We start from the raw sequence: 117,736 nt of genomic DNA on the forward strand, positions 1-117,736 counted from the left end.
GTCCTTATAAAAGAGACCCCAGAGAGTTCTCTCTTGCCCTTCCATCATGTAAGGACACAAGGAGAAGACTGCGTCTACCAAGAACCAGGAAGAGGGTCCTCACCAGACACTGAATTTTCAGAAGCCTTCATCTTGGACATTCAGCCTACAGAATTTTGAGAAATAAATGTCTGCTGTTTAAGCCACCAGTCTGTGGTATTTTTGTTATAGCAGCCGGACAGACAGTGAATTAAATTCACTTGATTATATGTGATCCTCAGATGGTCACATCACAATCATTTATGATCACTAACACATTTCTTTGTTTTTTAAAAGCCTTGCATTTTAGTTGAGATGAGGCTGAAGTATTTTGAAATGAGAATGGGAGAATTGCTTCCGAAATCAAAGTATAAACACAACGGTAGAGCAGAGCACATAAATGAAGTTGGAAAAGAATTGTTCACAAATTGCCCAACTAGACATTACCGTAATTATACATCTCGCTTTTTTAGTCCAAGTGGTGGGTTGTCTGCCCTGGAAGCACAGAACAATGTCTGGCAGAAAAGGGCCTGCAAGGATGGTGCCCATCCCAGGAGAGTCCCAGAGAAAAGTCTATCCCCAGCAAAGCAACCCCTTTTGTGGAAATGTTGGTGACAAACATTTAAAGCCTCTAAGTCCCTCCATGCTTGCTTATAAATATTTGTTTTTATGTTTCCACTGTTAGTCTCCTGGCATCCTAATTTCATAAAACTTGGGCTTTATAAACCCGGCCCAGGAGTATGAGCAGGGTGTCAGCTTTGCTCTCAGGATACTGACGAGGCGGGATGCTTGGCTCTGGTCTATTTCACGAGTCCAGGCACTTCAGGGGAGGAGCAGGAGGTCTCCCCCGTGGCGCCCTCTTGTGCCCGTTCTTTGAAGCTCCTGAGCTCATCCAACCTCATCCAACCTCATCACGTCCCATGGAAAAAAAAGTAAAAAAAAAAAAAAAAAGATTTTACGTCCTATTTTACCAACTGACTCTTAGAATTTTAGGGAGCTTAGGTTTTCCACATGGGAAGGTCACTGAGGAGTAATCAGTGAATTCCCCAGGCCACCTTTCAGCATTCCAGCAATGTCCACTCTGCTGCCCCTCAGGCGGGATTAACCTGAGCACGGCCCTGCACCTCATTGCCCACAGCTGCCCCCTGCTGGGTGCCAGGGTCCCCTGGTGGCCAGGAATGTTGCTGTGGCACGTCCTGCAGACCTGAAGTCAAATGGTGTCTCAGCCACTTTGAAAAGGGAGCGGTACAGCAGCAGGGTGACCTGGCAAGCTGCCCTCTGGAAGGGTGTGCTCTGGGCCATCTCACTCCCTCACCACTGAAGGCCTGTCCCCTCTGCTGCCTCTGGCACCGCGTGGGCCCTGGCAGATCCCAGGACAAGAAAGTCCCCACCTTACAGCCCCAACCCACCCCCTTCCAGGAGTCCCTCTCAGGCTGGGAGCTGCTGCACACAGCGCTTTGCTACCTCCATCTCCCCACCTGGTCCAGCAGGCCTGGGGTGAGGTCTGGCCCTGGGACCAGCAGCTCCCCAGGTAACTGTGCTGGGCACCAGAGCTGGGGGCACAGCTGCCTTTCCGTAGGCGGAAAGGCTTGCCCAGATCTCTGCAGCACCAAAGGCTGTCCACCAATCGTCTTCACACTGGGACAGCTGCTTTTCCTTTTCCACCTAAAACAGCTCTGCAGAGAAGGCCTGATGCCTTCCAAGCCTCAGGTCTCACTTCTGAAAGCCCGCCGGCCACCCTGAGAAACCTTTGGGGAGATCGGGACAGCAAGATGAGTTAGGGGCAGCAGAAGCAAGGCCTCGGCAACCAGAAAGCTGAAAGGTATGAGAGGCCTCGGTGAAGAGCAAGCATTTCATGGGGGAGCATCTTCAGCCCACAGTCCCAAGTCCAAGCCCAGTGAGAGGCTCTGTGGGTGTCAGGCACAGCCTCATAATCAAAAAAGAAGGAAATCCAAAAAGAGGGGATACATGTATATGGATAACTGATTCATTTTGCTGTACAGCGGAAACTAACAGCATTGTACAGCAGCTATACTCCAATAGAAATTAATTTTTTTTAAAAAGTGCCCAGGACACTCTCCAGCCCTCCCACGTGTGGGATCTCTGGCTCCTTCCAGCACCACTGGCTGCCGTGGAAACCAGTAGGGGGCTAGGAGTAAGTTACATCAATTGGAGGGGTAGAGAGAGATGTAAAGTTTGCCTTATTTTTCAAAACCCTAATTTAAAAATGTGACTGCTGGGCTTCCCGGGTGGTGCAGTGGTTAAGAATCCGCCTGCCAATGCAAGGGACACGGGTTCGAGCCCTGGTCCGGGAAGATCCCACATGCCATGGAGCAACTGAGCCCGTGCGCCACAGCTACTGAGCCCGCGTGCTGCAACTACCGAAGCCCGTGCGCCTAGAGCCTGTGCTCTGCAACAGGAGAAGCCACCGCAATGAGAAGCCCATGCGCCGCAACAAAGAGTAGCCCCCGCTCACCGCAACTAGAGAGAGCCCGCGCACAGCAACGAAGACCCAACGCAGACAAAAATAAATAAATAAAATAAATAAATTTATTTTAAAAAAATGTGACTTGTGTGTCCATTGCCTTGCATGAAGCCCTCCATCTTTGAAAAGTAGAGCTGCTCTGCAATATTAGGGACATATTTATACTAAAAAAAAAACTATTCTTATAAAACTAAACATACTCCTACCATATCATCCAGTAATTACACTCCTTTGCATTTATTCAAAGTTGCTGAAAACATGTCCACACAAAAATCTGCACATGGATATTTATGGCAGCTTTATTCATAATTGCCAAAACTTGGAAGCAACCAAGATGTCCTTCAGCACATGAACGGATACATAAACCAGTCCATCCAGACAATGGAATATTATTCAGCAATAAAAAGAAATGAGCTATAAAGCCATGGAAAGACACAGAGGAACCTTAAATGCATATTACTAAGTGAAAGACGCCAATCTGAAAAGGCTACATCCCGTATGATTCCAAATATATGACATTCTAGAAAAGGCAAAACTGCGGAGACAAGGAAACGATCACTGGTTGCTAGGAGTTTCAGGAGAAGAGGGATGTAGCACAGAGGACTTTTAGGGCAATGAAAGGACTCTGAATGACACTAAAATTGTGGATACATGTCATTACACATTCAAACCCCATAGAATGCACCACAGCAAGAGTGAGCCCCAAGGCAAACTGTGGCCTTTGGGTGGTGATGATGTGTCCATGTAGGTTCATCCCTGGTTAACAAATGCCCCGCTCTGCTGATGATGGAGGAGGCTGTGCACGAGTCGGGGAAGAAGGTAAACGGGAACTCTCTACACTTTCTGCTCCATTGTGCTGTGAGCCTAAACTGCTCTTAAGGTCTATTAAAAGGGGGAAAAAAATATTCATTGTTGAGCTGAAATTCAGTTTTAACAGGTGTCCTACATTTTTATTTGCTAAATCCTGTTGGAAAAGCATGGAAATTTCAAATTACAAAAATCATAATGAAGATTTCAATACAGTGGCCATACTGTGAGCCTCGGCAGGTGCCCCATGTTACAGACCTGCTGAGACACCCCAGTTTTGTCAAGGGAGGGTTTAGATGGCTGGATACCCCCAGGGCTGGATGCGTTTGCCTCCCTCTAATGACCCCCAGAATTTAAAATAAATTTTTTACACTAATGTCTAGTCTCTTAAACCAACACTCTTTGTTCATATGAGGTTTACATTTGATCACAGGATTTTCTGTGTACAGGTGTGCTTTTTTCAGTCATTTCATTAAAGCCCATGAAATCAGCAACTGGGATTTCAAATATTTCAGTGCTCACCAGTAACCCAAAAAAATGACATCCAAAAAATGTTCTCGATAAACGCTTGTTAAATTATTCTTCTCTTGTCTCAGATATTTTAAAAGTAATACACCTGACCTTTAATGCAACATGCTTTCTTTCCATTAATGGGTCTCTTTCTTAGAAGATCATTTACATGATCTCAGTATAAATGTAATATTTTATATATCTGAGCAGCCAATCTCCACCAAACTCTGCAGAGCCAGGATGAGCATCTCTATATTTCTGAAGTCACCTGTCGGCATGGGGTTGAATAATTACATTTAGCAATCTATAACCTCAGGCAATTCCAGTTGCTACAGCTTTGCCCAGACTGAGATTTCAGGCATCAGCACATCACCAAGATAACAATAAAGCTCATAAAACTGAACCTATTATCTGCCAGACACATCGCTGGATACTTGCATCTTGGAGAGAAGTCTATTATAGAGATGCTGACACACATCACCCCCTCCCATCCCACTACATACCTACAATATTATTATTGACAGGAACCACCAACGAAGGCTTGTCATCAGGCATAATCAGCTGATCTGCCTGGGACAGATTTAATTTACTGACATAAAACGTTCTCATTTCCTGCCTGCCTGGGTTAGGTGTATGCCTGAGAGGTCACAGGGAGTAATAATGCCTACCCTGGGAGCTGACTGCAGGTCACCAATTACAACTGGACATTGGAAATTCTTTGCCACACACACACACAAAACAATAATGAATATGAAGGGACTTCCAAGCTATTCACACTTTCTTAGTTGCTTTTACTTAGAGGTTTTTCTCAAATGCAAAGCCACGATAAAACAGCTCAGCACAGCATTCATTTTTAATGACTCTCAAGGTAGAATGTAAAGCCATGCTCAGTGTGCATTAACTCTCATCAGGATTTTAACAACTGGCCTAAATCTTGCCTTTGCCCACACTGGATCAACACCCTCAGCACACGCGTGGTAACGCCAAGGCGGGCAGGGCTGAGGGCTGCAGAATTCCTAACAGCTGGCTGGAAATAGGGAAAAGCACAAGGAACTTTAACTCAGTGAAGACAGTCTCTCCTTCCCTCGTGGAGTGCACACACTAACCCCCCAAGCAAGAAAGAGACAGACCAGGGGCTTTACTATTTATTCTCAGGGAACAGAGAAGCCCGCTGGGGAGTCAATGGGCTCTCAGACCTTAAGAACAAGGACCCTAATCAGGAACAAGAGTTTTGGTCTCCAGCGCCTCTGTAAAGAAAATCTAGAACACACCTTTTGCTCTTCAGCAAAATCTGAGAATTCAGACACAGCAAGGTCACCCATATCTCACCCTTGGAATAACATACAGCAATGCCTAAGAATAAAAATTAAAGTTAGCCATCAAGATATACACGTTGGCAATTTCATGCTAGTCTAAAAGTCCCTCAGTCACAATAAATGACACTTCCTATCCTCTGCGCCTTGGACACGATGGAAGAAATTAGCCACACGGCACTCCATGAAGGAAACCGTCTAGGCCCACCCCACCCCTGTCCCGCATGATGACAAGTAAACATCGTTCTTTGTGCCTTTGGAGAATGCCTACTGGTATATGAAAAATCCCACCAGAGGATAAAATACGTTATTAAAAACAAATGAAAATTCCATATGCACTCTGCAGAAAGAAATCATTCCATGCTCTGTGGCCCAAGGACACATACTTGCTTTTAGATGTGGTGTCCAGTGCCCACGTACAAAACAGAACTTCGGAGTTCATGTCTGGTGCAGAAAACACCCACTGCCCCTGAATCACCTGCCACGGGTGGGAAGTGTCTCTCTCTGGGTCTTTTCATTTGCTCTAGCAAGCGAGGTGTGTGCCTTTTATGACTTCTCCGTGATGAAACTCAGAGACAGTGACTCAGAGAACAGGAACTGAACTGTGCCTGAAAGATGGGCTGCTGTGAATAAGGGGGAAAAGGTAAACTAGTTACTTTGGCTGCTAATTTAATTATGTTTAATTAATTAGCATCAGCCTGACACTCTCCCTTTGACACCCCTCACCTATGCACATGCGGTATAAGACCTAAAATTAAGTGCTGTATTATGTGCTGTCTTGACATCTGAGACCAAGAGGGCCTTGGAAAGGCTAAGGCCAAGTTCCCCTCCCCACCCTGCTATTGCAGAAAAGATCCCCTAGTGCGTGACCCTTGTCACGGGACCAGGCAGGCTCCTGTGCACAGCTGAGTAGTGGGCGTCAGTCCCCAGCCAGCCCAGGGAATGATTCAAACAAGTCAATCACATCCTCCCACGGCACCCAGGGGCACCTCACCCTCTTGTGAGTATACAGCCTGCCTCCTGCAGCCCCTGCTGGGTCACACTCTTCTGAGCTCGGCCCCATGCGGTCCAGCATGGCCTGTGGTGTCCTCCTCTAGGCTGTGTACTCGCCATCCCCATTCCTCGGGTGGAATCCCTCCCTCACCAGCAGGGCGAACAGGAGATGAGTAAAACAATACGGTCCATAACTGGCTAATTCCCCAAAGTCCCCTCAAGCTTTCACCACATGAAACCTTAGCTATTGTGAACCTCCCAGATGGGTCAGGGGTGATTCGAGGGCAGGCCTCCCCTCATGCCACAGGACAGGTCTCTGATCCTCTGTTTCTTAATTAAAAAAACAATAAGAAGAATGATTATATATCAAATCTTTTCCTCTTCTTAAGTAACAGTTTCTCTATAGACACAAGTTCAAGGAAGAAACATTTTTCCTCTGTTTAAAAAAAAACTTTGAGGCCAGGGTTTCACGTGGGTTAGCACGACACCAAATAGTAATTTATTCTTTTTTTTTAAATTAATTTATTTATTTTTGGCTGCGCTGGGTCTTTGTTGCTGCGCGCGGGCTTCTCATTGAAGTGGCTTCTCTTGTGGGGCACAGGTTCTAGGCACATGGGCTTCAGGAGTTGTGGCTCGTGGGCTATAGAGCGCAGGCTTGGTAGTTGTGGCACAGGGGCTTAGTTGCTCTGTGGCACGTGGGATCTTCCCAGACCAGGGCTCGAACCTGTGTCCCCTGCATTGGCAGGCGGATTCTCAACCACTGCACCACCAGGGAAGCCCAGTAATTTGTTCTTTACTCTACTTTCATGTTTATAATGTTGATTTTAAGAATAACCTCCCGCCTACAACATGAATTATGCCCTGCTTACCTCGCCTAGGAAAATTCTAAAACTTCTTCCGCAGCAGCCGTTAAATAATGAACACTTTATAGTGATGATTTTGGTCATAGTCACTCCATGGTTTGATGATGTATTTATACAGATCCCCAGGGAAGTGCAACTTATCACCTCAAAGGCCAGTTAGTCTCCAGACCCCCTGACCACACTTACTCCTCTCTAAGCAAAGACGTGACAGTAACTGCCAGGCCACCTTCCGGGGAGCGCAGCCGTTGCTGGGCCCGTGGAAAATATGTGTCCGGCTGCTGTGCCCGCTGGCGTGGCCACGCCAGGGACATGTGTCGCTGCCCTGCAGACTCAGCACCGGACCCTCCAGGTTCCCAAGAATAAAACAAGCCAAGGATTGACATCATTTCCGACAGCCCTTTGAAAACCTGCCACTTAGCAGCACGAATGCTATTGTAGCCGATCTAAAAGTCCTTTCTTTCCACTTTTCTTATTTAAACAAACATTTATTGCAGACCTACTACTTAGCCAGTCTTGTCCCAGATTCTAAGGCTACAGTGATGTGTAAGCTGCAATCTCCTCCTCCATCGGCTCCCAGGACTGGGTGACAGAGGGAAGGAAGCAGTGCAAATACCATGGAAAACGAGAGGTGAATGGGTGAACAAAATGTGGTACAGCCAGAAAATGGAATATTACTCGGAGATGAAAAGAAATGAGCTATCAAGCCAGACATGACATGGAGGAACCGTCAATGCACATTACTAAGTGAAAGAAGCCAATCCGAGAAGGCTCCATGCTGCGTGATTCCAGCTAGATGACATTCTGGAAAAGGCAAAACTACGGAGGCAGTAAAAGACCAGTGATTCAGACATAGAGAACAGACTTGTGGTTGCCAAAGGGGAAGGGAGGCGGGGGGAGGGATGGATTGGGAGTTTGGGATTAGCAGATGCAAACTAGTGTATATAGAACAGATAAATAACACGGTCCTACTGTATAGCACACGGAACTACATTCGCTATCCCATGATAAACATAATGGAAAAGAATATGAAAAAGAATGTATATATTTGTATACCTGAGTAACTTTGCTACACAGCAGAAACTAACACAACATTGTAAATCAACTATGCTTCAATAAAACAAATTGAAAAAAAAAAAGATCAGTGATTGCCAGGGGTTGGGGAAGGGGAGGGATGAATAGGTGGAAGAGAGAAGGTTTCTAGGGCAGTGAAACTATTCCGTATGATGCTAACATGTTGGACACATGACATTATCCATCATCAAAACCCACAGAACGTACAACACAAGGAGCGGACCTTAATGTAAACTATAGACTTTAGTTTATAATAATGAATCGATATTGGCTCATTGATTATAAAAAATAGTGGAAGATGTTAATAATAAGAGAAACTGTGGGTGGGAAAGAGGAGAATGTGGGAAATCTCAGTTCTCTTTGCTCAATTTTTCTGTAAACCTACAACTGTTCTAAAAAATAATATTAATTTAAAATAAAAAATTGTACAGGCAAGGCCAGTTTTAGTACCCGGTTTTCCCACCAATTCTGTCCGTTAACAATAACTAATAACGACTGTTCAGTGTTTTATAGACAGAGTGGCCCTTCATCTTCACAGTAACCTGTTCCTACACCCAATTTGCACATGATGAAACTGAGGCCGGGAAGTTGAACCGTTTGCCTAAACTCACAAAGTTTGTTCCTGGCTGGCCCAGGTTTGTTTGGCTCCAGAACCTGGGTCTTAACCACGATCTACTTGTTGCCTCTTCCCTAGAGGAGGTCACATAAAAGCTTGAGAAAAGAGGGAACAATTGCTCGCCTAGGCGGCGGGGGGGGGGGGGGGGGGCGGGGGGACGACGGGGAGTGGTATCTTTGAGCTCTTCCTGTGTTAGGGTTGATGCTATTTAGACTCTGGCCAGACAATCAGAGACCACACCCATCATGCCCCAGGATAAAATAGATCCAGCCTGCCCTGAAGATACACAGGTCATTAGGAAGCAATGGCTCTTCAATACAGAACTTATTACAAGTCGTTGATCCAGGCAATGAGAGAAAAGCGTCTCTTAAAATAACAATAATTTATAAGCAATAATCACTTTAAATAAATGACTGTACAGATTTAATGACTTGAAGCTAACCTTTAGACCGTCAAGGTATGACATCCCAAGGCTGTCATTAGTCTTCCCAAAGCAGTGTGTACCAAGGTACTACTAACATATAACAAACCAGTTCCAAGGAACTCCTATTCCAGTTGCCTCGCCAATCCAAAATGAAATGTAAGAGGCCAAACATTTAGTGGTACAGAGGATTCTATCTGCAGAACGATGCATGGCTACAGGATCACCCCCAGGTACCCAGGTGGTCACTCACTGCAAAGAGAGCCAAGGGGCAAACGTTCATTTGCTTTCCAAGCTTAAAAGATAAATCATGATTTACTCTAAAGAGTGGCTTTAACCTACATCTAAATCACAAAGCACTGAATAGCTGCTATTTGATAGTTTTCAAAATTATAATTATTTCCCTTAAAAGTTTCCCCAGTAATATTTGATAGTCTGGGTTAAGCCATATCTCATTTCCACCACTACACTTTTACCGTGCCAAGCAATGACCCTAGGTAGAAGTACTAGTTAAATGGAGCATGGATTAAGGCGAGAGAGAATGTCTTATCACTTTCTGATTCTCCGCAACACCTACCTATCAGGGCAGGACTTTGTTACAAACGGTCATTAAACATGTCTGATAAATTAGTAAGAAATCATTGGAACACAGAGATTATGGTTTGGGGATGTGGGATTCCTGCAAACAACAATCTACTTGAATGTTTTCCTCCTTCTGAGAAATTTGGGGTAGGTTCTTGACAGTGTTTACATGATTTGGGCCCATTTCATGGGGCCAGTTCAGTTTGCTCACAAATGCCAGGCATTGACTTAAAGTGCCAGCCATGGTAACAAAGGGTCTCCACATTGCCAAGTTCGACCACATGCAAATGGGCTTAAAAACATGATACCTTTAAAAAGTTTTAAGGAAAAGATGGAGGGGAGAAAATCATACTCGAAAAATGTTTTGGAATCCTCAAATCCATAGGGGAAATACATACATTAAAATATCTTTGTAGGACTTCCCTGGCGGTCCAGTGGGTAAAACTCCGCACATCCACAGCAGGGGGCGCCGGTTTGATCCCTGCTGGGGGAACTGAGATCCCGCAAGCCACGTGATGTAGCTAAAAAACACAAAAACAAAACAGTAAACAGACAGGAAAAGAATTTGTGCACAACTACAACATTTTGACACTATTCAAACAATAATATCTACCTCAGTGTCTAAAAGAATGTAATACATTAGGAACTGGTTCTTTATCTTTAGTTTAAGATGGAGAATTAAACCACATAATGAAACTAAAAACATTTTCAAAGAGAATTTAGAAGTCATGCTGATTTATACAGGACACTGATGTTATCATATTACCTTCTCTTAACTGATGTAAGCTACATTCATAACCATGTAGACGTTTCCTCTTTATGAACAATTAAAGAGAAATTCTACTATACCATGTATCTAATTTCTTTATTCATACTGACCCCTGTTTTTTAAGTTCCCTTGCTTTTTTAAATTTAATTTTCATTTTATATTAAAGTACAGTTGATTTACCACACTCCTCTTTTAATTTCTGCCATATTTTTTGGTCTGAAACCGTTGCCAACAGACCTGAGTGACACAGTCACTTCTGGAGCCTTTGAAGATTTGAGCATCCAATATGGAGGCACCGTCAGTATGCAGTGCCCTCTGGTGGCCAATTTATTTAACATCGCGATTAAACAAAGTGCCTGAGTATTGACGTTACTTATAACGGGAAGAAGAAAGTAGGAAAAAAGAAAAACTAAGACATTTTTCGGAATTAGAGGTATAATTCCTGATAGTCACCATTCACTGCTGTAGTTCCTCTATTGAACAAGTGTTTACCTTTATTGAGCAAAACAAGCGGAATGCTACCTTGTGCAAAGAAATATCCGTTGCAAAAAATAGAGCGTATGCAGAGAATTAGGGTTCTTATGCCTGCTGCAAGCCCCAGGTCAAAGACTACCCCGTGTATAACCCCTTCCTCAATGTTGCACAGCCCTCCATGGCTGCACTAACCACTTGTACTGTGAACTTTCACCCCATGTCTTCTCCCTTGGAACTGTGAGCTCATCCATGGGAGGGGTACATGTTGCTCATCTTTGAAGCCTTGAATGTTATAAACATCCCATAAGGTCTGTCTGATTTTCTCGAATGCTGCAAAATTAACCATGGGGCCAAACTGCGCAATACTGCAATAAACTTCCCGGTGATGAATTTAGAGAGATGTCCTGGGCTCCAGAAGTAAATAGAATTTTTAATGGTAAGAGGTGATGAAGAACAGAATACGTGTAACATAATAAACCTCTGGTTGTGTACTCAGTACCTTTAGAAAAGAAAACAGGTACAACACTGTGCTAAGACTTAGATGGGTTCCTGTCTACAACTTCTATTTGAGTTCCAGGCCAGATTCTCTGGTCCAGAGACCAGTAAGTGAGGGAGGAGGGTACCCTTCTGGGACAAGGTGGGTCAACCTCTGGGGGTGGGGGGGGGCGATACAGACTTCAGTGACACAGATGGCAGGGACAGGGGGTGAGCAGGCCTCTGGGACAAGGGGAGAGAGCACTCTGGGCCCCTCTTTAGGGGTCAAATTGACTCCGTTTTATCTGGAGTAAAACAGAAGTCACTTCAGTTAATCCTGGAGATTCACACCCCGCACTCGAGGTGCTGTAGGAGCACTGAGAAGACAGAAGGCTCACCCAGATCTTTGTTGATAACCACTCAAACCATATACCAAGAGGTCTTTCAAATAAGAAACAAAACCTGGAAGTAATGAAGATAAGATTGTGTGATTTGACTACATAAAATAGCAAGTTTTTACTGTGCCAAACAATATTACCTAAATGTCAAAATACAAGTGACAAACTGTGAAAGTTTTTGCAACACACATGAAAAGGCTAAAGTCTTTACTATTTAAAAAGTGTTTACGCAAAACGGAAAGAAATATACCAGCCATCTACTAAGACACACATGAGCAATCTTCAGAGAGAAAAGAAATACAGATTGCCTTTCAGCATTTGTAAATATGCTCAGCCCCACTAATGATTAATGAAATGCAAATAAGATACCTTTTTAATCTAACAACTCTCAAACTGGTAAAAATAAAAACATTTTATAATCTTTGTGCATTACAGCAGGTATGGGCAAACAACCTTTCTAATATATTGCTGGCAAGAAAAGACACTCCTACAACTTTTACAGAGGACAGTTTGGCAATGTTCATCATAATCATATATATGCCCACATGCATCTAGACATTTATCTTACACATCATGCTGATACAAGGATATTCGTGGCATCATATGTTATAATAGCAAAAAACAAAACAAAACTGGAAACAACAGAAATGTCCAGGAGGAAGCTGAATAAATAAATCCTGTTACCTCTCTCCAATGGAATTCTATACTGGCATTTGGAGGAGTAGAATTACATATACCAATCTGGAAAGATTTCTGAGACACTGTTCTTTGGAAAAATGTACAGAATACAGAATATCATACACCCCCATTTTGTGTTTAAAAGACAGATATACATGGGGCTTCCCTGGTGGCGCAGTGGTTGAGAGTCCGCTTGCCAATGCACGGGACACGGGTTCGTGCCCCGGTCCAGGAAGATCCCACATGCCGCGGAGCGGCTGGGCCCGTGAGCCATGGCCGCTGAGCCTGCGCGTCCGGAGGCTGTGCTCCGCAACGGGAGAGGCCACAACAGTGAGAGGCCTGCGTACCGCAAAAAACAAAAACCAAAAAACAAAACAGATATACATGCTTGTTGATCAACAGCATTGCTCTGGAAGAGTATGGAATGACCTCTGGGAAGGGGGGCTGGGGAGGAAGGGGGGAGGGGACTTAGTTTCCACTGCATAGTGTATACTCTGGTACTGCTTGGTTATTTTTTAACCGCATTCTTATACGGTTATTTCAAAAAATAAATTTTAAAAACTACATTTAAAAGTTTAAAAAGAACTCTCTGCAGAAATTCTGTGTCTACAATGTGAATTGCATACGTATAGGAACAATGAAGTCATTCCGTCTTAGCTTCTAACTTGTCAAACAAACAGGGTGACAGGATGGCGAGATGGAAAGAGGAGCTCACAGAGGCTCCGGGAAGGGATGCACGGACGCTCAAGAACGAGCCCAGGATGCAGGGACCCTGGCGGCCGCTCAGCTCCCACGGCCCCTGCTACGTGGGAGTGGAGCACTCCCAGCAGAAGTGCAGGCTGAAGACTCAGGGGATCCAGTGATGCTGAGAGGTCTTTGAATGTAATACAGAACACTGCTCTGGGGCAACTGCCCGTCCTCAGCTGCCGCAGGGCTGTATCCCTACGCTCCACAAACCCCTGGTTCTACTGGAGAATGAAGACCTTGTGATTCCTGTAGAGCTCAAGTAATTGTGGACCGAACAAAACTCCTGTGTTATGTGATTTCAGGAAAAATAAAAGAACAAAAATTATCCAGCACCCTCCCTTCATCTCTGTCAATGAAACACATATGCCGAGAGCTGATGTATCCTTGGTTCTCAACGTCAAGGGTCTTGCCCAGACATTAACATGTTATCCACAAGCCCACAAGGCACAGGCCTCAGTTTTCCACGGGGTCGGCCCCTGGTATCCTGCAACTGCCAACAGCGGTTTTATTGTTCAATGACGGAATCTTGCCTGGTTCCCTAGACAAAATGTGTCAATTTTTACAGCTGGTGTTACAAGCATCTTGGCAATCAAATGTATAAATTACATCCTTTTTCCTAAAGTAATTCACCGTTCCACGATCCCTTTGTAGCTTTGGTCACTTCTCCACCGCTAGGAAAAAAAATTTTTTTAAGTCCATTTTCAAAAAAGAAAATCTTTAATTCGTAGTTATTCTAAAAATCTTCAATGGGTTTATAAACAAGGTGATGATGTCTTGTTTTAAAATGGCCTGAAGTTTTGGTGGGTTGTTGCCACCACTGTAATCTATGTATGTGTCTTGACATATTTATTAAATGACATGATCTAATACAATGTACCTAGTAGGATCTCAATAAATACTAACTGAATCAATGAAATGATTGATTAGTTATGATTGCAAATTAACTAGGCATTGCACAAAATTATTCTTGATACTGAGCTACTAAGGTATCCTGGAGTGAAAGAAGGCATTGTGCATAGAATTACCATTCGTTTATTCACTCACGCATCATAAGGTAAGACCTGCACTCTTGTTCTCCCACTTACAGGTTGTGAACTTCAGTAGATCATGTCTCTGTGTTTCACCTCACACCGTTCTCTCCACCAGCCATGCTCATCGAGCCCCACCACTAACTTTCAGCACAATCCTCTAATCTACCTAGCAAAAGCCCAAATCAAAACATCTGGAACTCGGGCTTCCCTGGTGGTGCAGTGGTTGAGAGTCCGCCTGCCGATGCAGGGGACACGGGTTCGTGCCCCGGTCCGGGAGGATCCCACGTGCCGCGGAGCGGCTGGGCCCGTGAGCCATGGCCGCTGAGCCTGCGCGTTCGGAGCCTGTGCTCCGCAGCGGGAGAGGCCACAGCAGTGAGAGGCCCGCGTACTGCAAAACAAAAACAAAAACAAAAACCCATCTGGAACTCAAGGGAGAGCCAGTGCCAAAAACACAAGAGAGAAAAAAATGTCAAGAGTATTATGCAGATGTAAGACGTTATTTTATGACATATTGTTGCATTTGTCGGCAATCAAATTTGACTCAATCCATAAATGACCCCCTGCTATCCTTTGGTCAGTAAAATTTATTTTCCTCTTAGGCTCACAGAGCATATACCTGGTGCATATTTTTCCTGAATCCTCCTTAAAAATGTCATGAAAGTACCCAGGGCTGTAAGAGTTAGTCCTTGTCAAAAACAGATGTTCTTCTTCTATATGGTGCCTACTTCCTTTGAGCCATCATTTTGACCCCCAACTGCAGCCAAAAGGGTTGCATACATTTATTGAGAATGTACTATGTGCCATAAGAATTAGCATTTAAGCCTCACAGTCATCCTGTAACGTTGGCACCTTCACCGTCCCCATTTTAGGGATGAGGAAACTGAGGCTTAGTGAGGTTGAGTAACTTACCCAGGGTCTTAAAGGCAGCATCAGAATATGAACCCAAGTCTGTCTGTTTCCGAAGTTCACAATCATAAAGGGTAATTTATATTGCCAGTGGTCTCATCTAACTGCACTCAGAAGTGCTTTCCTGGGTTTGTCCCTGCAGATGTATCTCCTCCCCTTTATTGCCCCTCAAATCACCAGCAACATGTGTCCAGATTCAGGGTCCTGAACGTTTGTAGTTAGAATCTTTGTCAAGAATGGTCCCTAAATTGATACCATCGTCTTTTTCATCCAGAGGCTTATTCCAAAAATAATAGAGACGTTGAACGGCATTCTTTTTTCTCTCTATATAGATATTAACATCTTAAATATCAAGGAAGACTGCGTGTTAAGATGGAGAAAAAAATAGTCACAAAATACTCTGAAACTTCTGCCTGAGGAAACCTCTCTGAAATTTGTTCAGCATAGCTGAATGATGATTAGTAAATAAAAAGGCCACATTAAAGAAAATAGGTTTAATAAAATGTTGATGAGCTCCCTTTCTCCAAAGGTTAATAACCAGGAACACTTCCAAGCTGGTATTTCATTGACACCTCGAAGCTGTAAACATGAAACTTACTTCCCAAACTCTGATACTGTTCATCGACCAGAATTCAGCACTCCTTCAATTAGTGCTGTTCGTTGCCATCAATGGCAATTTAAAAAACAACATTTACATTCATCATGAACATAAGCTGATCGGGGAATGAATTTCTTCTAAATCATCTTGCTCACAAAAGATGATCTCCTTATGAGAATTCTAATTCTATAGAATTATGGGCTCTTTTTTTTAAAGTGAGCATCAATTCTTCCTTCAGGACATTTGTGTCTTTGGTATTAAGGAAAGAACTAGATTAATCCTGTATTAATCCTGAGAGCTCTAATCCTCTTTTTATTTTCAAATCTATATCGGCAGAGTGCGTAACATTTAAACAGTCATCTCCACTTCTGTTTGCCAGTGCTTTACCCACCAAAGACATTTTTTTCCCAAGGACTCTACCATCTTAGGATCGCACTTACCCTGATCCCTGGAGCCTTCTGAATCAGTCCAAAACAGAGAGAAAATTGGATTTTAGAGTGGCTCTTAGCCCTGCTAAGTCACTGCCAGATAACCTCTGGCTTTTATGCTGTAGCTTGGAGTCCCCACTGCCGGAGCTGCTGCCGGCAATGGGTCTCGGCAGAAGCTGCTGCTGCCCCCAGAGCAGGCATCTCCTACTTGGTTCATCAGCTGTAACCGCCAGCAGGCATCCACTGTAGGTAGGGAGTCTCAAAGGTGCAATAACAGAACCGGAGCTGGCAGAGGTCTCCCCTAAATAATTGAATCTGAGTGTCTGGGAACTCACTGCTTTGACTCTGGACTGCAGGCAAGCTTGACCCTCTCCCTTCAGTCAGGCCTGTAACTGAATCAAGTCTTATAATTATACCTGGAGTCATGCCAACCTCCATCTGTGTCTTCCAACTGGCACTTATAAATGAGGGAAGAAGATACCTTTTCATCCGCAGGACCTCTTGCCAAACTGACCGGTCCCCAACCACCACCAACTTTTATGATATTATAGTTATAATTATCACCACTAGCAAACTATTTCAGAGAACCTATATGATGGAGGGTGGTGTTCCACCATTTCCCGATGACCAAAGTTGAGCAAATTTTCTATGCCTCTCGGGGGGATTCTCGGTCAGGCTCACACAGGCACCTCCCTGAGAATCTGCTGCAGAGAACAGGAAAATAACTGTTTCATTCTGTAGCATTTAGACCAAATTTCAATGAAAATTCTTAAATAATTGCCTTAATTTGTAAAATAGATTTCAAATAAATTATCTACACACAGTATTCACGCCAATGTTTGCATACAAAATCCTAGCTTTCGGGCTTCCCTGGTGGCGCAGTGGTTGAGAATCTGCCTGCCAATGCAGGGGACACGGGTTCGAGCCCTGGTCTGGGAGGATCCCACATGCCGCGGAGCAACTAGGCCCGTGTGCCACAACTACTGAGCCTGCGCGTCTGGAGCCTGTGCTCTGCGACAGGAGAGGCCACGATAGTGAGAGGCCCGCGCACCACGACGAAGAGTGGCCCCCGCTTGCCACAACTAGAGAAAGCCCTCACACAGAAACGAAGACCCAACACAGCCAAAAATAAATAAATAAAATACTGAATACATAACTGAATACATAACTACTTAAAAAAAAAAATCCTAGTTTTTTTTTTTTTCCAAATCCTAGCTTTGAATCACCATTATCTTACTCTGTTCTGACTCTTTTAAAGAACAGAGAGTTGTTTTTTCCTAACCACTCTGGAATGATTAGTGATGAAATACCTCTGCCCACTGTGAGGGCTCTGGGGGAGGCGGTCCGCAGGAAGGAGCACATTCACCCTCTCTGCCCAAACCTCAAATGAACAGTCGTAGACATACAGCTAGACGCTTGATCATTTGCAGAAAGCTCGACCTCTAACCTGCTGGGGGTATAACTCAGCCTCTTTAAACATTCTGGCTGAAGGTACAATTAGCTGCATTTGTGCTGCCCCCGGGGAAAAGAGGAGAGTGACCATCACCCCTAAGAGGGGTGACCTATAGGAGGGAACTGGGGATCCCTCCTTGCCTCCCTGCCTCCTTGGTGGAGGCTGATGGGAGTCACGCCTGCCAGGCAATTGGCTCAGGCCACCTCCCCCGAGCCCGCTAATACCCATCTGGGCGAAGAGAGTGGCAGGGCCGGATCCTAACACGGCCCGTCCAAGCAGATGCCTCTGGCTAGGTCTTGACTTGGCACGTGGAAGTGGCACCACGCGAGGCTGGGACCCCTGGAGATACACAAGCATCGTCCCAGGGACCTCCTCTCCCGAACCCATGCTTACGCCTCTCTCCTTTTCCTTACCCACCACTTCCTAATCTGCACCCTGTTGACCTCTGACCCTAACAGATGAGTCACTCCCCGTGTCCTCCCGGCGCCTCTCCACCCAGGCTCAGCCCCTGCCTCACCTTCAGTTTAAGGCTCCTGGAAAGGGGGCGGCACCGCACCTGGTCCTGCCTCAGCCCAGAGAAGCAGAAAAGGCTCAGGGCAGGGCCAGCCCTGCCCCTATCACCAACCAACGTGACACCTTTGGAAAGACTATCTGGGTAGCAGGGCGGTTGCTTCTGGCTGGGCGCTTGCTTGTTCGTGTTCTAAGAAAACCACATGCTCACGGGAGTCAAGGGAAAATCAGAAACCTTTAATTAAGAAAGGGAGTCAGTCTCCAAGGGGCTGCTCCCAACTATGTTTGTATTTTAACAGTGATGGTCCTTAATCTGTGTTTGGAACAGTGGTTCTCGGTCTAGGCTGCACAACAGACTCACCTGGGGTGGGGGGCGCGGAAAACTCCTGAAATCCCGGCCACACGACAGACCAATGGAGTCAGAATCGCTGAAGGGGAGGCAAAGGAGCTGGTAATGTTCAAGGCTCCCAGGGGATCCCAGTGTGCAGCCAAGGTTAAGAACCACCAGTTTGGAAGAACCTTCCTCAGCTAGTTTTTAATCCTTTTGATTTCAGCAATTTTACACGTGTGGCAACACATTTCTTCATGTAAAAATGACAATAATAACAATAATTAGTACCTTCTGTTAAGGGTTCACTCTGCCAGAAGCCTGAGCTATATAAAAGTTAAGGATGACGATTTCAATCAGAATTAGGTAAAACATATGCTCTAGAAAAACCAATGTTTGCAAATATCTATAAACTGACATGCTTCAAGATGCATAAAAGATGTCTGGAAGGATACATAACACTTCTAAATGGGATCCCATCTGGGGTGCGGAATGAGAAAAGAAAGAATGGCCTTTTATTTTTTTAAATATTCTTCATTTTTGAAATTATTATGAGGAAGATGTGTTTTCAAAGTTAAAAATGCAAACTCAATAAGGAGAATTTCTTTGCAGTTTGGGATTTTTGAGCTAGAAGTTAGGACTCGGGATTTGCAAGCTAAACTTGCCCAGTGACAAAATCTGGACGACTAGAATAATAAAAGAAATAGTAACCACATGCTCGCTTGGAAGAGCAAAATTCTGGGAGATTAATACACATGGGCAACAGAAAAGTCACTTTTTAAAGGTAGCCGAATCTATTAATTGAGAATAGGCAGGAGTCATTCTTTATGGTTATACAGAAGAACCATCTGAAGTTAAGGGTCAAGAATATTGAATGTGTAATAGGTTTTGACACAGGCAGAAAGGGGAAAGAGAGGGAAAGAAAATAGCTGGGACTGGAAAGAGACAGGGCAGCATAGAGACGCAAGAATTAAAGTCAGTGAGGAGTTGGCTGAGCAGACTCCAGAGCTCGTGAAGAAGATGAGACAGAGACCTTCAGCCACAGTTACCACTCATCAGATGGAGAGATGGGAAAGGAGCGCAAGTGCCTGTACAGTCAACACTTGGGGGTCATGGGAAGGTGGATCTGGTCTGGGGGATGTGGCCCGGACAGCAGGGCCCTGACGGGGGATAGGCCTGGCTGTCAGAAGCATGAAAAGAATAGAGCACCCCTTCTTTCTGTTCACTTTTTAAATTTTTTAATGAAAAGTATATCTATTTAAGTTATATAACATGATGTCTCAATATACACAGTGAAATGATTACTACAGTTATGCTAATAAATATGTTCATCTCCTCACATATCTAGTTACCAGTGTGTGTGTGTGTGTGGTGAGAGCAGTTGAGATCTTAGCAGCTCTTAGTGACTTTCCAGTATACAATGCAGTATTATTAACTACGATCACCATGCTGTACCTTTGCAGCAACATGGATAAACCTGGAGGGATTATGCTGAGTGAAGTAAGCCAGGCACAGAAAGACAAACACCGCATGATCTCACTTCTAGGCAGAACCTACAGAAGCCGAATGCGTAGACACAGACGGTAGAATGGCAGTTCCCAGGAGCAGGGGGGTGGGGACAGACGTTGGCAGAAGGTGCAAAGTTGCGGCTCTGCAGGATGAATAAAGCCCCCTCTTCTTGACCACGATTTGGAGGAGGGCTTGAAGGAGTTGGGAAACTCACAGTGCGATCTGGAGAGGAGCCGGAGGCTGTAACTCTGTGAACGGTGAGCTACAACACAGAAGGACCACAGAGCCATAAAGGACCCATAAACACCCCAAGAGGCCTGGACCTGATTGGCAGAAAAGAGACTCAAGAAACAAGGTAAGGGAACAACCCCATGTTGCGGGGCGGGGGGGGTGTCTTTAAATCCTGAGTCTGCATGTGTCCTAATATTTCCTCACTTTCCCAAAAGCCAGGGTGGATTCACTGATACACTTCTTTATGTATCTCTGCGCTCTGGAAACAGGTGAAGGGCAGTGGTGGATGCAGCTCCCAGAAGCCTGGGGTAGCTGAGACCCGAGATGAGGGCAGAGCACAGGGCACTGTTTCACAAAGGAAGTTCACTGTCGACCTGCCTTAGCAACACTTGGGATTCTTTAATTGGGAGATTGGGACTGACGTATAAAATAGATAACTAACAGTGACCTACTATACAGCACATGGAACTCTACTCAATACTCTGTAATGACCTCTATGGGAAAAGAATCTAAAAAAAAAGAAAAACAGTTGATGATATATGTATATGTATAACTGATTCACTTTGCTGTACACCTGAAACTAACACAACATTGTACATCAACTGCACTCCAATAAAAAATTAAAAAAACAAAAACAAATAAACAAACAAAAAACACCAACTCCTGGACTTCTTTCCAAACCTACTGAACCAGAATGTCAAGAGAGCAGCGCCAGGAATCTGAATGTGTAACAAACATCCAGGTGATACTTATCACCTTTCGTTTGCTCAGCTGAAACGGTGGTTCCCAGAATGAGCTGCAGCAGAAAACCCCGGGAGATGTTTTCAGCCTCCTGGGACTCACGTGACTCGGGCAAGTTCACAGCACATTTCCCAGTCTAAGGCCAAATGCCTCCTGTACGGTCTCTGGCCCAGAGCAGTCCTCAATGAAGGATCAATAAACTCCATTTTGTCACAGTGGGCGACCTTCTTCTGCCCACCTTCTCCCCTTCACACAAGCTGTCTAGTGCCACAAATCGCGCCCATTTTTCCAATCTGCTTTGGTGTACTACTCTGATTCTTCTGATTTCTAGAACACTCAGCAGGTATTTTTAATATCTTTATGGAGACGATTTACATAAGTTATACTAATGGAAAGATCAAAAAAATTCCTTTCTCATGAGGGAAAACAAGATGAAAGCAACAGAAAACATCCTATTTTGTGCCTCGTCTCAATCAAGAAAATATTCCATCACCCCTTTCTAAACTGTCTCAGGTCAAACACCCTCCATAACACCTGTACCATCTTCCCGTCATATCCACGGAGGGACAGTGCAATGATAAGGAACCTTAATTTCAGTAATGAACCATTTACTTCTATGGGGAAAAAAATCTAACTTGTAGTGACAGTATTCCTCTAAATATGTAGATTAAATAACTTTCTGCTAAGCAGTTGAGGAAAATTATATACAAGGCATTGAAGAAATTTGTTAGAAATTAATGATTTTACTATGCATAAATGAGAACTAATTAGATGTATGAGAATTATTAGGAAATTATGGAATTATGTAGGAAACGTGCGTTGATCTGAAGGTGTAAGGATGTGAAGAGGGAAGCACAGGACACTGGGAATTCCGTCCATGTCAGGGTCCTGGCAGCTCTGGCCTGACTCACAGTGGAGACTGTGCACAAATTCCCTCCCAGAGTGTGATGATTAATTTTCTGTGTCAACCTGACTGGGTCACAGGGCACCCAGATATTTGACTAAACAATATACTGGGTGTGGCTATGAGGGTGTTTTTCTGGATGAAATTAGATTTGAATGAGACTCGATAAAGCAGACTGCCCCTCCCAACATGAGTGGGGCTGATCCAATCCACTGAGGGTCCGGACCGAACAAAAAGGCTGAGGAAAGGGAGAATCCACGCTCTCTGGCGGACAGATTCTGAGCTGGGACATCGGTCCTCTGCTGCCTCAGGACTCACACTGGACCTGGAACTTACATCACCAGCTCTTCTGGTTCTCAGGCCTTTGGACTTGGGCTATACCATCTGTCTCCAGCTTGCCTTATGTATAAATATATAACTATAACAATATATAAATATAAAATATATAATTTATAATAAATAAATATGCATATATTATAAGAATAAGTTCATATAATAATAAATAGGTTATAGTCTATGAAAATAAATATCAAATTATTTGTTATAATAAACATACAATAAATTATCATAAGAAATATATTATATATATATCTATCTCCTATTTGTTCTATTCTATAGACCCCAGACTAATACACTGAGCTTGTGTCTTAATTTGTAAACGGAGGAAATTACATCAGGTGTCCTCAAGGCCCCTTTCATTTGCACATTCAATGGGATTTGAACACTGCTCCTGTGATTCAAACTTCTTCGGAGAAAACACTGATTGTAACCAATTAGTAACTGTGTGACTGAGGAAATTAGGCCTCTCTGATGCTGAGTTTCTCAGTAAAACGAATCTATTATTAACAAACCCACTTGTACTGTTAGAGCTTGCCAGGAACATCCCCTTTTGGTAGGTAAACTTATTTTGCACTTGTCACTTTTTGTACCTTTGCTTAAATTAGTTAAAGCCTATGGATTTTAAATATAGACCTGGCAAACTGAACTTCTTTAAAATGGAGTGGTTGGAAAATAAGGACAAATACTATGCTTCAAGTTAACATTGTGATTGAGTATTGGCAACATATTTTAATGGATGGGTAGATTACTTCTGAAACAAACAGCAGAGGACTGCTCATCAAATCATGGGATTGCACAGGACTTGTTCCCTCTCTGTGCTGTTGCAGTTGAACCATTAAAACCCACTGTTGAGGGAGATGCTTCTCTCTGGACTGAAGCAGACGAGAACCAGATTGAGCAGAGATCTGGAACAACTTCCACTCTCTTTCTGTGCTACCATCTTCCTTCCCGCAGTAAGAAGTTATAACTCTTTACTTCCCTATTTGGCTAAGAATCCTCCTTTTCTTCCCTTTCGGGTCTTTATTCATTCAATCAATCATGTATTGGGTGCCATGCGCCAGGCACTGTTCTGGGGGCTTGGGATACATCAGCGAATAAAACAAAGCAGGACTCCTGCCCTCTACATTCTAATGGGGAAGAGACAGACAACAAACATAATAAATAAGTAAATAGTAACATACTTGAAGGTGATAAGTGCTATGGAAGAAGCAAAAAGCAGAGCAAGGAGAAACAGCACCACCTGACTTAGATATAAGCACAAAGAATAACTGGAGGGCTTCCCTGGTGGCGCAGTGGTTGAGAGTCCGCCTGCCGATGCAGGGGACATGGGTTCGCGCCCCGGGAGGATCCCACAGGCCGCGGAGCGGCTGGGCCCGTGAGCCATGGCCGCTGAGCCTGCGCGTCCGGAGCCTGTGCTCCGCAACGGGAGAGGCCACTGCGGTGAGAGGTTCGCGTACTGCAGAAAAAAAAAAAAAAAAAAGAATAACTGGAGATCCCACTCTCTCCCTCTCTCCCTCTCTCCCTCTCTCTCTCTCTCTCTCTCTCTCTCACACACACACACACACACACACACCTGCAGTCTATTCCCACTACGAAACTTCTTCACCCACAGTATTATTCGATGCCACATGTCACCTCTGAGAAAGGTTTCTTGTTCCCTGTTTCCTGTATTCACGGCAGCCTGGGACTCTCCCCTTCGCCCCGACATCTCTGCATTAACCGGCCCATGACCCAGAATGCAGCATCACTGTCAGATCACACCACACCAGTATAATGAGGACGTTTTCTTGGCCTTCCAAAGCCAAGCTAGGATCCCTTTTATAACCTGCTCTTTCATATAAGCTTCAATAGGACTTCTGCTCAGTTTGGATAGGTAATTGGGAATTGGAGGGATTTAGGATGGTTTGTGTTTTTTTCATAACATGCAGGGAAAATGATCGATCATTTTTCCATCCCTAAACGAATGATGATTTTTGCCTTAGTCATTGCGCTTCTCCTCTGTCATTCAGCTGATTTCTTCACTAATGTTTCTTTTACCTTCTAGGTTGGCTGGGCCACTGCGTCCTGGAACATCTGATTGCTTGGCTTGCCTCTCAAACACGGCTGCCCCGAACTTCCCGACTGCTCGGATCTTGGTTCTCTCAGCTCCTTTCCTTTCTGCTATGTTTTAAACCTCAGGGACGCTGAACTTTCCTCTCCTTCTGAAGCAGTCATAACCTGTTATATGTAACAGCGTTAACGCTGACTTGGATAAAGAATTAGCCCTGAGGCTGGCAAGAGTCCTGTGGTTCTGAAATCCCTACTAATAAGACTGCCCTGCAGTTAAACGGCTGTAACAAACAGTGATAGTCTATCCACGTCCATTATACACCAGGATGCCCACTGCTTCGTCGACTGGCAGAAAACAAGGCCCATTTCGTGAAACAATAAAAATTCAATTGAGTGTAAACTCTCCCAAGGTCACTGCCTCTAACCTTGTAACATCAGCAATGAGGACTGTAAACCCTACCGTGGACCATTTGATCTGGGAGAAGCCAGAGGGCCGTTCCTGTGCTGCGTGCGTGGATCCCATCAGCGCTGGGCTGGGCGATGCCTCCCACAGGTCCTGATGTCAGGAAATGGCAGGGATGCTCTTTCCCACCAGTTCTGGCAGATGCCTTCCTGACAGCACCTGCTTCCTGCCTGGCCCGCTGAGTAATATGGAGCATCTCTGTGTCATCTTGAGAGTTATCTCTGGTAACCTACACTGTTGGTGGCATTAAGGAGTGATCACGCCGGTACTGAAGGACACATCAATGTGATCGCCAGCCTCCAGGACTGCCTCGGCCACCCATTCTCCTCCAGGTGACCCTAGGACCTGCCAGGGAGAACTCTGTAAGATCCTAACAACTGACGAGTTCATAGTCACCAGTTTCTCCATTGTAAAGACACACATATCTCTTGCAAATACAGGTAGCAAAAACTGAGTGAATTCGAAGATGAAAAGGGAAACTGAAAGGTAATCTAGCCCAACTCCCTTCTTCCCCCCAGAAATGCCTCCATAACTATGCCAGCCAGAAGTATCAGAATTATAGAAGCATGGGAAAATGCTCTGATAAAATAAATACGTAAATTCAATGAAATCCCTCTCGAAATCAAAGCGGGCTTTGTGGTAGAAATTCACAGGCTGATCCTAAGTGTATGTTCTTATAATGCAAAGGACCTAAAACAGCCAAAACAATTCTGAAAAAGAACAACACAGTTGGAGGACTTATACTATCCAATTCCACGATGACTGTAAAGTCATCAAGACAAGTAAACAAGTAAAGAAGACAGGGTGGTCCTGGCATAAGGACAGGCACACAGATCCATGGAACAGAACTGAAAGTCCCCAAATAAACCTTTACATTCATGGTCAATCGAATTTTGACAAATATGCCCAGGCGCTTCAACAAATGGTGCTGGGACAACTGAACAGCCACACACACAAAAAACAAAAAACTGAAACCCTTATCATACACCAAACATAAAAATTAATTCAAGCTGGATTATACATCTAACTATAAGAGGTAAAACTATCAAACTTCTACAAGAAAACAAAAGAGATAATTGTAGTGATCCTGGGGTGGGCAAAAAGCTCTCAAATACAACATCAAAAGCATAACCCATAAAAGAAAAAATTAATAAATTGTACTTCATCAAAATTAAAAACTCTTGCAGTAAAAAAAAAAAAAAGCCGGGGCTTCCCTGGTGGCGCAGTGGTTGAGAGTCTGCCTGTCAATGCAGGGGACACAGGTTCGTGCCCTGGTCCGGGAAGATCCCACATGCCGCGGAGCGGCTGGGCCCGTGAGCCATGGCCGCTGAGCCTGCATGTCCGGAGCCTGTGCTCCGCAGCGGCAGAGGCCACAACAGTGAGAGGCCCGCGTGCAGCAAAAAAAAAAAAAAAAAAAAAAAGAAAAGCCAAGCCACAGACTGGGGAAAAACTCTTGCAAATCATATACCTGATAATAGGAACTGCATTCAGAATAAAGAACTCATAACTCAATAGTAAGAAGACAATTCACTTTTTCAAATGGGCAAAAGATGTGAACAAACATCTCAGTGTGGAAGCTACACAGTTAGTGAGCACATGAAAAGCTGCTGCATGTACTCGTCACTAAGGAAATCCAAATTAAAACCCCAGTGAGAACCAGTACACTCGAGGATGGCTACTGTCGATAAGATAGACGATGACAAGTGTCAGCAAGGATAGGCACGAACTTGAACCCTCACATGTTGCCTCTGGGGATGTGAAATGGCACAGGCAGTTTGGAAAACAGCCTGGGAATTTCTTAAAAAGCTAAACATAAATGTACTGTACAGCCCAACAGTTCAACTTCTAGGATTTTACCCAATAGAAATGCAACCATGTGTGTGAGTGTTCGTGGCAACAATATTCATAATAACCGAAAGCAGGTGAATGGATAAACAAAAAGTGGCAGATTCATACCATGGACTATGATTCTGCGATTAAGATGAACGAGCTATTGAGACCTGCTACAACACACTACAACAAAAACGTACGCCAAATGATGAAGCCAGACGCGAAAGGCTATATATTGTGTGAGTCCATTTATCTGAAATGTCCAGAAAAGGCAAATTTGTAAAGACTGAGAGCACATCAGTAGTTGCCTAGATTGAGTGGCAGTGGGGAAAAGAATTAACTGCAAATGAGCAGTTGTGATGGTTGCACAAGTTTACACACTTACTTTTAATTGTGTTGTACATTTACAATGGGTGGATACTACAGTATATACATCATATCTCAGTGAAGTTGTTTAATAAGAAGCAAAATCTAAAATCTCTATATGTGGTACGTCTGAAATATTATATTACATATGCATAGGTGTTTCAAAAGTAATAAACACAATACTTCTGAAACATTAACAGTGAACATTTTTTGTGTGGAATTAATGGATGATTTTTGTTTTCTTTGTTATACTTCCCTGTATTTTTCAAGTACTCTATAAAAAGCATATATTCAGTTTATAATCAGAAAAATAAAAAGAGATCTTAAGAAAGATACGAGCCCCACTAAAAGTAGTATCAGGAAACAGTATCAGTTTCAGGAAACAGCTTCCTCTAAAATACGTTCTAGCGTATCCTAACACTCGACATCAGTAATGAGTCCTACATGCTGGTATAACGTCAGTTCCTAAAAATATTTTAAGAACCAATTTGCCAATAGTGCCTCTTACCCTCCAGTCGCACCACCCTGTGTCTGAGCTGCCGGATCTGAAGACACGACTTTCCCCCGAGCATCCCAGGAGGCCGAACTGAGTGCAAAGAGTGTGCGAATCCCTGCCGTGAGTGTGCAGGACACGCCACCCCAAAATATGCCCCTCGGGTATATTGATTATTTTGAGCCGAAGACACGTGAAAAACCGCCAGTGCTGGGCGGGGCTTTCTCTGAACTCCCCTCCTCTGCCTAGAAACAGATCCCCAAGAGGAACTCGGTTGTCAAAAATTCCCTCCCGGCAAGAACGAGCCCGTTCACCCCGCCTAAAAATCATTTACTCTCCCCTAAGTGACTAAACGGCCCCTCTTCCTTCCCATAATAGACGGTATATATGCTCTCAAATCGCAATTCTTTTTTGGATATTCACTTTCCCCCCCCCCCCGTGCTTTCCCCACGTATTTAATATTAAAAATGAATAAATGTCGGTACCTTTTCTCATGTTAATCTGCCCGCTATTAGTTTATTCCAAAGACCCAGTTATCAAAGCTAGGAGGACAGAGGCAAAGTGTTTCTTCCCCTCCCTGATGAGTCACATCAGAAAATAATAAAGAGGCGATGCCCTGCCTCAGGCCAAGTCACCAAGTGCATGGATGCCGCTAGCAACTCAACTTCGCTAGCTATAGAACGAATTACCAACAGGGCAGAATGTCAGACATCCACCCTGTGTGTCAAGTAACAGTTTGAAGGCCTTGGGAGAACCCTATTCCTCTGGCTGATCGTATTTTAGTTTATGGTGTGATTAGAAGGTAAACTTGGCCTTGCCTAGCATGAGGCTTGGCCAGACCCAGATGCGGCAGACCCCCCTACACCTTCAGCCCAGGGAGCCCTTGTTTTCCTTCTGTCTTGGCGTGCTGCCGGCGAAAGAGTTAACACCAGTCCCCAAACTGAGTGCTAACATGAAAAGACTGGGCTGTTTTCGAAGGGCAGCAGTCACTCCTACAAAAACTGAATGCACGTAAGTTGCTCATTCCTAGGAAAGGGAAGCACCGGAAAACAAAGTGCAATTTTTACAGCAGCCTTGTAGTTGAAATAAAACCTTACCGGCCTGTAACATTTTTTTTTTTTTTTACCATTTCAGTTTCTTCACAGACTCACAGTACTGTAAAAAACATCCTAGGTGAGATCAGCATTACTACTAACCCACAGTGATTGATTACTGCCTGGAGCACAGGGAGGGATAACAAAATAATGCACCTGGTTTATGGTTTCACAAGGTCTACGGTCCAAATAGAAGCAGCAACATATATCCCCAGCAGCGATGGGCATTCCAACACTATGAATATTTTGTAAAAGAAATAAATAGAGTTTATGGTTAAACGTGGAAAAGCATCACCGTAGTGTTATGGAGAGGATGCTGAGCCAGGATCTATAAAAACCTTGATGTCAGACCCTGAATTTTCACTTAACTGCCTGTATGCCCTGAATCACATCATTTAAGCTTTTGAATCCACGTTTCCTCACTTGTAAAACGGTATAAACTCTCGCCCTCCAAAACATACGGTGCTGTCATAAGGATTAAGTGATGTAATATAATACAAACAGGGGGTTACTAAAAAGTGCCGCACGGATGTGTTACAGTTTATTTTTAATGTATTTTTCATAAAGTTTTCCCAAAGAACGAAAAGAAGAAAAATCTTGCAACTCTTACTTGCTGCATTTCTTCATTGCCTTGCTGGTGCTAATAGATCTGGTGAGTTATTAATGTGGATGAAGATTTAACATGGAATTTTCTTATTAAAGTATTAAACTTTTGTAAATGATGGCATTTTCAAGAAAAGAACTTGGCAGTGTCTGTATGCTGATAATAGACATTCTGAGCTGTGTCTATTCATTAAAATAAAATTTTCCAAGACAACAAGCTGAGAATTCTTTATTCATTTGTAAGTTCTTAGTAACATTTGGCAACTACCTGAAGATTCATGAGGATAAAGTTCAAGTGTTAATATGTTCAGAATCTCCTCATTTGTTAACTAGGAATACCACACTGAAAGCAAGCTGCCCTAATCCTCCCACTTATTAAATGGATAGCTCACCCTACCATAGCAAGGAGCCGTCATTTTCAATTAAGCGTGGGTTGAAAAATATTGTAATTAATCTGCCTCATTCGGTCACATTTTTGACTTTTCCGAGAACAAACAAAAATGATTATCTCTAGCTTTCTCCTTCCTGAGAAATTTTACACTTCACACATGACTTGTCATTTAAGTCAATAGTACGAGGCTAGGTATGGTCAAAATTATGAACTCCCGCATTTCTTTTCCATGGTCTCAATTTTTTCAATTGTCCCCCCCTTTCTCATATCTAGCCAGTACCCACAGCTGGCATTCTGATATTTTCCAGTCGTCCTGGCCTCATAAATTCATTCACACAGACCCTCCTAAACTGCTGTTGGGCCTCACTGTCGCTGTATTGTAAAAGAAGGGGCAAGTTGAGGGTCCTCATTTGCATAAGGGATGATGACAGGACCATAAGCAGGAGAGGGCTGTCAATGTATTCGTCAGGGTTCTCCAGAGAAAGAGACCCAACAGGTCTGTACAGATATATACGCAAGAGGAGAGTTATTACGGGAAGTGGCTCACGCGGCTACAGAGGCCAAGAGGTCCCACGACCTGCTGTCTGTAAGCTGGAGACCCAGGAAAGCCCACGATGTAACTCAGTCCGACTCCAAGGGCCTGAGAACCAGGAGAACTGACGTCCAAGGGCAGAAGGAGATGGACGTCCCAGCTCAAGCAGAGAGTGCGAATTCACCCTTCCTCGCCTTTGTGTTCTGTTCAGGCCCTTAACAACTGGACGGTGCCCATCTGCATTGCTCAGTCTACTGATTCAAATGCTAATCTCTCCCACAGACACCCCTAGAAATAACGTTTTGCCAGCTATCTTTCTGGGCATCCCTTAGCCCAGCCAAGTGGACACAAAAAAGTATCCCTTGCAGTTGGGTGCAGGCAGAGTTACAAAGCTCAGATGGCAATGACACCACATAGCCACGCTTTTGAGGTCACTCTAAATGGCCACTAACTAACCCGGTGATGGTAAATAAAGCCCTCCAGGTCTTAGTTCATCTGAGTTTAATCATCTAAAACAACACCTGATACTGGGGGAAATAATCGACTACTGGATCCAATTATGTGATTTATTATTTTACAAAGAACTAAATGCAAGAGTAAAGCAAAATTTCAATGTTTGTGAGTTCTTCCATTTTGAGAAAATTCACACTTGCGCTATTAAATTTGTGTCAAATACTTTCCCAATGTTTTGTTTGATTTTTAATTCATTTGGTATATTACTCATATTTTTATAATTCAAATTATACTTGAATTTATGAAAAACGAATTCAGGAAAAAGAACTGGCTAAATTCTTAATATTCTTCCAGATTTTCTTCCAAAAGGAATAGCTCCATCCTTGACATTTTATCCTAAAGCATTCCGAACTTTTTGAAAGAGGATGGATTCATTTCCCACCCATGTCGTAAATAATATGTTATGATGAAGGTTCAGGGAAACAACTGGGGGAGGGTGTATATCATTTTCCATTCCAAAATGAAACAGCCCTAATCCTGTATGAAAATGTCTGACCAATTAGAATACAGAGCTGGCAAAGATTTAAAAAAAAAACAAAAAACATAAGTTTGATCTCTTCACAAAAGGCTAGATTCTGTAATGTTCAGCCTTGTTGCGTGGCCTAAAATATTCTCCAAAAACAATAGACATGTCTCATTTCCTCAAAAGAATAAAATAGTCCATGGACTTCAAATTTGTATTTTTACACAGATAAACAGAATGAATCGAGAGCTATGGCTGTATCCCTCATTCTGTCATTGCCTTACACAACTGGAGAAACTCAGGAGGGCGAGATGCCCTGGCGCGCTGCTGCCCACACCTCTCCCATGCGCACATGCCTACCTGAGACAAGAACCCGGTTGCTTTTTTTTTTTTAACCTCTTTATTGGAGTATAATTGCTTTACAATGGTGTGTTAGTTTCTGCTGTATAACAAAGTGAATCAGCTATACGTATACATATATCCCCATATCTCCTCCCTCTTGCGTCTCCCTCCCACCCTCCCTATCCCACCCCTCTAGGTGGTCACAAAGCACTGAGCTGATCTCCCTGTGCTATGTGGCTGCTTCCCACTAGCTATCTGTTTTACGTTTGGTACTGTATATATGTCCATGCCACTCTGTCACTTCGTCCCAGCTTACCCTTCCCCCTCCCCGTGTCCTCAGGTCCATTCTCTGCATCTGCTTCTTTATTCCTGTCCTGCCCCTAGGCTCTTCAGAACCTTTTTGTTATTATTATTATTTTTTAGATTCCATATATATGTGTTAGGTATTTGTTTTTCTCTTTCTGACTTACTCTGTATGACAGACTCTAGGTCCATCCACCTCACTACAAGTAACTCAATTTCATTTCTTTTTATGGCTGAGTAATATTCCATTGTATATATGTGCCACATCTTCTTTATCCATTCATCTGTTGATGGACACTTAGGTTGCTTCCATGTCCTGGCTATTGTAAATACAGCTGCAATGAACACTGTGGTACATGACTCTTTTTGAATTATGAAGAACGGGGGTTTTCCAAGAAGAGAGATCAACACGGGCTCTGCTGGCCACTTCCCGGGCTTGAGATCGCCTTTGCCAGAGAAGTGACACCACTCGAAGGCGTCTCAAATGCTCTGAACACGGAGCGCGCGTGAACCTGCGCGGGAGGGGCTGCCGCCTGGGCCGGGACCCCGCCCCGATGCTCAAGGAGGCGAACCGGCAGCAGCTGGGGACAGTGAGCACGACCCCGGGAGACCCCGGGAGACGCCGGGAGCCAAGGCCTCCTCTCAGTCTGCGACACAAGGACTGTTCGAGGTCCGTGCGGCTCCCTCCTGACCGCCAGGCCTCCCCACGGCTCTGGGCCCAGGGTGCACCCACGCCCGGCTGGGGTGTCCGCCCAGCGGGGACAGGCCAGAGCCTGGCCCAGACGGCGCCGAGGCCGGAGCACCTGCAGCACCGCATCGTCGCCACGTGCAGCCCCGGGCCCTCCTCGGGTCCTGTCCCTCATGGAGCGGGCTTCTGACGCCGCTTCTTCCCCACTTCCCCGGGCCTGGTGTGCAGGGGCATCCGCTGAGCCAGCCTGGAGTCCTCTGCACCGGTCTGGAAAGCTCCGTGGGCCTCGGGAGCCACTCTCGATGACTCGGTGACTCCCGTGCAGCCCCTGCCGGCCCGGGCCCACTCCGCCCATCCCAACAGACGGCCTTGTAAGTGACTCGGACCCTGGCCAGAAGGGACTGGGCCTCCCCGTGTGGGGTGAGGCCTCCGGGAGTGTGTGCAGGACATGACCAGAGACAGGCAGCCGGGGTCCGGTGGCCCAGCACCGATGCAGCGGTAGGCCTTTCACCGAACAGCCCCAGTGGGTTCAAGGCCAAGCTAGGGGTCTTGGCAGATGGACCAGAATGATTGTGGGGTGCAGGGGCTGTTTGTCTCGGGGGTCAGTTGCCTTCAGGAGACAAAGTGTATTTGGGGCGGTAGCATCAATGCGCATCATCTTGGGTTGATTTCTGTGGCTTAAAAAGGGTTTTTTCATGTTTGTTTGGGGTTTTTTGTTTTTGTTTGGTTTTTTTTTGGCAAGGACCAGCCCGCGGTGATCCCAGCATCTCCAAGGGGCCTGCAGCCCACACCATGGCTAGAATATGATACCTTATGGCAACAACTCACTTTGCGTCAGATGGGGTCACCAACAGGGCCTGGTAGTCCAACCTGGCGAATCACTGGACAGAGGAGAACTAAGGTTTGGAGAGGGGTAGGGTTAGCAAACTCCAACCGCCTAACACCCCTACCCCAAGCCGTGGAGATGCCAGTGGCCTGGGGTGGGACACAGCCCTTGCCCCTTCCCAGGTGTTGCTCCCCGCACTCAGCAACACACACGCCTTGTGAGGAGCCCTCCTGCCTGGGAGCTTGTTCTCAGAGGGTGCTGGGCCCAAAGTGAGCAGTCAGGTGCGCCCCACTAACCCCACCACTGGCCTGGCTGCAGGGACTGCACTGGGGGAGGGAAGCCACTCCCCGCCTCCTTTTACATCCCTCTGGATTTGTTACTATTTTGCACTCTTAATACCAGCTGATAATGACTGTCTAGACTGGGGGAAAAAAATCGAACGTTTGGAATATTTTTTTTTAAACTTTTTAAAATATTTTAAAAATATATTTTTTTAACTATTAAACTATTAAACTAATAGTTTAAACTATTATAATAGTTTTTTAAACTATTAAACTAATAGTTTAAACTATTAAACTATTAACTATTAAAATATTTTAAAAATATTTTTTTAAACTTTTTAAAATATTTAAAAAAATTTTTTTAACTATTTATTTTTTTTTCATCTGTAGACTAGATCAGTCATAAATACAAAATAATTTCTTGAAATAACATGGTAAAAAATAATAACTGTGATCCCAGCTCCTATCTTTGCTCACAGGCAAGGGCAGCCTTTAAACATAGGGTCAAACAGGACAGCAAATACGGTTAAAGTCCCAGAAGACAGATAAGGCCTCTGGCTTCTGGATAAGAAGTCTGGCTTTTAGAGAATAAAAAGGTAATTGGATTACTATTCTGTAATTTTCGTGTTGATTCAATAAGAAAAGATTTTCCAAGATTGTGACAGGAGGGATCTAGTTGGACCTACAGAGTGTGTTCTAGGATGTGAGTGTTCCTGAAACACCAGAACGCTTAGACCAAGAGCCTCTGGGAAATCGCCCTGCACTGGACACCTCTTCGTATGGCCTGATCACAGAATTTGCTGATGGTTTCGTTATGATCATTCAGAGGACTAAATATATTGTTCCTCTTCTGTAGCAAAAAAGCAGAAATACCAGGCCAGAGAATGAAAATCTATTTTTTTCCCTCCTTCCCTAGATTTCACTTACCAAGAGGACTTCTTTTCTTGCAGGACAACTGGGTAAGGAGCCACCAGACGCCATGTTCATTATGTCAAGTCTGCTCATGCAAATGAACATTTTCTTTGAAGAATCATCAGGTCAAAATTTCGGGATTGTCTGGAACAGAATGTTAACCCTACATTTGAGATTAGGGAATGAACAAATATGCTTGTCTTTCTATCTTTTCTCTTTCCTCAGAGCACAGCGAAAACATCAGACAGGCTTCTGTGGGTGACTGACTTGACAAGCAGCTTAGAAGTGAAGCCCAACTGCAAAAAAAAAAAAAAAAAAAAAAAAATCCCAGCCTCCACAAAACCGGGCTCTTCTTTTTCATCTTTTCTTGACATTTTGCTCCCCAAATTAGCTTTTTGATGAGAAAATCGCAGTGAGTCATACCAAAGCTAGTTAAAGGTGAGGCAAATGCCTGAGATTGAAATTCAGTTGATTCCACTTTGCTGTGCTGATGGTGCTTGGTAATTGGACATTGGAATTACAACCGCTGTGACCTTTCACAATGAGAAGGAAGAGAGCGCCATTCAGTTTGCTGGAATTTTGTCTATATTTAAAGCACTTTTTTTGAATGAAGTAATTTACTCTTCTTTTTAATTAGAAATACGAAGCAGCCTGTTTTTCATGTCGCTACGTGCATTTATTCAATCATTCTAGTTCTTAGACCAATAAAAGCCAATGTGTTTCTTGCTTTCTTATCACCTCTCCCTCCATGACCAACTTCCCACCTCTGCCCCTCCCATGCCCACTGTTTCTGGAAGTTACTAGCATGACTTACCTTCCCTCCCATTGCTGTTTCCACCCAACTCTTTTTTTTTTTTTTTTAATTTTTTGGCCAAGCCAAGCAGCTTGCGGGATCTTAGTTCCCCAATTGAACCCGTGTCCCCTGCAGTGGAAGCACAGAGTCTTAACCACTGGACCACCAGGGAAGTCCCTCTACCCAGCTCTTAGGGTTGCTCCTCTCCAGATGCAGTCTTCCTTCTATTCCTTCCTCTAGTGCCATGTCTTCAGTGGCATATGAGCATATATTGCTTAGGGTTATTGTTTGAAAGTGGGGTGAGGAAGGAGACATGCAGTTCCTGGTCCCGGTTATGTACCCAAAGCAAGAACGGATTCCTATTTCTTTCTCCATAGCGCTTCGCTGCTCTCGTATAACCTGTCCTTTCTATTTATTTATTTCATCATTTAACAAATATTTATTGGCTGCTGCTATACATTCAGCCATATTCAAGAAAGAGAAGAGAGAGAACTGGCCAGTGGATTAGCAACACGGACGTAGCAGCCTCCCATCATTCACAGAGGCATATGGACAAGAAAGAGACACTGTCCCTGGGACTGTTTCTCTTCTAAGGAGTTAAAAAAACCTAAGTTCTTTTCATCAGGCCTCAGAATTCCATGTATTTCATATTTTTAAACACTTCTTAGAAAGTGCTTTTAAATATTGGATTTAAGTTTTTTAAGAAAATCAAAGCTGTCTAGCACAAATCAGACTGTGTGTTCTTCCCTCATATATGAAATTGGATTATTAAAAATCATCAAAATTGAGGGACAATAAGGGAAGGAGAGTTCATAAAAATAGTTAAGATATATTAACCAGTAGGATAAGATTAAATTGCTTTCCATGGAGAGGAGTTGGATGCAAGAGACTGATTATAATGTAAATTGGCTTTTTTTAGCATCACCTGATTCTCTCCTTTCTCCCAGCAGCTGCCTTATTGAGTCACTGCCCTACTCCTCCATGCCTGGTCCTCCGTCTGTGAGGTCCATAAAGCATAAAGCCCCGGGCTTCCCTGGTGGCGCAGTGGTTGAGAGTCCGCCTGCCGATGCAGGGGACGCGGGTTCGTGCCCCCGTCCGGGAAGATCCCACATGCCGCGGAGCGGCTGGGCCCGTGAGCCACGGCCGCTGAGCCTGCGCATCCGGAGCCTGTGCTCCACAACGGGAGAAGCCACAACAGTAAGACGCCCACGTACCGCAAAAAAAAAAAAAAAAAAAAAAAGCCCCGACATGGCGGGGTGAGGAAGGGAGAGAGTTGTGGGTATAGTTTCAGTTTTATAAAAGATGAAAAAGTCCTAACCATCTGTTGCACAAAAATGTGAATACACTTAAAAATGGTTTAGGTGGTAATTTTATATTATGTGAATTTTACCACAATTTAAATAAATAAATAAGCAAGCAAGCAAAGCTTATACTAGTTAGAAGACCCAAAGTTTCATAAAGTTCTAGAAATTTCTTTCAAAGATTTTTCTTCATAAAAGAATACAGTCATCACAGACTATAAATCAGGGATGCAAAATCTTATAGTTCAAAAGTCAGAAGGTCACAGATAGTATATTAAATGTTCTATGAAAGATAGAGGTTACGGTAGGTGTTATAGCTAATTATACTAAAACAAAAGGGCAAATCCAAAGCACTTCTTAGAGTAACTAGAGCTAGATAATACAAGTTGAAGTATCTTTAAAATCTTAAAAACTTATCACTTAAAAAACTATGGCCCAGATGAGAAAGAAACTGATGATAGAAGTTTAAGGAACCTGATACCTACTGCTTCTAGAAGAAATTCTATTGTTTCTCAGAATATACATTCAAAACACATGTAAACCCAACATGATTTTTAAATACACATAAGCATGCTTGCTCACACACACGCGCACACACACACACACACACACACACACACACACACACACACACAGATAAGTCCTGGGCCTCTAAATTAATTGCCCTAGATCTGATTATTGCTACAGCTAAGCAGTCACTGAGTAAAATATGTACTATAGTCTAGGCAAAACTATATTTTAAATGATCTCTGAATGACTGCCTAATCTATATTATTCAAATAAGGCAAAAGCTTGACAGACAGATGGAAAAGTGGTCACAGTGATAGGAAAGTAAGATGATGGCCAAAAGGAAGAAGTTGTCAGGCAGCATTTTTAATGTCAGTGTCATGAGAACACCAGAATACCAAGAGGTAGAGCAAAGCTCAAAACCAGATGCTCCTCTCATGTAAAATGGGTTAATTCTGATTTTTATTGCTCTGACTTAAAACATGGAGGGTTTTTTTTTAAAAAGAGATGTAAAGCCTAGGATAGCCGTCATTTGCTGAGTCTATACCTCTCATATATGAATTTCTCATTCAAACAACTTAATTTCCAAATAATTTCACACAGAATTTAAGTGGAGTGTGATCTTATAAGGTATTGCACAAGATATACATTTTATTTTATTATTTTTTTTACATCTTTATTGGAGTATAATTGCTTTACAATGGTGTGTTAGTTTCTGCTTTACAACAAAGTGAATCAGTTATACATATACATATGTTTCCATATCTCTTCCCTCTTGCATCCCACCCTCCCTATCCCACCCCTCCAGGCGGTCACAAAGCACCGAGCTGATCTCCCTGTCCTATGCAGCTGCTTCCCACTAGCTATCTACCTTACGTTTGGTAGTGTATATATGTCCATGCCACTCTCTTGCTTTGTCACAGCTTACCCTTCCCCCCCATATCCTCAAGTCCATTCTCTAGTAGGTCGGTGTCTTTATTCCTGTCTTACCCCTAGGTTCTTCATGACATTTTTTTTTCTTAAATTCCATATATATGTGTTAGCATACGGTATTTGTCTTTCTCTTTCTGACTTACTTCACTCTGTATGACAGACTCTAGGTCCATCCACCTCATTACAAATAGCTCAATTTCGTTTCTTTTTATGGCTGAGTAATATTCCACTGTATATATGTGTGACATCTTCTTTATCCATTCATCCGATGATGAACACTTAGGTTGTTTCCATCTCTGGGCTATTGTAAATAGAGCTGCAATGAACATTTTGGTACATGACTCTGTTTGAATTATGGTTTTCTCAGGGTATATGCCCAGTAGTGGGATTATGGGGTCATATGGTAGTTCTATTTGTAGTTTTTTAAGGAACCTCCATACTGTTCTCCATAGTGGCTGTATCAATTCACATTCCCACCAGCAGTGCAAGAGTGTTCCCTTTTCTCCACACCCTCCCCAGCATTTATTGTTTCTAGATTTTTTTATGATGGCCATTCTGACTGGTGTGAGATGATATCTCATTGTAGTTTTGATTTGCATTTCTCTCATGATTAATGATGTTGAGCATTCTTTCATGTGTTTGTTGGCAGTCTGTATATCTTCTTTGGAGAAGTGTCTGTTTAGGTCTTCTGCCCATTTTTGGATTGGGTGAAAAAGTCTGAGTTCAAATAAAGATAAAAGGAATACTATACCTTGAAATAACAATAACAACAATTAAAAATACTTCAGTCTTGAAAAAGTGTATTTTAGAATTAAATTACTCAAATGTTTAAAAACAAGGCGGGTGCAAGGGTTTGGCACAGACTGTTGCCACTGACCTAGTGGTCACTTAATAACGTGTGTTCGAACCCTACGTGAACCTGAGGCCCAGTCCACTCCAAGCCACAGACTTCAACCCTAAATTTAATAACGAAGACCAGTTCCCCCGCCTTAGACAGGCAGAACCAACAGATACAGCAGGAGAGAAGAGTAATTAAATCAACAACTTGAAAACCTAAGTAAAATATTGTTTATAAGTCAAATTTAGCCTCATCTTGTCCTTGAGATTTTTAAACTATTTAGAATGATGAAATGCATAGAAACGCCACCAGGGGGAGCTGTTGGTAAACCAACAAGAGCCGTTTCGCGGCCACGCAGATAACACAAGGAAACAATCTTCCCATTTCCACCCTACTGGGATATCAGGATGAACTTGGACAATTCACAAAGGAGGGGAGGGATTTTAAAACAGGATATGTTCAAGAACATGTATCCAGAAATAGAGCATCACGCCTGAAAACAGGCAAACCGAAGGGAATACCAGGCCTTCCCTTATCTTATTTTCTCATCACAGATTTAGTCATTTAAAAACAGGCAGTCTTTGCTTCTTTTTAACAGATCATTACACTTGAGATATATTCACTCTTCCTTCTCTTTGGGGAACAATCCACTTTAAAAACAGCTGGAAAGCTGAGTATCCTGGGGGGGAGGGTGGGGAGTCTTTCACGGGGACCCCTGGCCCACACCAGCCAGGCTCCAATTACCCTGCATATCGTTTCAGCTCAAAGTGCTGTCTTTTCCCATTACATTCTCAAGGCCTAAGTGAAAAACAAAAGCAAACAAACAAAAACCGAAGTTTTAAACTGCAAATCGAGTTCTGAAAGTCTGAGTCAGGCTTTGCTGTGCTCAGAATTAATTCCACTATTCCTAACTTGCCCTGAAGTGAAGTCACCAAAGAAAGAATCGCTGAGACTTGAGGACTATAAGTTATAAGCCTCATTATGATTTAGCTTTAAAGCTTTCCCAGGAGTGACAATACAAAACGAAGCTTCTCTCAGTGCTAAGGTTTTGTCTTTTTTTTATATATACATAAATTTATTTATTTATTTTTGGCTGCGTTGGGTCTTCGTTGCTGCACGCAGGCTTTCTCTAGTTGCGGCGAGTGGAGGCTACTCTTCTTTGTAGTACACGAGCTTCTCATTGCAGTGGCTTCTCTTGTGGAGCATGGGCTCTAGGCACACGGGCTTCAGTAGTTGTGGTATGTGGGCTCAGTAGTTGTGGCTTGTGGGCTTAGTTGCTCCGTGGCATGTGGGATCTTCCTGGACCAGGGCTCAAACCGTGTCCCCTGCTTTGGCAGGCGGATTCTTAACCACTGTGCCACGAGGGAAGTCCCAAAGTTTTGTCTTTTTAATAAAAGCATTTATTTGATTGATATGACCTGTGATACCTTGATTCGATTATTTTTCAAGAATTATTTTTCAAAATGAGCCACAAAAATTTGTTTTCTTCAGTCTTGTTAGCCTTAACCTACTATCCCCAAATCAACTGCAATTTACCTATTTTAGCTGCTTCATTTTTTCCCCCCTACTGCTGTGAACTTTAGTGGACTGAGTATGAATCAAATAATAATAAAGTAAAATGGGTGACACGGCTGAGTATGTAGCAGAAGCTCAATAATTATGGGTTCCTGCCCCAAGACTTCCAGCACGCTTCCTTGTTTGTGTGTAGGGATACCTTGCTTACACCCAAGAATGGCTTTGTCCATAGATGTCAATTACCTTTCTGTGGCTGTGATGTAGAATTCCAAGGACAGCTCTTGCATCCTTTCTGATGCCAGCCATTCCCTCCTGAGCACTTTCTTACATACTGCTCTGTGAGAGGCACTGAGGGGAAGCAGACGGTGTATAAAGCGTGGTCCTGAAGCACCCAGAGTTGAAATAAAACCAAGCCTTGTGAAACATACAGCTGCAAGTCTGGAGAGCATGTCATCAAATACAACAGCGATGGACACAAGGCAGCATGGCATGGAAAGAATGTGTGTTGTGTAGTTAGACAAACCCTGTAGTGGGTTGAATCGTGTTCTCCAAAAAGAGATGTTCATGTCCCCAAACTGGGTACCTGTGAGTGTGCCCTTATTTGGAAATTGGGTCTTTGTACTTGTAATGAAGTTAAGGGTTTTGAGAGGAGGTCGTCCTAAATCCAGTGACTGGTGTCCTTACAAGAGAAAGGACAGGGAGCAATGACAGAGAAGAGAAGGTCGTGTGGACATGAAGGTGGACATCAGAGTGATGTGGCTACAAGCCAAGGAATGCAAGGCTTGCTGGCAACCATTGGTACGTGAAGCTGGGAGACACAGAGGCATGGAGCAGACTCTCCTGCAGTCTCCAGGAGCCTTTCAACACCTTGACTTCAGACTTGTCGCCTCCAACACTCTGAGACAATAAACCTGTTGTTTAAGCCACCCAGGTTGTCATGATTTGTTACAGCAGCCCAAGGAAACTGATACAACTGACATGGGTTCACATCCATTCTGCACCAGTTTCCGTGGCCCTCTCTAAACGAGGGTTCATAATACTTATCTCGCAGAGAGATCAAAACCCAATTTAGACTTGGTGTTATGGACACTCCATCTCTTACAACCTCTGCAACCTTGGGAATGAGACTTAACACCTTGTTTCTCGGTTTCCTCACCCATACAATGGGGATGAAGACAGCAACTACCCTGCAGGGCTAGTTTGAGGATTACAGGAGATTTTGCACAGAAAGCACAGGTGCAGAGAGCAACAGCTGCACAAAGAGGCCCTCCAAAAATGTAAGACCTGGCGTTATGGTTGCCATGGGAACTGACTGGACAGGAAGATGACTAAGGTTTGAGACAACAGGAAACTCTAAGCAGGAAGTAAACATGTAGGGGACCTAGAAGCAACGGTCCCATTTGGATGGGTCACAGAGAAAGAAGGGGATGCTAGGTTAGATCCAAGGTGTGGGCAGCTCAGGAGTATAAGCAAAGAAAGAACGGAACTGAAGGAGCGTCTGCACAGAGGTCCCTGAGAGCCCAGGGACTGACTTGAGAAGAAGATTGGACAGCTTCTTCCTGACGCTGAAGTTAAAATTCACTAGAAATCCTAGGGACAGTTTAGAAGTGATACACTGTGAAATAAGTGTATGGAAATCTTTGAGTAAGGAAATAACCCCTAAAAAAGGATGATGAAGAGGGATTAGTCCAGTGGGCTAGACTAGAACAGTGTTCTGCGAACCTCATGTAGCGAAGGGCTGGTTTGTTTCCAGCCTAAGAAGGAAGGGCTGCTACAAAAGACAATAAAATACAACAAAAATAGATGTCTAGAACATGGAATAAAAAAAGGCAATGACTACCCCCAAAACCCAATTTTTTTGTTATCAGATTCAAATATACACAAAATTACTCTGTCAAATGATCATGAACATTTTGAAATTATTTTTTTTCGCGGCACGCGGGCCTCTCACCGATGTGGCCTCTCCCATTGCGGAGCACAGGCTCCAGACGTGCAGGCTCAGCGGCCATGGCTCACGGGCCCAGCCGCTGCGCAGCATGTGGGATCTTCCCGGACCGGGGCACCTGTGTCGCCTGCATGAGCAGGCGGACTCTCAACCACTGCGCCACCAGGGAAGCCCTTGAAATTCTTACTCTCAGTTGCTGCCTGACGTTATCACAGACCCAGAAGGAACAGCTGATCCTCGGACAACACGTGGAGTAGCTCTTCCAAGGAGTGGAGCGTGACGAAAGAGGAGAAACAGGACAGACCAGTGGGTGCCAGAGGCGGGGGGTGGGGATGGATGAAATGAGTGAAGGGAACTTCCAGCTATAAATAAATGTCCTAGGGACATACTGTACAGCATGGTGACTAGAGTTAGTAACACTGTAATGCACATGTGACAGTCATTAAGAGACTAAATCTTAAAAGTTCTCATCACAAGAAAAAAAATTCTGTAACTATGGATGGTGATGGATGTTAACTAGACATTGTGATGACCATTTCACAACGTATACAAATAGTGAATCATGATGTTGTCTACCTGAAATTAATATAACGCTGTATGTTGATTATGCCTCAATTTTTTTTAAAAAAAGAGAGTTAAAATCAAGAGAAGGCGCTCAGGGGGCTACTGTCATCTTCAAGGAAGCTGAAGACAAAGGTGGTGAAAATGCAAGTGAGGAAGAGACTCAGACACAAGGTATTTTGAAAAGTAAATTGATGGGGCATGAGAATAATGCACTTTAGCTGACTAAAGAAGAGCTGACTCCAAGGTTTTCATGAGATAAATAAGACTGACCCATTTATTGAATGGAAGGAATAGGAGAAAAGTGCAGTAAATGGGGGAAATAACCATATGCTTAGAGCGACCAGACTCGGAATACCATACCTCCTGCACTTTGAGGCTCTACAGCCCCGCGCCTGCCCCACAAGTGACAGAAGAGGGTCTCTTCTTCACTGTTGCCTTGGTGAGCGAGAATTATAGATTGACCGTACCATCACAGTTAAGTTAAAATAAACCTTGTGGCTTGAAAATAAAAATGTCCATGATAGAGAAATTATTAGAGGGAAAAGTTGGTAAAGAAAGGTAAACTTGGTTTAAAAAAGAAGAAGAAAAAAAGAAAAGAAAAACTGTTTAATAAGACTCCCTGGCCACAGGGGGTCAGTGTTGCTTCGAAGCAAAATTACCCTAAGTCCCTTTGGGGGTATAAAGGTCTTATACGAAATGACTACATTTTCTTCTAAAAGAATGTTAATTTCAATATATCTGATTTTTAGACTTATTGACTGACAGATGGTTACAGCATGTTAAAAAAAATCAACTTGTTAAAAATATATGTTTCATGCAAAAATTAGCTTGGACCCTCCTCATTCAAAAGCAATAAGAGAAATTAAGGGAGGGGAGGAATATATGTATACAAATTACATGCATCCCCTCAAATATCTATCTATAGGTATATAGACATATATTCAATCTCACCGAGAGCTCAGTGCCAAGGAAAAGGAAAAAACCATGCCTTTAATTACTCTGTAACTGAAGAGGTCAGGCACACACTCATAACATCTCTTGGTAAAAATAAAAAAATAAATGCTCTACTGCAAACAATAAACTCAGAGATTAGTATTGGCAGAAACATTTGCAATGTCTTCATTCTAAGATTAGAAGAGTTAAACAAAGTAATGCAAGAGTGAAGAAGAATAGAGATCACCTCGAACACAGGGACAAAAAATTACAATGAACGTGTTGGGGAAATCCCATTGGGATGATTGGGGCCAGTTTTGGGATATGTTGTGTAATTTTGATTCATCCATGTTGCCCAAGTTCCACACTTATCTGAAACATTTGGGTATTCATTCATGCACTGCTCTGGACAAGAACAGAGAGATCCCAGCCCTCATGGAGCTGTGTTAAATGAGCAAACAAATGTGTGAAAATACAATTACACATCGTGATAAAGGCTCGGAAAGAAAACAGCAGAGCAACCAGACAAGACCTCTAGGAGGAAGTGACATTTAAGCGGACACACCGAAGACCATTCAGGCCAAGAGTTGTGGGCGAGCATTTTGGGTCACAGACACCAAAGCCAGCGTGGATAGACCACAGTGAGTGAGAAGGAAAGAAAATCCTGTGTCTGAAGAAGTTCAGATGGATCCCAAGTGCAATGGGAAACCAGTGAATGAGAAGACTCATGATCCCATTTGCATTTACAGGGAAAGAAATCATTTGTCTGTTGTATAAATGGATGGGGTGGGGATTCAGCAAGAGCAGAAGCAGGGAGACCCAGATGTGGTTAGGAATTTGGGTGGTACTCCAGGAAGACGATGTCTGAGAAGATGGAGAGAAGGAAACAGGTTCTAGACACTTGGAGGGAGAATCAGCAGGTCTTATCGGGGATCAGATGGCGGGGGGGGGGGGCCGGGGGCAATATTTCTCTTAACTCTATGCTTATGCCCTACAGCTGCAACTTAATTTTATTGTTTCTACAAAGAAATACTAACCTTTCCTCTTAGAAGTAGAATTATTAAATTTTCACTGATTATACAAAGAAGTAGCAAATAATCATATATCATTGATTGTTCTGATTTATGTACATAAAATAATACCAGTTGAGCGCCATGACTTTTTAATGCCAATGGAAGCAAAACGATATTCAGTCAATGCTTGTAAAATTTAATAAAGATGAAAAGATGATTATTCCCTTGCAATTCTGATTTGATATCCATTGTTCAAAATCTCTGTTGATTTATTTTCTTTCAGAAATATTCGTGGGAAATGAATATGTTGAATCCAAAAATATTCATCCGCAAATCTATAAATTATAGTCAAATTTAATTTCTATTCTATGGGAACATTTTCAGTAACACGCAAGCACTGTGATAAGAGTATCTATGTCAGCCACACAACTAACAGGAAAAATGATGGGCCTATGGAAATATCTAAATCATCTTAAAAGAACAAGGACTGGGCTTCCCTGGTGGCGCAGTAGTTGAGAGTCCGCCTGCCCATGCAGGGGACGCGGGTTCGTGCCCCGGTCCGGGAAGATCCCACATGCCACGGGGCAGCTGGGCCCGTGAGCCATGGCCGCTGAGCCTGCGCGTCCGGAGTCTGTGCTCCGCAACGGGAGAGGCCACAACAGTGAGAGGTCACAACAGTGAGAGGCCCGCGTACCGCAAAACAAAAACAAAAACAAAACAAAAAAAAGAACAAGGACTAACGTACACTAAATGGGCAAAGCTTTATCCTAAATTAGTTCTGGACTTTCTAATGAAAATGGAGATTACCTGGGCAAGTTGGTTTCCATCCGGCAGGACTGGACCAGCCGCTCTTGTGAGTAGAATCCTAAGGGAATAGATTTCAAAAGATGTTAGATGTCAGGCGGAGACTGCAGGAGGCTACAGGTGTTGGGGTTTGGGAAATACTTTTCAATTACAGAGCATAATGCTAAAAAGGCAGTTAACTATAACGGCTATAATTCTCCTGCAAAAGAGTTTAGCACAAACAGACAGGTAGTTACTGGGCAATCTCTGCTAAACACCAGAAGTACGTTCAGATCCACACATGTAAGCTCGGGACACGCACTTACCTGGATCCATTCCGGTAAGACTCTCGCTGGGTCGCTACCTCATCCCCATCATTGTCTCTTTTCCAAGGAACAGCCCAAAGACTTTTCACACCTCTCTTTTGCGATTGCTGTAGGAACAAATCAGGATAATGGTTGTAAAGGGCTTTGAAAAGATAAAAACGGCAATACAATGCGAGACAGTATTATATAATCAGTTATGATTTCCTTTTACGATTCACCTGTTACATTTTATCATAACTATAGGCTTTATCTAAGTAGAGTATAAGTATCATACATTTATAATTGTACATTTTATATTATGTAACAGGATTACATTGTTAGTACTCAACAAGGAAATGAATCCTAAAATCTCCTTAAAAATTTTTTTTAACTATAGCTATGTTGGTTTCATCCCAAATCTTGAAATCTGACTTTCTCAGGATGGAATCGAGGCATATGTATTTTTACAGCTTTCTAGGTGATTCTGATGTGCACCCCAGCTTCAGAATCTCTGCATTGCTTTGACGAATATCAGATTAGAGTACGATTGTGGCAATCAAATAAAATTTATTTTAATGTATATATTTAAATTGAGATTTTAAAAAATAACAATCCTTATAAGTTAGCAAGGTAAGAAATGCAAATAATCTGCCAATTAACCCACATGTGGATTATGTAGGTTCATTGTGGATATCATTTGGGGTTTGCAGGCTCAGTGGCCATGGCTCACGGGCCCAGCCGCTCCCCGGCATATGGGATCTTCCCGGACCGGTGCACGAACCCGCGTCCCCTGCATCAGCAGGCGGACTCTCAACCACTGCGCCCCCTGGGAAGCCCTCATTTGGGTTTTTTACAGCAGTAGTACATGAGTTATTTCTCTGCTCGTCCTGCGCTGGTTACTGCAGGATCGGTCTCTCTCAAAACTGCAAATCTCCAGAAGGCGTCTGTCTCGCAGGTAATCAAGAACAGATCCCTGAGCTGCCAGCGTGGTGACTTCCTCAGCTCTGGCTCCCTTCCTATGCAGGGTGTTATAGGAAGCTCCTTGATGCCATCGGTGCATGGCAGCGATGCCATGTAGGAATCCCAGAGCGCCGGTGCCCGGCGTGTCGAGTCCTCCCCTGTGCCAAAGTCACTGCCTGGCTGAGATCTCACCAGCATCCCTGAGATGTCAGCATGCTTGGCCCTCGGTGCACACACGCTGTGATGTGCTGTGCTGTCCGATGACGCCGTGAGCGCGCGCATACGCACACACACATGCGCGCGCACACACACACACACACACACACACCCCCTCTCGGTCACACTTCTAGGTTGGTTCCCCAAAGCGCTTCCTTATGCTCCCAATGCCATTCCCAGATCTGTAAAATTAGCCTTTCTGCTTTTGGTCCCCAGACGTGAGACCCGCACCTGGTGGAGGGTGTGTGTGGAAAAGGCAGGAGAGGCCCCGAGATTAATGGATGAGGACGCGGGTGAGGGACCGTTGGCAGCTGAATTAGAAATCCTCTCATCTACAAATCTGGGGTGTCTCTATCACACCAAGTTTGACTCCAATCTCTTCTCCCTTATTGTCTGGAGCTGCCCATCAAAAAGGCTGCTCCCGGGCTTCCCTGGTGGCGCAGTGGTTGAGAGTCCGCCTGCCGATGCAGGGGACATGGGTTCGTGCCCCGGTCTGGGAAGATCCCACATGCCGCGGAGCGGCTGGGCCCGTGAGCCATGGCCGCTGAGCCTGTGCCTCCGGAGCCTGTGCTCCGCAGCGGGGGAGGCCACAACAGTGAGAGGCCCGCGTACCGCAAAAAAACAAAAACAAAAACAAAAAACAAACAAAAAAAAGGCTGCTCCCAGGGGTCTGGCAGAAATGCTTGAATTCTAGCTGGACCACGATTTAGGGGCATGCAGTGACCTCCTAATGTCATTCCCAGAGTCCTCTGTTTGCTATGGAAGGGAAATCTGACAGACTAGTAATATTGTAAGGAAAATTATAGAAAAGCCAATTTTATTTACAATTAAACATATAATTTAGTCCGCCTTTGCAAACAGCTGTTCCAATATTTATCTTTTATTCTTCATAAAAATATAATAAATCTATAGCATTATTTCTTCCCCCCCCCCTCCACCCAAGTACAAGTTTGTTACAGAGTCAAACAATTCTGACCAGTCCTCTGGAAAACAATCCAGCCCGATGCTAGTCCGTTAAGCAAGCGTGTCGTTAAAGCGTTGTTTGTCAAAGCTGGTCTTTTCCAAGGTGACCGTGTCCCCAGCTCCATGAATGCACCCACTTCAGACATTGCTGGTCAAGCAAAGCCTCTGTACTTGTCCCTGATCGGTGTAGAACAAACGCCAGGATGACACTCCATCTAAGCAGGATAAGGGATGGTGGGACTCAAACTGCAGGTGAGCAGCAGAAATGCCTCAGACCCTGAAGAGCTGACTGTCTCAGAAGTTTTGAATCAGGCTTAGCCAATGTCATAATTAGCATTTCCTTTAGGAAGAAGCGAGAGAACTGCAATTTGGTTTGGTAACTCCCTCACCTGGTCAAGTAAGATGCAAACATATACTCTCAAAGAGCTATTGTTTTCAATTCTTTCTTTTGAGATCATCTCAGCCTTACCGGAAAGTTGTAAAACTAGTACAAAGAATACCCACAGAGCCCTCAAGGAGATTCCCAAATATTGACATGTTATCACGATTGCTCCATCAGTCTCTCTCTGTCTTAAGCACAGTATGTTTTTCCTGAAGCGTTGGAAAGTGAGTGAGAGACACAATAACCCCCTCTTCCCAAATACCTGCCTTACCACATTGCAATTATCAAAAGCAGGAAATCAGCACTGATATACTACCAGTATCTATCCTATAGATCTTATAACAAGTTTGCCAGTCGTACCACTAGTCCTATGTAGCAAAAGAAAAGGAGACAGAATTTTAAGGCTTTTAGGTGAGGTCACAGTGGCTCTGAGATTCTTTCTGGTAACAAGGTAGCATAAGAATTGTTAGGGCTCAGTACACAGTAGTCCTGGTCTAAAATACTCCTTGGTATTTAGACCTTGAAACCTGCTGCTATCTTCTCAATTGAAGAGTAAGAAGTGAAGATCCAGAATGTTGATTATGTACCTTTTTTTAAAATGAAGTATAGTTGCTGTACAATGTTATATAAGTTACAGGTGTACAATATAGTGATTTGCAATTTTTAAAGGTTATACTCCATTTAAAGTTGTTATAAAATATTGGCTATTTTCCCCGTGTTGTACAATATATCCTTGTAGCTTATTTTATACCTAATAGTTTGTACCTCTTAACGCCCTACCCTGACACTGCCCTTCCCCCCTTCCCTCTCCCCACTGGTAACCACCAGCCCGTTCTCTATATCATGAGTCTTCTTCTCCTTTGTCATGTTCACTAGTTTGTTGTATTCTTTAGACTCCATGTACAGGTAATATCATACAGCATCTGTCCTTCTCTGTCTGACCCACTTCATGCAGCACAATGCCCTCCAAGTCCATCCACGTTGCTGCAAATGGCAAAATTTAATTCCTTTTTTATGGCTGAATAGTATTCCATTGTGTGTGTGAGTGTGTGTGTGTGTGTGTGTGTGTGTGTGTGTGTGTGTATATATATACCATATCTTCTTTATTCATTCATCTGTAGATGGACACTTAGGTTGCTTCCACATCTTGGCAATTTCAAATAAGGCTGCTAGGAACTTTGGGGTGCATGTATCTTTTTGAATTAGTGTCTTTTTTTCAGATATATACACTGGAGTGGAATTGCTGGTCATATGGTAGTTCTATTCCTATTTTTCTTTTTTTTTGAGAAACTTCCATACTGTTTTCTGCAGCGGCTGTACCAATTTACATCCTACCCACAGTGCACGGGGTTCCCTTTTCCCCACACCGTCCCTAGCATTTGTCATTTGTGTTCTTCTTGAGGACGGCCATTCTGACAGGTATAAGGCGATATTTCACTGTGGTTCTGATTTGCATTTTCCCAATGATCAGTGATGTTAAGCATCCTTTCATGTACCTATTGGCCATCTGCATTTCCCCTCTGGAAACATGTTTATTCGGTCCTTCTACCCATCTTCTAATTGTTTTCTTTTTTTTTGATGTTGAGTTGTATGATCTGTTTACATATGTTGGATATTAACCCCTTATCAGTCATACAGTTTGCAAATATCCTCTCCCATTCAGTAGGTTGTTTTCTTGTCTTGTTGCTGGTTTCCTTTGCTGGGCAAAAGCTTTTAAATTTAATTAGGTCTCACTTGTTTATTTTTGCTTTTATTTCTTTTGCCTTAGGAGAGAGATCCAAAAAATATTGCTACAATTTATGTCAAAGAGTGTTCCACCTGTGTTCTCTTCTAGGAGTTTTATGGTTTCAGATCTTACATTTAGGTCTTTAGTCCATTTTGAGTTTATCTCCTTTTATTTCTTCTCTGTTTCTCTTCTGAGCAGCTTAATTCAACAACTCCTACTGACTGCCTGATACACCCAAGACACTATCTTTGGTTCAGGAGGATACAAAGTTTTATAAGATGCAGTCTCAACACCCATGAATCAAAATGTTATTAAACAATCAGCAGCTAAGTGGAAATAAAACAGATCCTATGATAAACCATAATGGAAAAGAATATGAAAAAATGTATATGTATGTATAACTGAATCACTGTGCTGTACAGTAGAAATGAACACAACATTGTAAATTAACTATACTTCAATTTTAAAAAAAGAAAAAAAAAAGGAGGGATAGAATAGATTATTGAGGCCCAGCTGTTTGGTAGATGCCATATCAAATGATTCCTATGCATATCTCATTTTTCACAAATATGGTGACATTGGCATTATTTTCCCTGTTTCATAGATGGGAAATGGAGGCCCATAAAACTGAGAAAGCTGCCCATCAGGTCCATGCAGTGAGACTCAGAGAGGGATGTGAACCGAGGTCTGCCTCCAAAGCCCTTGCTCTGCTCCTCAAAAATGAGGTAGAAACATATCATGTGGAACAGCCGGGAGGGGTAGAGAGAGAGGGAATGAGCAAATAAAAATTAGTGAAGGGGAGGAAGCCTTTCCAGGCCTCAAGGATAAACCTATATTTGAGCACAGACTGACGAGCGGATAGGATTTTGAGGATAAAGATGAAGAGACAGTCCAGACAGAAGCGAAAGCCAGTGGCTTGAAATAGCCGTCTGCAGGGTCCTACGCTTTGACTCAGCTAAACAGCCAGAATAGGTTCTCGTGACAGAGCAGAGGAAACGCGGTTTCTTGAGGAAACACGGTTTCTTAAAAGTTCAAGTCTGCCCCAGGGGCGTCCCAGGGACAACAGAAGCCTGGAAGAGATAATTCATGCCATTGGGCAAGAAACAGCTTCTCCCCTGGAATCAGTGGTTGGAAAGCTTTCTTTTCACCATGAAGCTCTTTCTGATTTCTTTTTTCACAAGGAAGACTTGCCCATTTGAGCTAAAGAGTATAAGATGGTACTGGGAGCCCTTCTTCAAATCCTCTCTCTCCTCAGGGTGCTAGTCTCTTCAGTGTGGACAGAAGCAAAGAGTCAGGACTTGCTGGACTCCTGCCTGTTGGTCAAGCAACAAACTGCAGTTGCCTTGGAAGCGATCTGGTTGGGGGAACCTCGCTATTTCTGACATAAAGAGATGTTTGTTTACATTTGCATCGTCTAAGGAACTGATGCATAATAGCTTCAGCAGGACATTACATCCTGGACAAAAATCGTATTGATGACACTATCATTGACTGCTGAGAAGTTATAGTTAGAAGGAAATTTTGTTTATACTTATATGTCTATAATAGACTGAATAATTTTATATTGTAAACATTCAAATAACATTACGGACCCAGATCAGCATGTTTTGAAAGATGCTCATTTTGAAGTTTGAAAAGTTATACAGGCCTCAGCTTTAAAAACAAATGTGTTTTAAGCTCCAACTCACAGTTTAAAATATTATGGAGAAGGTTTAGGCACCATTAGCCTCTCATGGGCTTAACCACGTCCCCTCTTTTCAGAGACCACGAGAGAGGAGAGCATCCTGGGCTGCTTTCCCCATCTCGCTTCAGATGCAGAGCATCACGAGCCCACGGTCCCCTCCCACGGCGCAGGGAAATACTCACTTCCCTCCCTCCAAGTTCATGAACACTGTCTACCACTTTTTTTTTTTTTTTGCGGTACGCGGGCCTCTCACTGTTGTGGCCTCCCCCGCTGCGGAGCACAGGCTCCGGACGCGCAGGCTCAGCGGCCATGGCTCACGGGCCCAGCAGCTCCGCGGCATGCGGGATGTGGGACCTTCCCGGACCGGGGCACGCACCCGCGTCCCCTGCATTGGCAGGCGGACTCCCAACCACTGCGCCACCAGGGAAGCCCTGTCTACCACTTTTTTCTGGGTAAAGTGCTCACATATTAATGTGATTATCATGAACAACCAGTGGGTATTAAAAAGTCACATGCTGGGGCTTCCCTGGTGGCGCAGTGGTTAAGAATCCGCCTGCCAATGCAGGGGACACGGGTTCAAGCCCTGATCCGGGAAGGTCCCACATGCCGCGGAGCAACTAAGGCCGTGTGCCACAACTACTGAGCCTGTGCTCTAGAGCCCGTGAGCCACAACTACTGAGCCCGCGAGCCACAACTACTGAAGCCTGCGTGCCTAGAGCCCATGCTCCACAACAAGAGAAACCACCGCAATGAGAAGCCTGCGCACCGCAACGAAGAGTGGCCCCCGCTCGCCGCAACTAGAGAAAGCCCGCACACAGCAACGAAGACCCAACGCAGCCAAAAATACATAAATAAAATTTAAAAGTCACATGCTGTTTCATACAGGTAGCCTGAGATCACCATCTCAGTAGGTGCCAAAAAACGATTTTTCTAGAAGCCCTCCTTGCAGTGTTTTGTGTTTTTTGTTGTTTGTTCTGTTTTGTTTTGTTTTTTGTCTCTGCGTGGCTATGCAGGATCTTATTTCCCCTACCAGGGATCAAACCTGTGCCCCCTGCAGTGGAAGCACAGAGTCCTAACCACTGGATCTCCAGGGAATTCCCAGCAGTGTGTTTCTATGTGTCTCTTCTTACGTGTCTCACCACCACAGTGCAAGGCTGAGAAAAATAAAAAGTTCTCTCCCATGCACTCAATATAGCTTAAGCTATTAACTCACACTCCCACTTAAGTCAGGGACAAGAATGCCCCACATCAAGGATATCTAATAACACTGCTTTTCTTCAACCTTGTATCAGGCACCTAACAAATGCAGTTACAGAGAGGAAAAGAAGTAAGTGGTATAAAAAGTGGAAAGTTAGAGATAACAGTTCTACAAAATTCCTTATTTGTAGGAAATGTCTCACCATTAAAAATGCAAGCAAAACTACTAAAGAGTTCAGCTATAGCTTTAGAATAAACAAGTAATAACCAAGTGCAAAATTTACTAGGAAAAAAAGGCCCCAAAAGTGGTAGCATACACGGCAAGATGCAAAGGAGTAAATCTTAAAAAGTATGGGCAAGACTTTTATGGAGGAAACAATAAACGTCACTGAAGGACATACACAAGAAGGTTTTGAATAATAGAGACATACGCCCTGTCCTTAGATAGAAAGACTCATAAATATATCAGACTTGATCTAAAACAAACTCCAATTTTAAAAAATCAACAGGGTTTTTCTCATAATTAAACATACACATTTTAAAATCCATAAAGAGTTCAGTATCTTGTAATAGCCTATAATGGAAAAAATCTGAAAAATCTGGATCACCTTGCTGTACACCTGAAACTAAGACAATATTGTAAATCAACTATCGTTCAATTAAAAAAAAAAGAAGAGCAAAGAGCCAAGATAATGAAGACATTTCTTTTTTTTGTTTTGTTTGCGGTACGCGGGCTTCTCACTGTTGTGGCCTCTTGCATTGCGGAGAACAGGCTCTGGACGCGCAGGCTCAGCGGCCATGGCTCACGGGCCCAGCCGCTCCGCGGCATGTGGGATCTTCCCGGACCGGGGCACGAACCCACGTCCCCTACATCGGCAGGCGGACTCCCAACCACTGCACCACCAGGGAAGCCCAATGAAGACGTTTCTGAAGAAGAAAAGCTGTAGGAAGGGTGAGACTTGCCTATCTGATAACAGCAACTGTTACAAAACCATGGCCAATTAGGTGGAGGGACTAGGCAAGCAGCCCAGGGCTTCAGGGAGCCCGGACACACACTGGTCTTTTCAGTAAGTATGAAACAACTGATCCCCCATATGGAAGATATTATATCCATCACTCTCATCATACACAGAAATAATTCAAGGTCTATTAAAAACCTAGGCATGGAAAGCAAATGCATTAAAACATTTAAAGGAAATATCAGAGCAAGATGCTGTGACTAGGGTGGGAAAGGATTTCCTACACAAGATTTATTGAAAAGACCAAATCATAAAGATTAGGCTCCAGGAATTCCTTGGCTTGTAGCTGCTTTTCTCCCACATCTGCCTCAAACCCCATCAGCCTTCTCCTCTCTCTCTCTCATAAACACACTCGCCACTGGACTTAGGACCTGCTGGATAATCCAGGGTCATCACTTCTCCATATCATTAACTTAATTGCATTGGTAAAGACCCTTTTCCCAAATAAAGCTACATTCACAGGTTCCAGGGGTTAAGATGTGGGCATATCTTTTGGAGACCACCGTCCAACCCCCTGCAAATATTATCAATAATCTACAGATACACACCTCAGTAACAAAATGATTTAAACAAAAAACACTCATGGGAATAAGAAACACCACACCCTTCTCTGGGAATGTAAAGGGAGAGGTGGGGAAAGGAGAGGGAGACCTTACAGAGGGGCTCAAGTGTGTCTGTAATTGTCCTCATTTTAAACCATCTGAAGTAACTGTGGCCAAACACTGAGCTTTGATAGGGATCAGTGGCCATGCTGGCGTGGGTCATCTTTTTCTCTGTACTTATCTGTAATTATGAAATATTTCATAAATTTAAAAAATTAAACGATGCAAAGATGTTCTGTTCCTTGGCTCTCTCAGGAATTTGGAGGAGTTACTGTTGACGAGCCCCCTTGTCTACCATCTGTTCATTAAGAATCTCTCACTCATTCACGACCCCTCTCAGCCCTTGGCAAGCCTGGGGTCAGAACTCTTTCACACTTACCTAACCCACCTCTCAAAACTTAGGGTCTTTCCTCCCTACCATTTTGCTCATTTTTAGATGCTTTGTTTCTCACTAAGGACACTTCTGCTCTGATAATGACAATATGCTCTCCAAATATCAGAGTCTAATCAAAACCATCAAAACTGAACCGTACAAGCAAAAACTGCAAATAAACAACAAGGCTTCCTCGTGATGTTTTTGTGCTTCTACCAAATAACTTAACCTCCCAAGGCTTTAAATTGCATTTTAACTTTTACAAAATGACTGCTCTGGCCTTCTTCGAGAACGTGCCTGCCTCTCACCACTTTGATGGTCTGAGAGTTATTTCCCTTGGGGTGACCTGACAGTAACCGAATCACTGGCACAAGCTCTCTGAAGCACTGTCTTTTCCCCAGATACCCTTTCTATGGCATCACCCCAGCCGAAACTGAGAGGTAAGGTGATTATCCTGGCCACTGCCACCTCCAAAATGGAGTCACTCTTCTTTCTCTACCCATAGAAAATCAGGACTATTCACTGAGATGTAATTTCTGACATTTCAAAAATGCAGTGGCTGAAGGAAAGCTATGATAATTAATCTTTTTTTGTTTGTTCGTTTTTGCGGTACGCGGGCCTCTCACTGTTGTGGCCTCTCCCGTTGCGGAGCACAGGCTCCGGACGCGCAGGCTCAGCGTCCATGGCTCACGGGCCCAGCCGCTCCGCGGCACGTGGGATCTTCCCAGACCGGGGCACGAACCCGCGTCCCCTGCATCGGCAGGCGGACTCTCAACCACTGCGCCACCAGGGAAGCCCGGCAATAAACTTTTAAAGAATGAATTGGCACATTGTCAAAATGTGGGACTACACTTGGAGTAGTAACAACTATGTCCCTGTAATGTATTAAAAATCTGAAGTGCTGGGCTTCCCTGGTGGCGCAGTGGTTGAGAGTCCGCCTGCCGATGCAGGGGACGCGGGTTTGTGCCCCGGTCTGGGAAGATCTCACGTGCCGCGGAGCGGCTGGGCCCGTGAGCCATGGCCACTGAGCCTGAGTGTCCGGAGCCTGTGCACCGCAACGGGAGAGGCCCACGTACCGCAAAAAAAAAAAAAAAAAAAAAATCTGAAGTGCTTACCTGAGAACACCCTTCAGTGAAAGATATTTGTTTGGGCTTTTACATGACTATCAATGACCAGTTGTCTATGATTTGGGGAAAATATTATCCTACAAGAAAGAAAATGCCCAGAGCAAACAGCTCCACCTTTAAACAAATGACAAACTAAAGTTTCTCTGTGAAGGATGCATACTGCAAATTTAGAGCAGGGCTTGCAGCGACCTCAACTGAGAGATCTCTACAACATTTTAACAAAACATTTTTTTTTCTGATTACAAAGTAATACATTTTTTCTGATACAAAGTAGTACTGCAGAAAATGCAGATAATAAAATATCCAAAAATAATATAAATCAAGGGTAACATCACCACCTGGATAGAACCACAATTAAATTTAGCCATTTTGTATAACATTTCAGACTCTTCTGCTGTGTGTGTGCATGTGTGTTTGTATATGTATTTTATATTTTTAACTCATTCTTCAGTGTACACAATACAAAACTAGACAGTTTTCACTTAACAATGTTGTGTTCATTTCCTATTGTTGCTGTGACAAATTACCACAAACCTGGTAACTAAAAACAAAACCAATTTAATAGATTAACAGTTCTGGAGGTCAGAAGCTCAACGTGGGTCTCATTGGTCTGAAATCAAGGTATCAGCAGAGTCCTGGACCACTTCCATGTCCCAAACCAGCAGTGGTCCATTGAGTCTCTCTCACATAGCATCCCTCCACTTTGGACTCTCCTGCCTCCTTCTTTCACCTATAAAGGCCTTTGTGAGTACCCTGGGCCCACTCAGATGATCCAAGATCATCTTCCCCTCTCATGTTTCAACTGATTAGTCACTTTAATTTCATCTGCAACCTTAATCCCCTTTACCCTGAAGTACAACATATTCACAGGTCCCAGGGCAGCTGTGGATACCTTTGGGGTGGGGTGGGGCCCATCATCTGCCTCCCACAAATCTATTCTAGCATCCTTCTAGTCCTTGAATACTCCTCTATGTGTACTTTCCTTTTTAATCACTACAGTGCATCTTACCGTATGGATGGATACAACGTTAAGTCATTGTACTGTTTTGCCACCATAAAGATATTTAAGTTGCTATCATATGCCATTCCTGGGCAGTAAAAATGATGAGAGTTATAGTTTTAAATACTACTGTATATGTATTTATATATTTCTGGGAGGGCAATGAATGAGTTTCATACCAGCTCCACTTCTACCCCTGGCGTGAGCCAAGGTTCCCTGATGCCCTCACAGACCCTGGCCATTATCTTTCCTTCCTAATCTCCGCCATATTGGTGAGTGGGAAGTTACTTTCCATTTTTATTTGCCTTTCCTTGGCTTCTACTGAGAGTGAACATGTTTACATACTTATGCTGTCCACCCAAGGCTCCTCATGTGTGACCGCGTGGCTGTGATGAGCAGACTCTTAAGTCGGCCGTGATGTCAGCGACCTTGACCCTGAGACTTGGTGGGTGGTCCCTTTGCTCTTACTGGACTTGACTCTCCTTCTACCTCCTACTCACGACATCCTTAAGTCCCCACACAGCTCCTGCTCTGCGGCATCCTGGGATGCGCCCTCTGGGTGTGACACAATTTCTGTGCCCACGGTCACTGGGGCAGTGAGCGCACTTGTCCAGGGTGGGGTGGGGAGGTTGCTGGAGCAGTTCCAGTGGACTCTTGAGCACTGTCCCCTCTCAGGATGGCTCTTCCTCTTGTGTCACGTGAACTTTGCACCCTTAGGCCTTCTACTAGCACGTTGCTGCATGACCCTCCTTGACATGTGTGACAAAATGAACTGTTAGGACTGCAATTCTAAACTGATGAGAGAGCTCCTATCGCCTGAAGTCTGGATTTGTTGGAACTCTCATCCAGCACATTATACCCGACACTTATTGCAAAGGCTGTTCTTATGTTTATATAAGCCATTATTATTTAACACCCTTTGTTTATTGTTCTTGTATGCCTTCCAGAAAGAAAACTCAGCTCCTATGCAGTGAGCTGTGCTGCATGAATGCGACACAGACCAGTGTAACCAACACCGAGAGAGCATCTTCAGGGGCTCTGTTTTTTAATTTAGGTACAGTTGGTACATCCGTGGCATTTCTCTAGATTTCAGCTTCTCTCATCTCTTTCTCTCCACTTGCATTCGTTTAAAGGGAGGGGGATACAGAAATGCAAAGAAGATCAGGAACAAAACCACAGTGAGTCTCCTCATTTGGAACACAAATGAGGTGTTAAAATAAATGAAAGAACACTGTGCAAAGTTCTAGAAGCACGCCAATAGTGCCTGTGGCTGAATATGCACAAATGCCAAAAAGACGCCGGGACGCTTGCGTCCCAACGAGGGGCAAGCACTTCCCTGTAAGTCAGGAGCTGGAGGAAGTTGGGCTGCAGCCAGGGATGGGGGATGGGGGACAGTCCGGGTCCCCACCCCTCGGCGTTGATGACAGATTGAAATTACAATGGTGTGATCCTGGTTCAGGCGTGCAAAGTGGAGCCCGGTGGCCACTGAGGACAGGCTCATAGACACCTTTCTGCACTACTGAGAACGTGAATTTTCTGAACCAGAACACAACCTCCCAAGGACACCGCCAGCTGTTTTAGATCAACACCCACCAGCTGCAACCGTGTGGCCTCAAGATCCCCCCTTGCAACTATGTAACCTTTCAGACCCCAACCCCCCTTGCTTAGAAAGCATCCTCATTTCTTGCCAGCTCCAGGGATAATTCTTAACAAACAGCTTATATAAGTAACGGTGGCCTTGCAGTTTTCGCCTTTATATATTCCTCCATTTATTTTGTGATCCAGCAGAACACAATTCAGATGCTTCTTGAACCTGTGCTTCCCGGGTTGCAGTCCGAACAAACCCCAAATATAAACGCCTCTTTCTCTCAATCAGGTCTTCCTTTTTGAAACTGCTAATTAACAGCATCACTGAGGTTTATTCGGCCCTGAGTTGTGATGAATCCTGTTTCTCTGGTTTAGAGGTTTTGTTTCAGAAGACACCCCACATCTGACCATTCTTATAAATAGCTTTCAAAAGCTGAAGTAGGCACGGCCAGCCCCGATTTTGTGTTTGTGGATATCCCACCAATATCTGAGAGTCGCCTAATGCTGATTTTCATAATTTCCCTGAAAGAACGTATTCCGATAGGCCGGATATGAACTCCAACAGGCCCCTCCGTACATCACAGGGGCAGAGCTCAGCGCCCGTGTCATCACCCCCCATACACACTCCCGGGTCCTTATCTTACAAAAGACTGAGAATGACTTCCTCCCAGACTGCTTCCAGAATTAAATAAGTCAATACACATGCAGCGCTTAGAGGAGTGAGCAGTAAATATTAGTTTAGCTAATGGTGGGAACGCGCGATAAAGACTCTTGAATATTTGATCTGTCTGTTTAAAAAAAAAGCCATGATTAAAATCAGCAGTTTCTCATATAATTCACCACAGGCAAGAGAGTTTCACTTTGACTTTCCGACTTCACCCACATACCTGAGCTACCTTCAAGATAAAGGTTCTGAAGGTGAAATATTTCCTCTATCTACTTACCTCTGGCCATAAGCACATATGTGAAACCTTCTGAGTCAGAATTCAGGAAATGGTCTAAATCTGTGATCTCAACCTGATTTATAAGATGGTTGATTTGAATAAATTATTGAGATGATTTCACAAATTCATTGTTCAGGTTAGCATTTGAGTGGCCTTTTTGATCCAATCTCATGATTTTTCCTCATGGTACCTTCCATCAACTCCTTCTAGACAACATTTACTCAATACTGAATCTGCATTCTTAGTCCTACCTGCTAGATTGAGGTGGGCATTAACCTAATAACATCCTTTAAGTGAAAAGCAGGATATTTTCATGATCCTATTTCATTTTCATTGTGTCAATATTTTCATTCTCATTATCATATTTTCATGATCTCAATACATACAACATTCCATTGTAAGGGTACCAAAATCCAATCAAACATCTACTCATCAGAGGAGAGGAAGCATCTTCTTACAATACAGATGTCATTTCTAGGCACTTGGTCCACATCTGCATCCTCTTATGTAAATCAGAAACACTCTTCCGTTATCGGGCACTTCATCGAGACAACCATTTCTGAATTCTTTTTTTTTTTTTTTTTCTTTTGCGGTACGCGGGCCTCTCACCGCTGTGGCCTCTCCCACCGCGGAGCACAGGCTCCGGACGCGCAGGCTCAGCGGCCATGGCTCTCGGGCCCAGCCGCTCCGCGGCATGTGGGATCCTCCCGGACCAGGGCACGAACCCATGTCTCCTGCATTGGCAGGCGGACTCTCAACCACTGCGCCACCAGGGAAGCCCCATTTCTGAATTCTTGTTCCTGGTAGCTCTGGGTCCTGAGAAACGTCTCGACTATCTATTCCTTTAGACGAACCTAGAAAGCCTTTAGTGGATCCATTCATTCACACATTCAAGCAGCATTTGCCGAGCAGGTGCTTCGCCTCGAGCCTTCCTCGGGGAAGCGTGGAGATGCAGACGGGACCTGAAGACTCCACGCTCTTGCAGGTGAGGCAGGACTGGGCTGAGGAAAAGGACATGGGTACAGCAAGAGGACCTGCCAGGCTGGCTCCACAAACATGGGCCATATCTCTGAAATGACAACTTTTCTTGGAGACTTCAGAGCATGAGGCGTGATTTTATCCGCCTGTGTAGGGGACAACGCATACACCATCCCCACCAGATGGCTGTGGGCAGCTGACGGAGGTGGATGTGGAAAGAAAACAATCTCCTCCCCCTCGTCACAACCCCTCCCCCTCCCACGCCTCCAAACAGCTCGGAGTTTCTGCAAAGAGGTGACTCTGGAGATGCTGAGAGCTCTTGCCTCCTATTTGCAAGGCAGCAACTGCTACTGTCTTCCCAGAAGAAATTTTGCCACCCTCTCCTAAAAGCAAATGAGGCAAATATCACTGCTGGCAAAAGAAATTGGCTTTCCTGCCAGGAAAAGAGAACTGGGGAAGAAGACGGGAGATTTTCCTGACCACCTCACCTAGGATCGGGTGTTGGTGCCCACTGAAAACGAAGACAGAGTTCAGTGTTCAGTACCAGCCAGTTTCCTCCACAACCAGGCAGGTGAGGGTCTGGACACCTGGAACAGCTCATCGCTAATTCCAGAGCTGAGACCGCGGAAATGCCCTTTCTCGGCATCTTAGTATCTTCCTTCATAACGAGATGATAATAAAACACACTTATTTACCTCAAAAGGAAGCTACCTAGAAAAACTGGCTTTAAGCCTAGAAAGGTCTTTGAACCTACTGAGAGCTTATGAGTAGCAAGACCACATCAAGTGAAAGGCCGACCACCTGGCCTAGCAGCTAAGCCACAGTGAACATTCAAAAGCTCTTCCAGCCACCACCCTGGAGGCTGTGTGAAGCTCTAGCCCCTCAGAAAGATGTTGGGAAACAGGTCTTTGAAAACGATACCTTTTGCATTAGAAGGGGATGGATAAATGTCAATGTTTGAATTCTTCCAAATGCAACATCAGAACCTCTGGGTGTCTGCTTCAGAGGACCTGTCACTCAAGGGCATGTTCATGGCCAGAAAAAATTAACAGAGGGAAAGAAGAACAACTTCTACTATTAAAGTATGTTGCTCATTGCATGCCAGACACGCCATTGTGCTAAGTGATTTAACTCATTCCGTTAATCCTCCAATCTGGAATGGAGATCAGTACTGTAACTGTCCTCCTTTTCAGATAAGGTGACTGAGCTCAGGGTTAATATAAACTGGAGATACTTATGCCAGGACCATGAGGAGAGAGAAGGGCAAGCATAACCAGAAAGGCATCGTAAGATGACCACAAACCAAGGAAACACCAATACATGGTGCCACATGGTTTCACACCAATGGAAACAAAGCCCACTTAAATGATGAAAACATCTTATTTATCCAATTCAATATTTCTAAATAAATTATTTTCCACTTCTCATATGCAAATAGGAACATAGAAGAAATGAACGTCATGACGATCAGGGAAGGTTCTTGAGATGATCTTTTGATGCGTGGACTTGGAGAGGCTACAGCCCCCAGTTATTCAACCAAACACTCCTCCAGGTGTTGCTGTGCAGGTATTTTGTAGATGTGACTCAAGTCCATAATCGGTTGACCTTAGTTAAGGGAGATTTTCCTAGTTCATCTGGCTGAGCTGGATTCAGTCAGTTGGAAGACCTTGAAAGCAGCATTGAGGCTTCCCTGAAGAAGAAATTCTGCCTGGGAACAGGAGCTGCAGCCTATTCTAGAATTCCCAGCTTGTCCTATGGATTTCAGACTTGACTAGTCAGCTCCACAATCACATAACACAATGCCTTGCAATAAACCTCTTAATATTTATCTCTTGAACCCTGACTGATACAGTTCTGAAAATGTTCATTGTCATTAATGTATCTATATAAGAATGAATTAGAAACTTGCACAAGCCTCTTAGATAGCTTCATCCACCAGAGGGCAGACAGCAGAAGCAAGAAGAACTACAATCCTGCAGCCTGTGGAACAAAAACCACATTCACAGAAAGATAGACAAGATGAAAAGGCAGAGTGCTATGTACCACATGAAGGAACAAGATAAAACCCCAGAAAAACAACTAAATGAAGTGGAAATAGGCAACCTTCCAGAAGAAGAATTCAGAATAATGATAGTGAAGATGATCCAGGTCCTTGGAGAAACAATGCAGGCAAAGATCGAGAAGATGCAATAAATGTTTAACAAAGACATAGAAGAATTAAACAACAAACACCTAGAAGAATTAAAGAACAAACAAACAAAGATGAACAATACAATAACTGAAATGAAAAAAACACTAGAAGGGATCAATAGCAGAAAAACTGAGGCAGAAGAATGGATAAGTGACCTGGAAGATAAAATAGTGGAAATAACTACTGCAGAGCAGAATAAAGAAAAAAGAATGAAAAGAAATGAAGACAGCCTAAGAGACCTCTGGGACAACATTAAACACAACAACATTCACAATATAGGGGTCCCAGAAGGAGAAGAGAGAGAGAGAGGACCCGACAAAATATTTGAAGGATTATAGTCAAAAACTTCCCTAACATGGGAAAGGAAACAGTCACCAAAGGCCAGTAAGCACAGAGAGTTCCAGGCAGGATAAACCCAAGGAGAAACATAGTAACCAACTGACAAAATTTAAAGATAAATTATTGAAAGCAACAAGGGAAAAACAACAAATAATATACAAGGGAACTCCCATAAGGTTAACAGCTGATTTCTCAGCAGAAACTCTACAAGCCAGAAGGGAGTGGCATGATATACTTAAAGTGATGAAAGGGAAGAATCTACAACCAAGATTACTCTACCCAGCAAGGATCTCACTCAGATTTGATGGAGAAGTCAAAAGCTTTACAGAGAAGCAAAAGCAAAGAGAATTCAGCACCACCACACCAGCTCTACAACAAATACTAAAGGAACTTCTCTAAGTGGGAAACACAAGAGAAGAAAAGGACCTAAAAAACAAATCCAAAACAATTAAGAGAATGGTAAAGGGAACATACATATCGATAATTACCTTAAACGGTAACTTAAGGTAAATTGAATGGATTAAATGCTCCAACCAAAAGACACAGGCTTGCTGAACAGATACAAAAACAAGACCCATATATATCCTGTCTAAAAGAGACCCACTTCAGACCTAGGGACACATACAGACTGATAGTGAGGAGATGGAGAAAGATATTCCATGCAAATGGAAATCAAAAGAAAGCTGGAGTAGCAATACTCATATCAGATAAAATAGACTTTCAAATAAAGAATGTTACAAGAGACAAGGAAGGACACTACGTAGTGATCAAGGGATCAATCCAAGAAGAAGATATAACAATTGTAAATATATATGAATCCAACATAGGAGCACCTCAATACATAAGGCAACTGCTAACAGCTATAAAAGAGGAAATCGACAGTAACACAATAATAGTGGGGAACTTTAACACCTCACTTATACCAAAGGACAGATCATCCAAACAGAAAATTAATGAAAACACAGGCTTTAAATGACACAATAGACCAGATAGATTTCACTGATATTTCTAGGACATTCCATCCAAAAACAGCAGATTACACTTTCTTCTCAAGTGTGCACAGAACATTCTCCAGGATAGATCATATCTTGGGTCACAAATCAAGCCTCAGTAAATTTAAGAAAATTGAATCATATCAAGCATCTTTTCTGACCACAACGCTATGAGATTAGAAACCAATTACAGGGAAAAAAATGTTAAAAAAACAAACACATGGAGGCTAAACAATACGTTACTAAATAACCAAGAGATCACTGAAGAAATCAAAGCGGAAATCAAAAAATACCTAGAGACAAATGAAAATGAAAACACGACAATCCAAAACCTATGGGATGCAGCAAAAGCAGTTCTAAGAGGGAAGTTTACAGCAATACAAGCCTACTTCAAGAAACAAGAAAAATCTCAAATAAACAATCTAACCTTACGCCTAAAGGAACCAGAGAAAGAAGAACAAACATAACCCAAAGTTAGCAGAAGGAAAGAAATCATAAAGATCAGAGCAGAAATAAATGAAATAGAAACAAAGAAAACAATAGCAAAGATCAATAAAACTAAAAGCTGGTTCTTTGAGAAGATAAACAAAATTGATAAACCATTAGCCAGACTCATCAAGAAAAAGAGGGACAAGACTCAAATCAATAAAATTAGAAATGAAAAAGGAGAAGTTACAACAGACACAGCAGAAATATAAAGCATCCTAAGAGACTACTACAAGCAACACTATGCCAAAAAAAAAATGGACAACCTGGAAGAAATGGACAAATTCTTAGAAAGGTAATAAGCTTCCAAGACTAAACAGGAAGAAATAGAAAATATGAACAGACCAATCACAAGTAATGAAATTGAAACTGTGATTTAAAATCTTCCAACAAACAAAAGTCCAGGATAAGATGGCTTCACAAGTGAATTCTATCAAACATTTAGATAAGAGCTAACACCCATCCTTCTCAAACTCTTACAAAAAATGGCAGAGGAAGGAACACTCCCAAACTCATTCTATGAGGCCACCATCACCCTGATACCAAAACCAGACAAAGATACTACAAAAAAAGAAAATTACACACCAATGTCACTGATGAATATAGATGCAAAAATCCTCAGCAAAATACTAGCAAACAGAATCCATCAACACATTAAAAGGATCATACACCATGATCAAGTGGGATTTATCCCAGGGATGAAAGGATTCTTCAATATACGCAAAACAGTCAATGCGATGCACCATATTAACAAACTGAAGAATAAAAACTGTATGATCATCGCAATAGATGCTGAAAAAGCTTTTGACAAATTCAACACCATTTATGATAAAAAACTCTCCAGAAAGTGGGCATAGAGGGAAGCTACCTCAACATAATAAAGGCCATATACGACAAACCCACAGAAAACATCATTCTCAATGGTGAAAAACTGAAAGCATTTCCTCTAAGATCAGGAACAAGACAAGGATGTCCACTCTCACCACTATTATTCAACAGAGTTTTGAAAGTCCTAGCCACAGCAATCAGAGAAGAAAAAGAAATAAAAGGAATACAAATTGGAAAAGAAGAAGTAAAACTGTCACTGTTCGCAGATGACACAGTACTATACATAGAGAATCCTAAAGATGCCATGAGAAAACTACTAGAGCTAATCAATGAATTTGGTAAAGTTGCAGGATACAAAATTAATGCACAGAAATCTCTTGCATTCCTATACACTAATGATGAAAAATCTGAAAGAGAAATTAAGGAAACACTCCCATTTACCACTGCAACAAAAAGAATAAAATACCTACGAATAAACCTACCTACAGAGACAAAAGACGTGTATGCAGAAAACTATAAGACACTGATGAAAGAAATTGAAGATGTTACAAACAGATGGAGAGATATACCATGTTCTTGGATTGGAAGAATCAATATTGTGAAAATGACTATACTACCCAAAGCAATCTACAGATTCAATGCAATCCCTATCAAACTACCAATGGCATTTTTTACAGAACTGAACAAAAGATCTTAAAATTTGTATGGAGACACAAAAGACCCCGAATAGCCAAAGCAGTCTTGAGGGAAAAAAGCAGAGCTGGAGGAATCAGACTCCCTGACTTCAGACTATACTACAAAGCTACGGTAATCAAGACAATAGGGTACTGGCACAAAAACAGAGATATAGATCAATGGTACAGGATAGAAAGCCCAGATATAAACCCACACACCTATGGTAAACTAATCTATGACAAAGGAGGCAAGGAGATACAATGGAGAAAAGGCAGTCTCTTCAATAAGTGGTACTGGGAAAACTGGACAGCTACATGTAAAAGAATGAAATTAGAACACTCCCTAACACCATACACAAAAATAAACTGAAAGTGGATTAGAGACCTAAATGTAAGACTGGACACTATAAAACTCTTAGAGGAAAACATAGGAAGAACACTCTTTGACATAAATCACAGCAAGATCTTTTTAGATCCACCTCCTAGAGTAATGGAAATAAAACCAAAAATAACAAATGGGACCTAATGAAACTTAAAAGCTTTTGCAAAGCAAAGGAAACTACAAACAAGATGAAAAGACAACCCTCAGAATGGGAGAAAATATTTGCAAACACATCAACAGACAAAGGACTAATCTCCAAAATATATAAACAGCTCATGCAGCTCAATATTAAAAAGACAAACAACCCAATCAACAAAATGGGCAGAAGACCTAGACATTTCTCCAAAGAAGACATATAGATGGCCAAGAAGCACATGAAAAGCTGCTCAACATCACTAATTATTAGAGAAATACAAATCAAAACTACAATGAGGTATCACCTCACACCAGTTAGAATGGGCTTCATCAGAAAATCTACAAACAACAAATCCTGGAGAGGGTGTGGAGAAAAGGGAACCCTCTTGCACTGTTGGTGGGAATGTAAATTGATACAGCCACTATGGAGAACAGTATGGAGGTTCATTAAAAAACTAAAAATAAAATGACCATAAGACCCAGCAATCCCACTACTGGGCATATAACCAGAGAAAACCATAATTCAAAAAGATACATGCACCCCCAATGTTCATTGCAGCACTATTTGCGATAGCCAGGTCATGGAAGCAACCTAAATGCCCATCGACAGACGAATGGATAAAGAAGTTGTGGTACATATATACAATGGAATATTACTCAGCCATAAAAAGGAACGAAATCGGGTCACTTGTAAAGACATGGATGGATCTAGAGACTGTCATACAGAGTGAAGTACGTCAGAAAGAGAAAAACAAATATCGTATATTAACACATATATGTGGAACCTAGAAAAATGGTACAGATGAACTGGTTTGCAGGGCAGAAATAGAGACACACATGTAGAGAACAAACGTATGGACACCAAGGGGGGAAAGTGGCAGCAGGGGTGGGGATGGTGGTGTGATGAATTGGGTGATTGGGATTGACATGTATACACTGATGTGTGTAAAATTGATGACTAATAAGAACCTGCTGTATAAAAAAATAAATAAAATTAAATTAAAAAAAAAGAATGAATTAGAAGTCACATATTCTATGCATATAAAAACTAGTACTACAAAGTGTATGTTTAAGTGGGTCACAATTTCCCCTGCATTCTGTCTACTGATGAACTCACACCCTCAGAGGATGGACTCAGAAAATCTCTCACTAAGCCAAAGTAAACTTTAAGTTAAAATTAAATATGAATTATTCTGAACAAATTCTGAATGGGTAGAGTCTTAATAAAGTTCCAGAGTGTTAAAAGAGAGAGAGAGAGATTTCTTCCCTCTGATTTAAAGCACATACTAACACACACACACACATGCACACACACACACACATACCCCCATCAGAAAGCACCTCCCTTACCCCCACAGACATTTTCGTTTGTTCCAATAGCATGAAGTCAATGCCAATTACATCCTGGTCACCTTTTAGCTTTGTGACCTTGGATGAATCACTCAGCATCTCTGTATCTCAAGTTGCTTATCTATAAAATAGGGATAAAATAGTGCCTGCCTTGTAGGGCTACTATGACGATTAAGTGAGTTGATATTTTGAAATGCTTAGAAGAATGTCTGGCACATGGCACACAGCCTGTATTTGTGGGTTTGGGAAGCTGGCAAGGACTTCACAGAGGAGCTGGCGCTAGAAAGCGTGGAATTAGGTCTAGAGCCTGAGGTACAATACTGAATAGTGGGGAAAACCGGTTTGAACACAGCTTAGAGGCAGGAATGAGGAGAGCTTGTTATTGACCCTAATTAAACCAGCCTACCTGCAATGAAACCCCTTCTATTAGAAACCCCAGGGGAGAAAATGAGTGCCAGGTTATGGACAGAGCAAATCTGGATTCTAGGTCTAAAACACCATATTCAAGATACCTTAAAAACTACACGTTATGTAGTTTTTTTAATTAATTAATTTATTTTTGGCTGTGTTGGGTCTTTGTTGCCGCGCGTGGGCTTTCTCTAGTTGCGGAGAACGGGGGCTACTCTTCATTGCAGTGCATGGGCTTCTCATTGCGGTGGCTTCTCTTGCTGCAGAGCACAGGCTCTAGGTGTGAGGGCTTCATTAGTTGTGGCACACGGGCTCTAGAGCGCAGGCTCAGTAGTTGTGGTGCATAGGCTTAGATGCTTCGCGGCATGTGGGATCTTCCTGGACCAGGGATCAAACCCGTGTCCCTTGCATTGGCAGACGGATTCTCATCCACTGCACTACCAGGGAAGTCCCACATGTTATGTATTTCAAAAGTATTTTATGGTTAAACAAGCTTGGAAAGTTGTATTAAATCAAGACTAACAGGTTTCTTTAAAGCAGGATTCCCCAACAACTTTAACCTACTAATGTGCTACCAACAGGGCGCCATATGCAACAGCTCCCAAAAGGGCGACAGAACCCTCTCCCTCCAGAGCGTCTCCCAGAAAAACTGTTCTGAGATGCACGCTTCTGCAAATGCCAGTTGTATTAACTCTGTTTTCTGAATTCTGACACCTGGGGCCTCTGCGCCTGGCGGGGTTAGCTAGTTCTCAATGACAGCAAACTGCACACCTAGGACTCACCTTTCCTACACAGACTAACTCAACCAGAGCTCGCAAGCCCGCCACCGCCTCTATATGGTTCTTACGCTCCCGAAGGCAATAGTCCCCTGCCTTAATCAACCCAAGGTCAGCCTCCACACCCCAGAGCCCACTGAAATGACTCTAATGAGCCAGTTCTAAGTCTGCTTACCCTGCCTTTCTTTTCCTGAGGAAACCACAATAAAGGCTCTGCCACGCTCTCCCAGCTCCTCTGCTTCCTGACCCACCCTGTGCTGCCCCAGGGGGCCCTCCGTGGTACCACCTACCCCCTCCTCTGGGGAACTGTGAAGAACAAACTATCTTTTCCGTAGCTGTTGCTGATCTGTTGGTTTCACCATGCCTGAATAACAATAAAACCTACTTTTTAAAACATCCCTGTTGCCAAGGAAGGGCTTTTAAAGACATTTAAGCATAATTATGTTTAAAAGTATTCATCTTAAGCATCACCTCCATGCCACATTCCAAAGTCCCAGAGCATCTTTAGGGCCACAGGAAGCCCAAAACTCACCTGAACGTTTCACTGAGAGACACAGAGGGGTCCCAAGGGCCTGAACCCTCACCTATCTGGAGTCCTGGTAAGTTTGCTGAGTCTTTGGGAGCTCAGAGCATCTCAAGGAGGTCCAGCCCTTTAACCCAGCTTGGATACCTAGGAATACGGACCCAATCCCACAGTTACGGGAAAGGTGATGAAAAGCCAGCCAGCTGCAGCTTCTTCGTGGTGTTTAGATAATTCTAGAGGTCTACGGCAATCAAGATCTGTGGTTCACCTCAACTTTTCAGTCGAAGGCACACAAGAATCGGGAAACTGGTCCCGTCTCTAAACACTTTGACCTCATCTTTTTTTCATCTGCAATATCAAAGGGGTTGAATCAGTTATTTTGTAAAGTACCTCTCAACTCTGAAATTCTGTGGTTCTCAATTACTCTCCAGAGCTACTAATTCCAGCAGATTTTATCATCCTATGAAACTGCTCTAAGGCACAAATAGGGTTGATGTAAATTTTTCTCTATGTGCTTTTTATTATCTCTATGTGCTTTTGTTTTTTCTTTTCTATACTATGCCGGTTCCCCAGAGTGCACTTCTCTTTTGTTAGCTACAATTGCCCCTACTATTTATTGTGAGCCAAATAAAATAAATGTTTTACTTTGGCAAAGGAAACGTACTTTATTTCCTAGCATGGTGCCAACCTTCATTCCATACCTTGACCCATCATTTAATCAACTGTGATCCTTATCTACACTTGGAAAGGACATTAGGGAATTAATGAGTCATCACCCCACCAGAGCCCTTTTAGGTCAAGAGGACACAGGTTGCATCCCCTCCCCCCAAGGGAGCACTTGGCAGAACCTGAATGGGAACTTCAGTGACCTTTGCTTGAAAGTAAGGAAATGAATCATAGGGCTTGACCAAGACTTACTAGTTCTCTCTCCAAATGAAAGAACAGGGATAAAACTGATGGCTGCCTGATAAGAAAAGTGGAGCAAAGAGTAGAAGACAGAAATGCATTCACCTGATATCTTCTGAAGGGAGAACTCTGCAACTCGATGGAGGTTCCTTTTCTGTCCTGCCTTTGTCTTAGGTGGAACCTCAAGGCCCTCAGAAGTAAAATGCCAGGTTTGGAACAGGTGATATTTCAAATTGATGTCTTCTTTAGTCATTAAATGTGGAGCTCAGCGGTGAATCCCTTGACCATGCTTTTGTTGTCCATAAGGAAAACAGATCCCCAGGTGTCACAAAGCTACCAAAGAAGTATGATCCTTGCTCAAAGAAGTATTTGTGGAAAGAGAAAAAACTGTCCTATGGTCAGGACCATGAATCTTGCCTAAACAAGCCAAAATTGGAAGGAGAAGAAAAAACAAAGGAAAAGATATTGACATTTAGCCTGGCCGATGGATTACCAACCATGAGAAAGAAAGGCAAAAGCAATAATAAAGAAGAAAAGACTGGCTCCATTGCTCAGCAGTGTGGAGAAGCAGGTATAAATGGTAGCCGTGAACATTAGGAGGTGTGGACCATGTATTTCCTATTTTCTAGGCCTTCTGGTACCGTAAAAATTGCCTCAATGTAATTATTGTTACAGTCCTATAGGGAAAATAAATAAAATGTCTATTTATTGAACATCAGCTTATGCTTATAACTGAACTAATCATTTAGTATCTACAGAAATAAATAATTCTTGCTTTTAAAAAGTTTGCTATCAAGTGAAGAAAACAGCTAACGACAACTCATAATAATAAAAGTGCCATGGCAGAAGTAAAAATAAAAAGAAGAGTGGAAAAAATATTCTTACCAAGGACCTTACGCCAAAGATGACGTTTAAGCTCAGCTTCAAAGAATGGATGAGATTTTGATCGGCAAATGAGAGGAAATTTATCCTGGGAAGACGAAACTGAGAGAGCAAAGGCATTCCTTAAAATGGTTTACAAAACTGTTCTAAATAAGATCTCCAAGTAAATGTCCTGCTCACAATGATCAGGTGGTGTCTTTAGCGGGGGCACGTCCTTGCACACACACATCGCGTCTTTACATCCCTCTTAGATTCCAGCATCTCAACCTCTCTCTCACACCTCCAGGAAACCAGATGCCATCAGAGCAAGTGTTCGTTTTACTGGTCAAGGGAAATGAGATCTTCAATTTCAAGTTTGAGGGTCCTGGCCAGAGGTGTGTTTGAGAAGGTAGATTGTACTGTGTGGCCTTCCCTGGATGAGCAACCACAAAGCTGAGTGACTCAGACACAGCTGCAGGGACTCCGCTCAGGCCAGCAGACTCCAGCCTAGAAGGACTTCGGGTAACGGGCCTGACCTCTCAGGAGCCGCTCTGGATACAAAACTCATATACGACTTAACCAACAACATCTTTCTAGGAAAATAAGATCATTTCTAGTACAATATTAAAAGGAAATCAGGGAAGGTTTCTGAGATGACTTTCTTAACTGGAATGCCAATATTTTCATGTCCTCTGAATTTTTAATGTTCTCATTCTTTCTTTCCAGAAATTCCCAAATAGTTGTTTCAAAGTATATTAAAGAGGTTTTAAAGACAGGCTCTGTTAAGTGTGGCTATCTGGAGGGGATTATGGGGTAGTTTCACTTTTTATTTTCTACATCTTGCTCTTTTTTTTTTGGCCATGCATGCGGAAGAGCATGTGGGATATTAATTCCCTGACCGGGGATGGAAACCGTGTCCCCTGCACTGGAAGCACGGAGCCCTAACCACTGGCCCGCCAGGGAATTCCCTATTTTCTATATTTTGTACTGTTTGAACTTCTTACAGAGCAAATATATGTTTCAAGGTTTACATATATATACTTTGCAATCCAAAAAGTAATCATTTCGGTTGAGAACTTCCTAATTCGTTGTTCCATGTAAAGCAAGCTCTTCGACTGTCTCTGGGTGAATGTGTATTACGTGTATATTTTTACCTACTCGGCGATGCCCTGCGCTTATAAATGCTCAATAAATATTAGTTGAATAAAATTGCCAAGAAGGAAGCAACACCTGTCTCCAAGCACCAGGAACATTGTCTAAAGGCCTGCCCGTCACTGTCTTACCATTGTTACAGACTGAATTCTGCCTCAAATGAACAGAAAATGAGGGAAGGGAAAACCACAAAATGGGAATGTCAGGGATGTGTGAGCGGGCTGCACCCCCTTCACATACCCGCCTCACTCTAAGGAATTCTGGAAGGCTGTGCCCGTAATTGTCTCTTGGTTGTTTCTTCTTTTAAATTAATTAATTAATTAATTTTGGCTGCGTTGGTCTTCGTTGCTGTGCGTGGGCTTTATGTAGTTGCGGCGAGCGGGGGTTACTCTTTGTTGCGGTGCGTAGGTGTCTCATTGCGGTGGCTTCTCTTGCTGCGGAGCACGGGCTCTAGGCGCACGGGCTTCAGTAGTTGTGGCATGCGGGCTCAGTAGTTATGGCTCACGGGCTCTAGAGCTCAGGCTCAGTAGTTGTGGTGCATGGGCTTCGTTGCTCCACGACATGTGGGATCTTCCTGGACCAGGGCTCGAACCCGTGTCTCTTGCTTCGGCAGGCAGATTCTTCACCTCCACGCCACCAGGGAAGTCCCCTCTCGGTTGTTTTTTAACGAGTCTTGGTGCAAACCTGTGCCTTCCTGCCTGCTTCTGCCTCCAGACCCTCCAGCGGCCCCGTCCAATCCCTTCTCATCTCCACAGTGGTGTTTGGTGCCCTGACAGCCCTGATTGTAAAACCCACGTGTACCCTTGGTCACTGCCGCGCACAGTGAAGCGTGGCCTGGTCTGCAGTGGAATGAAGCAGTGTAACGACACACCACCGCCGCGTCCTCCTCGGGCCCTCAGTGCCCAGCCCTGCCCCCGGGGGAGATATTTACCTGGGCACATGCTCAGCAGGCCTGAGTCACCAGCCGTCGGAAGCCTCACCTCCTAAGCCTGGCTGCTCTATCAAAGAGCTGGCTGGGCACCAGCAAGTGTGCTATTTTTATTCAAAACTTGGGCTCAAAAATAAAATTATGCCCGGAGGAAAAGAAATGCTGAATTTGCTTTCTGGAAAGTCTGAGATAAAAGGTTCTTTGCAGTCCTGCAGTTGTTCGGAGGGCAACACTGAGTGCTTCAATCAGCAGAGCCTAGCTCGTATTCCTGGGGGTGAACTCAGCCACTGGATGCTACCCGTGCACCCCTTACATCAACAGGAGTGCATCCCTGCTGCACCCGATGCTGGGCCCGGGCCAACCGAACTGAAGAGCATTCAAAGCAGAGTACAGGGCAGACTCTGGTCAGCGTCGGTCACTCTGCGACGTTCGGTGGCTCCCAGGTCACCCAGTCAACCTGTCACCTAATCCAGAATGCCCGGAGCCCATGATGTCCCAAGTCCCTGCTGGGGTTTGGGTATGAAAATCCAGGAAAAAACTCTTGAGTGCGTAGAACTCTTGAGAAAGAGACAGAATTAGTTCTTTACCAATAGAATTTAATAGTGTCCACAGAGCTTCCTTACCCACCTTTCCCTGACAAGCTCCCACTGCCTCACTCGTACATCAAAACATATATCTAGGACCTAGTCAGTGTTTATATCTTTTTAGGTGATGGTTTAAAGTTTTAAAATCTGATCCAAGGATGGCCTAAAACTAAGCTGGAAGTTAAAGGGGACTGAGGGTGGGCATGAGGATGGTGATCCTGACACACTGGATCAGAACCCGAGTTACCACTGTCTATCCAGACATCGCCCCTGGTCTCTGGGTGCTCCCAAATGCCTGAAGGTCTTCAAGGCCCTTGGGTGCAGGTCTGGGAGGTTTAGTAGGTAAGGTATATTAAATGTCTTTTTGACTTACGATATTTTCAACTTACGATGGTTTTATTGGGATATAACACCATCGAAGTCGAGGAATATCTGTATTAGATAAGCAACAAAATTTAGAGAAAAGATATAGCTCAGATCTAGCCATATGAGGTTAAGACCAGTATTAATTATAATCAGTTACTTAAAGTTTGAGAGCAATTTGAGAATGAAGGGTAAAGAGCCCTCACCCAGTTAAAACACACTAACGCTTCTCTTCCTCTTACTTTTTAAATCCCACAAGATCACTTATGGATTAAATGAAATACTGGAAGAATAATTGCTTGGAAGAGGGAACTGTTAGCAAAGGAAGCTGGAAAAAATGACACAGTGGTAGGATTCATCTAAACACCACCATAGTGGAGAGGGAATTATGACCAAGGAAGTCTTATATTTAATTCACTCATCCGTTCATTCCATAATTATTGATTGATTGCTGGTGTTTGGTGAATTAGACAAATGAAATAAGGTTGGCATTTTAGCAAGATGACTAGCTGCCCTGAAGAACAAGGGTGGGAGGGGGTAAGACTGGAAGCAGAAGTAGAGGCTGCCGCAGTGATCCTGGGCAGAAATAATGGTGGCCTGAACTCCCCGATGACTTAGAAATAGATAAACTCAAGGGATAGATGTTTTTTTTTTAAAGATTTTTTTTGATGTGGACCATTTTTAAAGTCTTTATTGAATTTGTTACAATATTACTTCTTTTTTTTTATGTTTTGGTTTTTTGGCGGTGAGGCATGTGGGATCTTAGCTCCCCGACCAGGGATCCAACCCACACCCCCTGCACTGGAAGGCAAAGTCTTAACCACTGGACTGCCAGGGAAGTCCCCAAGGGGTAGATACTTGGGAGGTAGAATCAGTTCCTTTGGAAAGACTATTCTTATAATCAGGAAGAGAAACTCAAGCGGCCTACATCAAGGAACACTTCTTCAAATCAAGGTTATTATAATGGTAGTTTAAGGACTTCCCTGGTGGCCCAGTGGTTAAGAATCCGCCTTCCAATGCAGCGGACGTGGGTTCGATCCCTGGTCAAGGAACTAAGATCCCACATGCCACAGAGCAACTAAGCCCGCAGGCTGCAACTACAGAGCCCATGGACTCTGCAGCCCATGCACCACAACTAGAGAGAAGCCCACGCGCCACAACTAAGACCCGATGCAGCCAAAAATAAAATAAATAAATATTTTTTAAAAATAATGATAGTTCAAAATTAATGAGTATTACCACGTGCTTTTACACTCTTCATCTGTGTAGCAATAAAGCAGCTCAGTGTCCATTCAAATCTTAGCTCTTCACACTAGCTGTGTGACTTTGGAAAAGTTCTTAACCTCTCTGTGTCTCCATTTCATGGACAGTTTCATAAGTATGAAGTAAGTTAATATATGTCCCTGACCTCATGCACTTTTGTGTCTAGTCATTTAGCACATTCTTTTTCTGACCTTCAGATTAATCAACTCACATTCTCAGAAGGCAGATATGCCAGACCATCAATACCACATTACACTGTAACAGTTCATTTCTAATCTGTGTTATCCCCAGGGCGCAGGTCAGATCCTGGCACACCTAAGAAACTAATTGTGACGAGGCTGGAGGTCAGCTCAATGGCCTCTCCTAACCACACCCCAACCTCGCCCTGCCTGCCTTTCAGACTCCGGCTGTCACTTATGGGAGCCATTTGTCCTGTGTTCCTAACCACCACTTGTGATGGGCCAACTTAGACTATGACTACATGGACAGTGGTTTGACCTTTTAAAGGTTACTTAATTACATTGGTGTGATTTGCTCAGTATTTATACTTCGTTGCTCCAGCAGGAGGGTCTATCTCTTCATCACTTTCAAATGTTACCAGGAATACTATTCCCAGGTCCAGCCCTACTGGAGGTGCTCTGTTTCTAAACAGCCAGGAACAAGGAAAGCTCTGGAAATCTGGGTGCTGTTGCCCTTCACGGGTCCCTGCCTGCCCCATCAGAGCCTTGTTACTCCAGTGATATTGGAAGCATCTTCCTGCACAGTTAATAAATGGCGATGTTTCCAGTACTTCTCCTAGAGATTAATAATATAAAACATAACTCGTTACCTTTAAAATTTGATTTTTACTACATGTTAAATGATCATGAAACCTAATCTGTCCTATTAATTTTCATTGAATTCAATGATATTGAGTAAGTGGCTTTGGGTTACTTTCTCACCCAGACTCTCCACCTTTTCCTTATAAATAAGGATGTTTCCGAGTACAGGCCGGCACCTCTTCCCTACCCCCTCACACTGTAAGGGGGTCAGCAAGTCACAGCCCCTCCATCCTGCTCTGTCATCTCACAGGGACTCAGTAGCTACAGCTGCCAGTAGTTTTTCACTTTCAGTTTTCTTTAGAGGAAACTGCTTTTCTTTACAATTTTTTAACAGCAATTTTCACCAATGAGTAAAAGTCCAGAAAAAAAATGAAAAGGAATATCAAAATGCATACCTAGGACCAAAGCCTAACTTATATGAAAGAATTAAACAGGTTTAAGTTAGGTAAACATTAACGAGGTAGGGTAGGCATCTGCAGTAGATACAAATATTTAAAGGGTGAAGTCATCCAGAATCGAGGAATTGTAAATGCAGATTAATGAGCAGAAGCAAAGTAACGTTGAGATTCACATATAGATCAATATTGTAATAATGGAGCCGATAAACTTATCAGACAGAATCTAGAAACACAGTGAAAGAATAATACATCTTGATCAAGTAAAGTTTACAGCTAGAATGAGGCAATGGCTTACTACTAAAATTTTAATTTACCATATTGAGAGGAAAATCATATAATTATCTCTATAGGTGTTATAAAGCATTTGATAAAACTCAACATTCTTAAATTTTAAAAATCTCAATATGTAAGTCTAAATATATAAAACTAAACACATGTAAGAGCACACACATGCTCAGTGAATAAATACAAGAGTCACTGCTATTAAAATGAAAAACAAGGATACCAGTAGCACGATTATCATTAAAATTGTTCTGGAGTTATTAGCCAGTGAAAGCAGGAAAGTGAAGGAAATGTAAAAATTTGAAATAACAAATTGGAATTAATTTCTGGTGACGGACTTATATACAGAGAAAACCCAAAGGAAGTGACTAAAAATTTACTAAATTTAGGGCTTCCCTGGTGGCGCAGTGGTTGAGAGTCCGCCTGCCAATGCAGGGGACACGGGTTTGTGCCCCGGTCCGGGAGGATTCCACATGCCGCGGAGCGGCTGGGCCCGTGAGCCATGGCCGCTGAGCCTGCGTATCCGGAGCCTGTGCTCCGCAATGGGAGAGGCCGCAACAGTGAAAGGCCCGTGTATCACCAAAAAAAAAAAAAAAAAAAAAAAATTGACTAAATTGATTCATTTTAGAATTAATAAAGATCAATCACCAATTCAAGTGAAGAACAGCAAGTTAGGAAATACGACGGAAAGGACGATCCATTTCTGCAATTCCAACAAAGATGATGAAATACCTTCTGATAAACATCACAAGACATGCACAAGGACCGTTGTTTTTTAATGTAAAGGCCACCGAGAGGCTTGCTAAAGACTATTTGCTCCTCATTTCCCACTTCCTGCTCCGTAACGCAGCCCCTAGATTGTAGCTGGGTGCACCGCCGTCCAGAATAAGAACTATGTTGTGCAGCTGCGCCTGCAGGTAAGTGTGCCCATTTGGCGAAGAGCTAGCCCGTGAGGTTAGCAGAAGTGTGCCGTGCTAATACTGGGAGGGGTCCTTAAAGGGAGGAGGCGTCCCTCCTGCTCTCTGACCTCCTTCCTAAGCACAGGAAGGTGGAGCTGGTCCACGAGGAGGGCAGAGTAACACAATAGAAGGAGGCTCGGTCTCAGATGAGGGCCCGGAGCCACCATGGAGCCCTGGACAAACCCATCTGTGTTCATGGAAAAGGGTTCTCACGTAAGCAGTTGTTTTGCGCTTGCAGTCAGTCACAGATGAAGTTAATTTTGGTGGAGAGACCCAAAAGGGGACTGGAAACCAAGGCAGCCCGAAGCAGGTCCTTTCTTCCTAACACATCTCCTTTCTGCGCTGCTAATGTCCCACCAGTTAGCAACCGCCTACCCCTCCATCTCCCCACTCCCCACAGGAATATTTAGTTCACTTTCTTATTGTGTTCTTATGCTTGCAAATAAAATAATAACTTCTTAACCCCTTGCTACACGACCCCAGTGTGACCCCAGGATCCGTCCTCCATGCTGCTCTGTGTTATCTTCCAAAGTTTCAGGTTCGGTCCTGCTGGTCTTGTGTTTAAGATTATTCATCAGGGGGAGGGATAAATTAGGAGTTTGGGATTGACATATAGACACTACTATATATAAAATAGATAACCTGCTGTATAGCAAAGGGAAGTGTACTCAATATTTTGTAATAATCTATAAGAGAAAAGAATCTGAAAAAAATAGATATATATGAAAAAATAGATATATATGTATGTATAACTGACTCACTTTGCTGTACACCTGAAACTAACACAACATTGTAAATTAACTATACTCCAATTAAAAAAAAAAAAGATTATTCATCAGGGTCCCACCACTTACAAATTCCTTAAATCCTTCATAATCTGGCCCTTGGCGCTCTCTTCCAACTTCCCTCCCAATCTACCCCCTGCAACCAGCCCGCATTTCCGTCCGAGTACAATCCCTGGTAGTTCTCCGATATAGCGATGCACCCGGCCCTTTCGCGCCCCTGGCTTTGCACACTCCTCTCCACCTGGTGTGGCCGCGCCTGCTCAGATCTGGATCCACTTGCCAGAGCACAGTTCTCAGCTCCTGTTAGTAGCACCTCCCTCGGAGCCCTCCCACTTCTCTTCTCTTCTCGTCTCCCCCCAGGCCAAGTAGCAGCTCCCCCTTCGTGGTCCTTTGCAGGGTTTCCTCCACACCCTGACATGACCTCTGCATATTGTAAACATTGCTTTCTCATCCTTCTGCCTCCTTTAGGACATAAGTTCCTTGGGAACAAACACTGGACCTTGTTCGTGTTGGTGTTTTAGTAACAGGAACAATTTGACTGACAGAGTAAGCGCTTAAAATCACTATTGAATGAATCTGTCAATCTCTAGAATTCTAGAGTTTTTTGCAAACGCTGGGAATTCACAGGCCAATCTAGAATGCTGCTTCTGTGCCCAGTTCGAGAAATGCTATATTAGAAATTAAATAGTATCACTTCAAATGATCATTGAGCATCAGTTCAATTAAAAATTACAAACACAGAAGCTGAAACTAAATAGTAGTATTGGGATATAACAAGGCCTTCCAGATAATCATGAATAAGTCTATAGGTTTTGGTTTTTTTTTTTAACATCTTTATTGGAGTATAATTGCTTTATAATGGTGTGTTAGTTTCTGCTGTATAACACAGTGAATCAGCCATACATATACATATATCCCCATATCCCGTCCCTCTTGCATCTCCCTCCCACCCTCCCTATCCCATCCCTCTAGGTGGACAGAGCACCTAGCTGATCTCCCTGTGCTATGCGGCTGCTCCCCACTAGCTATCTGTTTTACATTTGGCAGTGTGTATATGTCAGAGGTAAGAAAGTCGAGGGAGAAAGAAATAATTTAAGGTCCACAAGGAAGACAAAATGAATTAAGATAAGAAGACTTCATGCTAAATGGAGAGAGACAGACAGAGAGACAGATTGGGGGTGTGGGACAGAACAGGAAGGAGGAACTGCAATGCTTAAACAGCACAAAGGAAAGAGAGAAAGAAAAGAGAGACCAAAGTATAAAGGTGAGAGGATTAGAAGGGATGGATTAAAGGGGAACTGGCCCCACCCAGTTCCCCCTCGACAGTGCGAGTTGCTGTAAGCATCTGAGATTTGCCCTCAGCCCTGAGAGCCACCTCCCCTGGAAAGGACGACGGGGAGGTCATGCGCACCCCTGGGGGGCCCTGCAGCCAGGGACTGACTGGAAAGTTCCAAAGGCCAGCCCTCTGTGCCATTCATCCGTGCTCTGGAGCAATGCGGTGCAACAGAAATTGAATGCGTAATTGTAAATTTTCTGGTAGCCATATTTTAAAAATATTAACATAACAGAATAAAGAGTCCAGAAGTAGACGCACATAGGTTTGGCCAATTGATTTTTGGTAAGGTACAGGGCAATGCGATGGATAAAGGGCAATCTTTCTAACTAATGATGTTGGTACAGCTGGCCTCCCACAGCTTGTAATAGACCAAAATTGGAAACCACCCAAATGCCCTTCAATGGATGAATGATTAAACAAACCGGGGTGCTTCCACACCATGGAAAACTACTCCGCAAGAGAAAGGAATGAACATTCCTGGGTGAATCTCCAGGGAATCATGCTGGGTGAAAACTGCCAATCCCTAAAGGTTACATACTATATGATGCCATTTATATAACATTCTTGAAATGAGAAAATTATAGAAATAGAGAACAGATTAGCTGTTGCAGGAGGGTAGAGAAGGGGAGAAAGGATGGGTGTGGGTTACAGGAGGCAGCCTTGTGGCAGCTCAGCTTAGTATTGATTGCGGCAGTGGTTATGCTGTACAATTGCATAAACACACAAATGTACGCACACAGATGAGTGCATACCTAACAGTGAACTCGGGACAAATCTATGGGCTGCGCCAAAGGCAGTTTCTTGGTGTAGTTATGGCGCTACAGTTCTATAAAATATTAACATGGGGGTGAAGGGCGCACAGGACCTCCCTCCATATTTCTTTATAATTTCCCGTGAATCTGTAATTATATCACATTTAAGAGTTATAAAAATAAAAACATGTAAATACAAGGCTTTTCTGAACATTATCATAAATTAATCATTTCAAGCACACCTTTAATTAGTCTACAGACATGATTCCCTCAGGTATTCCTTTTTCTATTAATTCAAACTTTGTGCACAGGAAATTTCAAGAAGGTGACACTTCGCTACAGGAAAAAGGATGTTCACATGCATTTTAATGAAGTTTACGTGACTTGACAAATATCTTCCTTATTCTAATGCCACGTACTTTTTTCAGACAACAAACGATATTCACAACTGCAATGATAATGAGATGACTCTTTATTTGAATTATCTTTTTCATACCAAAGAAATTGATAGCGGGAAAGCAATCCACAGCCAGAAAACTAATGGCTAACATTTTCAGTGGGAAGACCTATCTAAGTCAGTGAGGTCACCTTTTAGTCTCTTAAGCAGAGGAGGAGGGCGTGGGGGAGGGAAGGATTGGGAGTTTAGGATTAGCACATGCAAACTATTATATACAGGTTGGATAAACAACAAGGTCCTACTGTATAGCACAGGGAACTGTAAGCAATCTCCTGTGATAAACTATAATGGAAAAGAATATATATGTCTATGTACAACTGAATCACTTTGCTGTACAGAAATTAACACAACATTGTAAGTCAACTATACTTCAATAAAAATTTTTTTAAAATCTTAAAGTCTATTAAGCAGAATCTGTACTCATTTCTATTAAATTCACTTATCCTAACTGATAGAATTTTAGGTACTAAAGGAAACTTTGAGCACCTACTTGCCCAGTGAGATTTAACGTTATATTTTTAAACTCCCATTAAGTCCAACTGTGCAGTGCTGATGAGAGGCTATTTGAACAGATTCAAGGATCAGAATAGAAAGCCCCAAAATAGACTCAAGTGCTAGATAAGCATATAGTAGATGACAAAAGCAGCATTTTTTAATCTCCTGAGGTTTGCTTAGGAGATGGTATTGGGACAAGTTTACCATTAAAAAACAAAAAGAAAAAAATTTCTTTAATTAAAAAGGTAGATCTCCCCTACCCATCCGGCATTGGGCGAGCAAAGAAAGCAGGTTCGAGGTCAGCCAGGGACCGTATTAACAGGAGGGCTCACGGTTTGGGTGCTTTTAAAAGAAATCTGCATTTTTATAGGAACTCTCCCAATTTTTAATTGTAGGCGACCATTTCAAACATTTTTAAAACACTGTGTGAACCAAGTTGTATTAACTTCCTAAAGCTGTGGTAACAAATTACTACAAGCTGGATGGCATAAAATAACAGGAACTTACTCTCTCACAGCTCTGAGGCCAGGCTGGGGGCCAGGCTGGGTTGTCCTCCCTGGGGCTCTGAGAGAGAACCTGCTACCTGCCTCCCTCCTGACGTCTGGTGTAGCCCACAGCCCTTGGCTTGTAGATGCCTCAGTCCGAGCTCTGTGTCTTCCGTGTCCACATTTCCCATGTTCTACAAGCCCACCCCAATCCAGTATGACTCATTTAAACTTGAAAGCATCTGCAAAGATCCCATCTGGAAACCAGGTCACATTCACAGGTGAGGGTTTGAACAGACTCTTTGGGGGGACCCAGTAAACCCACTACACAAGCAGAACAAACTACATGTCCAATCCAGCCCAGACCAACAGTTTGTATCCTCTCTCTGATGGCAAAATAAATGCCAAAGAATTAAAATATTTTTAAGAATTGGGACTTCCCTGGTGGCGCAGTGGTTGAGAATCCGTCTGCCAATGCAGGGGACACGGGTTCGAGCCCTGGTCCGGGAAGATCCCACATGCCACGGAGCAACTAAGCCCGTGGTGCTACAACTACTGAGCCTGCGCTCTAGAGCCCACGAGCCACAACTACTGAGGCCGCGTGCCACAACTACTGAAGCCCGTGAGCCTAGAGCCCGTGCTCCACAACAAGAGAAGCCACCGCAATGAGAAGCCCGTGCACCGCAATTTAGAGTAGACCCCACTTGCTGCAACTAGAGAAAGCCCATACACTGCAACGAAGACCCAACAACGAGGACCCAGTGCAGCCAAAAATAAATAAATAACTTTATAAAAAAATTTTTTTTAATCAAAAAGCTTTAGAAAAATATTTAGGTACATATTCACAGTCTCAAGGGGTAGGGAAAGACTTTTTAAGCATCACTCCAAATGCAAAATTTACACAGGAAAAAGACAGATAAATTTGATAGGTTTAACCACAAAAAATAAAAATATGTCTCTGCATTTTAAAAAATTAACAAAGTAGAAATGTAGATCAGGAATAACGTTGTAAAAAGTTAAAGAGTAGTTTATATAAACACAATTAGACTCTGTTTTTATTGATTTATTACCCTCAAAAGGAAAACGGTAATAGGACCATAAGAGAAATTAACAAAAGAGGAAATACAAATGTTCCACAGATATATGAAAATATGTGGAACATTACTAGTTATCAATGCACTGCAGATACAAAAGCAATGACAAAGGTTTTTCTCCCCATTAAATTAATCAAAATTAAAAAGAAACCAATAAATGAATGCTCAGTGATGGCAAAAGCAGGGGGTGGGTATGGGCACCATCATACACTGCCAGTGAAAACGTAAATTATTCAGCCCTTCTAGAGTCAGTTGCCATCTGGTATCAAAAGCCTTAAAAATGTTCATCCTTTCTAATCAACAAAATTTTTCTCGAAAATGTTCAAGTATATATACTTGAAAACAGCCTACATGTCGAATGGGTTGGGTTCCCTTGGACACAGACTCCTAGAGATTTCAGGGGTTATTTGGAGGTTGCTCTCAGGAATGACTCAGGGAAAGAAGGGTGGGAAGCAGGACCGAGTGAAGAGAGAGTTTGCAGCCTTAGCTAAGATCCCACGAGGAGCTCAGCTGGCCCTTCGGAGCTGACCTGGATGGAGGCGAGAGGGCTGGGACTTGGGGTCCCCTCTTCTATCTATCAGCCCCTGTGTGTGACTGCCCCCAGAAGATAAGAGTGGGTGAGGCAGCTCTCCAGCCAAGGGCGTTCCTGAGACTCAGCTGCGAGCTCTCAGCAGGCAAAGGCCCCTGTTCTTCCTAACTCTTCATCAATACCACCTGCGGTTGCCCCGCCGGTCCATCTACTGACGATCCATATGGTAACTCACATTTTTTTCTTTTATGTTCCAGCTTTATTGGTGTATAATGGAGAAATAAAAATTGTATATATTTAACGTGAACAACGTGATGGTTTAATATACGTCCACATTTTGAAGTGATTACCACAATCAGGTTAATTGACACGCTGGCCACCCCACAGTTACCATTGTGTGTGTGCGTGTGTGCTTGTTTGAGAACACTTGCGACCTACTCCCTTAGCAAATCTCAAGTATACAACACATTATTATTATTATCATTATTATTATTTTGCGGTACGCGGGCCTCTCACTGTTGTGGCCTCTCCCATTGCGGAGCACAGGCTCCGGACGCGCAGGCTCAGCGGCCATGGCTCACGGGCCTAGCCGCTCTGCGGCATGTGGGATCTTCCCGGACCGGGGCATGAACCTGCGTCCCCTGCATTGGCAGGCGGACTCTCAACCACTGCGCCACCAGGGAAGCCCTACAACACATTATTATTAAGTCAAGTCACCATGCTGTACATTAGATCCCCAGAATTTTTTCCTTTTACAACTTAAAGTTTGTGATTTAAGGCATACCTTTCAACATTCCTCAGTAAGGTTAGGTTAAATTAATTTTCCCCCAATCGGTATTAATTATTGTGGAAAAGGCTCGCAGCAAAGTGTTCAGTGATAACAACTATTTATTTCTTGCTTGTCTACTTTATACCAGATACTATTCTAGGAATTAGAACAGAGTGGATAATAAGATAAGGAATGGGGGTTGTGGTGTGATGAATTGGGAGATTGGGATTGACATGTATACACTGATGTGTATAAAATGGATGACTAATAAGAAAAAAAAAGATAAGGAAGACAGTCTCAAGGAAACTTCATTCTACTGAGCAGGACAGATTGTGTACATGATGACATTTTTGTTATTTAAAAAGAAAAGGGGGACTTCTCTGGTGGCACAGTGGTTAAGAATCCACCTGCCAATCAGGGGACACGGGTTCCAGCCCTGGTCCCGGAAGATCCCACATGCCAGGGAGCAACTAAGCCCGTGCACCACAACTACTGAGCCTGTGCTCTGGAGCCCACACACCACAACTACTGAGCCCATGTGCCATAACTACTGAAGCCCATGTGCATAGGGCTCATGCTCCGCAACAAGAGAAGCCACCGCAATAAGTCCATGTACTGCAATGAAGAGTAGTCCCCGCTCGCCGCAACTAGAGAAAGCCCACGCGTAGCAAGGAAGACCCAACGCAGCCAAAAATAAATAAATAAATAAATAAATAAATAAATAAATAAATAATAAATAAAAAGAAAAGGATATACACATAGAGAAGCTTTATATATACACATATTTATAATTTATATAAAAATTAGAAAAATAATGACTAATAGCTGTCACCCTCGATGAGACTATAGATAATTTTTTCTGTGTTTTCATGGATTAATTTTGAAATAAATGACGGAGAATGAGTTAATGAAAAGGAGAAGTATCTTCTCTAACTCCCCTCTTTTACATTGGAGGAAATCACCATCCCAATACTTAATCACTCTATCTCAAAATTATAGTATCACTAGAAATCATAGAATTATTGGTCCAAGAAGCTCCCACACTGATCCTGTGTTACCAGTGACTCATATAAAATCACTGTGCACAGAGTTATAGAGCTAGGAGCAGATCCCAGGGAACAGGTAAATCTTTCTTCTGAAGAACAGAAGTCAACTTTGCGACAATGACTGTGTGTTTTCATTGGGTCCACAAAAAGCTGTGAGTCTTTTGACTTAGAGGCAGGGCTATGCTTGCTTTTCCCAAGGGAGAGGGATTGCTACTTTGGCAAGGATTATGGGAATAAAGAATGTTGATTGTTAGTAGCCAAAAAATCAATAAAAAGGAACACTATACGAGGTTAAGAGTATACAGTAAAGAAAATGCTATTAAGGAAAAGTATCAAAATTAAATATGGTTAAAAAAAGTATATGGTAAGTAGACCATCTTTTTAGGTTAGCCAATCAGTTTTAATGGATGATCTGAGAATGAGTTTGATGAGCGAACCAAAGAGAGAATAATGACAAAGAAAAAAAAGCAACAAAAGCAGCAGATTTTTCCTCAGAACATTGTTTGCATATTGTCAAATTCACAGAATAACGCGATAAATATTAGTTTGACTTCAACCAAAAATTAGATAGATTATTAGTACTGATACAGATACTGATGTAATAAACACAATGAAAAGTCACATAATTAGGAATAACTGATTCACATTCATGGATCATGCATTATAAAAATGGTTCACTGCTGTAAGCCAGTCATAGAGAGACAAATACCTTATGATATTGTTTACATGTGGAATCTAAAAAAAAAAGATACAGGGACTTCCCTGGTGGCGCAGTGGTTAAAGGTCCACCTGTCAATGCAGGGGACATGGGTTGAATCTCCGGTCTGGGAAGATCCCACATGCCGCAGGGCAACTAAGCCTGTGTGCCACAACTACTAAGCCTGCGCTCTAGAGCCCATGAGCCACAACTACTGAGCCCACGTGCTGCAACTACTGAAGCCTGCACGCCTAGAGCCTGTGCTCCGCAACAAGAGAAGCTACCATAATGAGAAGCCCGCGCACCGCAATGAAAAGTAGCCCCCGCTCGCCGCAACTAGAGAAAGCCCATGAGCAGCAATGAAGACCTAATGAAGCCCAAAAATAAATAAATAAAAATTAAAAAAAAAGATACAAATGAACTTATATACAAAACAGAAATAGACTCACAGACATAGAAAACAAACTTATGGTTACCAAAGAGGAAAGGCAGGGGAGGGATAAATTAGGAGTTTGGGATTAACATATACACACTACTATATGTAAAATAGATAACCAACAAGGACCTACTATATAGTACAGAGAACTATACTCAATATTTTATAATAACCTATAAGGGAAAAGAATCTGAAAACGAATATATACATATACCTGTATAACTGAATCACTGCTGTGTACCTGAAACTAACATTGTAAATCAACTACACTTCAATAAAAAAAATGTTTTGAATAAATTAATGAAAAAATGCTTCATTGTCACTGGAACCAAAGTTTCCTAGAAAAATAACGTCCAAATTCCTTTTGCATTTGCAAAAAAATCCTAGTTACAGATATTAAGAAACTTCACAGAGTTTCATTCTCCTTTTAAAAACCTTGAAAATAATTTTTATTATTATTTTCATTTTTATGTGTTTCTTGTGTGAATTTCCACTTAATAGAATGAAAAAAATCATTATTTTCCAGTGTATGTGAGATGAAAAAGTGTTATATAAAAGGAAAGACAAAATTTGTGAAAGCAAAGGCACTTGGATTTTGGAAAGCATCTGTCAGAGTTAAAGATGGAGATTACAAGAAATTGTTGCAAAATAAATAAAATTCATTCAGTTCCATATAATCATTTCAAAGTGTCTCCTTTATACTAGTCACTGTGCTGTCTTCAGGGAATTCAAAGATGACTAAGAAGCATATGTATTAGCGGGGGAGAGAGACACATAAATAAACAGATCATTTTGATAGAATACATAAGTGCTATGATAGAGATATCAATCGAATTGTAAGTTTTCAAACGAGAGAATTTTTAAAATCCACATACAACATCTTTCTAATCAACTAAGAAACAAGAGAGATACATAGGTGTTTTCTTCGCTCCTGCTTTTTATTGCTAGAGTATATTAACGTATTGTTTTCAATTTCTTTATTATTTACAGTCCGAGTTTCCAAGTCTCTCTTCCTTCTCCCCTCCCCGCCCGGCGCTTCCGAGCCCCTTCTCTCTCTTTTCTTTTTATTTTTCCGCACCGCACTGGCCCCGGAGAGCCAAAAATAATCGCAGTTCTAGATAGAAGAGTGTCCGGGCAGCCGGGATGGGGGGCCTCGAGGGGGGATGGAGGCAGGGGGCGCAATGGATTGCGAAGCGGCGGTGGCGGCAGCCTGGGCGCTGCTGAAAATGGCTCCAGAAAGCTGCTGCTGACAATGCATGAAGGGGTTCTGCCGACGTGCCAAGGTCCTCCAATGCAGATGTTCTTAAATACCTGTGGTAGCAGAATAATGGCCCCCAAAGATGACCGCATCCTAATCCCCCAACCTGTGAAACTTAGGTTAGGCGGCAAAGGGGAGCTAAGGTAGCAGATGGAATCAAGGATGCTAATCAGCTGACTTTCAAAAAGGGAGATGAGGACTTCCCTGGTGGTGCAGTGGTTGAGAGTCCGCCTGCCAATGCAAGGGACACGGGTTCGATCCCTGGTCCGGGAAGATCCCACATGCCGCAGAACAACTAAGCCCGCGTGCCACAACTACTGAGCCTGCACGCCTAGAGCCCGTGCTCCACAACAAGAGAAGCCACTGCAATGAGAAGCCTGTGCACCGCAACGAAGAGTAGCCCCTGCTCACCGCAACTAGAGAAAGCGGCGCGCAGCCACAAAGACCCAACGCAGCAAAAATAAAAAATTAAATAAATAATTTAAAAAAAAAACTAGTGATTGAAATGCATTATCATCGATGCTTAGCAACAATAATAATAATAGCAATAGTAATATTAATAATTAAATAGAAATAAAAGTACCAAATTGAAGGTAAAAATAATTGTACAAGGATAGGACTTTAAAAAAGTAAGTTTCTATTTTATTATATGTAGATTTTAAATTAATTACATATTTAACATTTACCATCTCTATGTCATACCTGATTTTTTTGGAAGAGGTTTTATAGCTCATTGTATTCTGTGTTGCTAAGAACACGTTTTCTGTGGTAATCGCCTGTTAAAGAACATTACTAAATTGTACTGATTCTAGAAGTGTACAGACAGAATTGCAGACTATAGACATTCTTAGCCAGCAAGCACCTTAAAAATCATAATTCCAATATGAACAAATTGAGAATATTGAAATCATAGAAAGTAGAGATAATACTACCATGAAATACAAGCTCACCTAGATCCCAATCTACTGATGGATCCCACAGAGAACACTTACAGGAATTACAGCTAAACCTAGCAAAAAGGAAGAGTTAATGGTGCAGTGACGACAGGTTACATAGGAGAAAAGCTGTTAAGTGAATAGAGAGGGGAGATTCAAGATCAAGGGTACAAGTTACAGCAGGGAAGTAAGTCAGGACTTTATACTAGCAAGGATTGTTAGCAGTAAGGACGGCTAATCTTTCAGTGAGGAGAGCCCAAGGTCACCAGGAGTGCCCACAGAAGGAATGAATGGGGAATGTTGCAAAAGGCCTCACAACACTGAATAGAGAAGTGCATGCAATCAAACTGCCAGGTTCTGAATTTCACGAGACCCCGGTGACTGACCCTAAGTCACCAGCTATTTACTTGTGTACTAAATACATTTAGAAAAAGAATCATCAAGTACAATAATTACCACTTCATTCCATACAGGACATTTCAACCCCAGAACTTAAGGTCAGAATCAAGGACCATCCTCTAAAGTGAATCAGTTTGGCTGTAGTTTTTCTCATTCCACCAAGAACTGGTGAAAATTGCCCCTTGAGCCTGTGTGGACCTTTATGGCTGCCTTACCAATAAAATGTGGCAGAAGTGAGGCTCTGTGACTTCCACCACTAGATCATTAAAAAAAAAAAAAAAAAAAGCCAGGGGCTTCCCCGGTGGTCCAGTGGTTAAGACTCTCCCTTTCAATGCAGGGGGCGTGGGTTCAATCCCTGGTCAGGGAACTAAGATCCCACATGCCTCGGGGTGCAGCAAAAAATTGAAAAATAAATAAATTGCACATCTCTTTAAAACAAAAAAGCCACGCTCTTTCTCCTTGTTTTCTTGGGGCACTCACTCTGGGAACCCAGCTGCTGTGCTAGGACGAAGCTCAGACCACACGGCAAGGCCACGTCTAGGTTTTCCAGTCAATGCCCAGCTGAGTCCCAGCCAACTGTCAGACACATGAGTGATACCCTCTGCATGACTTCCAACTGCATTTGCTTGAGGGGGTCCCAAGCAAAAACCACCTGCAGCTGTGCTCTGTCAACCCCCCTGAACTATGAGAGATATCCACACAAATTGTACCAGGGTTCCACCAGGAGAGAACCAGAACTGGAAGGATGTAGATTTATGGCAAGGAGTTAGGTCATGATGGTGGGGGCCAGGAAGGGCAGGCTGGCAGCTCTCGGGCAGGAGCTGACTCTGCGGCCCACAGCGGGGATCTCTTCCTCCTCAGGGAAGCCTCAGTCTGCCCCTGTGGACTTCCAACTGATTGAATCAAACCAACCCAAGATATCAAGGGTGATCTCCTTTACTTAAAGTCAACTGATTATAGATCTTAATCACATCTATAAAATATCTTCACAGCAACAACCCAGATGAATATTTGAATGACACAGTACAGCAACCTACCCAAGTTGACACACAAGGCCGACCACCACAATAATGAAAGGTTTTTGGTTGTGTTAAGTCATTCAGTTTTTGGGGTTTTTTAAAATTAATTAATTAATTCTATTTTTGGCTGTGTTGGGTTTTCTTTGCTGCGCACAGGCTTTCTCTAGTTGTGGTGAGCGGGGGCTACTCTTCACTGCGGTGCGCGGGCTTCTCATTGCGATGGCTTCTCTTGTTGCGGAGCACAGGCTCTATGTGCACGGGTTTCAGTAGATGTGGCTCGCGGGCTCAGTAGTTGTGGCTCGTGGGCTCTAGAGCGCAGGCTCGGTAGCTGTGGTGCACGGGCTTAGTTGCTCCGCAGCATGTGGGACCTTCTCGGACCAGGGCTCGAACCCGTGTCCCCTGCATTGGCAGGTGGATTCTTAACCACTGTGCCACCAGGGAAGTCTCAAGTCATTGAGTTTTGAAAGTGAATCATTCTGCACAAAGAGGTAACTGGGAAAGTCATGGACGTAGATTTAGTAAACACTCTTGCTTAATAATCTTTAAGAGCCCTTCCAACCCCAAATGCCATAATTCACTACATAAACCTCTTACTAAGTCTGAAATGATAATTCTAGTGCCTAAAACTCCCACAAAGATTTAACTGTGTTCATAGCCACCCTGATTGATTCACGTGGAGATAAAACCAAAGACCGTTTAGATTTCTTTGGCTAAAAGTAATAGAAGTTCCTATTTGAAATAACCTTAGGACAAGTAAATTTATCATCTCTCATAGCAGAGGCATAGTAATGGGGGGGGGGTGGCTGGTTGCAGGGCTGTGTAATTAACACTTGAGCAACGGCGACTTTACGGGCTCCGAAGATCCCCATCTCCCTGTCCAGTCCTTCCCAGCTGTGTTTCTTTCTTAGAGTCATGAAGCTTCTCCAGAAGATTCCTCCTCCCTCCCCGCTCCTCCAGGAGCTTGCTGTGAGCCCCTCGCCCAGAGAGAATGAGGTAACTATGGCCAACTTCAACTCGCCCCTCCCCGAGGGCCTGGCCCTGGAGAGGAGGGAAGCCTGCAGGAGGGAAGAGGAAGGGGGCAGGCAGAGTGTGTGCTGATTTGAAGGCAAGGAGTCTGCAAAGAGAGACAGCTGGCTCAGCACAGGTCGCGGGAAAGTTTCCTAAGCTTAGAGACCACGTCCAGTGCAGCACGGCACTAAGAAAAGAGTCCCTCTCTGGGTGTCTGACAGAACTGAATTCAAATCCCCAAACAGCCACTTAACGAAAAGTGTCATCTTCATTTATTTAAGCTGACTAAGATTCGTCCTCTTCTCACGGACAGAAGGGATAGTGGCACCCGTTTGACACGCTGGTGTCAGAACTCAACAAGGAGCGAGTTATACCTCGTGTTCACTGCATGCTGATCACGGCTAGGGTACCGTGCCTAGTCCCACGGACTCCCCACGCCAACCTCACGCAGCAAGCACTTTCTTATTCTCACCCCGCAGACAGTACCCCAGCAAGTGACACGCTCCAGGTGACACAGATGCTGAGGCCCAGAGCATGGAGAGAACACAGCCTGACTCCAGAGCTGCCCCCCTCTGCCTTTTGAATCCAAGCCCGGACGAGGCCAGGCCCTCAAAATACGCTGCCCCATATCACCTGCAAGACATCACCCTTAGCCGTTGCCACTACGATGAGCAAAACAGCACTGACATACCCTGTGTCTGGGGGCCAGTCTACTCTGTCTGCACATCCTCACTCCTGACACTGATGAGAGACACACGGCAAATCTCTCTTAGGTGAATACACTAACAAGGAAGGTAGGCAAAATGTGGGCTTTTGGGGTCTAACCTATAAGAGAGAGAAGGAGAGGTTTAATGAGAAATGGCTCTGCATTTGTCAAAGAATACAATCTATTTTAAAACATCCACTGTGTGTGACAGCCCGGTTGGACAGCTCAGTGGTGGCACAGAGGACACAGGACACATCCCCGCCCCCCTAGAGGTACGTTCACGTCCATGAAGGGCCGTGGACAGAGGCACAAACGATTTACATGTCTATAACATGTTCAAGGCTGATCACTGGCGGAGATCCATAACGTAAATGTCTGTCCCCATTTTTACCGAGAGAGATCCTGAGGCCCAAAGGCTTTGAATGACCTGCCACCTCCCACACAGGTGGGCCGTGCTGACTAGGCCCAGGGTGAGCAGTCCAGGCGGCTGTCACGTTGCATTCATGTCACAGGAGCTGCCAAAGCCTGAGCCTGACTCTCTCCCTTCCGTGCAGCAAGGCCACACGGCTGACAAGGATCTGTTCCAAGGGCTTCACCAGGGAATGAAGGGCAGACCTGTGCATAAATAAATAGATCTCAGGCTTGATGTCTTATTTTTACCCAACGCCAAAAACCAGTTCTTTCCTCCTTTTGTCCGTGGGGAGATCTTGGTGGCAACCGCCTGCCTGGGCACAGGCCTGTCCTCCTGGCCTGCATCGTCATCGGGCCATTGTGACCTGAGGACTGGATGCCCCTTTCTGCTGGATCTTGTTAACCCCAGTTGCTGCTAAGCTGACTTGTCTCTTGTTTTTCACTGTCCTTGTACTTTGGTTCCTGCCTCCTGACAGGGACTTGTTTCTCTTTGCTCATGTCCACTTTTTGCTAACATATTCTTACAGTTATGCAAACTTTTACATTTTACTTTCTTCCCCGTGCATAAATAACAGAACCTGGATGAAAACACAAGTTTTGTAATTTCGGATTACGAGCTCTTTCTATTCTACTCCAAAGTTTCCTGATACATTTCATGGATTTTGTAAGAAACAATCAGCAAATATTTACTGAGTACCAAGCTCTCTGCTCAAGGATCTTTCAGTCTAGGGGGTAAAGCACACACACGGGCAGACGATGATAACACCGTGTGTTAGCTCACATGCTGAGAAAGCAGAGAACACGATAGGAACACCCAGGGTGTGCTCCTAACCGATCTTGACAATGAGGAAGAGTTAACGCAGAGCAGCGAAAGGGGGTGGTTTGATGCTTGGGAGGTGCGTTCCAAACAGTAAAGAGAGCCCAATGCGCTTAGGAGAGCCTGTAAACATTTGCTCACCCTGACCGGTTGAGGCATTTGACACAAGTGAAGTTTGGAGTTTATGTTGGTGACAGTGTGGGAATCACCAAAAGGTGTTCAGAAAGATGTGAAAATAGACTCAAAGAGTCACTCAGCAAAAGGAGATGGAGTATAAAACTGATGAGGACACAGACCCCGGGCTCCAAGATGCTCATCACCTCCTGGGCAAGACAGATAAATAAACAAATCATTACAGAACAATTTGTTTAGTCCTAAATATAGCTTATACACAAAGGGCTGTGGGAGCCAGAGGAAGAAGCCATTAGCAATGCCTGGAGGAGAAGAAAGAAAGGCTTTGTGTAGGTGACAACTGGGCAAGATGACAGACAAGTGGGTGGCAGCCAGTCCTGGCAGAGGAGATGCACACTTCCCAGCGGGCGGGTGGGCAGGACCAGGAAAGTCACCTCCAATTCATTACCCAAAATTGAATTAACCAATTCAATTACCATTGTCTTTACATTTCAAGGCTTGGGAGTTTGTCTCCTCCTGTTAGAGATACTGAATGTTAGACTGTAACTTACAGCTCTCTTCTCAAGGATTTTGAATGTTTACAGAGCACTCCCTATCTAGTGCACTCCAGAAACAAAAGGAGCTTTTCAGAAGTATCTGCGGTACCAGGAAGCTCTGATCATTTCTGGAGGCTATATTTGTGCAAAACCCACAAAATCAGAAGCACGTAGGACTGGTGTGGGCTGTACCTGGGCGGGGCACATCTGGACCCACCTTGGTGCCCCTTACAAAATGACTCAGAATCCAAGTGTCCAAGTCATGGGGTTAGAGAGACAATCTTCTTTCTCTCTAGTGGCATCAAACTTTGCACAGGCTTCAGCTAGAAAGAATACTACACTTACTGTGTTCTTCTTACAGTCCAATAAGTGCATTGCTGAAGCACAGAATGTCATGGGATACAGGTTTCTCAGTTTTTCCCATAACACAGCTCAGTATCAGTACATAGAGAAGGTGAGGTTGACAGCCCAACATCTCCTTTGCTGAGAGAAATACAATCAAGGCGGATTCAGGTTTACAGTTCGGTAGAGTTCTAAGTTACGTGTGATAGTAGTTGTGGACATAGTGAAATAGAAACTATACATAATGGGTTGAAAATAAAGGAATGGGCAGTAATTTACCAGGCAAATACAAACTATGTAGGAATAGCAAGATTAATAAAAGATTAATAGGGAATTTAATGTTTTAAGAAGTCACAGGGTATGGGACTTCCCAGATGGTCCATTGGTTAAGACTCTGCACTCCCAATGCAGGGGTCACGGGTTCCATCCCTGCTTGGAGAACTAAGATCCCACATGCCACGCGGCACAGCCAAAAAAAAATAAACAAATAAAAGGTCACAGAGTAATTTGGTAATGATAAAAAGTCATGAAAAAGATATCATAGGGTTTCCCTGGTGGCGCAGTGGTTGAGAGTCCGCCTGCCGATGCAGGGGACATGGGTTCGTGCCCCGGTCCGGGAAGATCCCACATGCCGCGGAGCAGCTGGGCCCATGAGCTATGGCCGCTGAGCCTGCGCGTCCAGAGCCTGTGCTCTGCAATGGGAGAGGCCACAACAGTGAGAGGCCTGCATACCGCAAAAAAAAAAAAAAAAAAAAAAAAAAACTACAAATAATAAATCCTGGAGAGGGTGTGGAGAAAAGGGAACCCTCTTGCACTGCTGGTGGGAATGTAAATTGATACAGCCACTATGGAGAACAGTATGGAGGTTCATTAAGAAATGAAAAATAGAACTAACATAGGACCCAGCAATCCCACTACTGGGCATATACCCTGAGAAAATCAGAATTCAAAAAGAGTCATGTACCACAATGTTCACTGCAGCTCTATTTACAATAGCCAGGACATGGAAGCAACCTAAGTGTCCATGGACAGACGAATGGATAAAGAAGATGTGGCACATATATACAATGGAATATTACTCAGCCATAAAAAGAAACGAAATTGAGTTACCTGCAGTGAGGTGGATGGACCTAGAGACTGTCATACAGAGTGAAGTAAGTCAGAGAGAGAAAAACAAATACCGTATGCCAACACATATATATGGAATTTCAAAGAAAAAAAATGGTTCTGAAGAACCTAGGGGCAGGACAGGAATAAAGACGCAGACATAGAGAATGGACTTGAGGACACAGGGACGGGGAAGGGTAAGCTGGGACGAAGTGCGAGTGTGCCATGGACATAGATACACTACCAAATGTAAAACAGATAGCTAGTGGGAAGCAGCCGCATAGCACAGGGAGATCAGCTCGGTGCTTTGTGACCACCTAGAGGGGTGGGATAGGGAGGGTGGGAGGGAGACGCAAGAGGGAGGAGATATGGGGATATACGTATACATATAGCTGATTCACTTTGTTATAGAGCAGAAACTAACACACCATTGTAAAGGAATTATACTCCAATAAAGATGTTAAAAAAAACAATGGTAAGGAGATTCCCGGCGGTCCAGTGGTAAGGACTCCGTGCTTTCACTGATGAGGGCTTGGGTTCCATCTCTGGTGGGGGAACTAAGATCCCTTGGCCAAAAACAAACAAACAAACAAACAAAAAATGGTAAGCACTTATTGTTTGAAACCAATGAGTGTCCATCCCTGAATGTTGGCTGGGGTTGATCCCACCAACATGAATGAAGAGACGATTGTTGAAGAGGAAATCAGGTGCCCTGTACTCTCTGAATTCACTCACTGAATGAATAAGAAAGACAACAAGACAGTAAGCATGACCTTGACAGCCGTGCACAAAGGAAGACAAGTACACAGAGATAGGACTGGGGTTGTGTAGGAATCCCTAGACCTCTTGGAGATGGTTTTCTAGACAAGAGACAACCAAAAAATGTGCCAATGTTACCTTAAGTAATTTATCCACTCATGTCCCTCCCCACCCTTTCTACATTTACAGATTTGCAAGTTAAAAAAATTTATTGAAGTGCTGTCAGGCAGTGAGATATTTCTTTATTTGCTAGTGGAGGTAATTGGGAGTTTATTTTCATTGGATTCTTTGTGTTGGCAACAGCATAAGAAACCCCAGAGCAAGAGACTTTCTGAAGGAAAATTGCAGAGTAAATTCCAAATGACTGAAAGTTCACCAACAAAAGGGGCATAAACAACCAACATTTTCTCTCCTCATTCTGTAAAGCTATCTTGCTTCCTGTTTCTAAAATTTTTTGAAATTTAAAACTGATTTCTCAATCATTGAATTTTTTTAAGCACGTGGGCAAACACATTGAGTTAACAAGTGTGTTCTCAGATAGTAAGAGAAGGCCACTCAGCAAACTTCGGGATACACGCTTCAGAGTCAAAGAGAACATAGCCTCTCTGCTGTCCATTGGCTATGTGACCTGGAACACACTGCTTAAACTCTCTGTCTTGTCCCTTTAAAATAACTGGGACAACATCTCCCTAATAGGGTTGCACTGGAGACCAATGGAAATAATGCCCATAAACCACTTAGCCCAGTGCCTAGAAAAATCACTCAATATTTGCTATGTTATAATTATCATAATTCATGGGAAATCTGTCCCAAACACCTGAAATGCAACTCTTTACTTAAATGTTATTTAATATCCCTCACGTGACTCTAAAATGTAGACATCTGAGAAATGAGGTAGCGTTTTCCTCATCCATCAGATGCAAAAACTGAGGATAGAAGACAACATACCAACAAATCTGTAGCAAAATCAAAATTTCCTCCTAGCAATCAACTATACAAACGAAAACGGCCAATGCACAGAGACATTAACCCTCAGAACCAGAAGAGGATGCACTGACTAACCCCCGTGTTTATCTGACAGAACTACCCAGGCCTAGGCAGTCAAGGAGGGCAAAAATTGGGCCAAATAACTGTTTAATGATCTAGTTAATTAAAATAGATCTCATGGCCTCCTCATGAAAGTAATAGTAACAACAAGCTTATATATATATACACACGTATATATATGTATAATATATATGTGATATTTCCAGGTATTGTTCTAAGTACTTTCCATATATTGATTCATTTTCATATAGTGACTCTTTCCATATATTGGCGCAATATACGACTTTCCATAGATTGACCCCATCTATTGACTCATGGTCTTCACGACAGCTCTGACAGACGGGGACACCATGGAACTGAGCAGTGCAGCGACCCGCAGGGGCAAGGCTGGGATGCACACCCTGGCTGCATGCCTCAGTGTCTGCGTCCTACCGTTACACTCTATGCCCTACACAGCCCAATATGTCCTGCAGCCATATTTAAATTTTAAATTAACCTAATTATGCCAAGGGGGAGGGATGGATTGGGAGTTTGGAATTAGCAGATACAAACTATTGTATATAGAATGGATAAACAACAAGGTCCCACTGTATACCACCGGGAACTATAATCAACATCCTCTGATACACTATAATGGAAAAGAACATGAAAAAGAATGTATTTATAGGTAGAACTGAATCGCTGTGCTGTACAGCAGAAATTAACACAACACGTAAATCACCTATACTTCAATAAAACAAATTTTTAAAAATTAATTAACCTAATTAAAATTAAATAATATTACAAATTCAGTTCTTCAGTGGGACTAGCCACAGTTCAAGCACTCAACAGCCACACGTGGCTCGTGGCTTCCACTGGACAGAGCAGGTGGAGAACATTTCCGTCATCACAGACACTTCTCCTACAGCCCTGCGCTCCTGACCATGACACTGCACTGCGTCGTGGACTCCAGTAGTCTGTCCGCTCTACCCACCCATCGTAATGGTTACACTTGAATTCAAAACATATTTAGGTTATCTCATTCTCTTATTGAGAAAACAGCTTACTCAGGGCCTACATTGTACACAGCTACTCAATAAAACACATCGAAGGGTGCAAAGCAAGCTTCTGAGACAGTAATTTTGCATCCATGTAATCCAAAAATTAAGCTCAGACAGGAGTCAAGAAAAACAAAGCACATGCAGAGGGTGAGGTGGAGCCCTGTTGGCGCGAATCTTGCAGCGGAATCAAATTGCACCATGTCTGTGATTGTCTATTCCTAACCAAAGTCAAGAGCCCCCAAAGTAACAGAAATGATTGATGACCACCACTCGTTTTCCATCAACATCTTTTCTTTCCACTCTTCTTTCCTTCTCTCATTCTCCTACTGCATTTCTGCTTTTCTTCTAACTCCCTCTGAAAGTACCAGTCTTTTCAGGATCCAAGTCTTTCACAATTTATTATGAGAATTAGGGAATGTGTTCTTCCTTTAAAACCCCTCCTCCTTCTCTTTCTCCAGCTCCTTTTCTTGCTTTTCACTGACAGCAGGGGCCATAACAGCGGACCTGTTATATGCCAGAGCACTGTGCAGTGCGCCTTATTCTATTATCTCATTTAACCTCAGAACAGCCTCATCTGGTAGGATTACAAAACCTATTGACAGAGAGAAAACCAAGGGGTAACCTACCCAGGCCACATAATAAGAGGTGAAGTCTGGATGTGGATTCAGGTCTGCATGCCTCCAAGGACTGTGCTCTTTACTGATGTCGTAGGCCGTCCTCAGCATCCTCCAAACAGGATCACCTGGAATAGTGGAACGAGCTTTTTACTAAGGGAATAAAAAAACCTTGGCTTTCAGCCTATTCCAGAATAAATTCAACTGTTATTGTGGGGAAATTATTTAATGTCTCTGGATTTCAGTTTCTTGTCTGTCAGATGAGGAACCGAGGGAGAGGATTTTTGAAGCCCCTTCCAGCTCAAAACTAGAATTCTATTCTACCGATATATTTTAATTTTTCTCCTAAGTATATGACTTTCATCACATTTTAACTGATGACAACTAGTATTTACTGGTTGTGACTATGCGCCAGGCATTTTACACACTGTATCTCATTTCATCTTTATCTCAACCTTGGGAGGTAATTTCATTGTGGATTAAATTAATTCCACGGTGCAGAAATTGAGACTCAGGGCAGCTAAGTAACTTGCCCCAACTATGAAGGATGGAGGCTGAACCCAAACTCAAGGCATCTGGCTCTGTACTCAAGGGCTGCCCTGACTCCCAGTTGTACCCACAAGTCCTCCCCTGGCCATATGCTAGACTTCTCACAGCACACAGATATCTAGCAGTAGAGAGGAATAGTACAGAAATGTTCTAACTCTCCAGAAAAAGTGCAGAACAGAGGAAAACCAAGCAAACGTATTTTGATGACAAGCCTCTTACCAGTCTGTGAGGCAGGAGGCATATTCAACTTTTACCTGCCTCATTCCACCTACAGAATAAACTTTCACTTGTGAATTAAGCTGACTTCCAGACTCTTCAAAAAAATCATATGAAGAACACTGACTGCAGTAGCTCCATTAAGCTTAAAATGCCATACAGTTTTTTAAAATTGGCATTTCTCCCTACGCCTTTAATAACAATCTTTTTTAAGTGTGGGTAAATCCTGGCTCAATAATACTATCGACAAATGAACCTGTAGCACGTTAACTGCCTAAAGTTGGTGGACACTAAAAGCCTCATACGGGATCTGAGCCCCTCCCACGTTTGGCAAAAAATAGTGGTTTATAAGGACAATTAAGACATTTCTGGAACCGTCGCTCAACATTCTCTTGGGACTAGGATCTCTCCTTACGTAAGTATGTAAGGCTATAAACTGTTTTCTTTTTAGCTTAATCAAATGCGTCATAGGAAAATCCCTCTTGTGGAGCAAATGTATGGATAGACATGTGACGAAGGAAATATAGTAATAATTCAATTATGGAATCTAGGTGGTGGCAGTATGGACACTTACTGTACAACTCTTTCAACTTTTATATTTGAAAGTTTTACAATAAAATGTTGGGAGAAAAGTCCCTCTTATAAGATATGTATTGCATATTCTACAAATACTTATTGACTCCCTACTATACACCAGGCACTGGTATATGCTGAACGAGGAGCTTAGGGTTTAATGCAACAGTCCTGCAGCACTGGCTTAGGCTAGACTTGGAGCCCAAAGCCGAGGACCAGATAATCTTTCAGTTGAAACAGGAAAACCCCCATGGCCTACCCAGCCTGAGAAGGCCCCAGTTATGTGCCTACTGACAGTGACCCAATCAAAGACTGTCACATACATTTGCAAGTCAATCAGAAAACTCCTGGCCCACAACGCACTCCCACCACCTCCATACCACTTCCCAAAATCCCACCCTAAAGGGAAAAAATCCCTCCCAAATTAGACATGGACCATAAGCTGTTTGAATTTCCTCCTTTCACTCTATAAAACTATCCTTTCGAATCCCTTTGTGTCTCTAGCAGAAGGAGTGAAATAATAGCTGACTCCCTCACTACAGGAAACTCTGAATAAACAGACTTTGATAAAGTCTACAGGTGGTCTTCAACCATTTGATAGTCCTCAACTACCATCATCGATATACTTCGTTAAAATCAGTTGTGACAACCCTCTAAAAACACATAGGGCACCTGTATTTGTTTCCCCCTGTGTTTCCACTCTCCTTGGATTGCGGTCTGCTGTTAAGAGAGATGGTGACACAGTTACAGGTCGCTTGCCCAGAGTGGCACAAAACCCAAGGTAACTCCTTGACAGCCTGTCACTTGAGAAGGTCATCTGCCTCTTGGGGAAACTTGTTGAAAATAGCTGAGTATTCATCAGTGCGCTCCTAAATGCTTTGCCTCCCCAAAGTAAAGCATAAGGAAGTGTCAACACTGATGGCTGCCTGTGGGCTGCATATTTACTTTGTGAAACAGTGGCCTGAATAATCATGACTGAGTCACTCTAGGAGACTCAATAAAAAGCATGGCATTGGTCCACATGTTTTGATTCAATATCTCCCATCCCATCTGACCAAACACTCAAATAACTCGCTCCTGATGTCTCTTCTCATGATTTCAAACCAAAGTGATCAAGCTCTCCTCCTTGAAACGCTCCTAGTTGTAAGTCCTGGAAAGAAGGCATGAAGGAAAGGAAGACAGGGAGGGAGGGAGGAGGAAAGAAGGGACAAGATAGCCCTGTTTTACCATGTCTCCGAACATGGAGAGGAAGATGATCAAAGTTCCTTGCAAGGACATATCCTCAACATTTTAATCTTAAAGACACCAGTCACAAGGGCACATCACACCATTTGTTTCCTTCTGTTTTATGCTGCCTCACATTTTTCAGAATTGCTGCTGTGCTTCATATATAGTTCCCCTCCAAATTTGCTGACAGACACTTACTATCGCTCACTTCTGAATCAACAAAGCCTAACGCAAAAGGGAAGACCTAGCAGTGTAATACCCAGTCGGTGCAAGAGTCCTTTTTGTCATTTTATCCAATAGGATTTTGGAATTTCACTGTTAGTATGATGTTTTGAAATCTGATAGGAGCTAATACCCACCTAAGACAATCAACACCCTTCTGACGCGCTCTTCAGAACTGGCTGACTTGAGAAATGATGTGTGTGTGTCTGTAGATGTCTTCACGAAGAACGAGGTGAGGTCCTCTGAGATTCCTACAGGTGGGAAATTAGAAAAGTGCCTTCTAGATTCTTCTAAAAAGGTGTCTTTTAGTATAATGTTCTGATTAGTATCATGGTTGCAAAAGGCTAACCCCATGAGTCCATTGGCTGGGAACGCCTGTCACACTTTAGGTCCCTAGGGAAAGATCCCTGCTGTGACGCAGTCAGGCTATGCATGCAACAGCCCCCCGCTCTGTTTAAATACACTGTTGACCTACTGCCTGACACCGGCGGCAGCGTTCCCACAGACCCAGCTGGCCAGCCAGGTCAGCACAGCACAAAATGCACCACCTTGGGACCCAGAAGCTTCTCCTCAGCCTTTAGCTCAGACCCTCTGCAGGTCGGGCAGGGTTGAGGGGGCCCTGGTTCCAAAGGGGAGGCCAGGTGCCCAGGCGCCATACAGGGGGCACAGAAGTGACCAGATAAGGCCCAGACCCATCTGGCAACTGAATGAATTTGCCCCTCCAAGATTCACTTTGTCATCCAAATGAACCTTCACTTCCTCACCCAAACTGGGAATATATGTAAAACGACACGCATAAAACTAGAAAACAAACTTCCACTCTGCACAAAAGTAAACACGCATAGGAAGGCTACTATTGCTTACCTGAAAAAGAAAAGAAAATGGTAGCTTCATGTTTGACATCTAATCGTTTTGACTTACATTAGCCATGGCAATAGCGATTGAGAACAATGACCCACAAATGAAACACAGATACCATAACCTGCCTGACTCTGATGGGTGTGGTGTCCACTGCGAGCTGCTGAGGCAATATCACTTCCCTGTTTCATCCTCATTTAGAGAATTTCAATTCTGACAGGAATGGCACTGGGCCCAGAGAACAAAACGGTCATCAGACCCTACTGCAGCTAAAGGTCACTGTGGGACACGGTTCAGGGCAAGAAGGTGTACATTTACTAGGGTTTCTGGAAATGTTCCAAGGCCTGATCTAGCCACTTATTCTTCCTCATTCATCTTTCTTCTTTGTTTCTGGAATGCTAACATGATTCTTAGATGCTCAGCCATTATGCATGAAGGACGGGGTAGTAAAAGGGTGAAATGAGCCCGGCCCTAGAACAGATGCACTGGATCCTGAAATGACCACCTCCATACTTTTTGCAAGAAAAATGAAACTCCTTATTTGTTTAAGCAGTATCAAAGTTCCTGCTCCTCTCAGCTAAATCTATCCCAAGTAAGGAGTGTGGATCGAGAAACACCAACATTTCCCAAAATTCTTTGGGTTTTATTCACATCAAGTGGTTCTCTTCATTTTCAGATCAAGGAGATCACCTTCCGAAAGATGTGCTCATTGTTTCCAATCTGACCTCTCTAGGAGGAAGACAGGTTTGGGGTCCTGGCATTTTGGCAATTAAGGTAAAACTAAAGGAGAGTCCAACTCCATCACACTTCACTTCCAAGGTGAGCTACTGAAGTCAATATTTTATTGAATACAATAAAAACAAAGAGAAATGTCCAGGATACTGATGCCAGTGTATGTTTCCTACATTCCTATCAATGGGAAATGATTCTAGAATTAACACACAGAGTTGATTGCATTGTATACTGCCCAACGACAAGATCATCCTATGCATTCTCCGACTATTTAGGGCAAACAAAATACAAATTTCAATGTAAAAGTATGGAATTCAGAGAAACAATGATCTAAAAGGAGAGATCCATGAATTTCAGCTGTCAATGGACATAGATCAAACATGTTTTGGACAGAAAACTTATTGTCCTGGTACCTTTGGTCATTTGGAGCCTAGAAATGAAATTGTTCACGCCTAGCTCCTAGATTTCAAACTGCTACCCCTTTAATTGTTCATCCTCATGTATAAAATCAGTAGGATTAATGGTCATTTGTCTCCTTCCAAGGCAGTTATGAGAAACGGATCAAGGCCAGCACAACTTTCCCCCTCAGTGCTTCAGCTTGCACAGGTAAACTTCAAAGCCATTTAAATGGACCTGTTCCATCCACTCACGTACAGGAGCTGATTACCTTTCAAAAATAGTGTAACAAAGTTCGGAACCCCATTCTTCCATGCTCGATGGGAAGTGTCAACTGCCTCGGCGGTAAGTTTGTCAGAGTCCATTTCCAAGAGTGAGGGAGGCTGTTGGCAGACACTGCTGTCTGTAAACGGAGTAGAAGGGAAAGAAAGAAAAGGAGCTTGTTAGTTGCAACAAACACTTTGGTTGGCGATTCCTCATCCTTTCTCCTTGCCCACCTCCTAATGTAGATGCTAAAAAAGCGAGATCCTTCCTTTTCTAGCCACTTTTGTAGCTCAGAGAGGCCATGAGACCCCCTTCTGCCCAAAGAGATGTAAGGTAGAGGGACTTCTGGGAAAGACTTTTGTTCCTGGATAAAAGGAAACAGGTACGTGAGAAGAGCTGCCTCTTGCCACCTTGACAGCTCTCCTCCTTCTGCCCTCATACACGGCCGCATAAAGACTTGCTGTCTGTAGATGTGGCAATCACCTGGTGACCATGAAGCCTGACACCTAAGGATAAAAACTAAACAGGCTACAGATGTTGAAGCATAGGAAAGAAAGAACATGGGACCCCCATGATACTAAGTCACAAGCCAATCTGGAAACACCTCCCTCTAAATATCTTCTTAAGTCTGCAATAAATGTCCTTTTTTAATAGGACACCTAAAAGAACAATACTGACTCAGATTCAGCATTGGGACCTACAAAATTATAAGGGTTCTAAAACTATAACACAAAAATAACTCAAGAACTGGCAACAGTTACGGCCGAATCCATGAATAATCAATTTAAACAGCTTGTTAGTTCATGGAAACATTTACCTGGCAGAGTAAGAACCAGCTGGAACAATTCCAGGGTTCCTGAGCCTCCATGGCAATTTAGAATGAGTGTCAGACTTCTCTGGAAGGAATCTCACCACTCCCTCTTCATTGAGAACGTGCTTATTTACCCTACAGGCACAGGTATAAAGATCAAGGAAATCATGAGACTCATTTCTTATATTTATATAGCAAATTATCTCTTGATAATTTTGTTTTTAATGATAATTAATCTTTGCAATATCCTTGTCGGGGGGAGAAGGGATAAAGAATAATGACTGCCATTTTAGAGGGAAAAGATACAAAGAACAGGAAATTAAGTGATCACCCATACATCACAGTCAACATGTAGCCCCACGTAAAGACAACCAGTAAGCCAGCAGAGATTAGATTCCAGTTATCTTAAATCCCGGTCTAGCCTCTGTCCCTCAGGTACTCTTTCCTGATGACAGCAGATGATCCGAATGAGTCACTCAGTTCCTTACACCTCCCAGAAACGAGGACAGGATTCAGGGCGATCCTGAATCCTGAATCGCAAAAAGGCAGGTCAAACCAGCTCATTGAAATCATTGTAATTAAGGCACCATAGTCATTTTTTGTCTCTTAAACATTTGGAATTAAAAAAAAGAAAAAGCAATAATAAGGAAAGCACCGATACAAAGGAATGCTTAAAAGTCAGAGATATTTGCAAATAACGTCTACAAAATAAGCAAAAATAGAGCAACTAGCAGTAGCAGAGAGGGAAGAGATAGTTTAGATATATATTAAGTACTATTTGAGAGGTCACTGAGGTTAAGTGAGCACTTTGTTTTCCTGTGTTAATAAGGCATGCCACAACTCTTTCAAAATAATGTGAGGTGGCTGGGAATAAAGTCTACATGAACCATAGGGCCTTTAGAATATCGATAGTACTGCCCGAGTGCAAACCCTTGCCTTGTCACATACTAGCCACGTGATTTAACTGCTCACTGCCTTAAGCTAACTGATCGAGTTTACTGTGGGAGCAGTAATAGCACCAACCTCAAAGCATTCTTACCTCATCTAAGTTAATATATCTGAGGAAGCTCGGAGAACACCAAGCAGGATAAATGCCCAAAAAACTACACCTAGGCATATCATTTTCAAATTACAGAAAATCACAGATTAAGACAAACCAAGAAAGTCCTGAAAGCAGCCAGAAGGGAAAAATACCTCACCTACAGGGAAACAAAGATGAATTACATCTAACTTCTCCTCAGAAACCATGCAAACAAGGAGAAAGTGGAGTGAAATATTTAAAGGGTTGAGAGGAAAAAACCTCACCAACCCAGAATTCTGTACCCTATGAAATTATCCTTTAAAAGTAAAGGAGAAATAAAGTACTTCTCAGACAAACAGATATTGAGAGAATTTGTTGTCTGTCAGCAGACCATGCTTTTTTTTTCCGGTACGTGGGCCTCTCACTGTGTGGCCTCTCCCGTTGCGGAGCACAGGTTCCGGACACGCAGGCTCAGCGGCCATGGCTCACGGGCCCAGCCGCTCCGCAGCATGTGGGATCTTCCCGGACCGGCGCATGAACCCGTGTCCCCTGCATCGGCAGGGGGACTCTCAACCACTGCGCCACCAGGGAAGCCCAGACCATCCTTATAAGAAATGTTAAAAGAAGTTCTTTAGAGAGAAGGAATGTGATATAGGTCAAAAACTTGTATCTACATAAAGAAAGGAAGAGCATGGAAGAAGGAAGAACTGGCTGTTTTGTCACAGTTCCTTAGACTGATTTATGAAACTTTTAAGAGGAATTTTCAAGGTGAGTTAATGTGCCACTCAAGATCAGTCTTACATCTTTAGGTTCGATTATTTTAATGCTGGTGATAATGACATGCATGAGCCTCCCCACCGTGATCCAGCAGGTCTGGGGTGAGGTCTGGCCATGGGACTAACAGCTCCCCAGGTAACTGTGCTGTGCAGCCAGTGCTGGAGGCCATGGCTCTCAACCATTTTTGGAAACTGGCAGGACCTACGTGCCACCTTAGGCAGTAAACCTTACCCAGATCTTTGCAACACCAAAGGCTGTTCCCAACTTCTAGGGGCTGCCCATATTCCTAGGGTCATGGCCCCCTCCCTTCATCTTCAAAGCCAGAAATGATTGGTCAGGCCCCTCTCATGTCTTGCATCTCTCCCATCTCCACTGTGGTCACATCTCTCTCCCTCTTTCTCTCTCCTCCCTCTGACTTCAGCCAGGAACAGTTCTCTGTTGTCAAAGGTTCATATGATGACATTGGATCCACTTAGATAATCAAGGATAATGTCCCAATCTCAAAATCCTTAATTGAAACACATCTGCAGGGACTTCCCTGGTGGTCCAGTGGGTAAGACTCCGTGCTCCCAAAGCAGGGGGCCCGGGTTCGATCCCTGGTTGGGGAACCAGATCCCGCATGCATGCCGCAACTAAGAAGTTGCATGCCACAACTAAGAAGTCTGCACCTGCACCTAAAGATCCCGCATGCTGCAATGAACATCCCACATGCCGCAACTAAGACCAGGTACAGCCTAAATAAATAAATAAATAAAACAAAAAAACAGAGCTTCCCCCAAAGCATAAAAAAAAGAAAGAAAGAAAAGAAAAGAAACACATCTGGAAAGTCCCTCTTGCCATGTTACTTAACATATTCACGTGTTCTGGGGATAAGGACCTGAACATCTTTGGGGCATCTACCTATCACACTCACTACTCCCCATCCCAATCCCAAAGTCTTTTTAAAATTATTTTACTAGTGTATATTATTATTTCTGGATTTCTTGTTTGAGCTTTAACATTAAGATAAAGATTTAACTCTTTTATGTGCCCACACATTCACATACATACACCCTCCTCCTTTCCCCATTCTACAAATTTCCCAATGAGTTAACCAAATATTCTACCCAATTTTTGGTTAAATCATTATCCAGGTGTTTAGATTATTATAAGCATGTAAATATTTTTATAACTAAAATAGATATTATGCTATGATTATTTTTTCTTTCTTACATATATATCATTTCTTTCATTCACTTAAATTTCTATGTATCAATCATCTTTGAGGTTCTCATCAAAATTGGGAATCATTTCTCAGTACATTCAAACACAGCAGAAAATCTAGTAATTTTTTTTCTTTTCTTGAAAATACCTCTCCTTGGCCTTATGCCCTTTCACTTAAACTTAGATTGATTGTTCTCGAATCTATTATAGCTAATGACCTGGAGATATTCTTTTGGTATCACTTCCAGGATTCCCTTCACATTTCTCCTATGCTGATGATTAACTGTCCCTTTTACTCCCTCTTTTTTGTTGGAGCACATGCTCCAGTAGCTCTCTGAGAAAAGGTGCATGATTTTGTTTAGCTTGCATGTCTTAAAATATTTTTATTCTACCCTCATATTTGTTTAGTGTTTAGGCTCTATATAGTATACTGGGTTGTAAATCTTCCTCCCTGTCTCCAAAATGACATTGAGATTTGAGAGACAATCATGTAGAGAGTGGTCTATATGGCATCTTGTAATTATGGAATAACAGAGAAGGACAGTTTTGAAGGAGTTACCCAGAATGACACCTCCACCACAGCATGCTCTCAAGAAGATCAGTTTTAGAAAACAACAGACATAGTACTTGACAATCTGGGAAATGACTCCCTGAAATATCTATGCTTCCATATTTTAAAATAGTTTTCACGTACTTAACCTCTAGACTTTTATATACTTAACGCCATTTGAGGACTACTGTTTTAAAGAATTATCTCTTTCTGGAAATGTGGGACCCAAAATGTAGAGAGAAATAAAAAACCTAGCTTTCTTACTCTCTCCTTATTTTTTACTTTTCACCCTTTATTTACTTTTTATAGAAAAAAAAGAGCTTTAGCTATTTCTTTCTCCTGTAACACCTCCTCCTTCCACCTAATAGAACAGTAGGAAAAGTGGTTCAATGGCCTCTCTGTGATTCTGATGTTCAATAACCTAAATTTCTCTAGATTCTAGAATACTCAAATATAATCATCAATGATTACAATTTTCCTTTCTTATTTTTCATTTTAAAATTTATATTGGAAACATATATGTTCCTGTTTGCAAGATATGAAAAATTTAAGATTTATATGTACATTATAGATAGAAAAGATTCATGATATTTAAGGATTTTAAGATAAAGATGATTTTAAGGATTCAAGATAATGAAGGAAAGAAAGACTTCAATAATTTTCTAATCACCCTTCTCTTTATTGTGAACAATTTTGGCATACATGCCTACTAAAGAAAATTATTATTAATTTTAGTAAAATTTTAATGAAAGTCATCATGTCCTAGATGCTGAATACTATGGCAATGTTATAACCTTAATTTCTGGGTTTTTATAATCTCTTTGTGGAGCCCAGACAGCTACACAGTGAACAGTTAAGCAGTCTATGATTAATTGCTAAAATGAGAGCTATGAACATACAATATCTGATTCAGTATGATGTAAGACCTAGACTATTAGGAAATTTGCTCCAGAACTTTATCCTGTAATTTATTTAGATGAAAAATAAAATTTACTAAGCTGTAAGTTGCTGAGAAATGCATCTGAAAAATTTATACTAAAATTCAAACAGATTAATATATATTCAATCTCTGGGTCTAAGCATATTCATTTCTACCACAAGCTCTGAATAGGAACAAACATTATGATACTAAAACTGAATTTTTAGCCTAAGGCTAACATGGAAATGGAAGCTGAAAAACGTAAGTACAGTACATTTATTTCTTTTACCCAGAGTTTTACTAAGAGTTTTGAGTTATTTGAACATTTAGCCCTCTTACACTTCAACTTCCTCTGAAAACAATAGAAATATATTCCCACCCTGTTACAGTTTTATCACCCAGTTCCTATAGAGAAATCCTTTCAACTGAAGCAGGTTAACAAAAAGGTTAAATCCAAAATGCTATCAATTAATGATGAAGGTTAGCAATTTAGTAGTTGATAAATGTTACATATTTAATGTACTTAGATGAACTCTTTCGTGCCCTTGAGCTAATAACTCATATTAATTAAATTATTAATTTAGTTAAATGCAGAATTAACATTTAATCTTCTCATCCCACGGCAAACGTATCTTCCCATCACACGGCAAATGCACATAGCCTGAAAAACCACAAATGACTAGAAATAATATAAATGTGTAGGTATTTCAATATGTAAAGAAGAAAAAAAATCAATATCTGGTTCAAATTGTTCTAAAAACTCAAGTTCAGACTTCCCTTTCTAGTTGGCATTTGCCGAATTTCTGGATTCCACCAATTGTCTTTAAGTTCTAAACAGTGAAAAACTACTTCCTCAGAAGCAGACCAAAAAAAGAAAGAAAATGAAATCACTTTTAAAGCAATCAAAACCAACCATCAACCATCATTACCGGGGAAATAAGTAGTCAGGATTTGAGTGAGACCTTGAAGGCATAAATATAAACTTCTACATACCACGCCTTAGCTGTGCTTCTCAACTGAAGGCTCTAAAAATTACATGGTTTCCAATAAGTGAATTACATTCGTATTTTTTCCATAATCAAAGGACATAGATCAAAGTTTGGTTTCTCAACCTTGTTACTTCTTGAAGAAGCATTCTCATGTGAAAATGAGACCACCGCCTGAAACCAAGAAACCAGTTCAGAAAGTGATCAAAGCCGTGAAAAAATCATTTTGAAAGTTACTGAGGGACATGCAAGCACACTTTATTGAGAGCCCCGAGGTCACAGCAGAGAAAAGTATTGATGTATATTTTTGTCTTGTGCTTTGTCACATTTTTTTCATTAAAATGCTTCATTTGGAGACCTATAAGGAAAGGCAGTGCTGTACCAAAAGAAGGAAAAGAGGGTGTAGATTTTAACCTTTCATGGAATCATTTCAGCAACTGAGATTTCCTTTTACCTTTAATCTTTTCACATGGAGGAAATGTTTTAGAAATGAATCTCTACCTCTCCCCCAAAATCAATTCTCGTTTTCAAAAGGGAATTTTGTTAGATACTGTACATCATGCACAAGTCAATATAGAATGAATAAAAATGTTGTTTCTGGAAAGGCAAAAAGGCGGAGTTAGGGTTAGAAGACTCCAGGGATGGGGGTGGCAAGAGCAGAGTAAAAGCAAATTAATCCCAGGATGTTTTCCATCCAGAGTAAATTCATCTACTGATGATGAAAGGCGGAAAAAGTAATCTTGGTTAGGGATTGAGTTTGTCTATTAACTGTCAATGGGTTTCCCTGGTGGCACACTGGTTAAAAATCCACCTGCCAATTCAGGGGACACGGGTTCGAGTCCTGGTCCTGGAAGATCCCACATGCCACGAAGCAACTAAGCCTGTGTGCCACAACTACTGAGACTGTGCTCTAAAGCCCACGAGCCACAACTACTGAAGCCCATGTGTCACAACTACTGAAGCCCACACATCTAGAGCCGATGCTCTGCAACAAGAGAAGCCACCACAATGAGAAGCCCGTGTACCACAACGAACAGTAGCCCCTGCTCGCTGCAACTAGAGAAAGCCTGTGCACAGCAACGAAGACCCAATGCGGCAAAATATAAATTAATTAATTAATTAATTTTTAAAAAAATTATTAACTATCGAAAGATTAAAGTTATTTTTAATAAGATACTTTAGAATTTTTAGGCTTCCCTGGTGGTGCAGTGGTTGGGAATCCGCCTGCCGATGCAGGGGACGCGGGTTCGTGCCCCGGTCCAGGAAGATCCCACATGCCGCGGAGTGGCTGGGCCCATGAGCCATGGCCGCTGAGCCTGTGCCTCCGGAGCCTGTGCTCCGCAACGGGAGAGGCCGCAGCAGTGAGAGGCCCACGTACCGCCAAAAAAAAAAAAAAAAAAAAAAAAAAGATACTTTAGAATTTTTAAAGTGTTTTAGTTTAGGCAATATTTATTAAAGTTAAAATGCAGTAAAACCAGTAGTAAAATTCTGATAACCTCCTCTCTGTTCTCATCTTAATGAGATGACTTTATTCTGAGAGGGTTTTCACATTTTCTTTGATCTCTGTCAAAACTCAGTGTAGCTGGAAGCAACCTAAGTGTCCATCGACAGATGAATGGATAAAGAAGATGTGGCACATATATACAATGGAATATTACTCAGCCATAAAAGAAACAAAATTGAGTTAAAAGAAATGAAACTGAGTTATCTGCAGTGTGGTGGATGGACCTAGAGTCTGTCATATAGAGTGAAGTAAGTCAGAAAGAGAAAAACACATACCATATGCCAACACATATATATGGAATCTAAAAAAGAAAAAAAAAGGTTCTGATGAACCTAGGGGCATGACAGGAATAAAGACACAGATGTAGAAAGTGGACTTGAGGACACGGGGAGGGGGAAGGGTAAGCTGGGACGAAGTGAGAGAGTGGCATGGACATATATACACTACCAAATGTAAAATAGATAGCTAGTGGGAAGCAGCCGCATAGCACAGGGAGATCAGCTCGGTGCTTTGTGACCACCTAGACAGGTGGGATAGGGAGGGTGGGAGGGAGACGCAAGAGGGAAGGGATATGGGGATATATGTATACATATAGCTGATTCACTTTGTTATACAGCAGAAACTAACACATTGTAAAGCAATTATACTCCAATAAAGATGTTTAAGAAAAAAAAAAAAAACCTCAGTGTAGGGACTTCCCTGGTGGTCCACTGGTTAAGACTCCACACACCCAATGCAGGGGGGCTGGGTTCAATCCCTGGTCAGGGAACTAGATCCCACATGCTGCTGCAAAGATTCCACATACCATAACTAAGACCTGGTGCAGCCAAATAAATAAATGATGGGCTTAACAATAACCTGGAGATTGCAGATGTAAGGATTAACTAATTTAAAGCTCCAGCAAGAGAAATTATACAATCTGAAGCACTGAGAGAAAAATGGTTGAGCAAATAAAGAGCCTCAATGATATTTCGGAAAATATCAAGCAGTCTAACACACATGAAATTGGAATCCTACAGGGAGAGGACAGCAAGAAAGGGACAGAAAGTATTTAAATAAATAACTTAACAAAAATTTCCTAAAGTTGGTGAAAGACATGACTTACAGATCCAAGAAGCCCAATACATCCCGAGCAGGATAAATACAAAGAGAAACACACAACTCAGTACCTCATAATCAGACTACTGAAAAATAAAAATACAGAGAAAAATCAAAAAGATAAAATAAAAAATTATTAATAAAGAGAAAGAGAAAAATCTTAAAAGCTGCTGGGGGTCAGAGGATTACACAAAATTGACAGAGGAACAATAATACAAATGATGGCTAATTTCTCATCAGCAACATTGGGGCCCTGAAGACAATGGAATGGTGTTTTTAAAGTGCGTAAGGAGAAAAATACAGTCAGCCCAGAATTCTACATCTAGTGGAAATATCTTTCAAAAAAGGGGTAAAATAAAGATATTTCAGTTAAACAAAAAATAAGAGAATTCATTGCTCTCAGACTTGCACTATGAGAAACACTAAAATTCATTTTAAATAGAATTTAGCTACTTTCACCTAATTCTCTAAACTTTTCAGGCTAATCATATGCGCTGATAGAGTTTAGGACAATGATTCCAAGTCTATAATGAAAAGAGTATTTGTTTTAATGGTACTGAGCTGTGTATAATATAAATCACTATTTCCCAGAAGTATGGAGGGGAATTTCACTTAGATTGATCATAATTATCATATGAACACGGGTGGTTAATTTTTCTACTCATTTAGGTATGGGCAGAGAAGCTGAACATAGGGTGGAAGTATAGTTAGAACTTCTTTTGGAAGGAAGTTTTTGCTCAGGGTGTGGAAGTGAGTTGGCCAAGCATGGGTATAGGAAATGAAAGAGAAAGGGTGGAGTCTTTCTTCTGCTATAAAGCAAAAAACCATGGCTCCTAGTATAACAGGGCACAATGAATGTCTCAGGCAATCTGATCAAATTCATTAGCAAAAAAAAGCAGAATTAACACTTTTCCTCATGCACCAAACATGTGGAGAAGTCCTCCGAAGAGTTCCATTTCACTGAATCTTGTTCCTGTATTAGCATATTAGGTAGTTCTAAGAAACTTGACGAGGCCATACAAGGGAAAGCAGTGATCCCCTTCCTCCGCAATAGCATATGAAGCCCCCCAGATACTCCACCAGTTAGGCCTCCGTAAGTTGTTTAAACTACAGAGTAGTCCCCTAGAGGAGAAGACAGTCGGTCACTCACTTGCTTCTGCTACAGTTCTTTCCCCTGACAATCACAGATAGAAACGCTTTAAATAATAGAAAACCCTGAAGAAAGGAAGTATATCACATGGGATGAGCACATAGATTTCGGAGCCTGACCGTATGAGTTTAAAACTGGGTTCTTTGTGGCTTTGGGGAAGTTTACCTCTGCCTCAGTTTCCTTTTTTATGACCCTCAAGTGCCTGCCTTGCATAGGGCTCTTATGAGGATATGAAACATATGTTAGGTTATTAGCAGTATATGTATTTTCACAACGTGTTTTCTATTATAATTAAAAAATGAATGGTGTAAAATCCAGCTCTCTGGTTTCATCTGTCGATTCTACTAAGTAGACTCCCGGAGAACCCCCGGTTTTTGCAGGGAAATGGATTCTTCTGCATTTAAAGATATACATCTATTGGTTTTCCAGGCAAGTGTCACACCGAATAGTCACTGTTAGGCTGGTAATACTTAGGGCCAAATGGCGCTCACCAGTTGCCAGCCACAAGAGAACAGTGTGTCAAGGACTACAGTGAGAAGTGGGCTGTGACAAAGGCATTAGGTGAGCAGGTGGCTTCAGAGTGACAGTTCTCAATGGAGAGGACCAGAGACACTACCTCTTAAAGCTGTTGGGGTGGAATGGCACAAGAGGCCAGATTATTTACACAAAGGAAGGGAGGTTCTCTTCAATGTGATTCTAGGATGGAATTCCATGTATTTAAGAGAACATTATACAACTTCACTTGTGACCTAGGCTGGTGTTATCAAAAGCTAGTGTCTATTAGACTTACAGAACAAAGTGAGAGACCAGAAAAAGCTAGCTTCCTAAAACAATCTGTGCTTCCTAAAACTGCCTTGGTGTGGGGTAATCCATGGCTCATGATCAAAAAGAGTCTTCTTTTCAACTTAAGATGGACCCTTTATTTGCAAGCAAGTTACCAAGGACAGAATTTGATGGCCCAAAATGACCTCTAGGCAAAGGCAACTGGCCCTGTTCATAAACCTTATCAAAATAATCCCAGCTCTGGTCAGCTTCTCCTTGGCTTTTACAGTCTGAAGGAGCCTCTCCCAGGAGGACCCTCCTCCAACCCTTCTGGAAGAGGTGGTGAGGCTGCCTGGTATTAAGTAGGGAAAATGCAATTTAAAACAAAACTCCAGGAGTCTGGCTACAAAATTCAGCTGTGCTCAGAAATGGATGCTTAACGCAGACACCCACTCCTACTGGGTTCTTTGTCAGTGTCAGGCCCTGGTGTTAACAGGAGGCCCTGGACTCTGGGAAGGAGGCTTGGGGAAGGCGGACGGGGATGGTGGGAACAAAGAAGCTGAGGCAGAAATATCCGTTCGCAAGACAAGTCATGCAAAAAGAGCAGGAAGAACAAACACTAGTCAATTTTTTTAAAAAAGATGTTTCAGAAGGTTGGGAAGCCCTTAAAACTGGAGACTGGAATACGAATAAACTAAAAGAATTAAAGGAAATGTTTTAAAAAATAATGAAGTTTAAATGAAGCTAAAGAGTTGAAAGAAAAAAGAAAACGAGATTGGAGGTTAAAATAGCAGACAATAAGGACTAAATTGAAGTGAAATAAAGGTTAAAATATTTTTGACTCAGAAAGTTGAAGGTCTAGTAAAAGAATAAGTAAAATCTGTGAGGTTAAAAAAAAAAATTTAAAGGTGAGGTGGCAGGCAGTACGAGAAATTGACTATGGTCAGCATGATAATCAATTAGGACGCTCTGAGGTGGACCCAATGTTCTCAGCAAGTCATCTCATACTGGACAGCAAGTTTTGCTCTCTTGTTGAATGAGTAAGAATCTGTTTATTTGGCTAGGGTGTAAGTTCGTGAAGTCTATACTTCTACATAGTTCTTGAGGCCTGACCATTCTCTTTCCTTAATTTCATATTTCATTAGCACCACGATCAGCAAAGTCTGACATTAGAATCAATGCTGTCAATTGATACCAGTTCTGGAAAATGTGGTTAGAACGTGACGTTATTTGGAGTCTACGAAAGACAAAATTTGTGATATATTCTGAACAAGGTCATTTAAAAATTTATCTTTGTATCAGCTATGATAAAAGACTTGTTAAAAAGTAATAGAACAACAAAACGCGAAAGAACATTTAACCCAATATGGTGTTTAAGAACTTTAAAAGCATATAATGAAATTCAGGGGCTATGAGAAATCATTCCTGCCTATGAAGGGATTTCTAAATGACTTCTACACAAAGCACTATTTTGATAACCTGGTTCTATATCTATGAAAATACCATTAAGTAATAAGGGACATATTTTTTCAAATGTCACAATCCAAACATTTTACCATTAGGCCTAACATTCTTTTAATGAGGTTTTATTACTGTGTCTATTTTAATTAGTCTTTGCTTTGCAAATGTTCCGCCAACTCACTCCAGCTTTTGTATTGAAGGCTCTAGGATATCAGCAACATTGACTAATTCCTAATTTGTTGGATGTCTCCTATGCCACCATTTCACTTTTGCTGTTTTACTAAAATTTGTTGGTACCTGCCCTCCAGTAACTGCCCAGTTTATGGGACATCCAGAAATTATCTAGTTAACCCTATACTAATTAAAATCCAACTCTGCATCTCGTTATTAAATAGACTGCAAGGCAGACCTTGTGAACGAAATTTTTATTTACACACTGTATCTAGAAGCAGATACATAAATTCTTTATACGATTAATTTCCAAAAATGTGCAAGAAATTACTCTAATTTGTTTACAAACCAAAACACGTATTAAAATCAATGGACTTTGGATAATTCATTCTGTGGTGTTCTCAGTACAAATGGTACACACCTGATTCGAAACATACAGAAAAGTGTAAACTACAGCAATCTGGATTGCAAGTATTAATTCCATGGCACTCCAACGACTATAAAATTTCTTGAACCCAACATGTATACTTATTACAAAATTCTATAAGAATTTTTCATCACCTCTGGATGTAGAGTTTGGATCACTTTTCAGAAACGGCAGCTACACATTCGCCATGTTTTAACTGATTAATAAAAAAGGATGTTTATAAAAAATCTTTACAGGATTAAAAAAGTATTAAAAGAAACCGAATTTGTGATTACTAGCGTACCAGTACTTTATTCTAGAATTTTAAAGTTATTTACGGAACTGGCGACTGTTCCTTATTAGAGTTTTCAACAAAACTGTCTATTGCTGGTAGCATGATTTCATTTTCAAATTACGACTTCGCATTCGATGAAAAGCCATGAACATTTAAAATACGTTACTTTGAATCATTCATAAAGCAAGTATCTCTCATATACAATGTGAAATGTACAATGATCAAAATTGGCATTTCTGAAAGCATTGTTAAGAAAGATATTCAGACTGGTAGCACTAGTAGAGACACTGCATATAACCTACCTAAGATTTCAGTAACTTTTATCCTGTTTCAGTAATACTGGCTCAGAAATTATCATGTGTATATACTTGGGTTTTATTTCCTATATGCCAGTGATATAGCCTTTTGGCACATGATTTTCTTTAACAGCAAGATGGTT

The 117,736-nt window shown here is 42.7% G+C and overlaps 1 protein-coding gene across 2 annotated transcripts; it reads right to left on the reverse strand.

Annotated features, from left to right (window-relative positions):
* Positions 1 to 8,835: 8,835 nt before the first annotated feature.
* On the reverse strand, positions 8,836 to 105,129 carry LOC125961254 (uncharacterized). Of its 2 annotated transcripts, XM_049698016.1 has the most exons (7): positions 105,001 to 105,129; positions 104,191 to 104,322; positions 102,071 to 102,184; positions 99,159 to 99,274; positions 45,798 to 45,904; positions 45,496 to 45,553; positions 8,836 to 10,200 (listed from the first exon to the last, which is right to left on the reverse strand). In XM_049698016.1, the coding sequence occupies exons 2-7, from the start codon at positions 104,282 to 104,284 to the stop codon at positions 10,000 to 10,002; spliced, it is 690 nt and encodes a 229-aa protein (XP_049553973.1). In that variant the 5' UTR covers positions 104,285 to 104,322; positions 105,001 to 105,129; the 3' UTR covers positions 8,836 to 9,999. The 2 variants fall into 2 exon arrangements, with proteins under 2 accessions (XP_049553973.1, XP_049553974.1); XM_049698017.1 differs by lacking the exon at positions 102,071 to 102,184.
* Positions 105,130 to 117,736: the final 12,607 nt, after the last annotated feature.

The sequence above is a fragment of the Orcinus orca genome, chromosome 15 (genome assembly GCF_937001465.1).
Source record: "Orcinus orca chromosome 15, mOrcOrc1.1, whole genome shotgun sequence".
Classification (NCBI taxonomy): Eukaryota; Metazoa; Chordata; class Mammalia; order Artiodactyla; family Delphinidae; genus Orcinus; species Orcinus orca.

Excerpts from the sequence above, each read along its gene's own strand:
- LOC125961254 (XM_049698016.1), bottom strand. The coding sequence starts at position 104,284 with ATGGACTCTGACAAACTTACCGCCGAGGCAGTTGACACTTCCCATCGA. Across the intron at positions 99,275-102,070 it reads AAGGGTGTTGATTGTCTTAG|GTGATCCTGTTTGGAGGATG; the intron begins GTGGGTATTAGC and ends CCACTATTCCAG. Across the intron at positions 45,554-45,797 it reads TCTTACCGGAATGGATCCAG|GATTCTACTCACAAGAGCGG; the intron begins GTAAGTGCGTGT and ends CTATTCCCTTAG.